Source organism: Echiichthys vipera (assembly GCF_963691815.1).
Source record: "Echiichthys vipera genome assembly, chromosome: 15".
In the NCBI taxonomy this organism is placed as follows: Eukaryota; Metazoa; Chordata; class Actinopteri; order Perciformes; family Trachinidae; genus Echiichthys; species Echiichthys vipera.
This window is the reverse complement of record NC_139840.1, coordinates 23,644,176-23,788,354: the sequence shown is the minus strand read 5'-3', so window position 1 is coordinate 23,788,354 and position 144,179 is coordinate 23,644,176. Positions and strand designations below refer to the sequence as shown.

At 42.0% G+C, this 144,179-nt stretch overlaps 3 protein-coding genes across 3 annotated transcripts; all 3 read left to right on the top strand.

Annotated features, from left to right (window-relative positions):
- Positions 1 to 11,172: 11,172 nt before the first annotated feature.
- On the top strand, positions 11,173 to 13,873 carry klf17 (Kruppel like factor 17). Its single transcript, XM_083927891.1, has 3 exons — positions 11,173 to 11,506; positions 11,612 to 12,737; positions 12,852 to 13,873. Exons 1-3 carry the CDS (start codon positions 11,426 to 11,428, stop codon positions 13,025 to 13,027), a joined length of 1,383 nt encoding a protein of 460 aa, XP_083784017.1. The 5' UTR covers positions 11,173 to 11,425; the 3' UTR covers positions 13,028 to 13,873.
- Positions 13,874 to 38,918: 25,045 nt separating this feature from the next.
- Positions 38,919 to 103,114, top strand: slc6a9 (solute carrier family 6 member 9). Its single transcript, XM_083928375.1, has 14 exons — positions 38,919 to 39,051; positions 40,657 to 40,917; positions 81,754 to 81,910; positions 84,348 to 84,479; positions 85,150 to 85,417; positions 88,292 to 88,424; positions 88,962 to 89,096; positions 89,207 to 89,310; positions 92,514 to 92,751; positions 93,553 to 93,687; positions 93,771 to 93,870; positions 95,935 to 96,035; positions 98,411 to 98,581; positions 99,206 to 103,114. Exons 2-14 carry the CDS (start codon positions 40,888 to 40,890, stop codon positions 99,458 to 99,460), a joined length of 1,959 nt encoding a protein of 652 aa, XP_083784501.1. The 5' UTR covers positions 38,919 to 39,051; positions 40,657 to 40,887; the 3' UTR covers positions 99,461 to 103,114.
- Positions 103,115 to 126,053: 22,939 nt separating this feature from the next.
- On the top strand, positions 126,054 to 141,968 carry LOC310957625 (leucine-rich repeat-containing protein 24-like; the record flags this gene model as incomplete). Its single annotated transcript, XM_083928270.1, has 5 exons — positions 126,054 to 126,101; positions 135,968 to 136,162; positions 137,088 to 137,366; positions 137,733 to 137,901; positions 140,722 to 141,968. The coding sequence occupies exons 2-5, from the start codon at positions 136,001 to 136,003 to the stop codon at positions 141,966 to 141,968; spliced, it is 1,857 nt and encodes a 618-aa protein (XP_083784396.1). The 5' UTR covers positions 126,054 to 126,101; positions 135,968 to 136,000.
- Positions 141,969 to 144,179: the final 2,211 nt, after the last annotated feature.

Here is a 144,179-nt window from a genome sequence, read left to right as displayed (position 1 = left end):
AGTCCACAACTGTGATCCAGACACTGTAGAGATGGATTACCACAACATTTAGTACAAACATTCATGGTTCCCAGAGGATGAAGCCTAACAATATCAGTGATCTCCTTATACTTCTTTCACTATCGCCACCATCAAGACTTCCTTGGAGCTTTTACGAGTGAAATGTCTCAAAAACTATTGGACGGCTATGAAATTTCAAAAACATTAATGTCCCCTTCAGCATGAATTGTAATAATTTGGTGATCCTCTGACTTTTTGTCTATAGTGTAACCACAAGGTTAAAGTTAATTTAGTCCAAATTCCTGCAAAACTAATTATGATCCCATCAGCCTTAGCTTGTGTTTAATACCTGTTAGCGAATGTTAGCATGTGAACACCAAACTAAGCTGGCAAAGCACTGACTGTATGTCTACACAATAACAAAAGACAGATTCTATCTTCCCTTGTATTTGCCCTTTTCACACAGCTGCAGAGGAAAACCACTTTGTCTCTAAATATGTGGTTTCCTAGTTCTTCCCTCTGACAGATTACCAATGAATCTACTGTATGTGTAAAGAATTTATTTTGACATCCCAGTGTAGATACTGCAAGATTAAGAAGACATAGAGGTTCAACAGCATATCACCTTCCCTGCAAAACTACAATGTAATCCAAACCCTGCCATGATTGACAATTACTAGCCTGTCTGTTGTAATGTATCTCACTATTTTCTCTGTCACCTTCAAGTAAGTAAGTGATGCACAATGGTAACCAGATAGGACGTTTACTATTAGCATTATTGTAATGATTAGAATCGTTCATGCCAAGGAACGGCAGGTGAAACATGGAGCTATGCAAATGTCACACAACCGTCTTATTGGGCACATTATTAAAAACAGTGTGCTCCCACATGCAGTATGAATCAAAACACAAAGGCAAGCAGCTGTTGACGTAAACCATCAAAAGTCATTCTCACTTTCAACCTTTGTTGACTTTTTTATGTTCAGGATGTTTGGTTTCAATGAAAAGGCTGCTATACTTTAACTTAAGTCATCTGTCACAGTCCAGTTAAGGCACCTGGAAAGATAGAGATAAAAGCACATCAACAAACAGAGTTGTTGATCTCAGAGACTTTACTTCTGCTGTCAAGTGTAGACTGAAGAATCTCTGTTTGTTACGCTGGCCGTATAAACAACTAGATTCAATAGATGTCTATATAACATCTACCATAACACTGGTAATGTGTTTGGTCAATCTTTATCTGTAGTATCCAAAGAAATATCAATGCATTTGTTGCATCTACATGAAATGATTAATGTTTTAGACTGGACAGTTGAGTTCACATTGAAAGGATGTTGCCATTTAACTAGGGAAAGTGAATGCAAATATACCATGCTGAAGCTTAATACTGATGTCGTTTGTCGGTGCCTGATCCGTACCAGCTGCCTGATCGGTTCTGCGCATGCACAAACATGTTCTCGCCCGATTTGTACATCACCCAAATATTTGACAGACGTCCCACCAGAGATGCAGAACAACTTTATGTTGTTTAACGGCCCTTCATCTCCATAAACATTGCGTTAACGCCATACTGAAATGTATTTATTTCACATCTGTTTGTGTAGAGTTTTGGGTCAATCATGCCACACCAAAGTAGAACGCAAAAGAGACAGCTAACTAGCCAGCTGCGTTGTGTTGTAGCTAACCAGCTACATAGCACATTTTCTTATAGATGGGATGTACATACAGTATACTTATCATACCTCCACAGCCAATAACATTGTATACTCATCATATCTCCCCAGTCAGTAACATTATCAATTTAAACAACATTTTCTGATGACAGAAGTAGCTAATGAGTGAGACATCTCACTTCCTTGCCATCTCTCCTGAATTTCCATCATCAAAGTAATTAAGATTCATCCTCGAGGGAACATGAATGGCTGTACCAAGTTTCATTGCAATCAATCCAATAATAGTTAAGATATTTCAGTCTGGACAAAGTGCTTGACCGACCTACTGACAGACAGAACAACATTACCCTCTCTAGACGTTAAAACATAAGACCAGACATTGTCTTCGACACAGTTCCCTCATAGATTTATTGCCTGCCTGGGTGGCCCCGCTGGGAATTGAAATCCTAAGTCTACCATGAGACACCGTATTGACAAAGAATACACAGTGTGTTACACACAATACATCACCCCTTGGCCTCTCACTCACCTGCGTTGTGCACCAGGTTTCTTTAGCTTCTCCATGGCCCGTGACAGAAGGCAAAGAAAGTAGGTAATTCAGAGAGCACTACGTCATTAGACATCCATCAAAGATATGTGAATTTCTCTTGATTGCAACGGTTGCGACTTTCTTAAAGTTGAACAGGTTGGATCATCGTCATTTAAATCAGGGCCCTGGCATTGAAATAGTTTGTAGACTCGGTTTCTGGTGCATCTCGTCCCTGCACAACAAATACTGAGGTGTTAGGTCCCACTCAGTTTCTCATATTTTGGTCTGGGGGCGAAACTGGAATAACAAGCATGTGTCATTTGATTTACACGCATGCAGAAATGAACACCATTATGTGTTAAATAATAACCAAAACTGTTAAGCATCACATGTTTTCCTCATGCCTCTTTCAAAAGCTGAACAATGGGTGGGAATTTGTCCCTTTGTCATGTGTCTATCTAGAGTATCATGGCTGTTAAGAACAGTTACACAGCTCTGCCACTGAAAGATGAGCTAAATGGAGCATCCAAGATGGCTGCAGAGCTATCGTTTATTGCCCAAGAGCACAAGGATTGCTCCTAAATAGATCATATAGACATTATGCAAAAGCAACCCTACACCATCTCCCAGCTTCTTCCCATTGCCTTTTTAATGGCACACCTATTGTCCGCCATCTTCATTGAACATCCACCCACTTGTAATGATATAATCAGGCTATTTATGGCACAAAGATGGACGACTAACGGTGTCAGGTCCCAGAGTTGACGACTAGGCCTCTTGCTTTTCCTGACCCTTAACTTAATCTGCCAAGGAAGATCATTTGATACAATTGAACCCAGAACAGATAACTTTTCATAGCAGCCTTCTCAACCTACACTAAATGAGCAGTTCACCCAAATATTTACCTTACAAAAATAAAATTGGTATTGATCTTCTTATCTAACTCGCTGGAAGAAAGCAAATAAGGTATTTCTTAAAATGTTGAACTATTCCTTTGGAAAACTGCAAAATAGGGACTTTTCCTTTGGTAAAAAGTAGCTCCAATGAAAGTTGCACATAGCAACCCTTTAAGTATATCAGAATTACAGTGAGCCTATATTTCCATATTTACTTTTTTTTTTCTAAATACAATGTGTATCATGTCCTTAAGTTAGAAAATTGTATGGGGAAAGTTGATGTTCCAGAAATTCCTGTTACATCTGGTTCAAATCGAAAGATAATTAAAAGTTCTCACTATCCTTCTTTGTACCGTCTGTACCTCTTGATATGTTAATTGTTGTCATTCGACACTGTTAACAAGGTGCCGGCATCAGTCTGGCCGTCAGGTCAGAGTACATCTATGTTCATCTAGTTAAATCTGTAAATGTTTATCTCTCCTTCTATCCGGACTAAAAGCTTTTCCTCACCGCTTTAGTGGGGCTTTTCCAAAACGATAGTTTAAGCCACCCTGGTGAGGGTCGGTGTCTGTGTGCCACAGTGGCAGTAACGTTAAGAAGAAAATGTTTAGATGCCTCAGGCTTACTGTGATGACCAATCAATTTAAATGCCAATAGAGGCGAATAATGATTCGGTCTACAAAGGAAAAACGAAGTGCTGCTTGGCTCTTAAGTCTGGTCTGACTGGTGCTCTTTGGTGTGGCAGATAAAAATACAAAAAAACACATAATCCAAGAAATCTTGCTTAACATAAAGCATTAAACAACCACTGAAAACAATGTGGTGTGTCCCACTGCTCGCCAGCTTGGCTCTGATATTTCGTTGTTTGACAAACAAAAAGAAGGCAAAGAAGAAGAGACTCAAGCCCCTTTCACACATCCACTGCAAACTGTGAAATTATCTTGACATTACCCGGCGGGGCTGTACTAGTGAATGCAAAAGGTCTGTGTAATCTCCGAGTGAGCCCATGTGTGAATACAGCCGCTCATTCTCCGGGGTACTCACAGCAAGCGATGGGCATATCTATGACGTTCCTATCATGCAAGCTCCCAAACACAAACAAAGAAAACAAACCTCTTTGAAGGGTGATTTACATGAAGATGCCAACGCAAATGTCCAACTGGAGAGAAAATGTGATTCGGAAACTTTTATTGGTAAGGGCCAACGCCAAGATTGTCATACAAATTCAAGAAACCGCTCGATTGTTTATGACCAAACCGGCTTTGTCACCGCTGTGTAATCATCGTAATTTCTCCCTCCTGCATGCTCTACCCAGGCACCACCCCTCATCAAAACCAAGCTGAGTCTTTCTACCCAGTGAGAACGCATCTGACACAGAGAACGCATGAAAGGGCATTCTGGATGATATCCACACCTGATTCTCCTGGGAGTCATGTGTGATGTAATGTTTCATGTGCGTCTCACTGTTGGCTCTTGGTCTTGTTTCTTAAATTCTCAGCCTTGATTGGAAAGCTCTCAGTATTTTGCTACTTCTGAGTTAAAAATGAGTCTGATTTAGATCTACAATGTGGTAAATGTGGTGCCTTACTCATTGTTTCCCAAATCCCACATTTCTTTACATTCATCAAACAGGTCTGTGGTTTGTGATAAACATGAGTACACTGCCATGGTAACCGCACAACAGGTGGAACAGGTAAATGGCCCTTGAGGTAATGAGCGGGCTGGTAGCAGGGACCGGGCAGACTTTCAGGCTACAGGCTAGTGTGGTGAGAATAACGAGCTGAAACCCAGAGTAAAAGAAGCGAGACCGGTTCTTTACAGAACCTTTGATTAACATGATAAAGTGCTAGATCAGGTAGAATAACAGCTACTGGCCATAACGTTTTTAAGTTATTAGGTTTTACAAGTTACTACAGTTCAGAGTGACAACCCGAGGGTTTTGAGTAGATCCAAATTGGCACTTGGTTCCTTTTGTGGAAACCAAGTTCCACAATAAAGTTTAATGGATATTATAAATCAAACTCCCAGCCCAGTGTCTGGCTGTAACACAAAAATGGGATTTGCGACTTTTCTAAATGTGTGTGAGCACTAGTTGAGAGCAGCACACAATCTGGTTGGTACTGTAAGGCTCATTCTTGTTTACTTAAAGGGATTGTTCTATATGTTACAGTTACGCTGCCAGTTTGGTGAGGTAAAAAGGAGTACTGACAGAAGCTAGTGTTAACCCTGACCTGAATAAAAAAAAAACCTCTAGTGATTCTATTGAAGCCACTTTCAACTGTAGAGCAAAAAGATTCAGTTGTTGTTATTGCGACTATCTAAGGACAATGCATTTATGTAACCTGACTCCGCCAGATGGACCGATCTGCGAGTAAAATACAATGGAGCTCGCGAGATCAGATGGTCTCATGAGGCTAACATTTATGTGCATGTTTGATTAAAGCTATTAAATGGCTAGGGACTTCAAGTAATGATCGTATTAAAATTTGTTTTTATAATCCACAGGGACAAACCCTCAGGCTAACCAGGGACTAATGATAAGTAACGAATAACAGATTAATGAAGAAAATTAGAGACAGAAAGAGATTGATTGATTGATTGATTGATTGATTGATTGGTAAACTTTAATGATCACAACGTGGACTTGCTACCTATTACAGCAGCTCAGAGTTTAGAAATAAGTGATAATGAGTGATAATAAACAAGATAAAAATACAAATAATACAAATAAATCAGAATCGGATTCAATCTACTTACAGTATATTGTGACTTTTGTTAATGTACAATATGAATTGTCTAGTAAAGTGCGACAACAGGTAATTTTTTTAATGACCCAAAAAAAATATACATTATAAGTGTGTCCAATTCTTGGGCGATTGCGTTTGCCTGGAATGCGCCAAAGAATAAACCCAGTCTGTATTGTTTCTAATTCTTCTTTTGATTTCCGGCACATGAAGTGCGTTGCTCAACAACGCATTTGGTCTTTGCGAAGGGAAATCATGTATGTGTTTGTTTTATCACAGAGAGCAGAGAAGTTAGACCCAAAAAGTGGTTACTCAAGACTCTCGTGGAGATGCATGCTAATGCCAGGTGTGAACTGACGTACTTAGAGCTGTCCACTTGTGATCGGATTGCCAAAGATGCATATTAATGCCCGGTCTGAACAGGACTTTTGTCTCGCTCTTCATTCAGTGGCTCATCATTATCATCCCAGCTCCTAATTACATCTGATCCTGATCGCACACACGCAAGAAGCGTAAATCAGCCAACATGCTTCTAAGTATGTGGCACCCTGATCTCATTAGGCTAGCGGCTCGCTGCTAATGGCTTCATTAGCGCTGAATGCTACTAAACCATTTAGCAACTGTTGGCTTTACCTACGGGAAGAAGCTAAGCCATTTAGCACCGTTAGGTAAACATGTTTGCAGGGCAATGATCTTTTGTTTGATATAGCATCTGAGTTCATTAGCATATGGGACACAGTTTATTCAGCGTGTCTTGTACTGCAACATAAATAATTAGAAATCTACAATATTTTGTGTCTTGAAACCAAAGTGCAACACTTTTATGTCACACAATGTACATAATATATACATATGAATATGGTTCACCAGTTTGTATGTGTAATTTATGAGTATTTTTCTAATCCAGTCCTATCTGGACACACATAAATAGTCTTCCATCCCTGCAGTCAGACTGTTTGACCCAACAGGCGTCAAAAGCTGGCCTCAGGAAGAGCAGAACCACTGATTACAGGGCCTCGGACCGATGTTGTTGCTATTCTTTTTCCCATGATTCTTCTCATCGGTTCGCGTTTGTTCTTATTTCCTCTCCTTCCCACCTCCTTTTGATATCTTTCTAGAAGCTAACTAGCCCATCTCTGCACTGTAGTTTGACTTTGTTTGTTCTCTTTAATCACTTTGTTGGTTTTTCATGCCATGCAAGGCAGCATATTTATCCAAGATAACAGCTGGGTTTCCCCTCAGTGTGGGTGATGCAGGATAATTGCCGTGTGTGTGTGTGTGTGTGTGTGTGTGTGTGTGTGTGTGTGTGTGTGTGTGTGTGTGTGTGTGTGTGTGTGTGTGTGTGTGTGTGTGTGTGTGTGTGTGTGTGTGTGTGTGTGTGTGTGTGTGTGTGTCCATATTCTGCTAAGTAGCTTGCTCCTGGCTGTTCTGAGCACAGCTACTGTTTTGACAGGAGCACAAAGACAATGTGTACGGACATGTGTCTAAATGAGAGGATGACAGTGATTACATTAGTGAGTAGCGAGTTCGCCTGAGCATGCCAGCACACATTTTCAGTAATCAGGCTTATTTTACAGTACGCTTGTACAGTTGATCCCTGTAAATAAAAAGAAAATCTCTTCCTAGCATCAAAGCATTTATGTAAGTGTGATCTGTGATAAGCTGCCACAGAAAGTCAAATTTTGTATCCCACATGTCATATCACACATAGTCTGTCAGATGAACCCAAGTACCCCTTCATCATGAACCCATCATGGTGAATTGAATTTTGATTTTCTTTTTCTTTTCTATTTCAGACATGTCAAAAAAATAATACAAAATACCCATAACCCATAATACAAAATACAAAAGTAAGTTAGTTTAACAAATAAGAGGGAAAAAAACTGTACCAGCATAGGGTATATACAATTAACTCTGCCTTAAAAGAAGTAGAAAGAAGTTTTCACTTATTTAATCCTACCCCTTTTTCACAATTCAGTGATTGCTGTAGCCTATGTATTTTATCACTGTTATGTTCTAAATACGTACATTTAAATTAGGAACCAAAGGCTATTTAACATTATTAACCAGGCCTAGGCTATGTAAATCAAAGCAACTAAACTTTTTAGGTGGTTTGGTCAAGTTTGCATTTTTACCATGTATCCATTAGCCTATTTTAAGCTAACTATTTCAACCATTTGTCAAATGTATTTCGGTGTTTTAACCGTGGATCTGTTACTGTTAGCTAACTCTGTTCAACATTTTTCAATTAGTTTAACTTGATCTTTAAGATAATACTTATTACTATTTCAACTGTAATAGTTTATGGTTACTATTGCGACTATTTATTCATTTAGCTGTTTCAATCATTTATCCACCAGCTGACTATCTTTCAAACATGTGTCAATTAGTTTTAGCTAGCTATCTCCACTGTTTATCAGCTGAACTATAGATATACCATTTAGCCATTACTTATAACTATGTGAACTGTTTATATAGGCTATTATTATTATTAGCTAGTTTTTAACTGATACTTTTATGCATCCACTCCAATCATGTATGCATTACTTTACGCTATCTGTTCAGATATCTGCTTGCTTGTTAACTACTAGCCTGATGTGACTCAATAGCACCACAGCCATTCAGTATGTGGCTCAAACTGTAATCTATATTTTTCTCTTTAAATTAATTGAGATAGTCAATCTTCCCTCGTTCCCCCTGGCAACCGCGGAAGTTACCCATGTTGGGAATTGTGTCATATCGAAACGGGAACGGAGAAAAGCAAAGACTGAGAGAATAGGTTGGCGTAGTCCACAAACACTACCGTGTGCTAATGCAAATCATATCTCCTTCCACAACTAAAAATGTTTTAATTGAAAGCAACGAAACATTCGCTGAATATCACCCGAAAGTTGAATATGACATATTTTTGCAAAGTGTTTGAGTGACCGGGAGTTAAGTGAACAAATAACAGAATCCAATTTGAGACCTGTAAACACAGAAACGCAAACAATTGAACAAGATAATCTTTATTTGGAAAACATTTCAGTGTATCCAGGATGAGATGCCGTGGCTCTCAGTCCGTCTGCTTCACTGTAATCTTAAGTCTTGTGTTTAGAAAACACTTGAGCTGAAAGACTTCCTCCCTTTCAGAAAGCAAGTCACAAAAGGAGAAACCTGAGCCCAGGGCGATACTTTATCTGGATCTGTCTCTCTATTCTTGGCTAGTTTTACATGACCTGGGTCTGATAATGCCTTTGATGGAACAAGATAGAGAGTTTGTCTTTGCGGGGGAGATCATGGCATTTTTCAATGGGTTTTTTTCTGATTTCTCCTGAATTACATTTCAGCATGTGGAAATAAGGATACTAAGACTGTAAATCTCTAACAGGCTTTTAATTACACAATAATGTTAAATAGTACATTAAGGTCACTATAAACCAGACAAAGAGTAGCCCAAAATTAAATTCTTAAATTGATATTATGCAATAGTTTTCCTGTTCTGTGTTAAGTATCTAAAGGTGGCTGCAGAGTGCAAGTAGGAAGCAAATGTCTCTTTTTTCCTCAGGAAACAGAGTCCATTTCCACTTGGCTCGTGGACAGAACCGGAAATTGTTCTGCGTAAGCAAACCCAGCGAGGTTAAAAATAACAGAGTATAAAGGCAGTGGGCTTCAGGACGCTGCCTCTCACAACACCTGCAGCAGGACACAGAGGAGGACAGACAAAGAGGACTTACGTTAGTCTATTTGGCGTTGTTGCTGTTTTCAGGATTTTAAATACCAAAGTCGTACAATCTAATAAAACATGCTGTAGGACAAGGGACTGTGACATTGTAGAAGTTTTTATCCACAATAAAGCTTATCGTAACCCCCGAATGAGGAAAGAAAGAAGGCCCCATTGTGTCAAAATGCCACATTTACTTTACTTCTTCATAGTTTTCTGTATGTGTGAAAATACAAATGAACTAAACAGAGTAACCTTTTTCTTTTTTCTTTTTAACCATACAGAAATGACCATCAAGAATCATTATTACACCAAATAAGGAAATATTTCATGTTTGTATGTTTGTGTATGGGCTACCATGGACAAAATCCATCCCCTTTGTTTTCCAGAAAGTTATTCACTGACACAAATGTACAGTATGTTGTCTTATGTAGAGCCCAGAGAGGTTTGTCTGCCTGTTGGATCTCTTATGTACTATAACTATAAAGTTGATAAACACATTTGCTTCTTTAGTTTGTGTTTTTTACAATTGCAATTACAATAAAAATATAACCACTTTTTACCCAGCACATGGATGAGTACACGATATTTAATCATGTCAGTGAGAATAAGGCCTTGAGACTATTTAAACCTTAATGTTAGGGAATAATATTTACAGAAGTCAGTTGACTGTGTAAAATATGACACAAGTCTGTGCTTTAATTCGCTTTATTTCCCGAGGACTCAAACAGTGAAATGCTTGGAAAACTCAAAAAGACTATTCGCATAAACCAAAGCCAAACCAGTCCCGTCGGCTGTTCTCTCTCAGCTCTGACTGCCATTCACATGTGCATTACCATAGCAATGACCGCAGGGCTGCAGATCATTAAGAAACATGTCGGCCTTTGTTGACATCCAGATTAACAGGTTGTTTCGATGAGCCGCCGCTTCACGCGTTTACGTTTGTGTCTAAGCACGCACGGATCATCTGGGGACAAATCAATGATGTGTGAGTGGCCGCGCTTGCGTGTGTTGTGACGAAACTGTGGGAGACATGCAATACATGTCTCGGTGTGTCTTTGTTGGATCGAAGAGCAGCATCTAATATTTTTTTTCTTCTTAAAAAGTGTGAATATTTGAATAATATTTAAACCTGACGTGAAAACTTGAGGGCTTCTTTTGCGCACTATAGGATTGTGACTTTCCAGCCAGCCCTCCCTGACTGTTGCCAGGTTTCGTGTCGCCCCCTGTGCGCCTCAAGGGAAATGCTTGGATCCCCGTGAGAGATGAGAGAGAGAGGGATGAATTGCAGCGGTGGAGGTGAAGCTGATACCTTTACACTTCACACTTATTCACATACTTTTACGTCTTACTCCATCATGAACATATATTGGGGAAACATGTTGATTTATAATTATAAATAACCCTCTGGTATTTTTAAAAAAAGCAGTGTGTTGAAAACAATGTTCCTGCCATCCATTCATATTAAGTCACGGATGATTGCTTTGGTCATAATTTACGCAGTAACTTTCCTGCTTGACGCACCTGAGAGACATTTTATTTTTGTTTGCACTTTTTGGTTGCCGTGGTGGAGGTGCGTGTTTGTGTGTGTGTGTGTGTGTGTGTGTGTGTGTGTGTGTGTGTGTGTGTGTGTGTGTGTGTGTGTGTGTGTGTGTGCGTGCGTGTGTGTGTGTGTTGGGGCCAGTTGAAGCCACACCTCCCGGTACTGGGAAAGGAGCTCTAATATAAGAGGCTCCGTCAGCTCGGTGGAGAGTCACATTCTTCACTACACTCCTCAGCTGTTACCAAACCCAGGCGCTCCATGGACAGAGAGCAGAGTCTCTGTTCGCTTTAACAGTTTTAAATCTTTTACCTTTACGCGCTACACCCAAGCGGTCAGCATGGCCGTGGCTGAAGCAGTGATGCCCGTCATGACAGCGTTTCCAGGTGTACATGTGATGGATGGAAAACAGTTCGACAATGTAAGTAGAGGATTTAAAAGCAGAGTGTAGATTTTCTTCTAAACGTTGGTTCGCATTAGAAGCTTGGGTTTTCTTCTAACTTCCCCAATTTGCTCTCCCGTACAGATGTGCAAGGTGGATGAATGTGCACGCAGCAGCTCAACAGGTGGAGCAGACAACCCGCACATCCAAGTGGAGTTCAGCATCGTGCAGTCTCCTGCTTTACTCCCCAAAGACGACGACGAACTGGGGAAATACTTGGACCTCGAGTTTATTTTGTCTAACACCATTGACTCCAATGTTGTGAGCAACCACGGGAACATTTCTCCGCCGCAGCAGTGTGCGTATTCCCTGCCGGAGTCACCGGAGAGCTGCAGCGGTAGTTCGCAGCCGGACTGCAGCGATCACCAACCCCCCCGCCTGGCTGCGCAGAAATACCACGGCGCGGTGAGCTTCACTGGCTCGAGTCCAGTCCGCAGTCTCATGGCGGAGCTTCTCACGCCAGAGATAGGCTACTGCCCGGGGGAGAGTTCACCGGAGAGCGCAGGCAAAGCGAGAGGAGGGCGGGAGTACACCGAACTGCGAGCGTTGAATCCGGCCACCATTCCAGCTGCTGCCATCCATCATCACCAAGCGGCCACGTCTCCACCACCGATTGGATACAAAATTAAAACCGAGTCCGAAGGTCAGTCTTGTATGTTGACTGCTGGTGGCGGGAGCTTTATTGGACAAATGTACGAGAGTCGCCAGGAGCGCTCCGTTCCCCAAGCAGCTTTTACGCACCACCAGGCTACAGTGCCATGCGCGTTGCCGGGATTCGTTGCGCACCCCATGCAGCACCCCGCACCTCAGGGACGCACAGACATTCATTCAGGTCATTTGGTGCAAATGAACTCTCATTCTCACCATTCTAATCAACACCATTTCCAAAACCAATTCATAAACGTGCCCTACCAACCACAGTACCAGAGTTTTGCTCAGTTTCAAGCACAGTTCGCCATGAGCAGAGAGCCTGTCCGCGTTCACCAGCAGCAGCATCCAGCTTCTATGCAGGGAATGATGCTCACTCCTCCCTCATCGCCGTCGTTGCTGGAGTTTTACGCACACGATGAGGCTGGTAGCATCAAACAGAAGAGAGGCCGCAGGTCATGGGTCAGAAAACGAGCTGCTACCCACAGCTGCGAGTTCCCTGGCTGTGGAAAAACGTACACAAAGAGCTCCCACCTCAAAGCCCACATGAGAACCCACACAGGTGAGCACATTTCTGAGACAAAAATCTATTTTAATCGTCAGCTTTGTTTGTTTCTGCTGTTTGTGCACCGTGACTCTTGTAATCTAACCAAACTCCTTTGCTTGTGTTCCTCAGGTGAAAAGCCATACCACTGTAACTGGGAAGGCTGCGGCTGGAAGTTCGCCCGGTCAGATGAGCTGACCCGCCACTTCAGAAAGCATACCGGACACAGGCCCTTCCAGTGTCACCTGTGTGAGCGTGCGTTTTCCCGCTCAGATCACCTGGCTCTCCACATGAAGAGGCACATGTAGGCCACATCAGACTTTTGTACCTGAATCCATCATGTGATCCTACCTGGAGCATCCCAGGAGAAGCAGGAGTCGACCCCTTTAGTGTGGGACATTTTTGTGTGTCGCCCAAACACACAAAACAACTTTAGCTTGTGCCTTGGTAGAGTGTTTAAGGCAATCAACACTGTTGACTCCAATGTTGTGAGCAACAACACGCCTATAGGAAGATCGTGTTTGTCTCCATCAGAACACTGAATGAATGCTGGTGTTCTTTGTACATATCTGTGGATATATGACCCTTGGTTAAGTTATAGACGTTTGTATTTAAGACATTTTTCTCACCCTGTCTTTGAAGTAAGTTATTGTTAGTGATTGCCTTAAAAAAACTGCACATTTGCTTCCCAGACGGGACAACTGACTGTGGGCAGGACCCAGAACTTGTACATATGTAAAGATATTGTTGAATGTTTACACCTTATGTCTTTGATACTACTCCAAATCAGGTCAGGGTTTTTATTGACAATTTTTTCATTCTATTTTCTCAAGGTTGTTGTTAGTCCACACTATAGATGTTATAGATTTGCTGAGCGTTTCAGACTCTTTTTTTTGTTTTGTGAAGCTTTGTTTGAGCAACGCTAACAAGTTCAGGTACTTAAGTGCATTTTCAGTCCCATTTTAGGGTCCCAAACATACAAGTGTAACTTCCCCCCAACACACATGTATTTTTTTAAAGGAATATATGTTTTTTTAAGAATGAAGAAATCCACTGAGACCGATGTTTGATCTGCTGTACTTGAATTGCCACTCAGATGTATACTTTTTCAACAATGCAATTGTTTTTATGAGCTCAGAAAATAAAAGTACTTTTACAAACCTGTCTGTCACTCTCGCTATTTCCCACTCACGCAATTCAACTCAAATTCTGCTTTCAGTTTATGCAGGTCTGCTTGCACTCATGATATCTCATTACTTTGATTTCATTCTCAGCACTGCATGGTTACACATAAAGCATGCAAAACATATTGAACACAAAGGCTTAGAACCTGTTTAAGTGTCTGCTTGGACACATTTGTAATACAGACAGTGATGCTGACCGCAGCGGTCATTTGGTCATTAAAGGTTTTTCCAATTTGAGACCCGGAATTTTCTGTATGTTTCGTAACTTCAGCATTTTATAGGACACAAAGTGAATATATTTGGTATTTGGTATATTTGGTATTTATACCAACATATGTAGAAAGTTGCAAGTGTAGTTCAAAGATAAATGTCGTCTTTATGATCTGTAGTAGCTGCTATAAGGCAATAAGCATCATTACATCATTAACTGATATTATGACAAGGCCAATGTTTTGTCAGTCCTTATCAAACACTGCCCTCTGCTGTTCATCAGTATAATAACATCTGCCTGCTCTAATAAGCTGCAGGTTACATCAATAAGACAAGTGCAAGTTCGAATTACTCACCTTACTGTACTTGTACTTTTTTGTTGTGGCAGTAGCTCAGTGTCCAGCACTGACTGTGGTGAGGTGTGTGTACTGGTAGTTGGAGAGGTGCCAGTTCAACTGCTTGCCACTGCTGAGGTGCCCTTGAGCTCATGCCTGCCCCATCACTCTACATGGACATCTCTATCGATTTCTCTCACTTTAGGGAGAATCATTTTCCTTTTTTTATTTTTTGTCTGTGTTGCTTTTGTTGCACTTCATGTACTTTTTTGCTTGTGTGTAATGTAATATGTGTGGTATTCCGGTTGATATTTCTCAGACGGGGGCCTCACACAGGATGATCGGATTGAGCTGGGGGTCATGTAAATACTGACATGGACGGTTATAGCTTCAAGAAGTGAACAAGACAGCATTCTATAGATGTGTGGTCTGTGATAACTCCTGGAAGTGAGGAAGTGAGGAAGTAATGGAGGGAAGTGGGCCTGCTCCTTGTTGCCTTGGTGATGCTTTATTTTGGTTCCGCAAAAAAAGCATTGAATATTTAATTTATGTTGCTTAGTATTGCTTGTTGCACCCGCCGAGGTTAGATCCTTCTATTTATTTCGGTCATTTTAGTTTAATTGTCTGAGTTTTGTCACTTTTCTGGTTAATTCTAGTGAAGATGGAAGATGCCTGTATATTTTAAAATGAATGATCAGTTGAATGGACAGACTGCAAAGCTTTACTTGTCCATAACAGAAAAACAGGGAAAATGCCTTGTGTCTTATTTGCAAAGTGCTCTATTTACACCAGTTTTAGCCTCAAGCTATCTAACACCAAAACTCACAAACACAACCTCAAGCTGTGAAGGGCACAACAATCATGACTGCATATAAAAGAGCGACTTCATAAACTGAATCACTGGAGGACACTGGGTTAAAAAGTAAAGGCTTGTTGGTAGTTGGCTTCTGGACCTTATGTACAAAGGTCTACTAGAGCTGTCATGCATGACCAATATATGTGAGATACTCCTCTGCAATCCCTTGATCCAATCAGCCGTCACCACCTGCAGCAGTACGCATGTCCACACTCTGGTGTCAGAGAGTTAGTTATCAAATTACAACTATTACAAAATAGACATACACATCATAACATCATTTAATTTGAATAAAATACATGCTGTAATTATGAATATCATCATGCTTTTGCCAGTTGAGGTCGTTCGGGCATCTAGTAAGGATGGGCGCCTCCCTAGGGAGGTGTTCCAGGCACATCCAGCTGGGAGGAGGCCTTGGGGAAGACCCAGGACCAGGTGGAGAGATTATATCTCCACACTGGCCTGGGAACGCCTCAAGATCCCCCAGTTAGAGCTGGTTGATGTGGCCCGGGAAAGGGAAGTTTGGGGTCCCCTGCTAAAGCTGCTGCCCCGAGACCCGACCCCGGATAAGAGGCTGAAGATGAGATGAGATGAGATCATGCTTTTAAATTATTCCTCTTGTGTATTGATACATTCATAATAAGCCAGTGATATAGGCTTTTGTCATTTGGGTTATGCCCAAATCATTAACCAGTGTGTGGAACTGTCTGGAGGATGTGTCATGTCTGAGTTCCCCACTAGATGTCCTCTTTGGTTTAGTTCCTGCATATAGTCTCACCAGGTTTATCATGTACTCCTGTTTTAATTAGTGATGCTTGTCTCCTGTTTTCAAGCTATTTAAGGCCCTTTGTTGAGATACAGCATCTCTGTGTTCTCTTTCTTGTTATTTTAATTTCTAGCAGTACTATTTCCTCTGGAGGATAATTTAATGGAGGGGGTTTTTGTTTGTGTTGTGAAGTATTTGCCCATGGGTGAAGTCAGTGGAGAGAACAGCACATTTATGTGACAGTCCTAAAAAGCTACACGTCGATTTTGAATTCTCTTCCTACAAACTTGAATAAAAGGGTTTTGATTGGTACAGACAGACAGATGGAGATTTTACCATTGTTATCAGAAGTCTTACGTACCTTCTGAAATGTGTACCACAGGCATATGAATAAGAAGTATTGGTAAATCAACATTTCTCAGATACAGAAAACAATATATCGAAGGAGTGAACTGATATATTTCTCAACTGCATTGACAATTTCCGCCTTGTAAAAATTGCTGTAACCAAAATAGCATCTTTGGCTTTTTTTGTATGTTGAATTTCTTCTTTCTTTTCACCTGTTGCCACTGAAATAAATAGTAGATCATTCCTGAGCTGTCTGAAGCAAGGACTATACCTCATATGCAGTTTTTCCTAATATACTGTATGTTGTCTGTCTAATATTTAGTGTTTGAATAGCTGGAGTTGCAACGAAAATGATTTCCCACTGGGATTGTTAAAGTATTTCTGAAAGTCTAGTTCGTGTGTGTGAGTGCAAACGTACCGTGCCTAGGAGCGGTACGTTTGCCTGCCACGGGCCGTTTGGGAGAGGTGGGCTTTTGTAAAGCACGTTTGTACATGTACGAGCAGGAGCGTGTGCACATGTACGAGCACGAGCACGAGGCCTACGGCAGTTCTGAGGTCATTTTATGTGCGCCTGTTGGGACATAGAAAAAAGAAGAAGGGACCATGCGCGGACATTTAAAACAATGGCGGCGAAAGGTTCACGTTGGTGTGATGCGGAGGTGGAGTGTTTACTGCAGATTTGGTCGATGAAAATATTCAAAAACAGTCGACAAGACGCACAAAAACTCAGAGGTCTATGGAAAGATTTGTAACCATCGCGATGACGTCAATCAATGCGTGTGATGTGTTACGGCGTGATGACGTATAGGCAGCAAGAAGCATTCGCCGAGGTACTGTGAGTACAAACGGGCCTGGGGCGCGGGGGGAGAGGGAGAGGGGGGGCAAGTACCCTTAAGCGCCCTCATCCTCCTTGGTCTCCTTGGTCTCCTCCACATGATGTGTTACTGTGCTTATTCACTGTTCAATTCATACATTTGGTCTGACTTGCTTTATTCATTGGAAAACTGATCTCTTCCTTTTGAGAACAAAGAAGGAGTTCCTCCCAGTTTAAGCAGTAAAATGATTGAATCTCAATATCAGGCCACACCTTGGTCATTTCTTTTAAGGGGCAGATCCAAGCTCCTGTCCTCACTCTTCTCTAGACTTTAGTCTTCAGTCTTCTTGTGTCTTCTCCGTGTCTTGTCTTCAGGCTCGTCCTGTCCTATCTATTGTACAGTCTTCTATTTTGTAACATCTATCTAGTTTAATTTTGTCTTTATTTTTTACAAGCAACTTTCTGCCAAAGAAGTTCAGTGTTTTATTTGATTAATAACTTTCTATTAATCAGTCAAACATCGTTTTAAATTGGTGCTGGTGTTTTTGAAAACACGCTTATTTTATCTTGGCTGGAGAAATTAAGCTTTAGTCAACAGCGCTAAGTTACCCTTTAAAGTTTATATCAAAATCCAGTATTCACCAAGAGCTAGCAAGAAGAGACCAATTGACTCTCATACACCTAACTCAAGCTGAGGTTACAGAAAGACTCTTTTTGGCTTAAAAGCTGAAGATTTACGGTTAACAACAAAGTAACCCTTGACCCTAAACATCTGTTGCCATGGTAAGCATCCCCTATGGAGAGACTGTCGTGTGCCACCCTGTTGGACAGCCCGTCCACTCCTAGGCCTCTGATGAATCCTCTGACGAACTGGTCCTGCCAGCCCTGCACCTCGGGAGAGACCCAGTGTTCTGCACGTCTGGAAACTGCTCTGGAGCTGTGAAATGCATCTCCTTCCTCATGGATTGCCTCTTCAAAGCTGAGTATTTGGTGAGATGACATCATTGGTACTTTAATGAGCAGATCTGGTGCCCACTGGCCATTTGATATTAAACTTTACTTTCCATAACGGTATGATTAGAAATTGTATTTCCATATCATAGCTTTACCATGCCCATCCATTTCCTGTGTTATTTTCATGTGTGTCATTCATGTTATAACCTATTATCATGTACTGTATATCATGTATATAAATATATTCATATTTTTTCTTTGAACTTCCATTCTGTTTTGCAAAGAGTCTTGAGGTCACTGTTTATATTTACAGGAGCTGTAGTTTGCTCATGCTAAAGTGACCTTTGGTCCATTATTTCACCTTTATGGACTGATACCAAGTGACACCAAGATGAGTCAGTGTGAGGCAACTGGAAAGACGAAACAGTTCCCAATTCGGTTTACAAACCCTTATCTTCCTTATCTGTGAAAATGCCACCTGCTTTGTTCTCTGACATTGAATTATCTAACAACTATCGCTGATGTCTGATAGAAATATCTCCATACTAATTATAACTATGAAACACATGAAATGACATTGAAACTATAAGGGCTGAGGGACCAGCATGATGACAAATGGAATGGAAACACAATGGCTTCTAAAACAGGGCAAACAGGTCTGTGGATGTTGCAGTGAACATGAGGCTGCATTACATCCTGCAGTTGGTAAAGGACCAACCAAGGACCTATGCAATGATCCCTTTTGTAGACTTCAGCTTGGCATTCAACATGATTATTTCTGGAATCCTTACCCCCAAACTCTCCCACTTCTCATTATCTCCTGCCATTTGTCAGTGGATCACCAGCTTCTTGACTGATAGGAGTCAACATGTGCAGCTGGGAGACATCACATCCAGTACAAGGTTAGTCAGCACCGGTGCACCACAGGGGTGTGTCCTTTCCCCTCTGCGCTTCTCTCTCTACACAAATGACTGCACCTCCAAGGACCCATCTGTCAAACTCTTAAAGTTTGCAGATGACACTACTGTCATTGGAGTTATCCAGGATGGTGACTAGTCGGCTTAATACAAATCTGGTGCAGTCAGCACAATTTGGAGCTCAACACTCAACAACACTCAACAAAAAGACTGTGTAGATGATAGTGATCTTTAGGAAACACCCCCCAGCACTGGCCCCCTTCGCAATAACAAACAGCCTGGTGTCAAGAGTGGACTCATTCAGGTTTCTGGGAGTCCTAATTTCTCAGGATCTGAAGTGGGAGCCCAACACCAAAGCAATCCTCAGAAAGGCCCAGCCGAGGATGTACTTTTTATGGCAGCTGAGGAATCATGGCCTGTTCTATTACTATAACTATTATATGTTTGATGCATTCCACATATTTTCTTATTTTCAGTGACTCTTTTTGCATTTGGATTCTTTGCTTTTAACTTGTATCACTTTGAGACTATCCCCTTAATTAAATCAAAATTTTAAACACTGCATTAATGCATGCAGCATTTTAGTGGAATGATTATCATATGCATTGACTCATGATTCATCTTGGTCATAGCACAGACTCATTTAAAAAGCACTTGTACTTAGCGTGGAAAGTGCCAGTAATCAAGTTTAGCTCAGATGAAAACCTATAATTATCATAGTTTGGGCCTGAATCATTGTCCATCTGTAAAAAAACATCACACACAAGTATGATGTATTTAAAAAAACGATTTTTAAATCCATTTTTCTTACAGTGAATAAATGACCACAAATTAATTATTATTATTTTTTGACTGTTTATTGCTTTTGTACTGTGAATGGTTTTCCAAATATGATTGGAGATATTTTTTAATTGGAGTATCTGGTTTTGAACCACCAAAGCTGGCTGGCACACATTCACATTCTCATTTATTCTCATCTGTTGCTCAAAACATGTGGCAGCCTTTGGAGAAATGCCAAATGAAATTTCAAACTGAGTGTGCTGGAGCCCTCAGTCCTTATCTATTATTCTGTACACAAATCTAGGATTAGACTTCTGAGCAGCTCAGAGAGAAAAGTAATGAGCAAAAACACATTTATGCATCTTTCTTTGTTTTCAATGTTGGTAATATGGAGGGTCAATATAAAAGTCACATCACAAGACTTAGGCCTAACCCACAAAGACACATGTATTTTACATAGCTTTTTCTATGGGTTCTGGCTTTTCATCCACACTTGCATTTCAGGTCACTGAAAAAAAGTTTTTTTAGAAGCTCAGTTTTGGCCAAAACGATACTAAAGTTGTGCGGTTACAGGAAAACACGGCTTCGTGTGGACGGGCCCTAAGTCATTCAGAATGAAAAAAGCCTAAAAAGGCGCACTCACACTGTCCTTCCGTACCGGGCCAAAACAGGTTTTACGGGTAAAGTCTAGTTCGTTTGACCAGTGTGAGTGCAACCGCTCCGCACCTAGCTGCGTGCGCACGTGTACGAGCACGAGGCCTATGGCGGCTCTGACGTCATTTTATGTGTGCCTGTTCGGACATAGAAAAAAAAAAGAAAAGACGGACAATGCGCGGACATTTAACAAAAACAAAAATGGCGGCGAAAGGTTCACGTTGGTGTGATGCGGAGGTGGAGTGTTTACTGCAGATTTGGTCGGATTAAAATATTCAAAAACAGTCGACAAGACTCACAAAAACGCAGAGGTCTATGGAAAGATTTGGAAACAAAGCCACGCATCGCGATGACGTCATCAATGTGTTTGACGTGTTATGGCGTGATGACATATGGACAGACAAGAAGCATTTGCGTGAGGCCCAGGTAGTGTGAATACAAACGGGCTGGCTGGCGGGGGGAGAGGGAGGGGGGTACAAGTACCCTAAAGCCCAGGGCGCGGTACGGACGGACAGTGTGAGTGCGCCCTAATTGACTTAAGAAATCTTCACAGCCTAAGACCAACAACCAAATATTTGACTAAGAGGGGGCAGCCCTAACTTCTAGCTCTTCAACCGTCCACTTTCAAACTGTAGAACTCTGAAGACAACTTCATGAAAATAACAATCCGACAATTAACCCACTTTCCACAGTGATTGGCCAGGGCCACGCAGGTGTGAAAATGAGCAATCCTTCAACTTGTGTTCACCACACATTGTTCCATTGTGCTTCACATCCCCAGCCATGCAGAAGGACACTGATCACCTCTCTGTTGTCAACAATGAGAGCTTTGTGCTTTCAGAGATAGGCGGCAGGAGTGTGACTAAAATCTGAACAAGTTCTGCATTCATAGGTATCCGCTCAATAACAGTGTACAGCTTGGATTTTCTGATGTGCTTTAACGTCTGTTCTTAGGATGCGGTTATGCTTGAAACGCCTGCTGTCACAGAGTGGGTGAGACGATGGATCGACCAAATGGGGATAATGGTGCCAACTTTAAGCAACCTTTTCTGAAGGACACTCACTTTTTCTCTCATTTGTAGATATGAAAAGTGACTCAAATTGTTGAGTGAAGAGAAAAACAGAGAGAGCATCCTGAAACCGTTGAAGCATCTAAAACGTTAGTGCTTTTGTTGTTCACCTGCTATCATAGGTCATAATAGATGTTTAAGCATTATAACCTGAGTGTCATTTGGTCCTTGTTCTTGCATCAAGCCAATAACTCACTAAATTAACTCACAAGGGTCTCTGAAGCACTTTTAACCTTCCACAAAAATGATGTTTACTCTTCATGAGTGGATTCAAAAACTGACCATCTCGACTTTAGGGAAAATAGTTTAATGTTTTTGTGCTGGCCAGAAGGACAGTGTAGATATCTAAAACTGCAGATAACACACTCTGTATTTGGATACTCTTCACAGAAAGAGAAAGTAGAAAATTCAGTTTCTAATTCATTTTTTGTCCTTTTGGGCTAGTATGTTAAAGAAACTACTACTGGCAGTCAGTGTTTGTTTAGTGTACGAAAGAATACTGCACACTGCAGTTGTAGCAAGGTTTGTTGTGAACCAGTGAGCGATATTCAACACTGCAAACTCCACCTCGATAGTTCCGTAACTATCAAAAAGTACTACTCTTGTTAGGGCAAGGAACTCATTTTCAAACTCAGACTCTGGATTTTTGAGTATTGTTTTGCTGGATAAACCTTTTACAGCATTAGACTCAAGTTTTTTTCTCTTTTTCTGCTCCAGCTTTTTGCTTTGCGGTTCTATCATTTGTCTTGTCATTCAGTTCCACTCTTTCTGTCTTGATTTCATTGGATTATTTCCCACTTGGGGTAGGTGACCACTATCTGTACCTCTGCACCTGCCATATGACAATTTTGGGACTGTGTAACCCCTCGAGCAGCATTGCATTATTATACATTACTTGTGGTTAAAATAAGGGCTGTTTGTGTATAAGCGACCCACACAGATGTATGATTTTACTGCTTTCATGGGAACTCAGCTTGCTTCTTGTGAAAATAATGCATACAAATTCATAAATGTCACTGAGCAAACATACACACATAGCTGTAAATATTAATGTAACAAACTTGTGTTGGTTCAGTTACAGTTACTGCTGACCAAATTCTGACTGTAGTCATTTACCTTGCAGCTTTGTTCCATGAAATTGGACTTACATAACTGCGAGAAGCCGACTATTTATAACCGAGTTGTTTGCACTGTCGATGTTATAGAAACCTATGTGACAAGCATTTAATCACCAACTCATTTCTTTCATTTAAAGTTAACATTGTGTATTGAACCACTTTGTAGTTTTACCCTGTTCTCTTCAGTAGGAATGATAGATTAGTATTCTGTGTGAGTGCATGTGTGTGTTGTCAAGGAGGCGAAGCAGTGTGTGTTTACCTAACCCAAAGGGATTCTGGGTTTTGTCAGCTGTCACTAGGTCAGAAGTCAAACTGCAGACCAAGGCAAACCCCCAAAAGTCTTCATCAAATGATTTGATTTAAAGTGACAGTATTGCCTCTAATAACATCTGTGGGTATAAGAAAAACAGTCAAACATATGCAACGTAAATGCAAATCCTTGAAGGAAACATAGGGGGGCTTTCTCTCAGACATGCCGCTCCCTAAACACACAACTCTTATCACTTTAGGTCAAAGAAAGGGCACAGGACAAACTCTTAGTTCTAGTTATTCGAGTCAAATTGCAGGCCTGTCACTCATTCTCATTAAAATGAAAATTATTTTGGCTCTTGCAACAGCTTTTCATAAGCATACCAAGTCCTATGCAAAACTAATACTGTGGCAAGAAGTTATCCTGTATAGTTTATGGAATAGGTATGTCCACATACTGATTATAACTATGAAACACATGAAATGTCATTGAAACTACAAGGGGTCAACGACCAGCATGATGTCAAATGGAATGGAGAAAAAAGTTTAAGGCAATTTGCGTCATTTTGCTGCAGGGAATGAGTATAATGCTGTGCAAAAATTGGCCACCTTAACTTCTTAAGATAGTGTGACTTATTGCTGCTCATGGGGGAATTGTTGGGTCTCTGTAAATCATAAATTAGTCATAGAGTGTGGTCTCAACCTGCTCTATATGTAAAGTGTTTTGAGATAACTTTTGTTAAGGTTTGGTACTGTAAATAAAATTTAAGTGAATTAAGATTTTCCATGGATTTGCCTTTACATGTAATTATGGGTTTGATTCCACATGATATGCGGCTGTGGCTCAGAGTGTGTCGTCCTCCATACAAGAGATCATCAGTGTTATCCGGTCCACATGTTGAAGTGTTCTTGGACAAGACACTTGAGCAAGACACTGACACCTGAATTGCTCCCTGTGCTGCGCATGGGTGTATGAATGTGGTGTAAATGGTAAGATGAGATTAGATGGTCTGTAGATGTCCACTGCCATCAGTGTGAACGTCTGTGTGAATGGGTGAATGTGACAAACACTGTTAAAGCGCCTTGAGTAGTCAGAAGACTAGAAAGGCGCTATATAAGTACAAGTCCATTTACGTATTTTCAGTGACTTTTTGCATTTGGATTCGTTGCTTTTAACTTGTATCATCTCCTTAATTATATGGAAATTTTAAACATTGCATGAATGCATGCAGCATTTTACTGTTGCAGCTGATCATAATTTCAAATATAAACATGACATTGCTTTTTTGTAATATCATATGTTGTTTTATGTTAAATATGAATCTTAAAAGACAAACAACTGCTTCCCCCACTAGAAGGAAACAATGGCTGTGTATGTTTATGTTAGTTTGTTTGGAGGCAGTGTTTATAGCGTCTCTTTGTTTCCAATCTTATTGCTGTAATAGCCAATAACTTTATAGGTATACATGATATTTTTTAAATCTCCTATATTACCATGATGTTCATGACAATACTTGTACCCTTATTTGTACAATGCCCTTAATTTTTGTTTTCTTCAAGGTCAGATCAAAAACTTGACATGCTTTCTTTGAGGCATCAGATGTGTGGCTAACTAAAGCATTATATTCTGCCCCCCCCCCCCCCCACACACACACACACCTCAAAGGTTTAAGCATCTCACCTCCCTCCTCTCACCCAGCCTCTGACCATCACCGCGCCTGCATGCGTGTCTCCTCCTCCTCCGCCTTCCCAACAGCCCTTCCACCTGATCGGTCCCCCCCAAAAAACAAGGTAATTCCTGCATGTGCATGCCAAAACCTCTAGAGTGCCATCATCCATTCCTCGGCTGCGTCTGTCATCCCTCACCCGTTCTCTATTACCTTACGTGTGGACTCCCGAAGCTTCCATAGGCGATACTACACCACACACCACACCTGTCTGGAACATCGCATTGACTCGTTACCTTTGCCTTAAAGAGAATTCGCATGATCACCAAGGCGCACTGCACGGCATGTCGGATGCAATCACATGTGATTGCATTGCTCACAAACCTGCATGCAATACACAAAGCCCAAATCACACGGGTGTGTGTGTGAGGAGACATTGCAGTGTGCATTTACTTCCATAACAAAAGAATGAGCAACACAATCAATTATTCCTCCACTGGACACGTGTAGCTTGCTGTGAATGGGCATGCACTACGTAGAGAATTCGCTTCACTTAACATCATCATAGCTTAATTATGTCTATGGCACTCAAGTTTGGTTTCAGTCGCCTTATGGCGGCTTGTATTTAACATGTAGACTTCGGGTTGGTACTTAATTGCTTACAAAGCCTATAATTAAGTAATAATTGAGCACATTTTAATGGCAACTACATCATATGGGCTAAATCAATAGGGACCAATAGGGAGCAGGCAGTGCAGGACAGACTGACACAGCGACCCTCGGCTCCCAGTGTCTCTGACAGGTCGTGTGCAGGGAGGGACCCTCACACGCCGCCGACCCCCGCCTGTTTGGGAGCAAAGAAAGGAGGGGCTTAAGGAGAAGTTGTTGGCCTCGCTGTGACCGAAGAAGAGGGACGGAAGAGACCAAGGTGATGTAACTTTCCAACCACCCAATATTGGCGGACTTAAAAAACACTCAGCGAAAGAGGAGAGCTCACCTCCACGGTAAGACACCGTGTTTCCACAGGAGAAAGAGGGAGAGAGGGAGAGAGAGCATCGTTTAAATAGCCCACATGTTCTGCTGTCTAACTGGAGGATGAGCCGGGGTCACTAGACCAGAAAGGGGAGCCTAAAAGGAGCCACTTTATGTTTAGCGTTGAGGCTGTAAATCTGCCAGTGTGACCATTAGTAACATTCAACACGTGTGTGTACGCTCAGTTAGGATAGTAAAGGAGGCACCTCGAGGACCGGTGATGCGGACTATAAGTCGTTATTTTAGAAACCACGTGGCACCGGCCGGGGCCTCCCCCAGCTCCTTGTTGTGACTGGGAAAGTCGAGGCGGAACGACACACTGTACTTTGACCCGCGGGCAGGTCAGAAAGTGGCGATGCAGTCTTCTCCTTATTCATAACCGAGACCACTCGTCTGTGACAGTGGAGATAGGTCTGGCTACACCCGCTTATCACCCGCGGACAGCGGGGGCACGTCTCGGCAGTGGCTTGTTTGTATTTCTTTAAACCAATCACACCCGTCCTGGGCGGTGCTGCGCCAACGTGTCTTTGCAAAACAGAGAGGCAAAGTCCCTTCTCTGAAAGATGTGTGGTAGTGAACGTGGCTAATTATTAAAGGGGACCTATTTTGCTTTTCCTAATTTTCTGTCATGTAGAATCTTGTTCTAATGGCAGATGTTCATGCTAAACATGACCAAAGTCTCAAAAAAGGAGATCTGTTTAGGACACAGACTGTTGTCAAGTTCACCTTTCAGACATTTTGTGTCTGGTCTGACATCAAGCCTGAAGGATTTTCAAATTAGGGCATATCTGCTCCAGGCATGGCACGCTGGGCACACCCAGAGTCCAGCTAAGCACAGCGCTGGTAGATCGTGCTGCTCTTTACGACATGTAGCTACATGCTAGCGGCAGAGACAACTGTAATATTTGTTGCTTGTGTTGTTCATTGCTCCCTGAATTGAGAGCACACACCTGCTACAACATGTCTGGCTGTGTTGTGTTTTGTTTATAAAGTGTTATTTGTTATTTCTGACAGTAGAAATAGCTGCTTTATTGCCCCGCAGTCCACTGCTCACAGCATTTAGCTACATGCTAGCTGCAGAGAAAGCTGTAATATTTGTTGCTTGTGTTGTGCACTGCTCCCTGAATCGAGAGCACACACCTGCTACAACACGTCTGGCTGTGTCGTGTTTGGTTTATAAATCGTCATTTGTGATTTCTGACAGTAGAAATAGCTGCGTTATTACCCCGCAGTCCACTGCTCGCGGCATTTAGCTACATGCTAGCGACGGTAATATGGAAGAGCGAGGAGGGGACCAGGAAGTTAAAGTGAAATTCCGGCATGTGATGCTTCTGTTAACATGTAGGGACTCGTATCATGCTATTGCAGAGGTTTGGTGTTATGAGCAGTATTAGTGGTTAAAAAAGCTGTTTTAATGCGTTCAGCCCCGTGGTGCCCCGTGCTAACCGCTGTTAGCCGCATTCGTCTGTTAGCGACTGTTAGCAACTGTCCGGGATATCTCCGTTAATAGTTGTTACACGAAAAAAATTGTCTCCATGGGTGTATTTCCCGAAAAAGACCCTGGGGTGATTTTAAGTTGGAATTTCACTTTAAGTGTCTTTTAAACATTAAAGCAGGGTGTCCCGCAGAAAGTTCTGGGAAAAGGTGGGAGGGTGGCGTTGTGTTTTTTTCACTTTTAATGATAAACACTATATATGACGTAATAATAAATGATGATTTATAGCACAATGACATTCATCCACCAGATGCCTGTTGCAATCTTAGGGCGCGCTCACACTATCCTCCCGGACCGAGACCCGGACTTTAGGGTACTTGTCCCCCCTCCCTCTCCCCCCCGCGCCCCAGCCCCGTTTGTACTCACACTACCAGGGCCTCGGCCAAAATTTTCTTGCTGTCCATACGCCTTCAAGCCGTAACACGTCACACGCATTGATCGCGTGTGTGGCTTTGTTTACAAATCTTTCCACAGACTTCGGAGTTTTTGTGCGTCTTGTCGACTGTTTTTGAATATTTTCATCCGACCAAATCTGCAGTAAACACAACGTGAACCTTTCCCCACCATTGTTGTTGTTGTTAAATGTCCGCGCATGGTCCGTCCTTCTATTTACATGTCCGAACAGGCGGACATAACGCTACTGCCGTAGGGCTCGTGCGCGTGCGCGTGCACGTGCGCACGCTCGTGCTTGTACATGTGCAAACGGCTCCGCTAAAGCCCACCTCTTTCAAGCGGGCCGTGGCGGCCCAGCTGGCCCCAGTTGAGCGCGGAGCGGGTGCGCTCACACTACTTAAAGGTACTAGACTTTAGCTGAAAAACCGGTTTTGGCCGCGGCCAAAAGGACAGTGTGATCACGCTCTTAGGGCGTACTCACACTGTCCTTCCGCACCGCGACCCGGGCTTTAGGGTACTTGTCCCCCCCCCCACGCCCCAGCCCCGTTTGTACTCACACTGCCAGGGCCGGCCAATGCTTCTTGCCATCACGCTGTAACACGTCACACGCATTGTTCGCGTGTGTGTGGCTTTGTTTACAAATCTTTCCACAGACCTCGGAGTTTTTGTGCGTCTTGTCGACTGTTTTTGAATATTTTCATCCGACCAAATCTGCAGTAAACACTCCACCTCCGCATCACACCAACGTGAACCTTTCACCGCCATTGTTGTTGTTGTTAAATGTCCGCGCATGGTCCCTCCTTCTATTTACATGTCCGAACAGGCGGACATAACGCTACTGCCGTAGGGCCCGTGCTCGTACACGTGCGCACGCTCGTGCTCGTACATGTGCAAACGGCTCCGCTAAAGCCCACCTCTTTCAAGCGGGCCGTGGACGGCCCACTGGCCGCAGTTATGCGCGGAACGGGTGCACTCACACTGCTAAAAGGTACTAGTCTTTAGCTGAAAAACCGGTTTTGGCCCCGGCCAGAAGGACAGTGTGAGTGCGCCCTCAGTTTCCCCCTGACGGCTTATTGGGAAATGCGTATGTGTGACATAGTGGGACAGGTGTGTTCTGGGTAGTGTAAACAAAAGTGTAGTGTGGTAATCAGTCAGAGTCTACAGTTTGAACATGATGGTAACGCAGTCCATACTCCAGCCAGGCGCTAGCAAAACATAGTGCCTTCTATGGCTGTGAACATGTCCTACTGTGAAGTAATAAAACCGAGTTTATTGTCGCAACCACAGTGAAATTACGGCGTAAAATCATCCCAGGGTCTTTTTCGAATAGAAACACAAAATACATGAACCTGAAAAGAGTATAATAGGTCCCCCTTAACAAATTATTTTTTGATTCTTTTGAAATGGGTTTGTCTTCCGCGTCACACCAACATGATCCTTTCGCCCCCATTGTTTAAAATGTCCGTGCATGGTCCGTCTTTCTTTTTTTCTGTGTCCGAACCGCCGTAGGCCTCGTGCTCGTGCTCTTGCTCGTACATGTGCGCACGCTCGTGCTCATGCATGTGCAAACGTGCTTTACAAAAGTCCACCTCTCCCAAGCGGGCCGTGGACGGCAAGCCTGATATACATCGTCTGGCTCCCTAGTTAGCTAGCTAACTTAGTTATGTTCCACAGTACATTTAATGTTATCTTACCTGATGTGCATTATCCAAAGTGCATTTTTATTAAATGGGAAGTGAAAGAACGGGTGAGGACTGTTCCTCGTGTCTCCACGTTCACTATAATTCTATAGCCCTAAGAAAACATTGTTCATTGTTCAACAAATCTTCTCTTCTGACACAGTGGTTATTGTGCTCACAGTTTTTTTTTCACAAATTAAAGGTTTTGGTTGAAGTGCAGTGGTTATTTTAAAAAAATTTAAATTCTGAACAATAAAAAATAACAATATTTCAGAATAAATCAAGTATTAATACTTTGTTCTGTAATTTTAATCTCCAGTGTATGTCAGAGTTGTATTCCTATGACAGAGCGAAATTGGTTGCTGGACTCAATGGTTAAAGTAGGGTATGTCAACAGTAGTCGTGCATGCATGAGTGGCAGTAACCTCAGTCCCCTACACATGCACACACCGACCCCTTCCCACCATATCCTTATCCACGCATAGGAGGGCCTTTCTTTCATTCAGACAGTTTTCTGTTTGCTTTCCTTATGCCTTATCTGTAGGTAACACACAATTTTGCGTATGAAAGGACACGGAGGCAAGTATCAGCATTTGTTGCCAGACCATGAAATGACACTAGAATAAAAGACTCCACCACTAATTGACAGGTTTTAACATGTGCGTGTCTCATTTTAAAATATTGAGCTTCCTTCTTCTTGTGTCAGTTTTTTAAAGTTAAGCAGTTAAACTTTGTAATGGCCATATTGGTGGGATAAGACGAGAGGAGAATATGTAAAAATATGGCAAATTCGGATGTGCTCTAGAAAGATAAAATCGTCAGAGTTATCGTCTGATTCACATTGGAGGTAGTGATGGTCTGAGAGATAATTTCGGCTGATTTAGAGGTTGTAAGCTCAGCACCGCCATCGTCTCTTAACGTGCATCCTTATGGCCATATATCCACTGTGACTATCCTTTATTGTTTGGCTTGCTATCTTAGAGTTTTAAGGTTAGGGAAAGCAAATTTCTAAGGCGAAGTCAATATAGCCAAAGGTTGAGTAAAGCTGCACAAATAATGGATCAAGCTAGCGATGGGATCCCACCGGCTGGTGGTCTATAGATATGAATAGTGATGATATGGCAAAAAGTCACACACATAAAACATGGGAAATGCTCAGAGCAGTTTGCAAATCTGCTTTCCCGGTTTGTAATTTGAATGTGGACAATGTCCATCCACCCTTAGTTTTTGCCTCACTATGGAGAGGACACACATTCCTTGAAGGACTAGGCTGGCCTGGTCCAATACCTGTGGTGTCAAAGACGATTCATGGATGCTGAGGGCGCACTCACACTGTCCTTCCGCACCGGGCCAAAACCGTTTTTTCAGCTAAAGCCTAGTGCGTTTAAGCAGTGTGAGTGCACCCGCTCTGCGCATAACTGCGGACAACGGGCTGTCCACGGCCTGCCTGAGAGAGGTGGGCTTTTGTAGAGCCCGTTTGCACATGTATGAGCACGTGCGTGCGCACGTGTACGAGCACGAGGCCTACGGCGGTTCTGACGTCCTTTATGGGCGCCTGTTCGGACAGAAAATAGAACGACGGACCATGCGCGGACATTTAACAACAACATCAATGGCGGCGAAAGGTTCACGTTGGTGTGATGCGGAGGTGGAGTGTTTACTGCAGATTTGGTCGATGAAAATATTCAAAAACAGTCGACAAGACGCACAAAAACTCTGAGGTCTATGGAAAGATTTGTAAACAAAGCCACGCATCGCGATGACGTCAATCAATGCGTGTGACGTGTTACGGCGTGATGACGTATGGACAGCAAGAAGCATTTGCGCGAGGCCCAGGCAGTGTGAGTACAAACGGGCCTGGGGCGCGGGGGGAGAGGGAGGGGGGAAAGTACCCTAAAGCACGGGGCACGGTGCGGAAGGACAGTGTGAGTGCGCCCTGAAACATTATGTGAAGAAGTATACTTAATGGAGAATCTGTTGCATTCCCATTTCGGTAATATTTGTTATGGCTGGACTTTCCTATGGCTTGTATCAGACAGTTTTCACAGTTGACTTATTGTTATTTTTGTGAAGCATTAGTGGAAGTCCTAGATACTAGAAATGTGCGACAAGAGACAAAGAAAAATATGTGAGATAGGAAATATGCATTGAATGGGTTGAGGAAAAGTGAAACTGCATATGTCTGCAGTCAGGTGTAGTGTATCTTAGACCACGCATCTTCAAAGTTTAGTGATAGCAACGGTGCCTAGGGCTGCAACGATTATTTTAATTGTCGATTTATCTGTCAGTTGTTGTCTCGACTTATTGATGAGTTGTTTGGTCTATGTAATGTCAGAACACGGTGAAAGTGTTAATCAGGGTTTCCCAAAACCTAAGATGACGCCCTCAAATGTCTTGTCTTTCTTAAAAAAAAATCCATACCGATTAATCACTTACCAAAATAGTTGGAAATTATTTTAATAGTTGTCAACTAATGGATTATTCATTGCAGCTCTAATAATGATCCTGAAAGCTCTCTGTTGAATCACACTGTGAGGAGAAGAGGAGCCAGGAGAATGGTAAGAAAGAACAGGGTGGATCTATATGATGCGACCACCAGGGGGGCCCACAGCATAGTTAGGCTTGTTAGCTGGTATTTGTTCAGGAGTGCAGTGTCAACATCTCAAGTGTATTGCGATCAGACGATGAAGAATTGATTAATACAAACATGAGACCCTCCCTGCAGAGATGCCACATGTGACCCCTGGGTCACCCAATGGACAGAACTCTCAGTTCATAATGGGGCTCTTCGCCCGTCACCCAAATACTTAATTTATTAGTTTATAGACCTACTGTCAGGGGGGGGGGGGCTGCAGCCGATCCCAGCTGACACGCCAGTCTATCACAGGGCACATAGAGACAAACAGAGACAGACAACCATTCACACTCACATTCACATCTACAGGTTATTTAGAGTCCACTGCATGGATTTGGACTGTGGGGGGAAGCCGGAGAACTCAGAGAGAACCCACGCAGACACAAGGAGAACATGCAAACTCCACACAGAAGGATTCAAACCAGGATTCGACAGGTGCTCTGATTTGTTCAGATTTGAATTAGCCTGTCAACCTCAATGAAAGATATGATTCACCAGTTATTCTAATACATAATGGTCCGCTTCCATTCATAGATTGTTTATTGTCGTTATTTATTTGTTCATTATTTAAAGAGACAGAAATGGTGCATTTGAGGGTGAATGAGGCAGGTTTTTTTTAACATAAAAGCATAACATGCTAACGCTAGTTGCTAACGTGTCTGTGCTGTTGGGTGCACATTCAGTAGGATTGGGATTTTGTGGTTGTGGATTTTAAGTGTTTAAAGTCGTGGGATTGATGTTACTCAGAATAATAAAGAACAGTTGTTGTTGTAAAGTCTGTGTGGGATGATCATGTTCATTATTCAAAATCAACATGTGTTGCAATACGTATTGCATTTCGTAGGGCCTCTATTGTTATAGATATCATGTTGTGAGGTTGTAGGCATTACCTAGCCCTAGTAAATGCAATGTGTTAACCCATAGGCTGTCCTCTGATAATGATTTAGCTATTCATTAGCTTCTATCTTATAAAATATATGTATATATAATAATATGGTCTCTCAACTAGGGCTGCCACTAAGGACTATTTTTCTATTGACTATTTTATTGATCAGTCAATTAAAAAAAAAAAATTCCTCTTAAACAAGCCAATTGATTGTTTCATTGCTGTCCATTGTTCATTGTTTGTCATTTTTCAATGCAACAAAAGCAAAACATAAACACATTTTCACAGATTAAAATGCAAAAATGTAGGTTCAATCCGGCAACATGATAAAAAAAAGAAGCGAATATAACAAAATAGGGCTGATTATTTCATTTTGGTGAACCAAACCAAACTGTCTTTAAATGTAAAGTTTGTTATCAGTTACTAGATCCACAGCTCTTATTTACAAAGAAAGTATATGACTTTTAAAGGGGGTCCCTGTTCCTCCTGTTATTTACTTCTTCCTAAACAATTTGTCACCACTAGTGGGATTCACAACCTATTAAGCCTGTTAACCAGTACCGTTCACTTCACCTGTCTCTCCTCTCCTCCGCTCTGCGTGATGCCCACATGGAGCCACCGCGGCTTCTGTACAACCGCTGTTGATCCTAATGGACGTGCCCTGCTGCTCTGTAGCGGGTAGCTGAGGTCTAGCTCAGGTCCTTGCCCTTGCATTTCGCCACCTGTTAAAACACGAGAGCAGAGGATCTGAATGTGTGAAATCTCAACGCAGGCGCAGAGGCTTTCGAGATAAATATGCTGTTGTATATTTTTATTTGGTCGTCATGAATTTTCAAGTGATTGATATCCTGTCACTGTTTCACTTTCTCATCCTCAAGGTGGAGAGAGCGGATGACAGAGGGTTTAAGTTCAGTAGAGCAGAAAGCTTTGAATTGTAACTTCACGGCACTTTATAAAACTCTGAAGCTGCGACAGGAGTCATTTTGTGGTCAGTGCAGCTTTAAACAAATGGTATAAAGTAGTATCAGTGGTTTTGTCTGTTCATTATTTAGTTTCCATTAGCATAAGTAGTGCAGTGCATTAGTACATTAATTAGACATTTCTTATCCTAATTGATCCCAAGTATAAGACCTCTGAATGAATGAATAAATAGGCATTTTACTTTGAAACTGAGCTTATCAGCACCGGGTTACACATTCAAGCAGGTGACCAGCTCTTGACCTGCACAGGTCACTAACCAAGATAAACTCTTTAAGTGGCTCACAGATTTCCTCTGCAATAAACTTAAAACTCACTTTTCAAAAACAAACCTTAACATTATGATCACATAAAAGAAGAGGAGCCTAAAGCCCCCCCCCCCCCATACACACACACTGTCTATTATTCCCCAAATAAATAAATTATCTACACATTGCTAGCAATCGTCCTTATTCTATCTCAGATACAATAATATAATAGTAATAGTGTGGTGGTTATTTGTGATTGCGATTGATCTTTATGTGACTGGGGGTTGTTGTTGCTGGGCCAAAGTCTCCATTCCATTTAGAACAATAAAGAGAGGGCGACCCCTTCTTGTGTGTGGGTTTTAATAAGTTTTAACCAATGAAAAGTATTAAAAAGAGCATGTGACTAAATCTTGAAACACCATTGGATCCTCAAACTGTCTGAAAAATGACACCCAGCAGCAACGATATTCGAAATAAACATTTCTATCAATCAATTATCACCAGAACGATGCCAAAGGGTTTTCTTTACACTGTTTAGATTATCGCCGCGCTATTTAACAAAGTGATTTTCACTTATTTGGCAGGGGCTTTACAAAGCCAGAGATTTTTTTATTCTGGTAGATTCACTGCTAAAGATTATGAGTTGCAGCACTCTCCTCCCTTCGGCAGTCAGTGTCAATTAAATGCCACTATTAAAAAGAAAAAAAGAACCTGATTTGTGCACTTCATTTAAAAAAACCCATATCTCCTCATTCCCAATGCCTTATTGTAAGAGTTCCTATTTTCTTTCAGCAGTCCAAAGTGATGCACAGTCAGTCTGCTGGCTCTGTTTGCTGGGTTCTGAACAAAGGCCTGAGCGTAGTCGGTGCTGCTTTTGAGTGCCGTCACGATTTCTAAGTCACATTTACCTTTCTGTGCACAGTGTAAGGAGGGGGCCGTCTATCATGGCAAAACAGAGCTCATGGAGTCCCAATCATGTTGCAGCATATTGACATATTTATAATAGACACAGCTGCTTGACAAGCCCAACAATATGATGCATTATACATAGCAATAACGGATGCTATTTCGTCTTGAACCCATTGTGTTGTACACCATGTGAGACGGAGAGCCAAGGGAACTCACACTCCTACAGTGTAGACGCAGAGTAAAAATCAAGCTTGAGTGCAGGAAAATGCTGTTGCATCTGTATCTTAGATAAAGGAAAGTAATGAATAGAGTCCATCTTGAATGTCTACAATTTTTGCTTCAAAAATAATTTAGCAAAATCAAGTAATAACTAATCATTTAGCCGAGTGCCTCGTGACTTGAAGGGTTTTTTCGGCTCAAAATTTCATCCTGTCCCTAGAAAATGGGGCCTTAACTAAGAAGTACTCATGATGGTTAATGTGTAACTACGTGGCCTCCTCCCATGTCTTTTGACCAACAGCGGGCTGATATTCCCTAAGCTCACCTTAAAAGGCCCACACCAAAGCTTTTTTTGTTGCTTGTGACAGGGTTGACATATTAATTTATTTATTTTTTCAATGTAAAAGCATCTGAAAGGACCATTCTGGACTGGTGAAATAGACCTCAGTGACTTTTGCATCCTTAACAATATTAGTCACTAGTTCCTTTACCTCTGTATACATTTTCTGTCACATATTGGACTCATTTAACCTGAACAGTCAGTCCTGGAAACTTAAATGCAGCTTGCATAGTGGTGCTTTGAGCTCCGTCCACGCTAACAGCAATGCTCGCAATGACAATGTGAAAATGCTGATGTTTAGCAATTAAGTCAGTTATGTCCAAAACAGGAATGGCAAGCACTTCCAGGAAAGTGGCTTCACATGTCCACGACACTCTGGCTGCATGCTGAGTGCAGTTCTGCGGCTGTCTGCAGAGAGTACGTCCCAGCCTTCTAGCCGGGTGAACCTGGACCCAGTTGCCTGATGAACTGTAAACAAGGGTCACTATCTGACGGAATAAAAAGTCCAATTTTGCATCCCGTGTCAGGAAACCAACTTCGGGTGACCTCACTGCTGAGCTGGTTCCCTTTTCTGATGAAATCGGTGTTTCCCTTTTTTAATTTAATTTCTTCCAACATCAGAACTTTCATCATCTTTTCATCAATGTGCATCCGCCATGGAGATGATATGAATCACATGGTGGATACTGTTCATTCTTACTTCATTTATATTGCAAAATAGGGCATTCGGCCTTGGTGGAGGAGAAATACCTTATTTTCTAATTCATGTCGTAGCCCACCCTCTACATAATTTTCCCAATACCATAAAACAATAGCCTGCTGTCCGTAGATTTTTTTTTAGGTATGGTGTACTCTGGTCCGGTTGGGACGTTATCTTCCTAGGGGCTGAAATATAAAGAGTGATAAGGTCCCCACAAATGATGCCAATATGCCCTTAACAGGGAATAAAATATGGTAACTTTATATCCTGATCCTTTCCAGTACGTACTACGTTTCTATGACAACCGTTGCTAAGGAAACCTAGCAACAACTCGAAACAATGAACATTTCTTCCTCTTTTTGCATATTTTCATATATTCCCTATAATGGCAATCTATAGGGAAGTGAAGTACAATCAATAAAATGTTAGTTGCACTCCTATCAGATTTTAATATATTTATCTTACACATAAAAATAAACCTCTTAAGCAATGGATTTTATTCCTCAAATTTTCCTCCTTTTTTTGGAGCTTAATTAATTTTATTAATTTATTGTAGTTTTATTTTCCAAGCTGCAAAAGTCAAAGATAAATCTTTAAAAAACGACTTAAAACAATTGATCGTTTATCAAAATAGTTGGCTGTTAATTTAATAATCGACAACTAATCAATTTACCGAGTGCAGCTCTAGAGCATATTCAGTATTTACAGCTGATACAGTGACGGATTAAATATTACATGTGCCCTAACATCCCGATATTCTCTTTTATGGCGTTTTATATTTGTGGCACATTAGTGAAGGAGCAGTGTGAGATGTGGGGAGCACAAAAAAAATACAGTTGGCGAACACATACATTTTATTTTGAACAAGAACATTTTTATTTGAACAAGCAAAAATATATTCTGTATTAAAAAGTGGTATTTGCATGTTTGCTCTTTAACTAACTTTAACTTTAACTAATACCCAAAACTCTTGCTCGCTGCGCTGCAGACTTTGCCTTTCAATCGCTCAGCTTGGCACAGCGTTACGAATGTGCCACAATTCCAACCAACCACAGACTGTGAAACTGAGTTGGGGGGCTTATTATTGCAAGTGAAAATGAATAAGAGCAAACATGCAAATACATTTACTGAGCACAGAATATATTTTTGCTTGCTCGCGGATAATTTATTTTCAAAATAAAATGTATGTGCTCGCAAAATGTATTTTTCTGTTCTCAAAATTTCACATTACTCCTTCACAAATGTGGCACAAATATTGTTTGACGCCATACTCTTTAGGAGAATAGAAAAGCTGACATCACTTTTACAAAAATGCACTATTTATGTCAACTTATCATAAATTGGAACTTTATGTCAGTGACAATAATAAAGATCAGTTATTGGAAGCTACACTGGAGATCAAAATTAGAGAACAAAGCATTAATACTTGATTTATTCTGAAATACTGTTATTTCTTTGTTGTTCAGAACTTGATAGAATATCAGCTGTGGCTGTACCACTGCTGTACTAGCATGTTTTTGTTTTTAAATAACCAAGACCCTTCAACAAAAACCTTTATTTTGGGTAAAAAGCAGTGATCTTAATTAGAGAACAGTAACCGTTGTGTCAGAACTGAAGATTTCAACAATGTTTTCTTCTATAGGATTGAAACATGAACAGGAAGTGGCATCAAGGCCACAGCTTTGAACGACTTCAGCACATCTGCGCCCACAGAACATCACTAGTTTCTCACACTGCTCTGGTTTGATCTCGGTCCGTTCTTCTTCAGTCTCTTCCACAGTTCAGTAACTGTAGTGGGTTTCTTCTTCTTCTTCTTCTTTAGTTTAAACTTTTACAGAGACAGCTCTTAATGAACTCTCTCTGAATGTGTCTGTATGTGTGTACATGTTTAGGTGCTTGTACTATGTATGTATATACTTGTACTGTGTATTCATGGTGCATTTGAATGTATATGCATACTATATGGGCCTGTGGGGATTTGATGTGTGTGAGTGGGTGTGTATGCACACGATATGAATGATTTCATGATATCAGTTTTTTTTATGGGAATAATCAACTGCTTGTTTTTTTATTTTATTTCCTATGTTGTATTTTTTGTGATTTCTATTGGAACTGTTATTTGTCTTTTTAGGGACCCCAGGAAGAATAGTCACCACGGTGACAACTAATGTGGATCCAATAAACAATAAACTCCTGCTGCAAAAAACATCCCCCAAACCAGGACTTAGCATTGCTAATGTTCAACTAATTTGGGTCTGATGGGAAACATTATGTTCAGCGTCGAGCTGGGGAACGACTGAACCCAAAGTGTGTAAAGAAGTCAGTTCAATTTGGCGGAGGAAGTGTCAGAGTTCAGATCTAAACCCCAAAGAGAATCTCTGGAAAATCCTTGGCAACAAAGTAATGTAAAAGAAACCCACTATAGTTACTGAACTGTGGAAGAGACTGAGTCAGAACAGACCAAGATCAAACCAGAGCAGTGTGTAATTTTGCACACTTTTTTTTCACAAAATAAAAGTTTTTGTTGCAGTTGAAGAACAAAAAGAAACAAGTTTTTCAGAATAAATCAAGTATTTATAATTAGTTCTCTAATTTCGATCTCCAGTGTAATTGTTTTCCCGGGAACGTCTTTCATAAGAGCTTACAGACACGTCAGGTCTCAGAGTGAGATCCATGTTACCTCATGCTGCCACTCCTCCTGGGATGGCCCAATAGGCTGGCTCAACTCTTGTGTACATACGTGAGTCAACCAGTGGGATGAGATGCTGTGACACCAGTTACTCTCTCACTGCTGAGCTGCTTCCCTTTTCTGATGAAGGTGGTGATTTCTTGATCTCTCTGATCACTGTATACTGTATATAATATACATATTTCTTCAAACATCAAAACGTGGATGGTAAGGTATCATTTTTACACCAGTTCTGTTTCTTGAATCCTTTCATCAATGTGCAGCGTGGTGTGTGTGATGTATGACATGTGTGTGATGTATGACGGACGTCCACTTTTGAGCCCCCTGCGGGCTCCTGTACATGAGTGTGTGCATGTGTGTGTATTGTATGTTGTATGTTTGTAACTGAATGTTTTTTTTCTGAATGGTATTTTCTGGCATTTGTTATATTATTGAAGAATCAATAGAATAATCTGCAAATTAATCAGTAATGACCATTTTAAACAGCACTTCATCCAGGTGAAGTTTTCAGGGCCAGTCTTCGCTGTTTATTCCTCATTTGATGTCACTACAGAAATGTAATATCTTAAAAACAAATTATCCATGATCCAAATCCATGATTTTGATGATCCAACGTATGACGAGACAAGGCAAGTTTACTTGTATGGCACGCTGCACATAAAACATTAAAAGGATAAAAACAGTCATTAAGGAGAACAGACGATTAAAACAAGCTAAAATTAGATTTGATACCGATACCAGTATTGGAAATGCCTCAGATACTGCCTGAAAAGCTGGCATAGATATCACAGAGTATGTATGTCTGCATAGATCGGATACAATTTAATTTAGCGCTGAAAGAAATCAACTTTAGAGTTATTTTTTAAACGTGTGTTATCACTTATGACCGACTGAGTTATGCCTCAAACTAGAAGTTCTAAAGTATTTTTTCTCTGTGCATCTGTAAATGTTTTACAGCGGGTTTAACCTGAACCAGGCCATACAACAATGAAATCAATCACATCACATCCATAATATCAAATAATAATAATAACAATAATATGTATTTTTAACGCACCGGTATCAGATCTTTACTCTGAATCTGTATCGGGAAGGAGAAAATGGTATCGAAACGTTTCTCAAAATAGAATGAGACAGGTATAAATGGGACAGTGCAGTGTAACAAATGAATAATTGTTTGATTTATCCAAAGGTTGCGTCAAAGAACTGAGAGTTGCAACAGACCTGCGGTTTTCTGGGAGTTTGTTCCAGATATATGCTGCATAAAAACCAGATGCTGCTTGATGTAAAATATTTACTGGGATGGGACAAAAGCTACCAATTAACTATGCAATTTGAAGTCATTCGCCAACATGAACTTTTCAGATATATTTGGTCCAATCCGAACCAATTTCTGCCCCTTTCTTCTATATCCAGGCTGCTTTTGAAGCGTTCTTTCCAGTGGGCAGTCTAAACGTTACCCTAACAGTTAATCTCTTCACACAAAAGGGCACTTTGTTATGGCAGCTGCTTTGCTACAAAATGCAAATCTGTTACTACACGTTCTTCTAAGTTCTCTCCCTGCATCCTTTCTGACAGAAGTTGAACTTACATCTCTTAGTGACCTCTAAGTTCACTCTCACACACACTGTTTGATTTTGTGGTTTAAAAAAAATATATTTTTACCTCAAAGCAGGTCATGGACAAAGGCTGAGGAATTGTTTTGAACGTGGTACAAGTAACTAAAAACTGTTGCCTTGCCCCCCCCCCCCCCCTTCCCCACTCCTCCCCTCCCTCCACCCCCTCTCTGTCTGTCACATGTTCCTTTCACAGCATAGAAAAGTTTCTGGATTAGGGCAGAATTAACACAAAGCAGCGACGCCACTCCAGCTACACTCGCAAAACGCAGAAGAGGCACGAGGGGAAACCGAGACGCCCGAGTGGACGCCACCTCCAGAGAACCTCCATCTGTGATAGCAAGAGACGAACGAGTCCACCCCAGACAGAGAGAAAGCGAGAGAGAGGTAGAGAGGCGGGGGATCTTTGCCGACAAGATCCTGAAGGATGGAAGAGAAGCAGTTTGCCGGGATCCTGGTGAGTTTACCTTTTGTTTCCGTAAACACATATACACACGTGCGCGCACTTTTAAAGGCACTAATAAACACACAGAGGTGTCATACATGGATGCAGCCACATCTCATGAGTTCACTAGTGGGATGCAGCTGCTGGACCACCAGTTGAGTTGCTCCCTGCCTCCCCTTTTCCCCAATTTAAGCACAAGACGCCGGTTTCACTGTACTATGTGGTCACTCACACGCCTCCAACACGCTTTTATTTTCTTTGTATGTTTTCTTCTTAAAATGTTCTGATTTATTATAGTTTTTGAACACTTTAAAACATCTTCAATGTGCACCAGACTGCCCAACACTTTAATCTTGTTTCTCTTTGATACAACTAAGATAGACGTTTCCCCCTGAATGATAAACCTGCCTTTTCCTTCTGAGTGATCGTTGTGTTTGGTGTTTGAGTGCGGAGCTGTCATCGCCTGCTGTTCACCACGGTGTTAAGCACTCACCATCAACTACGCCGTCCCAAAAAGTCCCCTAATTTGTCTTAACTTGCGCCCGTGGAAACGTCCCTCTCATCCCCTCAACTCTGCTTTTTACAGCGCTCCATTTATCTTTTCTTTGCATCTTGGGCAAACAATGAGCATGTTTTCAGTGCTGATATTGTGCTGATAAAGAGATGAGGCCATAGGGTAAATGTGTCAATGTCGAGCCTGCGCTGTTGGTGAAGGTCACCTCTCTCTCTCTCTCTCTCTCTCTCTCTCTCTCTCTCCCCCCTCTCTTCTGTCCATCAGTGATAAACACAAACTCAGACTCTTTCTGACATTCTCGCTCATTTGAAGCCTCACTTCCCTGCCCGATGGCACCCCCCCCGCCGTGTCCTTTCTGAGATGCATATCCATGTCAAAATGCATACGCACCGCCTGAACTTAAGCGGGAGGCATTATCAGTCTTCTCTCTCCTCTTGCTCTGTCACAACATTTCAAAGTGGCTGGAACTCAGAACCTTTTTTTTTTTTTGTGCAGGTTGTCTGCGTTTTTAGCTCAGTGACGGATTGCCAATCAATCTTTTGCAAAGTTAGACACTGCTGGAGAGTTTCAGAAATGTTCTTCGAGTTTAGATGTGGCTATGTGATGATAAACACAAGAGAGTTAAAATTTTTTCTCCATGGAAAAGGTTTTCTTGTGCATATATACCTGTTTTTTGTGGTCATTCGTTCTGTACCTTTGACAGCCTCTCACACTCTTGACTGCCATGACTTCTCATAACCAGTAGAGGCATATATGGGTCAACAATGAGTGAATGCATCAACTAAAAATATATATATTAGTATTACTATATGATTTAATAAGATGTTTTGCATATGACAGCACCTACTCAAACACAAAGTATACATTTTGTGGGCAGTCTATCGTTACATATCACCAAAATAAAAGCTCAATCTTTTAGTTAAAAGTTAAATATGGACCATCAGTCCCTTTCGCAGTGGATATTATTGACTCAAATGTTTGAAAGCTTCTTAAAAAAGATGTGAAGTAGGGATGCTCGATATTGGCTTTTCTGCCAATATCCGATATTCCGATATTGTCCAACCCTTAATTTCCGATACCGATATCACCCGATACCGATATATGCAGCCTTTTTACACCAAAATTCATCACATATCACCTATTATGGAATTAACACATTATGCCTAATTCTATTGTGATGCCCCACTGGATGCATACATAAATGCAACACGGCTTTTCAAATGTTAACACAGTCTGTACAAAATAAGTTATTGAAAAAAGTGCCATTCATTTATTTGTTTGTGTTTTTAGAGAGAATATTTTGCCTCAAACAACACTACAGACAACATCACAACAAGGAAGATGCATCTCTTCAGTCCAGAGTAGTAAACAAACTTAGTTTTCTTTTTCCAGACTGAGTAACTGGCTGTAACTTGGCAAATAATACAATCAATAAATCAGCAGTTAAGCTCAACATGCTAACCTGTATTGGATCTAACGGATACAGCACCAGAAATTAGCTTTTCGACGTGACTGTAAACAATGCTGCACAATTCAGGTCAGCACTGGTCTGAGAAATACTTGCGCCTGGGCGTTATACAGACATAACGTGGCTCGAGGAACTCCACACGTTTGGTGAATCCGGCATCTTGAACGATAGAAAAAGGTTTTTTCTCGGTGTCGGCTGTTGCTTCTTTTCATCACTTTGCTGCACAGATGTAGCGTTTAACTCCGCATGATTCTTCTTGAGGTGGATGATCAAATTTGATGTATTAAAGGAAGACGCATTGTTTCCTCCTCTCATAACTAACGCCTTGCAGTCATTGCAAAGCGCACATTTACTGTTAGGAGGTGACACTTGGAAATACTTCCAAACCACGGACATCTCATGCACCGGGAGAGCTGAAGCTTGTTAGCCACGGTTAGCAACCTACGAGTCTAGCGTGTTGTTGTTGTTATACGTCATCAAGCACGCGCCGGTAAACGGCCCGTGTTGCATTCAGGTACACTCGGAAATGCTGAAGCCTACAGAACTAACATCGGTTGTAAAAACCCGATACCGATAATTCCCGATATTACATTTTTAACTCAATATCGGCCGATAATATCGGTGGGCCGATATTATCGGACATCCCTAATGTGAAGCGTTCCTTTTCACACTTATAGTGAGCTTTATTCTTTAATTTATTATGGTCATTGGCCATTTTGTCTGTGTTGGTGTGTATTTTATTTGAATCTTGTGCCTTGCTGCTTTTAAGATAGGGCCAAAATATATTGGGTTGTAGAAATACAATGAAAAATAAACTTTCTTTTTCTTATTACTGAGATGCAAATGACCACATCAGTGCCATCTTTTTGGCCAGATCCTCCTCTCATCGCTAATATAGATTATAGTTTATTTTATTTGGATCAAGGACTCACAGCAGGAGGTGAAGACCTTTGTTGAAACGTCAAAATCTGGGAGTTTGGTTCCCTGGCCAAGACTTAAGCCTTTTCTCAATCTCGGAGCCAGTTCATAATTTGGTCATAAACAAGAAGTCTTTTGCCGTTCTTTGAATTAGTCTGACTATTTCGACGTCGGCTCTTGCCCTGGACATTTTCGTGGCTGTTTTTGAGTAAATCGTCCTTCTTCTTCACCCTCGGATGTCTGTTTTCTTTCGCGCCAGCCTCATGATAGAAATGTAATCAACATGCCAGCTCACTCGCTGTGAATTCTCCACACAGTGACCTGCTCTATTCACGCACAGGCTCAGTCGGACATTACACAGACTTTGTACCACGGAGCTGGCAGGTCACTAATCACCATTTGATGTCAAGTCCAGCTGATCCGGTCATTTGTGTTCTCACATACAACTGCTCCGGGTAATGTCTAGATCAGGCCCAGGGTTGCAGAGCGTGTGTAAAAGGAGCTTCAGTGACTCATTGTTTAAGGTCAATTCACTTTATTTGGCTGGAAATAAAAAACGCAAAAGACGTTTGAAGTTGACACGGAAGAAGGCGTGTGACTTCACCTTGTTTACATATTGAAAAAGAACATTTTAAAATTAACTATCTTTTTTCTCCCTGAGCCCAGATCGAGCTTTCATCAAATTTATCAGTCACTTATTTTTCCACAAAAAGTAGTTCAGAGGTTAGAGTGTAACAGACACACAGGTCTTATCTATAAAGGTAAACATGCTGAAGAGCTTGTACAAGACTGCAGTGCAACTCTCCTCTCGTGATTGGTCACTTCTCATGGCTGGGGCCGTTGTCCTCAGCAGCACCAGACAGTGATGTCAGGGGTGGCTTAGAGACATCAACAAAGAATGAAAGGGTGTGTGTGTTTTTAGAGAGAGAATTACAGACAGAATCTTAGTCCTCGCTCTCCCATCGTCAACTTTTTACTCCGTTCCTCGTGCTCTTTTGAGCACCTGTAGCGTTTTCTCAACATAGCGCAACTTTTCCTTTGTAAGTCCCTGCCCTTTCTTCGCAGTCGGGTTCAATTTATTTATGCAGGACCCCAGATGGTTGGTGGATGGACCCGTCACCGTAAATCTCGTGACACACAAGGCACTCGCTTCCTGCTACCGCTTGGCTTGGCTGGTAGCCTTCTGCCGGGTTTCTTTCTGTCCAAACTTAATTCCCCTGCTTGTTCACCGCGTTCAAAGGGAGCCCCCTTCTCCTCAATCTTCTTGCGTTGTCTTTGACTGTCCTGGAAGCCACCACTTCCACTGACGGATGAGCAGATGGTGCCCTGGCACTGGCTTTTACTGGACGGATAGCTGTCCCGTTTGTTTTCTTCTCCTTAGTTACTTACATATTTGACTATACTGTTTAGATGTGTGTAGGGGTGTGACAGGAGGAGGGGAAGGAGTTGGACTGAAGTTTTTGCTTATTTATCTACTGAGCACTGCTTTCATATGTCTGGCTGTGCAGAACACCGCTGCACCCTCCATCAGCATTAGGGTCGAATGCAGGGAGGGGTCACTAAGATGATGGGATGCTGATTAATAATTCTCAGAATCAGACTCAAGCTGCTGTCAGCAGTTAAATTAATCTTAAACCCCGATATAACTATATTGCAGGGTATGTCAATTATTTCATAATTGCACAATTCAATTCCACTTCTGCTTTTCAGTGCAGGTTCCTGGCACTGTTATGAGTGCTAGGAAAAAATGAATCAAAAATATATTAATAGGAAAAACACATGGTGATGCAATAGGACGTTAGGGTGTTTTACTAGAAAAGATGTGTCAGTCTACAGAAAAACTCTTAAAGAAGAACAGTGCTGCAATTACCAGTAAGCTGAGGTGGGAATACAGTAAATGAACCTGTCGCTGATGTGCTTTGTTTTAGCAAATACTGATCCATTTAAATCTACTCAGATTGGCCTTGATACTGAACCTCAGGATCAGCTAGGGACACCTCAGCCATAAAACCATGATGAGGTCTTGAGGATGTTGTGATTCTTTTTCTTAGGACTGCTTGTTAATCCCTATTTTTTTGAATGTTTGAATACACAGTTATCTAATGAGAGGTAGGTTGTTAAAGGTGCAACAATGCAGTTTGTCAATACACAAGGTTTAGATTACGCGTGTGTGTGTGTGTGTGTGTGTGTGTGTGTGTGTGTGTGTGTGTGTGTGTGTGTGTGTGTGTGTGTGTGTGTGTGTGTCATTTCCCAGGGGTTGTGGGGCTAATGTGTGCTGTAGGCTGTGAAGTGGAAATTAAATAGAAAGAAATAGTAGAACCCACAGCCTCAACCCCCCCCCCCCCCCAGGTCAGGACACACAGACTCTCTTTCTCTCTCTCTCTCACAAACACACACACAAACACACATATAGAAAACAAATACACAAACACACTAACTGCGTTTCTGCAAGTAATAAGTATTCACAAATCAAGACTGACTTCTTTTCTAAAGCTGCGACAAGACTGTGGAGCCCAAACTGTGGCCCAGGGGCCAGTTTTGGACTCATTAGGGATGAGTTGAGTCTTCTTTCCCCCTTTTATCGTGGTTTGTTTGTAGTCATGTTTCATGTGCAGGTCTGTGAATGTTGTCAAACATATTTGATTGCTTGTGACCTCTGGAGTTGTGTATTGTCCGTGAAGTGTCAGCCATGTGCTTCACGTAACACGAGTGCACTTATTACAGGTGAAAGTAGACAGTTTATCTCCCTCGCCCTCGCTCCGTCCTTATGTAAGAAACATATTGAGTTGCCAGTCAGCCAGTTTAGTTAACAGCAGTGCTCAGCAACCGTGTTGACTGCCTCTGGGGTGAGGGGCCAACAAACAGATGTGAACCAAGAGAGAGAGAGAGAGAGGTGGGGGAGAGAAGAGTAAGACATGCTTTCTGTTTCTGATTTCACCCCCCTGACTGTCCGAGCTGAACGAGAAGAAGAGATTTGACAAGCGGGTCGTACGAGGTTCAGCAAAGGCAGCGCCCAACGTCAGCTTAATGTCGGCCACTGTGGCGAACGTACAATTGAGGGACAAGGGCCACAAATGCCAAACACGTCCACTGCTGGGCACTCTTTAAAAGGTAACCCACCACCAACCAACCCCCCGTGTACACACACACACACACACACACACACAGCAAAGGGTCTCCATTGTGTTTCGGACCTTTAGATTTCATTTGGAAAAACCACTCAGGCTGAAAATTTCGTTTTTCTGATTTTCTTCCTCTCACTTCTGCTTCTGGTTTAATGGGCCGCCCTCCAACCGACTCCACGGAAAATACAAGCAAGTCCCGTCCTCTGAAGTCTGAAATTATGGACAGTGCTCTGACATTGTGTCCGCACAACGGGCTCTTAAATTTCCCCCCAGTTTCTTTTAGTATTATCATCATTTTCAACGGTTTCCAATTGAACTCTTTTCAAAGGCCTTTTCAGAACCATATTTAGGTAATTTGTTGCGCTTGAACCCAACCTGCTCCCCGGCTCTGTGTGTGTATGTGAGTCCTGAATGGCAGCTATAAGCCTGGGATGAGGGGGGTTCTGCTTTTCTCAGGGCCGGACAGCCCTCTCCTGCTTGGTTACACACCTCCTCTGTGTTATTTATCACTTTTCCTCCTCTCTCTCTCTCTCTTTCTCTCTTGTTTCTTCTCCTTTTTAGCTCCTTTCAGACTTGGAATCTGTAACATTGCTGGGTTCATCTGGGGGGAAAAAAGTGGGTTTTGAAACATGATAGAAAAGTTCCGAGTTGACCGTGGTCAAATATGACTGGGCCATTACGGATCCAGGTGCAGAGCTGCTGGAGATTACTTGGAAAACAATGTTATGAAGGAAGAAGAGCAATGACACGGGCTGCCTCAGTGACAAAATATTCAACTTTCTGATGTCAACTGCTTCTGCACAGCTACAGCACTGGGGGCTCTCCCTAACTACAGTAATTTTTAATAATAATCCAGATACATTTTCTCATTAATTTGTTCATTGTTACTAGACAGTCGCTGTCTTACTCTTAAGAAAGGACAACAGTCATTACAATTAGGTTTCAGCAATTCCTCATTCCTGTTCAGCTCACATTCTGCTGATTTTTAGGTTTTCATCCTAAAGGCACCTTAATATCAGTTGAAAACATGAGTGGCTGATTTCTTGCTGTGTCCCTACACTTCAAGGGAAAAAAAGTTGCATTAAGTTGCACTGATTTGTGTTTATTTTGTTGCCACATGGGGGCAGCGGTATGAGCTGTAAACACAGCATTGGCATAGTGGGAGTCCTGGCAAACTGCTTCCCATTTCTGCATCCACTAGACACGACTGTACGTCTTCACCTTTATCTGGCTCCTGAGCTTCTAAATGCTGCACAGCGTTCACCAGCTAGTCTAAGGAAAACCAAAACAATGAAGTTGTGGAGGTTAAGACAAAAACAGAAAGCTAAAAGATGCTAAAATAGATCTGGATAGAAGTTCTGAGTTGGATGATAATTTGATCAAAAAATATGAAGTGCAGCTTTAATATTACGCTCGCCAAGATGAACTCTTCTTTAACTCTCAATCTGCTCAGTTACAGTATTTGATTGTTTTTTTCAGTTTGAAATGATTATTTTACTTGTGCATAATTAAAAATCAAGCCTTAATTGGAGATTTATCGCACCGCTGGTGGCACATATATATAGAGTCATACTAGCAACGACTGATTACGAGTAAATTTCTCCATCAGCTGATTAATCACTCGTTAAAATGCTAAAAAATGTGCATCACAATTTCCCAATGACCGTCTTTACCTATTTAAATCGCATGGTTACTGAGTTGATAAGAACGTTCAGAAAGAAGAACAAAAAAAAGTTCACTTCATGGTCCATTAAGCTGCTGCTGCTCTGGATCATATCACAAGATGGAGTTTCTTTTAAATTGTCATGGAAATATAGATGTCCAAATGTCCTTTTTCCCCGAGTACTTAAAGGACTTTCAAAGAGGAGTTTCAAAGAAGCTGCTGTTTCCAGCATCAAGGATGCTATTTCAGAAAGACGTTTAAGGCAGTGATATAGACAAAACCCTTAACCTTCTCTCCCATAGTTTTATGGAGAGATGTAGTTTCTTAGTGAATGAAAAAAGATCTTTTTTCTTCAGTCTCATTCAAACTTACAGACAGACAGAATATCTTATTTTGAAGGGATGTATTTGGCCTACGATGTCTTTGCGTGCACCTTAGAGAGGATCTGCTGATGAACACGAAGCATTGCCATCTTGGACACTATATTGTTGCTTTAATGAACGTATAATTTCAAGTCCCTTTCTGTCTCTGCTCTCCGCTCTTCCCCTCCTGTTACATTTCAAGCGCAACAGTGACTTCTGCCACGTGAGGCCAACTTCAGTCACATGTTCCTCACTTTCATCCCCAGCAATGGTCCCATATGTTTGTCAAAATGTGTATGTTGTGTGCTTTTTCCGGCCCGATTTGTTCCCATGCCTTTTCTCCAATGAGCCCCACTCTCCCCGGGGGTCGGAGCCGAAGCCTCACGCTATTTATACAGACCGAACAGCTGGGGCCCTCCCAGCCAAAGCGAAATTATCATGGAAAACTTCAGGTTAAACCAAGCGTTGGAAATGTCTCTATGTTCCCTCTTAGTTAGTCTCTCTCGCCTCCCTCTCTGTCATTTGTCTTTGTCCCCTGGGTGTCCAGAGTGGCCAGGTCAGGTTGTGTTCAGCTCAGGTCAGCTAGACCGCCAGACAAACATCACTTACTTATTTCAATCTTGTCCGCCATCCCGTTTTCAATCGCTTTGTTATCTCTCTTTTTATTCATTCTGCAACTGATGTTTTCGCCCCATTTTTCCTCTCGCACACACTGTCTTTCCATCGCTTCCAATTAAAGAGCTGTCTGCTTTGGACTGAACGAGAAAGGTTGATTTTCCCTCCAACAGCGCCTCAACACATTTTGTCCTTTTGTTGCATTGGACAAAGCCGACCTGCTGTTGCAAAACTGAGCTTTTTGTGTTTTTCTCTTTTCTTCTGCTCTGTGGCTCCCGTGGTGCTTGTCCCATTGTGAATCTCCGAAGTTCTCTCCTCACTGCCCGTCCCTTCACTCGTTTCATCGTGTCGTCGCTTCACTTCTCTTATCGTGTCTTCTCTCGACTGTTCTGCCCCTCCGCTCTCAGCTTTTCCTCACGTGAACGGCTCAGGAGGGGAGAGAACGTCAGGCCTATCGATGCCTCCTTCAGTTCAAGGCCCCCCTTCACAGTCAGACGTCCCATCACAGGCATGCTGAGCTAACGAGAGGTGAAGAGATATTAACCTAATTGCTGTAAGGGACAGATATATAGATCGAGGAGGATGTAATAAGCCCAGACATGGCTGTTGGCTCCCTCTGACATTACCCTTTCAGTGTAAAAGCAGGTTGATCCATGGATATTAAAGGATAAGAAGTCATGCTGTTAGGCAGGCGGAATCCTATATCATTTTTATAATTTTACATTAGAATTTACAAGCAAGTTCAAGCCCAAATCAACAAGAGCACACAATTATAACAAGCTCCAACAACAAGTTTGTGTTTGTTATACGGATGGCCTGAGAGAACGTGGATCATTTATAAGAAGCTTCTTTTTTAGTTATGACCGACAGCTCAATAGTCTGTCAGTTGGTCAGTCCACAACCTTTTTTCCCGACCTTTGGCCGTCATAAGTTTATCTACTATATGTTATATTATCCATAGTTAATCTCCTGGGAAAACCCGGTCTTGAAAACTGTCCTGATCTTTCCATCTTGTTCTGATTCATGTAAACAGCAAAAAATAATCTTCTGTCAGATGGAGATTTTTTTTCCAGTTTGCAAGTTTGTTCGTGATGGAATATGAGGAAAAAACACAGATGGCCCCTGTCCCACTAATAGCTATGGGCATCACCTTTGGACTGTGGGAGGAAACACACAAAATAAACATGGACGTGTCCCAACTGAAACAACATTGTGTAAAATCGCACAGTTTTGTAACTCCTCAGTGAATATTAATAGTGTTTAGTTGGCCTTTTGCGTCACAAAACATTCTCATAAAAGAAAGGCCTGGGAGGGATACATCTTTCATGAGAATTCAGTGATATTTGAGTTTACTTATCCGCACAGATAAGAGTGCTTTGAAAAAAGGAGAGAGGAGATGAAGAGGAAATAATTCAAACGAAAGGGGATTATTTTCTTCTCTTTCTGATGTCTTGATGCCTGAATTGTGCAGCTTTCTGTCACCTTTTTCTTACTTTCCTCTGTCATCCTAATTTCTTCACACCCTCACAGCTCCACCATACACATTACAAACTTTCCAGAGGAACCCATAATGTAACCCAGGAAGATAATATTTCTACAGATAATTGCTTTCCCTTCATTTCTTCCTATTCCATTTGAATTATCAGAAGAGTTACTTTTTTTCTGATCACTTCCCTAAAGCTGTTGCAGAGCTGTGTTAAGTTACGGCCACTGCAAACGGAACATTCCCTGTTTCCCTGCTTCGACTTTCCGCCTGCAAATCAGCTACAGGAAAAGCAATGTGTTTGTTATTGAGTTCACAGAACGTGTGTTATGCGGTACTCCTGTTAAAGCTGACACAGCAAGGTATGGACATGTTCTCTATTTGGTCAGTGAATCTGTTTTATGTAATGCCAATGCTCGCTGCCAGCACAACTTGAGTGAAAAACATTGATATCGGTTTGGCAAACACGGTACAATCAGATAACAGTGTGTTATCTGATTGTTAACATTGCAGATAACAGTGTGTTATCTGATTGTACCGTGTCAGCCTTTAACTACAGCCATATACAGACTTCATAGTATACTGACCATATACTGACTTCATAGCCTAACCCCCGTTCCTCTGGACTTCCATCGATCCACCAATGTGCAATAACCCATACTGTATATAGGTATCCTATTTATTCTTTTAATATATATGTACTGCATATAGCGCCACAGAACTTCTTTTGCACTATTAATTCAATTTTAGATGTTTTTTTTTTTTATACCTATATACATGTCTGCACTGAGTAGGAGCTGCTCTATATCTCATTGTACTGTGTATAGTGACAATAAAAGGCATTCTGATTCTGAATCGGATAAAAAAAAACAGCCTCTGGCAACAAGGCTCAGTTGCCATGCTGCAAGTACATTTTCATTACCTGCTTGATCTACATCCACACTACTATTTATATCACTACGACGGGAAAGTTTCGCTCCATTTATGTCCTGCGTCCACATTATCCAGAGCCCTTAAAGCGCAGATGTTTGGAAACGCTACTGAGCCGGTTTCAGTTTGAAAACGGCGCAGACACCCACGTCAGTCTGTCTTTATCAGTTAGGAGGGCCAACGTACCTTTTTATGATTTCATCCCTCTTGTGTGGGTGCTCCTTTCCCTGTGCCATGGATTCATCTGGCACTGGATGACCATGCTCCTGGTACTGCTCCAATAAATCGCTGTATTTGCTTTGGAACTACTCCCGGTCTGTGTTTTCCACCGCCGTCACCGCCCTAAACCTTTTTCACTTTCAGTCACAATCAATCCATGCAAACAAATCTTTGGTCTCTGTATTTTAGCCAATACTTTCATTTTTTAACGGCAGAGTAACGTAAGACAATGCCCTCCCTCTTTACATCAGCATGTGCATGCCTGGTGTACGCGACTCATCACGTGATACGCGTTTTCAGATGTGGAGATGTTTTCTGATACAGAGCAAAATCGCCGATTGAAATGCCGTTTAGGGCCAATCCACATTGAGATGTGTTTTCCTGTAACTTTACTACAACTTTAGTATTGTTTTGGCTGAACATCCACGCGGAGCGGGCGTTATCGGAGCCCGAAAACGGGATCTTTTGAAACCGGGTCCCAGAGTGGGAAGATTGTTGCCATTCAAATTTGTCTGGATGGCGAAACTGCACACTTTGGTAAACAATGCCGTCATCTCCCCACCTCCGACCTCTAACCCTGTGGTGTCACATAACACCAACAGTGGTGCTGCGTGAGAGGAGAGAGACGGACCCATAGACTGTATACTGAACTGGACTCTGAGCCACATGCATGGGAATAAATAAGGCCGACCACATATTTCTCCCTTTTCCCTGATGGTCTGAGTAAATAAAATTTCTAAGACGGTCTGAAAAGTCGCTAAATCTAGCAAGAAAGTGACCTCCTGTGAGTGCTTTAGTACGGGGAAGTTGGTCACAGCAGCACCTGCTGCTCGTTAAGGACAGTAACAGTAGGGGTGATTCGTGCATTAGAGTGTCCAAAACACCACAAAAGTCTCCACTAACACCAGAAACAGTCGCTAGATTTCTGAATGAGGATTTGGGAAGTTGCCAAATTTGGCGAGAACCTCACATGCGTCTCTCTTTGTCGCTTCTTCTCCGTTGTTGGTGTATTTCTGTGGCAGTTACAGCGCCATGTGGACGGAAAACATTTTAAGAACCAGAGAGACAAAAAAGGTTGTTTTCGATCGTGTGGACGTACCGTTAGAGTTTAGGATCAATGTCTGCGTTTGGCCTTACGTTAACCTGTAATAGATGTTGGCATGTGCATGGTAGTTGACAGGAAAGCCCTGAGGAAATTGGTTCATTCTGACCTTATCACTTTCTGTTCCATGCCCTCCTGGTTGTTTGTCTTTCAGCTCTTGTCTGTTGATATTTGCTTGTCCTTGTTTTTCGAACAGACAATAATTCACTCACTAGAGCTAGGAATGTTAGCATTAACAGATTTTTCCATAACCATGGTAACATAACATCACAGTTTAATAACCATTTGTAAAAGCTATGATATCCATGGTGTCCATTGTTGCTCTGTGAAAAGCCATCTTGCGAGGTTATTTGTGTCTGTGCGGCGTCTTGGATATCTAAATAAATGACGAGGGGGTCGTTGTAGAAGATGGATATCCAGTTTGCAAAGTATGCCGTCTAAAAGTGACTGCACAGGGTCAAACACTCGGAATATGTTCCAACATCTTGGAGATAATCATCCACCCCATTTAGGCTCAAGTCAAGGTAAAAAAACTTAAACTAGTAAATGTATTGTTACTAAGCTGGACCAAAATATCTTAGACCTTACTGGAGTAGATGACAGCGTCTTCACTTCCTGAACGTTGCGGGGATACGTCGGTCGAAACAACATATTTGAAGATTTAATTAATGGCTGGGTGATATGGGCAAAATATTCCAATGGTGAATTCATATCCTGATTATGATATATCCTGTATATCACGATATAGCATGTTTTCCGGTAATTTAATAAAAGAATAGTCTATTTAAAATAAAGCCACAGGGTAAAGGCTGTGTCTGTGTGAATTAAATACATGACAAAGTAAAATTTTCTCATCTTATTAATAACTAAAGTGTAAAATGGACAGAATGTTCAAGGATCCGAACATAAAGCATCGTCCAAATGACGGTAATATTGCTGTACGCAGTTCGGATGCTGTTTTTTTTACATTGGGATAGAAATTATATATATTTTGACAGAGAAAATGTGCGCCCCATATTCAATGCATGCAGAAAGGCGATAAGCAGTGGGTGGACACGGAGGTGCACTTCTGAGTAAGGTGTGAGAACAGTTCAGGCTGTTGGTGTCAGTAGCATCAACAGACACATTGAACATCCACACTGTAATTCTCTCATACAGGACAATTTGCTATCGTAGGGAGCACACATTTCATTTTAACAAGTTGGTGTTGTTATTATCAGCAGCAGCATCTGTGCTTCTCTAATTTGAGTTAAATGACCTAACATAATAGGGCAGTTAGTAAGTGCTCCCTCCCCTCCACAAACAGCCAGCTGCAGCCACAATAAGTGTTTATTTTAGGATCTGTTTGTCCCCAGCAAATTCATACTTTTCACTGATTGCCCCCAAACTTAATGCCTGCATGATTAAAGTGTAGTTAAGTGGGGTTGTGTGTGTGTGTGTGATTTAGATTTGACCTAATCTGCGGCCAACAGACCCTGCTGAGGTAGAGCTAGTAAGAAGTGCCTGGATCAATGTGGAGGGATTAAAGATCTACCATAGTTTAGTTCTCCCATGTACACATAAACACACACACACACACACACACACACACACACACACACACACACACACACACACACACACACACACACACACACACACACACACACACAGTCTGCACTGCCACTTCAAAGAAGTGAGGAGTCAGCTTTGGTGACCTCACATCGAAAAAGTTAACATTTCAAACTAATTTGGTCTCTGGAAGGCTGAAGTACACAAAGACGCACCACTACAGTATTTCTGTAAGCATCAGGCGCACAAGCACACATACACCGGACTCTCAGTACCAAAATAAATGTTTTTTTGTTTGTTTTTTGTGATTCCGTTGAGTAAAAAAGAGCCGGGTCTACCTCACCAGCAGCCTGCTGTAAAAGGAAAGTAAGGCGCTGGTGATGAAGGTGATGAGTCTCTCTCAAGCTGCAAGTGTGCAGAATTATAGTTGTGACTCACAGGGTACATTAATGGATTTGTAGTTCTGCGTTGGAATACTCATGTTAATAGAAGTGCCACAGCACCACCACACCAACACCACTGTGATTGTATTTATGTTATTTCATTCCAACAGTCTTGATACGGATCACTTAAATGCGTTTTTTCAATAGATTGTGACCAAAGTTATATACTAAGCAGGACATTTTAAAGTTGAAAAATCGATTTGCCGGTGCTCACTTGTAGGGTTCAACGGTTTGGAAAAAAATATCCAATTGCGATTATTTTTGCCTGATATTGCAAGTGCGATATGATTCACGATATTGGAGGGATTGGATTGGATTTTTTACCAACATTTTTTTTCAAAGGTTTCTTAAATCTGTAGATTATAATTTGTAGCAGCACCACAGTACTTAATTCAGAATGATATTTTGCCTTTTAACAAATGTCGCGTCTCCTGCATTTTGGATATTGCACTGGTCCATACATGCATGGCCCAACATTTCGGTACTGAATCGGGCCAGCATATGCCCTGATATCGATGTATCTGAACAAAGCTAATATAGGCTGATGTATTGGCCTGGCCTCAATGCACAAGTGAGTGCACAACTAAGCTTTACTTAGTGGTCAAACCACTGAGTGTGTCTAAAAAACATATATTGAAAATACATGAATGCAGAGTTATCAATTGCTCTAAAGAAGAAATACAAAAGTAATGGAGAAAGAGCAGCCTTACCTCCTAAACAATGATCTGTCTGTTTTATGTCACCCACTGTTTGTTGGGGGCACTTGTTTTCTTTGCCCTTGGTACTTCCTCTCCGCACACAGAATAGGGCGGGTTTATGGTAATGATTCTTTTATTGGATCCCCCTGTGAGATTCTAATCCTCTGAATTGATAGACAAATGAATAGCATCCTGTCTGCGTTGCTCGTCTCGTGTTAAACATAACTGGAGGGGCCTCCACTCAAGCGGCAGCGGCCATTGTTCCCGGCTATCAAACACCCATTAGGCCGGGTGCCAGTTGCTTGTCAACTTTTGACATTACTCGCACCACATCCAGTCGGAGGATTGACGCCGAGTCTCATTCTGCTGCATGAGTGATGTTTTTGTTGATCTCTCAATCGCGCCCCTATTCTGGATGCACTTTTACCTTTTTTTTTCTCTCATGCACTCACTTCCTCGCTTTCTCCTCGCTCTTTTTGTTGTGGGTAGCCATTAGCCATATGGTTGCAAACAATACATGCAACAAAACAGAGGCTCAGGAGGGAAGCGCTTGAATTTGAAAGGGTGTAACTCTGTGAACATGTCGTGGAAGAGGCCAAGGAGGAGGGCTTTGGCTCGACCGGCCTCTTGGTGTGACACGGCAGAGGCGAGTGGGGGGGCATTGGCAATGTCAGGGTGTAGAGACGGACAAAGATTTGGAAGAGTCAAGTGCTGCTGAAAGGGAAGTTGTTGGTGGTCTGCAGAGTTGCAGCAGCTGCCTCTGAAAACAGACGGAAGAAATAAGAGAGACAGAGAGGAAAGGAGGGTGGGTGTCCGGTGGAAGGCGTGCAGGCTACTCACTTGTGGGCTCCTCACTTTTTTTTGTCTCCTCGCTTTAATCTGGAGAGTGAGAGTGAGTAAGAGAGAGAGAGAGAGAGAGAGAGAGAGAGAGAGAGAGAGTGAGAGAGAGAGAGAGAGAGAGAGAGAGAGAGAGAGAGAGAGAGAGAGAGAGAGAGACAGAGAGAGACAGAGAGAGACAGAGAGAGAGCGAGCAGATCTCCCCCCATTTTACTCCGGCCAGCTTAACTAGAAGTTCAACACCCCCTGTCCCCTCCACCACCACCACCATTGGTTCTCCTCTCTCCCGCTTGCTTGCTCTGTATTCAGCCTAGGTGCTGGAGTGACAACGAGCCATTCATTGTGGAGGTAGAGGGAAAAGACTGGATCTCTCCTGTGTCTTTTTTGGGGGGGAGGTGGTGGGAGTTGGGGGGAGGGGGCGACGGAGGAGAAGGAGGGGAGGGCGCATATTACTGAAATGGTGAAATACGACAGAAAAAAGGGGGCAGAAGGAGAAAGTAAAGGGGTGAGAGGAGAAAGAGAGGGAGGGGTGAGTAAAAAAGTAAGAGTGCAAAGGAGGGAGGGACTGATGCAGGGGAGGCAGTGCTGGAATCACAGAAGGGGGGGGGGTAGAGAGAGGGGGGAGAGAGAGTGGGCTACCATGCCGAATGAGCAAGAGAGGCGGAGAGGAAGCAGAGCTCCATCAGATGAAATGAGGTGAAAGTAATTCAGGCATTAATCAAGCCAGGGCAAAAGGGAGGGTATACTGTGTTTTCTCCCCCCTCTTTCGCTGCGGAACTGAAAGGCAAGGTGTGAATGAAGGAGCCTACAGTGGCCAGCAGAGAAGCACCACTGGGTCACAGCGTCAAATCATGTCCGAGTCGAACGCCACTGCCGCTTCCACCGCAGACCAGGTCAGTTCAAGCTGTCATGTTGTTTTTCTATTTCTGCAACAGAAGCGAGCATGCTGATGTTTCTTCTTTTATTTGTTGCGCCTCATACCGGCTAAAGGAGCAGGGGACAACTTGTTAGCAGACTTCAAGACTTCTAGGGATAAGAAAAACTGAACCCAGTTCCGGTCAGATGTATATTATCTTTAGATCCTAATTCGGAAGTAGTTAGAGGTAGTTTCTAAGAGCAACCGATTGAGTGTGTGTTTCTTGGACTATCAAAGCAACGATTGTTTTTGCCCGGAGCTGCCTGGACAACGGTACAGGGTCCTGAAAGAATTGAATTCATCAAGACGAGCTATTGTCTACGCCGCCTTATTTTTCGGTGATCATTCAGGGGGTCTGTGACGACTCAATACCCCCCGCACCACGTGAGGAGGGGGACGCAGCTCTTTAAAAACCCGACCACGTGTGGCTGCCCTGAAAAGTTTTTATAAGTAATTGCAGTGGGAAGTCCAGGCAGCGCTGTGAGAGATGGGGTTGGTAAGGAAGTGGGCTGGTCCGCCGTGTGTGTGAAAGAGAGTGACAGAGTAGAAAAGCAGAAGTGTCCAGAAAAGGCCGATATTTATACCCCCCCCCCCCCCCCCAATCGCTTTAATCGCACAACTTGGCACATCCATCCTTCGCTCGGCTTTCTTTTTTTAACTGTCAACTTACTTCAAAACAATTAAACCCTCTGATCTGATAAGATATACAGTTTATTGCCATTACGGCAGGTGAAATCAAAGTGTGTGGGTGTGTGTGTGTGTGTGTGTGTCTGACCTTGCTGCCGGCTTATGTTGTTAGCCAAGTCCTTGTCTCCTGTTTCCGATTGCTACTGTCGAGGCTGAGTCAGCTTGCTATAGTTCTGTAGGCAAATACACACACACAGACACACACACACACACGCGCGCACGCACATACAGGCATAGGCACAAAAAAAGTTTTAGGTACACACACACACACACAAAGCATACACCAACACAACAGCTGCTCGAATTGCTCACACACAAAATTCAGGGATGAGTTGTGGGTGGAAGTTTGAAGATATTTAGAGCTGCAATGTGTGTGTGTGTGTGTGTGTGTGTGTGTGTGTGTGTGTGTGTGTGTGTGTGTGTGTGTGTGTGTGTGTGTGTGTGTGTGTGTGTGTGTGTGTGTGTGTGTGTGTGTGTGCGTGCGCGCCCGTACATGTGGCAGCACCACATACACAGGTGTGTGTGCGTGCGTGTTAGTTCACATGCTAATCCGCTGATTCTGGTCCATTTAGATTTGTTAACACACGCACACCATATTTCTCCCAAAGCTTTGACTGACAGGACTGTGTGAACACAAAATAATTACGAGCAGTGGGTGCATGTGCATATGGGTCCATAATCACTGAATAGCTTTCTTTGGTTAGAAATGCGTTATGTAAGTCCTGCAGAGAAGCATAATAGATACAAGACTGCTCAGACCCAGTTTTGTCATCAGGTAATTAGTCGATAGAGATCTCAAAGTGTTTTTATAATTATACCTTGTCAGACCTCATTTAACTATCACTTAAGAACCGGACACAAAGAACACAGCTATTTTCTATAACCCAAACCACAAAATGTTCTCTGTCGATTAGTAAATGAATCACAGGTATAGGCAGTTGTTGAGGTTGCATTAAAAGGATGTTAGTAGTTTTTGTTGCCTCGAAGGAAGACCTTTTATACGCTGAAAAAAAAACGGTCCTGTCGGACGATCCTATAAATGGTACTTTTCTACTTTAGCTAAATTTGTCGTCAGTACACATCTCAGCAGGATTTGGAAAATCTATGTGATTCGATAAAAATGAAGTTGCTCTAAAGTGAAAAATGTTAAATGATCTCAGTCACTGTCGAAACCGTCTGACAATGCTGTTGTCACAGAGCTGAAAAGTACCCCAACTGGAGCAGTCTTAAAGCTCCTGTTAGGGTACATACCATTCGTGTGTACGCGTGTACCCTTCACAACTATTCCTTTAAATTGTTGTGTAATTTTGACACTTTTCATGGCCTGCTTTTTGTAATGCTTCCTTAGTTTTTGATTAGCAAGTCCGGTTATTTTGACAGGAAGAAGAATATTTATATATTCATTCATTATCTTCAAACGCTTGTCCCTGTCGGGGTTGCGGGGGGCTGGAGCCGATCCCAGCCGATCCCTCTGATTCAGAGTCATAAATTAACCTAACACGTGCATGTCTTTGGACTGTGGGAGGAAACCAGAGAACCCGGAGAAAACCCACGATGACACGGGGGGGAACATGAACTACCCCATAATAATGCTAATAGTAATACATTTACATCACTCTATGTAAAGGTAATACATAAAATTTAAAAAACATTGTTCAGATGGGTTCCCCCGTTGACCAGCTCCCGCTCCACCCAAACATTTCTCCGATCTTTTTCACCATCCACAAATCATTCTCCCTTTTCTAAAAAATCACCTAGTATCCTGTCTCAAAAGACCTTTTTTTCTGACTGCTAAAAAGTAATCAATCAAACATCCCCAGCTCCAATCAAAGTGCAGTTTCTTAATACCCTCTGTCATTACATGGGTCACATCCTCCCTCTCAGCGGCAGACCAACCTCACGGTGTTGGGACAAACAGTCTGAGGTCACGTGTGCGATCACAGCACGCTTGACTTATAATTGGAGTAATAAGGAGTTCAGATGGATCTGGTAATCGCTAAGTGAGGGCTGGTGATTGCCTTTGACATCCTTTTACTGAAAGATCCGATTTCCATATCCTGACAACAGCAAGTCATTGCTTTGACCTCCTTTGGTTTCAGGATATGATGCGATATTTCAATATTTTAGTACAGCGAGTTGTATTCATGGTCCTGTTACTGCACATTTACACGCAATCTCTATGGATATGAGAGCATTAAGCTGGATAGTAAGCTAACTTTTTTCTTATTTTTGAGTCTTAGGATACTACTGGTCTGAAATAGTCATAATTCGAAGAAAATGTATGGCTTTAACAGATTGACCCAAATTATTGCTTTGTATATAAGCAGATTTTCTGGATCATAGGGTGCCTCGCGAAGACGCTAATTAGGCCTGTTGTGTAGAAAAGTACAAATTCTTCCACCGCCAAGGCATTTATCCAGAGCGCCGCTGCACTCCAACACCTACCATTTCTGTTTGTCTCCAGTAAGAACGTATGTAGACATATTTAGCCTGTCTGCCCTGCAGGCTGTCACGGTTTCAGTTAAGCTTTGGCAGGGTGAGTTAAAACATAATAAACAGATCATGTGCTGCTTTTTTCCGAAGGAGTATTCAAAAATACACATTATGAGGAAACATATTGAAAAGGAATCGACTGTGAAACAACCATGGATGTGGTATATAATGCTGCTGGAATACAGTTCAGTACATTACATCTAGCGTAGGAAGCCAGCAGGGGCCCGCGCACAAACACGCATGCACACACACACACACACACACACACACACACACACACATCTAGGGGCAGGTGTTGCAGTTTATGGAGCAGAAGTGCAAAGTAGCTGTGTTTACTCACTGCACCAAGGATTAGCAAGCAAGGGAACAGACACATGTGGAAAAAAGAGGAATAGGAATAAATATAGGATGCGTGTGTGTGTGTGTGCGTGTGTGTGTGTGCGTGTGCGTGCGCGCCCCATGTCCATCTCCCTGTGGTGGCTCTAACCTTCAGTCTCCCTCTGACTTCACTAAGTTAAGCTTCCGGGCTAACAGCTGCCTTGCAGAAGCACACAGTCATACACACAACACACAGCAAACTGACGATGCACGCACGGTTGGGTGGACGCAGAGTTGCAAGCTTGACTGATAAGAAGACTTACTGATGGATAATGGTCTGGCTGGAGAGGTGGATCAGTGGCTGACCAGCTGACTGGCCTGCTGAGAGGAGAGCTGGGTATCTAATGGGAGGGAGGACTGAAGGATAGGAGGGAAATGTTACTGACCCTACCTTTGTGCAGATGTGGACATGGATGTGCAAGTCAAGGGGCTATTTGTAGTGGTTGTGGAAGTTGACAGAGCCACTTGTTCAAGAAGTGTTTGATGGTTTAGATCTATGTTATGGCCATCAGTTGAACTCATTCTAACTTTTTTTTCGAGAAATTGTGTTTTCTTTCAGTCCGTTTGAAATGTCTAAATGTCTAAATGGTAGACAATAACAATGAGCCTCAACCTCAGTTGTTATGGAGAGGAACGGTCCCAAATCTCATCTGTAAATTCAGAACTTTTCGTTGCTGCAAAACTACTTTTCCAACTCGCTCAAAAACTGAGCCAGAATCTGAAAGTGAACCAATTTCAGCTTCTTGAATGAATAGCTCGAAATATGGGGAGACAGGCTTATTGACTTTCTTACTGAGAGTTAGATGAGACGGTCAGTGTGACTCAGACTCAGACTCAGACAACTTTATTAATCCCACCAGGGGCAATTGGATTCACTCTCATATTAGTCGATTATATAGTCGAATATACAAATCATCCAACCAGCACCTCGCACCCAGCTCACTAATTGAGTTATGATATTATTATTTTTTGTAATCATTTTGCTAAGCTAACAGGCTGCTGGTAAGAAAGCAAATAAGCGCATTCCTGAAAATGTCAAAGTATTCTTTGCAGCTTTTATGAACCCAGGATTATATCTTTGGCTGTTTATCAAAGAACCAGACATTTTTTTTAATTAAGCTGCTCATCTTTTGCACTGAAAATTCAACCAGGAGGGTTTTGTGTCCCTGCTAGCCTTTGAAATGCTCCAGCTGCCGGTTAACTGACGTTGTCTGTGCAGAGAATGATCAGGATTTTTAGTTGTGAAACACCCAAAATAACTCCCCCCTACTTTGCTACTGTTTGTGTATTGAATGTTAATACAGTATTGTGGTAGAATTACAGTCAATGTATGGGATGTGTTCAATTCTTGGATTTTTACTTGGAAATCTGTGAAATGTATTTTGATGGTATCAATGTTGGAATACAAACAAGCTAAATGACTCAAGTGAAAGAAGAAACTATGGAGGCATTTCCCCTCAGAATGTGCGTCTCAGCATGGGGACACTAAAAGTGACCGAGTTTTAGACAACTGCTGGCAAGAAGGAAAGGAGAGGCAGCCTTCAGGGCTTTTCACGCTGAACCAAGCAAAGGAGGCGTAAAGCCCCAGGTGTGAATTCACACTGAACGCCGGCACTCCGGAAGCAAAAGATGCGTCAGTGCCTGGCATGAGTGAGCCGATTGGCACCGCTTGAAGCCCACCTGACCCCCAAACTGCCAACTTTGTGCATTAAAGTAGGACAACTGTCATTTGAGAGAAAGACAAACTGCAGTACAGGCACGTTTATTTTAGAGAGGGGAAGAGACGGTGGACTATTGCATGCAGTGGTTCTGTAAGTTATTAATAACTTTGGCTACTCTGAGCGCTGCTTTGTCAGCTCGACTCAGCGCTCAACTACCCCCGTTGCCGACTCAGAGGCATAACAGATCTGTCTCCCCATCCTGTCTCCGTGCTGTTCACACAGGGCTTTTGGCTGCGGTTAGAGGGGTCAGACCTTGTCTGTCAGATCCCCCCCCCCCCCCCCCCCCCGCAATTCTTTCCATTTTTGTGACACATTATTTATTGTCATTCCTTTGTAGCTTGAATCTTATACAATAGAGGGGTTGTCAGGTTATACTGTAAATCATACATGAACGCCACTCCCCACTCCATTCATTATCACTCTTAGCCTATCTTTAGGGTAAAGGATCTGATTTTCTTATCAACAGTCACTGGGTTTACATGCAAGATGCAAGATGGCATCATTTTTAACAATTTAAGACCCAAAATGTAGGTGTATGCATGGAAATAGGGGGAGAAATAAAGGTTATAAACTCTAAATACTTTACATGGATATATGCATTAAAGTGTTGTGAGTAACATACATATATGGACAGGTGACACAGTGGTTAGTAGCCTAGCTAGAGTTACCCCCCTCAGGCTAAAACACCATATTGAAGAATGTTGGGGTCATGGCAAGGGTGAACTGCCCAAAGCCTCCAGTGGCAGAGGGCAGGCTTTACCAGCCTGAAGCCTTTGGCCATTGGTACTGGGGTTAGACCTAGATAGAGGTTATATTCCAGTACAAGCAGGCCTACAATATACCCTCCTGACTTCTCCTCAAAGAAAATAAACAGACAGACACAGACCGTTAAGATGCTAACTTTCAACTTAACCAGTTTGGGTTCCCAAAAAGCAGTCAAGCTCAACACAAAGATAATCATAGTGCAGAGTTGCCTTAGGAGCCCTTGACCTCTGTTGTGGTTACCCATTTATTCAAGTTCCTGGAACTCTTCATTACAAACTAGAACTAACTGGACCATTGTGGTGAGTGAAATGGAAGAAAGCCAATCCAGGCCGAGGTGCTAAAGTGCAGCTCTGTCAACTGTGGGATATTAGTATGGACGGTCATCCTCAACCCACCTACCTTATTGACATCGGCTCAAACTTTTAACTGAACTGTGCAGGTTACTCTTCTTGTGGATAAATGCATTTGTTCATATGTTTGATTTGAATCATTCCTATTGTGTTAGGGCTGTTTGTTGGTCTCAAATCGTGTGGGATACTGCTTGTTTTCCAAGCGTAATGTAGAAAGTTTGTTATGATCACACAGCTTTTAAAAAAAGTCCCTTTTTCTACCATACATTGAAACCAAAAAATCTTTCACAATTATTGTTGATATGCCAAAGATGTAGAGGTTTGCAGTTTGCATTGAAGATTCAAAAATTCCTCCCCCTTTTCTTTTCCAAATAGAAGCTACAAAACCTCTAAGCAGTACATTTGCATGGACACCGGTAGGTATCTTAGTTATGATTCATAGCCTGGCTTTGATCATATTTGGGATGTGATGTTGACATGGAGCATTGGACCCTGGTTATTCATCTCTCTGTGTGTCTCTCCTGAAACCAGGCTGTTTATATGTGCAAATAAATGTACACATGGTGATAACCTAGTGCGCATGTAAACACACACAGATTGACTTTTCAAATTTGTCCTGGCAGCTTTTTTTGACCCAGTCACCAGAAAAAAACCTGATACGTTGAATTTCACTTCTGAACAGCTGCACCCCGTTCCTATTCCTTACTCATCACATACCGACACTTTTCCACACTTCACAGTCACTGTTTAAAACAAGTGTTTAAGGTGAATTCAAACTAAATCTATTAACGTTACTTAGGTTTAGGCATCAAAGCTACATGATTAGAAAAAGATTGTGGTTTGGATTAAAATAAGTACCCCTGTTATGATGGGACTGCGGTCTCTGTGGCGATAGTCCAGTGTGTGTATGACCAAACAATCCACACCGCCTCCCCAAGTGGGGTTTTATGCTTGTTATACTACGTCACCTGACTTCTGGAGCACTTGCTGCCAGTTGAAAGCCTTGTGCGTGTCATATAGATGCTAGAGGATGCCAAGAATGTTTCATATAAATATAAATGTTTCTGTGGTTCCATGGCTGCAAAGCATAGAAAAACACAACGTAGTAGTCAAGTGGCATCTTCCCTCAGACATTGTAACAACTGCCGTTTCCTTTTCAATTTTTTTTTTTACATCAATGTCAATTTTAAATATGCATGTTGTGTTACTGTACTTGGACACAATTAGAAATATGTTGCCCAGCATTAAAAACATTACAAGATATTATAATTCGGCACTAGGAAACTAGGGTTAATTAAAAACCAAACATACACTAACTTCATTTCAAAAGACTGTTAGTGTTTTGGTATGAAAAGGAACACTAAATGTACCATGTGTGATACACAGAGCAGAACCTAAATCAGTTCTGAATGACAGCATTCACAACACTCCACGCTCCTCAGTTGTTAAATGTGATATACAGCTCTAAGCTGCACACATTTACAGCGCAGACCTTTGGAAAGAAAGGGAAGTTTAAGAAAAACTCTGAAATGAGGTGAGGAGAGAAGGCTGATGAGGCTTATTCATCAGCTTTGTCATGGATTTGTAGGAAGCAAGAACCAGGGGAGAAAAGAGCTGATGATGAGGCTTGTTGAGGCAGTATGCTCACCGTGTTAGAAGGGAACTACGGGGGACGGGGGGGTGGCTGCATGTGTGCGGTGTGTGCACACTCTTGTAGAAGCAGCACACTTACAGTGCTAGGATTGAGGGCGACACCACAGAGATGATGCCTGTTAATGCTGCCTCGAGTGAAGAGGGCTAAAACAATGAGGGAAAAACCAGGACAAGCAAGAGAGACGGAGAAAGATGGATGATGGAGTCTGATGTGCGTTTGTATTTGGGAGAGAGAATATTTAAGCCGAGTCAGTAAAATGCCAATAACTCATCCATCACAGTGGCAGTCTACTGTTTAATTAATTCCTGCATTGCATTGTTTCAGTAAATAACTCCTGCTGGTCCCAGAGAAAACAATGTTCCCACAACAAACCTCAGCCAGGACTCAATCGAGCGACTGTTTTCATTATCATTATCAATCTGTTTGTGTTTTTTCTCAAATAATAAATATGTTTTTTTTAATTTATAATATGTCATAAATACAGAGTCCAGGAGGTGTCACCAAAAAGTGCTGGGGATTTGTTAATGAGTGCTCTCGAATCAATAATTAGTTGTCTCTATTTTGCACAATTCATCACTTTCATGCCATTCGTGCGCATGCGTGTACTCTTCACACACACTACGGATCGCTTGGATTCAAAATGAGTTATGTGTATATACTTGGAGTTTTTGTTAATATTGTCTTATCTTTCCGTTTCAACACATTTTAGGGGATAACAGACTGTTTTGCCATGAAAACATTGATGATTCTGCTGATGTCGTCCAGCTCAGAACTCAAAACTGAGCTTCAGGGTTCAGACTGCTTTAAACTAACAGCTGACTGAATATGCTATGCCAAAGGTCCCTGCAAGAGGGGAGGATTAAAATATATATCATGATACTAAATCAAGGACACATATTCGTGTGTGTCCCCCCCCCCTCCATGACACCTCCGAGGCTCAATACAGAAAATACAAAGTTGTCAAATGGATGTCGTTTGGATGACAATCCAAAACCCAAATATATTCAGGTTATTATCACATAAATGGGGTTGCAACTAACAATTATTTTCACTTTCTTGATTAATCAATGTCCACAACTCAAAGATATTAAGTTTACTCCCATAGAGGAGGAAAAAAAACAGAACATATTCACAGTTAAGAGGCTTGAATCAGAGAATTTGGACCTTTTTTTTAATTTAAAAATGACTCAAAACCATTATCAAAATAACTGATCAAAATTGATTATTTGACTTATCGTTGCAACTTTAAACACAAGTCTAAGAAATGCAGCCAATCCTTCCATTTAAGTTGGAACCATATCAAATATTGTGCTAGATAAATTACTTATATGACCAGTTAATTTCCTTTCATCGACATATCCGTCAATTAATTAACAAATCATTTCAGCTCTACAATCAACAAAACAAGGCAAGAAAAAAATGTAATTTAACCTCCACAGCTGATATCATGGAAAGGTTGCAGCTTGAACCCAGTATTTATGCACCATTTGCTCGCACTACTGGCCTTATTGGATGTCAGTCTCCGTCTATGCTCAGGCACATGAATTATGTGTGTGTGTGTGTATGTGTCACATTATTGTGTGTTGTGTGTGTCTCAACATGCTTGTGAGTGGGAGGGAGTGTGGTGGTTAGAGGAATGCAGGTGAACAGCTTGCGAGGGCCAACAGTTCCGCAGGCCAGTCTCGCGCATCACTTGACAGCCATACCCGATGAAGGCCTACGCACAAATGAACTTGTTAAGCAAATGAGTGAACAAGCGAGAGTAGGGGGCTGGGGGGGGCGGGGATGTGGGTGTGTGTGTGTGGCGGGGGGGTACAGAGCTCATGGCTGCAGCAGCTCCAGCTAGACCTGCCTGCCCCGTCTGCACTCATTTGCCATCACTCCCCATCGTCCCTCTGTGTAACTCTGCTCTTTCTCTCAGAGAGCTCTCAGTATCCATCTCTATTTCAGTTTGTCTCTACCCATCGCGCTCGTTCACTCACGCTCGTGTAATCCCATTGTTTTATCAGGGAACAGCCTATTTCTGAATTGGATTGGGAGATAGTCTTCATGATGCTTTGACAGGATGCTTTCATCCTAAGCTCACAGACAACGGACCGTAAAAGAGTCTGTCAAAACAGATAGGTCCTCGAAGCAGTAACCATAAATATCATAATAGATCCATGGTATTTACATGTATCTTCCATGTAGCTGGCATGCACAGACAGGACTGGAAATCCAGTGACAATTGGGGAAATCTGTGATTATCTTTCCCGGAATACAATCAGATCATGGATGGCCTGCACACATCACATAAGGAGGATAATCTATCACTCATGAATGAACACATAAACACGTCCACATGAATATGCACGTGCAGAAAGTCACACACCCGTGTCCGTGCAGGGAAGTTTCGACCCCTGTTTATTTCTGAAGGTTAAATGGCCACCCCCCTCCCCTTGGCCCTAGCCACACCCAGCCTTCCTTACCCTTCTTGGCCCTACACACCCACTCAGCCCCACCTCCGCTTTCTTTCTTACAAAGATGTCCACACAACCAGCCCATATCCTCCTCCTCCCCTAGGGAAGGTATTTGAGGATTCCAGCCTGGCGCTGTTTGTGCTATAAGTATTGCAGAGATAGAGAAGTTGGTCAGTCAACAGGCTATTGGGACTATTTGCTGTGCTTGCATCAAGTTCCTCACCATGGAAAATGGTGTCAAGGTAAGGAGCTGGAGGACACATCTGTGGAGATAGTGTGGTGTAGTACCTGTATATGTCCTGTACAGAAAAGGCTTCTTTAAAATATGTGGCATCGACTTCCATTTATAGAAAATGGTGGTAGACATTTAATACTTTTTTCTTGTATAAGCTGCATTTTAAATAAAACGGATAATATAGAGATTATTTGCTCAATTATATCTATGCTACCATAGGATTTCATTTGACTGACTAAATGTTCTGAGTTGCAAACTAGCCTTCAGCAGTCCATCTGAATGACGTGCAGATCTGTCTTTACAAATGCTGCAAAACATATAGAAAGTTATTTGCATACTGGATAAAACTACCAAGTGAAACACAACATAAGAGCATCAAAATGCTTGAAACAGAGTTGGCAAATGTGATAATGCAGTGTGACAGGGAAAGAGTAGATGCTAAGTTGCTTTGAATATGGATTGCATTTTGGGGACATGGATGCATCTCAATGTGTTATCAGTGCAATATGGGGGTGCATGTACATCTGTTGGTAGAGCTGTCCACTTGTGAGCACCAAGAGTGCATTTTAACGGCAGGTGTTTTACAGAGCCTCAGCTGCAGAAGAGGGCTGAGGTGGCTCTCTGGCTTATTTCAAAACACATGAGACGTGTCCAAGTTTATACCAAAGGTAAAATACCAAAGTCATGGTTTTCACAGCTTTATCAGTGTTGTTCCATCAGTTATCAGTGGAAGATCACACAGAAAACCCTAAATATGTTGGGTAAGAGAGGTCAGACATGCAAGGAAATGTATTGTTTCTTCTATTTCCCAGAGTCAGAAATGAATGCATGAGGACAGAACTTTTTTTTTTTGACGTATTTGGTGTCAAACAGCAATATTAGTGTCTGTGAAATCAAATAACAATCCCATAGACATCCACAGTTGTCAGGACTGAAAACTGAGACAGACAGAGACGGACTGAAAACCCTGGTGATAGAGAGAGAGAGAGAGAGAGAGAGAGACAAAGATGGAAAGAGAAGGTGGAAGGTGAATAAAAACCTTTATTCAAACATTTCCGTCTTCTTCTCACATACAGCCTAGCAGTTAATGTCTAGATAGTTTCATGTTTGCAGTGCATGTGTGAAAATGGCTAAAGTGTTGTTGCACACACACAAAGTGATGGAAGTAAGAATGAAAAGAGCTTGAGAAAGAACCAATTATCGCAGACTTTCTGAGGTCACTCTATTTGTCATAGGGACTGCTGGTGACCTTAATTTACACCCTGAGAAACGTCTCTCACCGTTCATGTGCTTAATTGCCCTCTGTGGTTGTGACATTTCAAAAAATGCGCACATCCAACGCTGAAGGAACGCATAGCATAGTTAAAAGCGTTTTAGTTTGAGACGCCTGTCTTGCTGAGTGACTTTATCAATGTATGGAGTGATGAAACCTGTAAGTGACCCCCAGCTTTCTGGGCGGCCATCTATCCCACCCTTCTTCTGACAGGGCTCGACTCTCTCTCCTCCGCCTCTCCCTCTCTCCTCCTCCTGACATCCATCCATTGGTTTCAATTAATCAGCCGTGGAGGGGGATTCATTCAGTCCCTGCCCAATGGGATCCTATGGTATGTGGCCCCAATGGTAGCAGGTTGAGAAGCCACGGTCTACACTGTCTTTAGGCCTATTACTCTCACCTCACAGCCCACTCATAAAGAGAGCTTTGAGCGGCCTGTTTTTGGGGGGGATCCGGTGGGCTTTTTGTCCCATAATAGCTGAGTGGATTCAGTCACTGCAGACAGACATGTTTACTAAACTCTGCCTAGGTGGAGCGAGGGAGATTACGTGTGCCACTTTGAATAACCGAGGCCTGATTATTGGCTGGGGAAAAGCCTTTGGGAAACACTTTGGGGAGCAGCACATGTAAAAAGAGTGATTTAAAGAGTTTTTTTCTGATTGCATGTATTTGCATGATTGTCATTTGAATAGAAAAGAAGACTGAATGGAGGACATGGCACTGACATGAATCACCAGGTGCTTACGCCTAAATGAGGTGCTAAATGGGCTGTATTCATGTGAATTCCTGACTTACATGTGTGCCCAGCCCAATTTGCACTGTTGGATAACGTTGTTTTACCACATCTGGTATTAAAGAGAGATACAGAAAGTGCCTTTGAAACCTGCTTTTATGTCTTGTAGGGTTATTGTCTTATCCTCTGCTCTGGTAAATACACAGTGATCGCATGAAAAGCTCAAAATACTGGACAGATTTTTACTTTCCAAATGCAGACAATTATTGTTGGCATTTGTTCTGGTTCTGACATTATTGTCACATCACTTCCTTTGCACACACTTTTTTTTACTGTTGGTTGTTTATTGTCAAAAGGTTCTTTTGTCTGAGACAAGAGAAGTTCCATCTCTGTGTCACCACTTGGACACTGTTCGCTGTTATTGGCCCTACCCGGACGCATCTGGTCTGATGCTGTTTCCTATTATTTGCGGTGCTTTTCCCTGGCAATTGCCACCAAAGTGCAAGTGGAATTCATTTACACACTTCTAAGAATCTACAAGTGAAATTTCATATTTGTACATGGTCATTTACATTTCTTATTAGTATAGAAAATTGACTTTAATGAGAGAAAGCAGAAAGATCGTTTGGGTGAAGCTCAGCCTGAGCAGCTCAGGTGGTGGTATACATTAAAAATGGAAATTAAGGAGCTTTTACTGCATTAGTTGGAGTTGTTGAAACATGTCATTTAATTGTAAAAGGACTAAAGTATGGTCCAGATGTGGTGACATCATTGATGTCAATTTGGACGTCCAGCAGTAAGGGGATTGAGGTGTCGTAGGGAGGGCCAAGAGTAGCGCACGGCTAATTTACCTTTTGATGGTTCTAGAAAAAACAAAGCTAAAGTAAATGTTTAAAATGATAATCGGTTAGAAAGATAAGAAAGTTCAATAAAAATCAAAATTTGATGTATAGCCAAAAACATACACATAGCATAGCACCTAAAATACAGGAGTGAGATGAGATCAGATGGCTGGAGCTGCATTTGGAGCTGCTTGTGTTAATGCAAATGAGTCCTTGACTACATTAAAGGTCAACTTTGTAGTGTGTAGATAGTATCGCAAACAAGCGTCTATATTTCAGCAGAGCGACCACATCTCTCACTCGCAGTCCTATCACCATCAACAAATGCCTATTCACTTATTTCAGGCAGAAGACACAGGTTCTTAAAGATAACATGAATTATGGTGTGAACAGCGACCATTCTCATCCAGACACAATCTAGGACTAGGCCACAGACCCAAATGTACACACAATGATCTGACCCGTCCCCTCTCAGTGTTTGGACAGATGTCTCCAGTCTTTCCCGAACAAGACATTCCCTGCATCTCTGCATTGCTTCACCTTTATACATCCAATGCACATTGGAAAAAATGAGCAGTGGAGAGCAGCCTTACCCGTGTAATAACTGTGAGATTTGGCAACATGTCAGCTGAGACAGGGGACAGCAGGACATAGGGATGTAAACTGTGTTCACAATTATTGGATGTGATCTCCCAACCCCTGGTGCAGGGCTAATCAGTTGACGGCCCCCGGGCCGGATCTGGCCCACGATGGCATATTTACTGGCCCTTTGAGTAGAAGCCTATGTGAAAAAGTAATTCATGGCCGTAGTGGCCGATGTTGACTGTTGTCTTCTCTCGCATCTCAGCGCAACTGTCTCAGTACGACAAATACCGCCGTGCTGGGAGACTTGCTCCACGTGCTCCCTGTAGGCACGCGACCACAACGCTACGCTCTTCTTCGTGGGTCCCTTTCTACTCTGAAAAAAAAGAAAGACGAAAGGTTAACACAGAAAACAGGCAATTCAACAGGGACTCGACAGAGAAGTTTTTGTGAAGCCTGTGTTTACTCTGCAACCATATCAGTATAACTTGATAAGGCGTTTTAAGAAAAATTATGCTAATCATGCTTTGACGAGGTTGTTGTACTTTGAGTTGGCCTATTACTACCATTTACATTGATAAAATAAAGACAATATATGCACTCCTATGTCCCGTGAGTATTTTAAAATATCTATTTATGTGGGGTTATACTATTCTGGCCCCTCATTTTCGATCATTATCGTCAACCGGCCACAATTCCAAATTAATTGAATAGCCCTAGTGGAACTCTAAAAGGCTACAAATGAAAGGCCTTAAAGTTTTAAAGGTCTTTTTTCACCTGACTAACAACTTTTTTAAATTTGCTTCCTTCTCATGAAAGACTAAGAAGCATTAAGATCAGAACATCCAGGTGCACATACATATTCTCCTCCATAATGAGCGTGTGTATGCAGGCAATAGACTCCACTCCCATTGCTAGCAGACAACATTTTTTTAAGGATTCTGTTATTCTACATTTCTGAAAAAGAAATTGAAGCCTGAAATTGAAAACCGAATACCTACCCAACAAATGAATATCTAAATAGTCGAATATTCTGGTCCAGCCCTAGTGTGTCATGTTTGACGCCACAAATTCGCAGTAGAACAGTGAACAGTAGAAAATAGCTTGAAGGCCATTGAAAATGTTACGACGGTAACTTCTTTTCTACATCTCTTAATGACTCAGTCTCTCTTCCAAACTCTGTGAGTACAAATTTGGAACTATTCTCAAGCAACCCTTACGCGGAGCTGGACAGAATTTGTGACTGAGATGAGAAAGAGGTACACAGAAGTTGCTGAAACACGTGATGTCATTGCGCCTGAAAAGGGGTGGACATTAACCTGGGCTTACTCTAATCAGTCATGTCGATATGACAATCAAGTTTTGAATCTTCTGTTTCCCATTCCTGCCAGCTCCATCCCCATTAAACATCACTTGTTGCCAGTTTATATTGCCAAGAGCAGATCATGTTCTGCCTTAAGATCATAGCTCATGAATACTTACATGTCAAAAGACCGCACTATGCATAACACAATTTGTTCACAGTGCCATTCAGGGTACCGTTTGTTCAGGGTGCACATGCTACTATTTTTTTTAACGACGCATGTTTGGCTCAGGTGTGAACTTTCTCTCCCCTTCACACAGGAAAAGCAGCTTGCTGAGTGGAAATACAGATGAGAATTAAGTTCCACAGAGAAAGCGAGAACATGGAAACGAAACAGAGTGACACGCTATCTGGTCTTTATTTCATTGTGTTTAATTAGCAACTCAAAGAGATAAAACGGCAGATGAAGCTGCCAAACTCGTGGATGTTTTTTCAGTTTGTATTGGAGCTATTGAAAGACTTATCTGCAGGACTGTGACTGCAGAAGTGCTGAGGAATCAACAAGATTTTGTAAAATTGGGTTCTTGGATAAATGTCAAAGATATTTTTAGGGAGTAAAATGCCACTAAAAAAGCCACCGAACCATAGCATTAGCTGCCTGCTCATGTCTTATTCCAGACATTGTAGACAGCAGTGGAGTTGTGTTCTGACTGACAGCTCTTGCTAGCAAATGGCAAATGCCAGTCAGAATCCTGCAGTACTACTTTAAGTTTGTCACATTCAAATCACCTTTATCAGGACTTCTATATATCCAGAGCTTGTCCTGTCAGTCTGTGAAGCCATCAGACTATTAACTAACATTAGCTCAGGGCTATCACAGAGATCCATTTAGAAGATTTCTTTCACTGTCATTCTCAGTAGGGATGGGAATTGTTAAGACTTTATTCATACCTATACCATTATTGATTCTGCGTATCGATCCAATTCTTTCTCCTAACCAATTTTCGGTGTGGAAAAAAAAGTCGGCCTGCACAGGTTTTCAGTGTTAATGCAACTGTTTTATTATCTGAGTCTGAACACAGCATAGATGAAGTGGAAGGGTATTTGTACAGCTATCTTTTTTATTTTTGTCAAATTCCCCTAGAGCAAGTGTGAAACGTCATAGACGTGTTAAATGATAACCGGGTAATTAACTGTGGAAATTAGCTGTGGGGCAAAAAAAAACCCTATTTATTTAATTGTTTTCATATTTAAACCAAAGCATTTTTCTATTCTCATATCCTTTACTCTTTTAGACAAAGACACAGGTATCTACTCACAAATGCACCTGTAATGATATCATTTTTTGCTTACAGAAGCAAACCTACATTGAGGGAGGTTTGTGCATATGTGCAGAGAGAGACCGCTTCCCATGAGACGGGGAGAGAGCAGTGAGCTGTCAGTAAAATGCCATCGCTCTATAGGAGGCGTCGCTAAATAGAACTCTTTCAGACAGGAAATGACACGCTGAGTCAGCAATTGCATGATATTAACAAATTGTAGTTTGGGGGCGAGATGCACTCTGTGACGTACCTTTTTAAAAGCTCCAGCGATGACCCAGTGAAGTGTGCGAGAGATGCAAATAATGTAGGGAGCTTTCAAAATAAGAGTGCTGATATGTTTTACTTTCTGCCTTCAAATTTCTACTTCCTTTTTATATACCGTCCAAACCATATTTCTATTTTGATCTCAATCTAAGTGTAAAGATCATCATCAAAGGAGAGGAGAGAAAGGGAAAAGTAACCTGAAGAGAGAGAGAGAGAAAGTGTGTGTGTGTGTGTGTGTGTGTGTGTGTGTGTGTGTGTGTGTGTGTGTGTGTGTGTGTGTGTGTGTGTGTGTGTGTGTGTGTGTGTGTGTGTGTGTGTGTGTGTGTGTGTGTGTGTGTGTGTGTGTGTGTGTGTGTGTGTGTGTGTGTGTGTGTGTGTGTGTGTGTGTGGCCATATTGCCATAAGCTGAAAGGAAAGTTCTTGCTACACTCCAGTGGACAGTGTCTTTTACAGACACGGCCGCAGCTGTCAACAGACGTCGGCTTGAAAGGTTCGTGCTGACGTTTGTCAAATTGGTCCCGTGCATGTGTGTAAACACGTAGGAAATTGAGGGTTTGTGTGTGTGTGTGTGTTGAAGTGCTCTCTGTGGACTGTGAGAGGAGGGAGGATGAGAGGCAGCAGTGTCGAGAGGAAGGTTACTGTTGTTGTGAGAGCGAAATCCATAACTTATAGTTTTGAGTTTGCAATATTAGATATCACAGTGTTATAGTTTGTTGTAATGTGCACTATAAATATGTTTGATACATGCTCAATTTTTCTTTGCGATGACTCTTATTCAAACAATGTTAATAGTGATGACCTGAAGTAGATTTCTACCTTCCCTCATATTTCCTTGCTTTCTTTCAGCTTTCATGCTCTGTTTCATATTCATACATTTTCACCCCATTTTCAGGTACAACTTCAGTCTGTGCTTTTTGTTGGTAGGGCGCGATCGATATAGGACTTTTGAGACTAATACTAATATGGATTTTTAGAAGGGAAACATTCTCTGATTGCTGATATGGTGACCCACATGGGGAAGTTTTGTGTTGTAATAAAAACAGACCTTTTCTATGTGGATTGGGCACAGATTATGTATTAATACATTGGCAACCAATTCTAGAAATGAATACTGACAAAATAAAGAATAAATAAAAATAAATAGCTAGATAAACATCACGGTTAGTGTCAGTTTCTGACCATTTAAATAAAAATAAATGGATATATAACATCTTTTATATTATCTCCAATAATGTTCAGATAAAAAGGTTTTCATATTGGTGCATATCAGAAAACATATACACAAATACTGATATGTGTGTGACAGGCCAATATACTGTATATCCGTCTTGCTTTAACTGCCAGTGAGCGGCTCCATCAGAGCCCTTAGAGTTAGTATTAGTTTAAGGGAAACTCAGTAGTAATTGTTGAAGGGTTATGCATTCAACATCCCCATCTGCAAACGCTGGAGCATTTATTCCCTTGGCATTACACCTGCAGGCCTTTGTAGAGTGACACATTTTTGGGGTAAATCGCACTGATCCCACCATATGTCATTTCCAGTGTGAGCCTGCACAACACAGATCAGCGTTTTTCTGTGCATTCACATTTCAGGCACTAAGCTGGCAGTCTTTTCCAGGTCAGCTTAGCAGAGAGACGAGTTAGGGACTCTGTCTCTTATTATGTTCCCACTACAGCCTCACAGCTGGTCTCCTCTCCTTAGCTGTGCTTTTGCATGTCTGTGCTGGACACCAGAGAGAAAGCTTGTTTTAAAAAAATCACTCTGTGTTCAGATCTCAATGCGTTTGTAGCTTTTACCTGAATCTCTGTGGTTTGGAGTTTCTGTTTGTGGTCTTATATAAAACCCAGATGGTCCTAGAGAAGCATGTGACAGAAATGGAAGGATATGCAGAGAGGAGTGTCCGTCTGTCTGTCTGTCTGTGACCGACCCGGGGGCTCACGGGAGTCAACACCTGGGTGGAGAGAGGCAGACATCGGGGTCAGTCAAGGGAGAGAGGGAAGTCATAGAAAACACGAAGTTCAGCTTTTGCCCAGATGGTTCAGCCAATATTTGGCGCTCCATACTGCTCTGATCACGATTGCATTTGGTGGATCTTCAAGGTTGAACCCCAAACACTCTGACGCTCCTTTTAGATGTCTTCTGTTAGGGAAGAATTCATTGTGGTGCCAGAAAGAAGACAAAATGACAGTCCTGTATGTCTGATGCTGAAGAAGTTTAATTACTTGACCGCGGAGAAGAAAAGAGTCGTCAACACAAAGTAGTGCCTGAAGCCATTTTAATTCTGACTCAAACAGCAAAGATCAGATTCTTATAGCAGGAGGAGATGTGCTATCATCTCATTGGCTATAATGCACACACATGACATTAAGGAAGTGACGTTAGTGTTATCATTTAAGTCTGCAGCTATCTAGAAGCCTGCAGAGTCACATTGAAGGTGCCAATGGGATCATGGCCATGGCAGGCTCCAGGGAGTTTTCAGGTCAGCCTAACTGACACAGAAGTAATCTAACAGAATCCCACTATACTAAGGAGGATTGGACATTGTAATTCTCCCTATCATCTTCGATCTGTAATGTTCAGCTACTGTGTATCTGCTTTATGATGTTATGTACCCGCCTATTCCTCAGTCTTTTTGTGCTAATTAACTTCCAGAAAATAAGTCTACAATCTACAGAGGATGTGTGAACTTGTGGGTCCCACTGGACCTGTAGCTGTGATGGATCGACAGTGATAATACAACAAGAGCTTTTCATGTTCCAAGAGATGGGACGTGTGGTAACTGTGTTGCTGTATGGTCCACCGCGGCCGTTGTTGGTGGATAAGTTATGTATTTGCAGCTTTGGTTCGGTTTGTGTGTGTACGTGTGTCTTATTGAATATATTTCATGGTGGAAAATAGGGCTGCACCAACACGATTTCTTCAGTCATGATACAGATTCTGATACTTGCTATGATTCAGAGTGAGTACCAACCCGGTTCCTGGATTAAAGCGATAAATAAAGCAGCTGCCTGCAGTGGCTTAAAGTTTCATACATTTTCTAATAACATTTAAGGCAATTAATGATTCATTTCATGACCAATTAATCTGATTATTCCTTTCTCAATGATTCAATTGCCGTATTTTCCGCAATATAAGGCGCACCATATTATAAGGCGCACCTTCAGTGAATGGCTTATTTTGAAACTTTTTTCATATATAAAGTGCACCGCATTATAAGGCGCATAGAATAGACGCTACAGTCGAGGCTAGGGTTACGTTCTGCATCCATTAGATGGAGCTGCGCTAAAGGGAATGTCAACAAAACAGTCAGATGGTTGTTGCTTCCTCCACTTCCGCACCATTGATTGGTTCATGTTAAACTCTTTGGCTGCTGCTCTATTCCCGTGTTCTACTGCGTGACTAATGGCCTTGAGTTGAAACTCTGCGTCGTAAGCGTGTCTCTTAATAGGAGCCATTTTAGGGTCTTTACACAAACACACAAATGGAAATGAAACGGCACGCTTCGCGCAGTCGTATATCTCAACATGCACCGCGCGTTACTTCTTCTACGGGGGAAAATAGAGTCGGCGGCTGCTTACCGTAGTTGTGAGACCTGTTGTGGCTCAATATTGGTCCATATATAAGGCGCTTCGGATTATAAGGCGCACTGTCGGCTTTTGAGAAATTTGAGGATTTTTAGGTGCGCCTTATAGTGCGGAGAATACAGTAATCATTTTGTCTAAAACAGGTCAATGTCCATTATCATTTCCTGCAGCCCAGGTGATGTATTGAAATGGCTTGTCGACTAAAATGGGGTGTCAACCGTGAACAGTAACTTCCCTGGTTTAAATCTTGCCAGCTACAACAACAATTAGACAATGAGAACATTAAACTACCATGATAACAGTATTGTGGACATTAATTCAGTGATATTCTTTTATAATGATTGTTTTTAGGGCTTTGAGCTTTGTTTTAAGGTGGAATTACACTGGAAAAAGTTTAAGTTGGCTTTATATGCTGCTCTTTAAAAAACCTGCAAGCTGAACATTTCATAGTGACTGGTTTTATGTGCAACTGCACACAGGCAGTCATTCATTAAAACAATGGAAATATAAACATCAGACTATAGACCACTTCATCAGAGTTTTCTAATCGCTACAGATTTCCCATCTTTACTTTAATGCCAACGACAGCAGGAATGAACTCATATCAGCCAGCAGAGCAGAGTTTAATTCAGGGTAAATTAATTGTTCCTAATAAAGGCTGAATACATGCATTCTTTTAATCCTAAGTATGGCAAATTAATAAGAAACACTGAAGAACTGACTACAAAAGAGCAGCCACTACATGTCCTCAGTTTCTGTTGAACTCGCTCACTGCCACTGAATTTAAACTAGTTTCCTGACTGCCTGTCTTCAACCTGTCAGGTTGAGTTTCAGAGAGTGTACACCAAAGATTCATTGCTATTCCCAGTGTTTTCTCTGCTTTCCAACCTTTGCGTGTGCGTGTGTGTGCGTGTGTGTGTGTGTTTGTGTCTGGCACACACCTGGTTGCTGATAGGGAAGTCAGATGCACAAGGTGTTTAGCCAAACGCCGAGTGTAGCGAGAACACACACAGCTGTACACTGTCTCTGTGTCTCCGGGCTTCTTATCCTTCCAAAGTCAACTTCAGGACGAGATGTCGTAACGTGCGACCCGCTGCGATGGCGGGCTCATTGCTGGAGGTTTCACCTCGCACAGCACTGTGGCCATGGCTTCACTCTGAGCATCTTCTCGCCAACAACACTTGTGTTTGCTGATCTTCCTGTCTGTCCCACCTGCAGCCTCCACTCCTGCACGAAGGAAAGGTCAAGGACGCTGGAGAAATGCTCTTTGTTTTGCCCATCCTGACATGCAAGCACAGCCAGACTCAAAGACAAAACTACAGAGCTTTGGGGAAAATATGGCAGCTGTTCATTTAATGTGGTTGTTGCTGTTTCTCTCTCTGGTCACGCTTGGCGCTGCCTCAAAGGCGAACTACAGCACCATGGGGTTGTTTTGCTCATGGTTTTTAGTTGTTCGTAGTTGTTTCTTTTGACATTTTTTGCTGATGAACAAGATCTGCTTCCGACAGAGCGTTCATCTGGGAGGTGTGTGTGTGTGTGTGTGTGTGTGTGTGTGTGTGTGTGTGTGTGTGTGTGTGTGTGTGTGTGTGTGTGTGTGTGTGTGTGTGTGTGTGTGTGTGTGTGTGTGTGTGTGTGTTGCATCTGAGCATCATGCTAGCTCCAGGACTTGTTCTAATAGAATTAGAACAAAACATAAATGCACTGCAACATCTTTTTCCATGCAAGGAGCCGGTGACATGTACCATTATGGGTAATTGAAGTGCAATATTAATGTAGCATAGCTGACAAATCATGCCATTCTGTCTTTGGTGAGGATGTCCATAAGCATGTGCCGTATTACCCAATGAAAGTTTTTTGACAGAGATTTCTGTCATTTGATTTTTTTTTTTTTTTTTTTCAGCAAAATGATGATGCAAAGAAGGAGAATGTTTTCATTAACAGTATTCACTATTCATTCCTTGAGCCCTTGGAATGCAGGCTCTGCTATACACAGATAACATAGGCAGCATGAAGTGCTTTGTGCCATGCATACAACTGTGCCTAGCATGCATAGGCACCCTCAATTCATACAAGCCACAACCACAGTGCTGTGTCTACATTACCAACATTCACAATCAGATCTTAAATTTTTTGCAAAGTAATTCATAAACCCATGACAAACACATCTATTTTATAATACTTTGAAAATCAGAGTAAGTTAACAGTTAAGTAGTCCATCGTGCCTTCTTTTCCAGGCTTTAGAGGCAAAGCATCAACCAACATTTCAATCATCTGTACTCCTGAATGTTTTAGGATTTTGTCAAACCATTAAATTGAAAAAGAACCCCTAAATCGTCATATTTCTCACAGTGCAAAAGAAAATGGGACTCATTTTCTACTCCAACTAAATTACGCAGCCCATAGCTCACACAAATATGAATATTTTATGCTCAACCAAATTAAGTAGCTTGTGGAAGAATATCAGATCTCATCTCTTCAATCTAAGATCAATGGCCTCCAAGTAACAAGATGTAACTTTTATGTATCTGCAATTTTGGCAAGATAGTTTCTAACCTTGGAGTTCTTTTGCCAATGGAGAACTGGTTTACTCCACATGAATACATTCTCAATAATAATGGATGCAAATAGGAAACCTTTTTTTTATTAGGGCGATGACTGTTTGTTACTCATCTTTACAAGTACCTTGAAAAAAGTGCATCAAAATGAGCAGTATTTATTTCTCTGCAAGAGCACGAGTGTCTTCATGTGTGCCCTCAAGAACACAGACAGACAGACAGGCCCACAGACAGACAGGCAGGCAGGCCGACACAGCTGAGGTTAGGAAGGAGGTCAGGAGAGAGGGACCATCTGATGCCAGCAGATGGAGGGATGGAGGGAGGGAGAAGAGGAGAGGAGAAGCTCGAAAATTAGGACGACAAGACCAAATGCTTATCGGCTGTTCTTAAGACGCTGATTTCACTTTCCATCCTGTCTGCTCCAGTGCGCCCACCTTATGTTAGACTTTGGGGGTAAAGGGGATAATATGTTACAGGAAGTATTCAATAACTGTGAGCGTGTGTGTGAGAGCGTGGCACATGAATAATTCAACTCATGCAACATGCAAAGATGTTCTTTATTTACCATCGTCGCACAAAACTAATGAAAATAATCATTTAAATACACCCCTTTGGCCAAATATGGCCTTTCAGGGCGCTCCCCTCTGTCACAGCATCCACTTCTGATTCATGCGGGTAGAAGAGGTGTTTTTTAACGCGCCCGGTGCAGCTGTTGGACCCGCTGCGGCAGCACTATCTCAGAAACACATTTGCTTTCCTGCCACCTGAAGTCACCTCTGTCTCTCTCCCCGTCTTTGTTGTAGAACGGAGCAGTTCCGGGCGAGCCAGCGAAGAAGGATGAAAACTCCCGGAGAGGGAACTGGGGCAACCAGATTGAGTTTGTCCTCACCAGCGTGGGCTATGCTGTGGGCCTGGGCAATGTCTGGAGGTTCCCGTACCTCTGCTACAGAAATGGAGGAGGTATGCATATCAGTGTAGAACCTTGCTCATTTTTATAGAATTATTAGTGCTCGACTTTATGAGTTCTTCACATAAAATTGAGTGTCCATGTAACAGTACATAAAAGGATGATTTTAATATACTCACCTTGAACCGCATTATTACAGAAACATGTAAAAACATTTTACCTTAAGTTAGGATGGCATACACACTGTCAAAAATAAACTACAACTTCCAAAACCGCAGCACCACTGTTTTTAGGTTTGTATAACAATGATATGCTTGGAACCCAGCAGAACCTCAAGTCAACTTCCCACTTTCCTGTGAGCTATTGTTAGCAAAACAGTAGGAGTTACTAACTTAATGTCAGATCACCAACGTTAGCCAGGTTGGCATTCTCCTTATTTCTGTGCTAACATTAGAGAAGGAGAAATGGGTTGGTCACCGGCATAATTTTAAACATGAATTATTGCTAGTAAGAAAATATCAAGGCTAACTCTTCCTCATGTTGGCTAGCTAGCTATGCGGGGGTCATCCCTATGTTCCCCAGGTCCTATGTTCACCTTTTTTCACCAAAAGGGTTCTATGTTCCCTGGTCGCGTAAGCTTCTGCCTTCGCGGATTTAATTTAGCATTCTGTTAGGGCTCGAGGTTACGGTTAGGGTTAGGGGCAGGGTTAGGGGTAGTGTTAGTGTCTACATCAGCCTATTTGCCGGGGAATTCGGCACTGATTGCGGAAAAAATGACAGACCGTTGAACAAAGGACCCTTTCTGTGAGCAGCGGGGAACATAGGTATGCTCCCGTTATGCGTTAGCTCGGTAGCTAATTCAATTCAATTCAATTCAATTTTGTTTATAGTGCCCCGTAAAGTATGGAGGCAATGAAAACCTTCCCTATAACAGGCAGGAACGTCAGACAGACCCAGCTCTGTGGAGGACGCACATCTGTCTGCACCGGTTGGGGAGGAAGATGTTTTGGTACCAAGCTTGCTCAGCTATTATAAGAGCACAGGACAAAAAGGAGCACGATTATTAAATCTTACTGACTTTATTTGGACATTTAGTCTGATATTATTGGCACAACAATTTGTCATTAAAGATATATTGTGAATTGTTGTGAAATATAATATATAATCTTCCCAGTTTACATCATCAACCATGTTCCATATTACTCCCACAGTTGATGACCTCACGTGTGTCTGATCGAACCCTCTATTTTAATCAATGCAGGTGTCTCCCAGCCACGTTACGAATCACACTTAATGTGCTTCAATTAACTTCAATTCGAAGCATATTTTTAGACATGGAGTCTTTAGTCTTTGCGTAACTACATTATTGTGTATTGGGCTGTGAATGCTGTCAAAATGTGTCGGAGTGCACAGAATGGAGCCAGCTGCTTCTTGCTGTTTCCACTGATGTGCTGATTTTGCCATGCAGCCACTGTATTCAACACATAGAAACCTGATGAGAACAAACTAAATTGAAGCTCATGAAGTCTTCCTCTCCTCTAGTCAAATGCATCTTACGAAAAGACTACCCTGTTCTAAATAGTATTAGAAAACATATATAAATGAAAGGCAGTAAGGGAAGGTCCTGTAACTCAGTGACTCAGACCTTTCCATGGCATCTATCCCGCTGCAGTTCATATGTTTGCTGTGCAAATATTTGGATGTACATATGCATGTGGAAGACCTGCGTTCCTGTTCAAGGACTCAGTTTATGTACGTCATGCATTAGCTCACACAGCTGCAAACAGTGGACAGGAGAGCTGAGCCACAACTCACACAGAACAATAAGATTTTGGTATAGTACAGTATCAGCTGGTGGCATGGACCCAGGTCACAAACGGACACTTATACCAAATTGCGCACATGCATGCACACACACACACACAGCAAACGCGCACACACACACACACACACACACGCACACATATAGACATTCCCTATAGATGACTGTTTGGTCTGAACCACCAGAGAGTTGCTGCACCACTGAACAGACTCAGCTGCACATGCAGTGACCTCTCTGCTCACCCAGGGGAGGTTGCTATGACAGATGAGGTTTATTTTTCTTTTCTTTTTTGTTGTTATGTTCTTGTCTTTCTTTTTGCACTTTGCAATATCCTTCAAGTTTGTATTTCTTTTTAATATTTCTTCCGAGTACATGACATGTATTTGTTTTTACACCAACATGTAATTTGCAGAAATGTATATCTATAATTCTGTATTATACTTCATTACTATGGACATATTGTTACAGTTTCCTGCTAGGCTTCTATGCATTTGTCTTGACAAACACCAACGTATCCTCACACCAACATCAATAAAGCACTAAAGTTACACAAATTGGGCTAAAAACACCATTCCTTTTCTATGGCCTGCTGTACTTCTTGATGCTTGATTCATATGCAGCCTCCTAGAACATAGACAACATGGTGACTGAGTGCCTCTCCCCTCCAGGTGCCTTCATGTTACCATACTTTATCATGCTGGTGTTCTGCGGCATTCCTCTCTTCTTCCTTGAGCTGTCTTTCGGTCAGTTCGCCAGCCTGGGGTGTCTGGGGGTATGGAAGATCAGCCCCATGTTCAAAGGTTAGTGTCCATGCATTTATGTACTTGCAAAAAGTGTGTGGGGGGGTCCTTTTTTTTCTTGAAAGTTACATTATGGAGGCTCTTTTTTGAGGTTTTGGGTTAGTTTTCAGGTAAGGTTTTGGATGAGTGTGGGGGCGTGCCATCCGGCAACTTTAGCAGGTAATACTGTATTGATTTATAATCAACCCTCTGAGACCCGTGGGACTGCGGATAAAAACAAATGCTGTGCAATGAAAGTACTGACAGCTGCTGATTGTGAGGACACAACCAGTCTGTATGTTTATGGTTTTTTTCCTTATCCATATGGATCACATTGTTTATCCTGCTGTAATATTATTTCCACCAGGAAGATGACAATCTTTGCTTTTGCCCAACTTTAAGAGTTGTTATTTAAGGATGCTGTGCATGATATAAACTGTACACTTGAGGTCATTCTGAAAGATCTAAAAACTAAACCTTTAACTAAATGCATCTATGACTCAATTAGATGTGTTAGCAACAGGACAGTGAGGATTTAAGCGACTACATAATGCTTGTGTTTTGACAAAGTTACAAATTATTGTCAGATGTAGCTGATATATCAACCATATTCAAGTGTTGAATTTCAAAACAGAAAGTTTGGTTCACATTTGTCTGTTTAATGTTCTCCCATCCTGTCTTCTTCTCTCAGGTGTGGGCTATGGCATGATGGTGGTGTCCACCTACATTGGGATCTATTACAACGTGGTTATTTGCATTGCCTTCTACTACTTTTTCATGTCCATGACAAGCGTGCTTCCATGGACCTACTGTAACAACCCTTGGAACACGAAGGACTGCAGCGGGGTGTTGGGCGGCGGCAACGTAAGCCTGATTAACGCCACCACAAGCCTGGTAGCAGGGATGTCAGAGGTCGTCAACCGCACCAAGAGGACCAGCCCCAGTGAGGAGTACTGGAAGTAAGTCTCTGAAATGCATCAGTGATATTTTATTCATTAATAGAGTGAGTAAAAGGAGTTATTTTGTATGAGCATTTCAGTATTTTTCACTATTGATCACCGAACCCAAGATGATAGGTAGATCTTTATTGTCATTGCTTTGATGACTACACAACTAGTTTGGTCTAAACTGGTCTCAGTCTGGAATAAACAAGCAACAGAAATATGAAACACTACACTGTACATTTACCACCACCTCACAACATTCCTGCTAATTTCTTCTATGCTTCAATCGTCAACTACAGCTGCCTGCTCTGAGGTCACCTATCTCTTCCTTCACGCACGGACACACACACACACACACACACACACACACACACACACACACACACACACATCATCATCTACTGAGCTTATCCTGAACTCTGATTCTATATTGCTCAACGAGTGAGACGCTTTTGCTGCCGCCATTGTTTGTATTTCTGTTATGTCACTTGGCTGAAGCTGTGGACAAATAGTTGCCGGTGTTCAATTACCTGGTAAAGGTTTGTACATACAGCAGTGTCCTGGTCTTTTTTGATGTACTCCAGGTAACATATACAGGTTTCTCATAAACAAGATATGGTGTTTGCATGCTCAAACTCAAACAGGATTCTCCAAAAACCTGATTGTAAAAGGCTCACTCATTTCCATGTAAACGTTAATAGCAATGTGAGACAGAAAACTGCCGGGATCAATTGTACACAATGTAATAAAAACAATAACTTTGGTTCGGACTTTCAGGTGTAAAAAGACCCTCAGTTGAGCAAGGATCCACATGATAGTCTTACGTTTTGCCAAGTTATTCAGGTCAGCTCTTTTGCAGGCCTATCGTATTTGACACAGAGATCAAATTTGACTTGCACCTGAAAGATTGCCTCATGTTTGCGGAAAGCGCTCAAATATTTAGACTAGATTTTACTGGAAATGCAACAACTTCTGAGCAGTGTGGGACAGTGTCGACAGGAGGGACATGCAGGAGGTTTCCCCTTATTACAATTACTCAGTGTTTGGGACAGCTCTAAAACAGTGCAATCACAAAGCTCTTAACAAATCAGCGTTATGTACTAGGTCATGTGTGAAAGGTCAGTGAGGGTGTAATCCAATTGCACCTGCTGTTCATGTTCACATACAGTAGGTGCAGCTGCACCATGTTCAGAAGGGTTTAGTGAAGTGAAATATGAATCAGTGGATGTATGGTGATAAATTATCCTCTAAGTCACATTGCACATCTGGATGAAATGAGAGAGAATCTGTCTTGATTGTTGCAGCCGTTATTACTACTGTTTATCCAACCAATTAAATGCAGCAGAAGTACAGACGTTTCAAGGTTCCCACAGTGTAGAGGTGCAACCATTTATTTAATTATCAATTAGACGATGACAGTAAACTGAATTTCTTTGAGTTGTGGACAAAACAAGACATTTGAGGATGTAATCTTGTGCATTTTTCAAAGTTTTCAGACGTCGTATAGAGCAACCAACAAATCGATTTATAGAGAAAACATCCACACAATACTGACAGTTTTACCTATTTTATTTGCATACGGCTTGTGTTTTTTTTTTATCTAAATGTGTTTACTGCTTAGGGAGTGTTGAATTAAAAGTGCTTTTTTTCAGTAGTCAATATTTGCTGCACATTTCTATTCTAAATGTCGAAGAGCCAGTCTTCACCAAAATAAAAGGATGACTTTGCCTCATGCTGTCCTATCTTATTACACCTGTCCTTCCACCTTTGTACTTTGTGCGATGCACTGAAAAAAGGCATGGGCAAAGAACATGTCATTGCGCTGTTCTCATCAAGGCCATCGATAGTGCACAGATGTGCAGAATAGGAGAACTGTGTGAGCTGTTGCTTTATCACCTTACTATTAAGCACAAGCTCATATATCTAGTAAGAAACACAATTCTTCTTTTTCTTTTAACAGGTGTGTTTGGCACATAAATACTGTAGTTCACTTCATATTGACAGGCTTGACAAAACCGTTATTACTGCTTTAGTCAATTCATACCATTGAGATCATCAAACGTCGAATGCTTTTGTAATAAACTTTAATCCTGATTACAAACACACTAGATCTGGGATCATTAGCCACATTGTTGAGGCAAGTTCTCATCTCTATTTTCTGTGTGTGTACTGACAATACTGTAATCATTCACCGGACAGATGAGGAGATGCGAAGATATAATCATGCTCAAGTGTTACAGGCCTAAAGATACTCTCATTTAGTATAATTTACATTTCAAAAGAACACCCATAAATGGAATTTCAGAGCCAACATTGTTTGGGGAATTTAGAGCTTAATTTTTGTTACATATATAACCTCTTTGGATCCCTTTCTACAATTTACATAAGCCACATATTATTTGCCTCTATCCTAAACACCTATTGCAATACAGGCCAACAAAAAGGCAGTAATCAGTAATAATATTTCAAAGAGCATAGCCACGTTGATGTCTTTGATCATGCTTGTAAATAACACATTACCCCGAACAAAGATAAATGTCACTCAATGTCAAACACTTTTCCAATATTGACAAGTTCATGTTTTTTAAACACACAGGCACTTGCAGAGATTAGGTTACATACATTATGTACCTTAATACATTATCAAATTTAATGAAAGGAAAAAAGAAGAAAAAGAAAAGGGTATTAAAACATACAGTACATAGACATGTTCTTAAAGTGGCATAACAAAAACACTGAGAAGAGCAGAGGCTGAAGCAATAAGGGCGTAAATCGAAACAAGAAATTAGATATTGTCTTTGCAAATTCTCCTTGCAATTTTGCTGGAGTGCAGAGAAAAAGTAACGTGTCTTCTGAAGAAAGTAATGTCCCTGTATCTTTCCTTCTCAGACACTATGTGCTGAACATCTCGGATGATATTGGGAACTTTGGAGAGGTCCGTCTTCCTATCCTGGGCTGCCTTGCTGTGTCCTGGGTGGTCGTCTTCCTCTGTCTCATCAGGGGCGTTAAATCCTCTGGAAAGGTCAGTCTCACATGCACACACACGCACACACACACACATACACACATACAAACACATTCTCGTATATCTATCTTTTTGTGAACACTCATTGACATAGCGCATCATTACCTAGCCCCTCACTCTGACTTCAACCCTCACAAGTAAATGTCTGAGCCCGTCTCTTACCCTAAAACTAAACCTAATTCGGATCTGAACCTTTAAACCAAGTCTTAACCCTCAAATAGGCATTTGAAAGGGTGAGGACTGGCCAACATGTCCTCACTTTCCACTGTCACTCTGCTGGAATAATTCTACAGTTCCTCACAAAGATAGCTGTACTAATGTACACACACACACAAACACAGACACAGACACACACACACGCACTCATACTTTGGCCACATTGCCAAAACGAACATAATATTCAAACTGTACCTGCAGTGTGACTGTTTACATCAGACATTTCCTATTTTTGAGTGTTATTCTGGTGGGTTTGACATAAAAAATGACTTCTTCCAACTGATTTCACCACATCGTCTATTATCTGTGTGTGCGCAGGTGGTGTACTTCACGGCCACATTCCCCTATCTCGTTTTGACCATCCTGTTCATCCGCGGCATCACCCTGGATGGAGCCATCAACGGCATCAAGTACTACCTGACTCCACAGTGGCAGAAGGTCCTTGATGCAAAGGTATTCACTCAGATACACAGACAAGCCGATAGAAAGATGAACTGGAGAAAGAAATTGATTTGTCTTTATGATTTTATTAGTTCTGACTGAATGTGGGTTTGTTTTTATAGGTGTGGGGAGACGCAGCGTCGCAGATCTTCTACTCCCTGGGCTGTGCATGGGGTGGTCTTATTACCATGGCTTCCTATAACAAGTTCCACAACAACTGTTTCAGGTTGGTCCTCCAGAGTAGAACAAATACAAACTATGCTTTAAAGGAACTGGTCGACTTTGGGAAATATGCTTAGCTGCTTTCTTACTGTGAGTTAGATGAGAAGATCAATACCACTCTCATATCTGGCAAATTTGCAGGAGCCAGAATATGGTTTAACCTAGCTTAGTATACAGAAGCTACCCTGGCCTTGTGCTGAGGTCACAGAGTCTGTCTACCAGCACCTCTAAAGCTCACTAATAAAAATGTTATTTTAGTTTGTTTAATATCTACAAATACAGAAGTGTGAGTCTTCCTTGAGTTTGCCAGGCAACCAGAGGAGACTTCAGGTCATTTTTACACTTTGGTTTTTACACGGATCAAACGCATGAAAAGTGTTAATGACATTTAGGTGCTTGTAGGCAAACTTTAGAAAGAAAGCTAGCTGTTTTCACCCTGCTTCCAGTATTTAAGTGTAACGTATGGGCTGCTGGCTGTAACTTCATATTTAACAGACATCTAACTCTCAAAAGTATGTGAGCATTTTTCAGAAAATTTCAACATATTCCTTCAAGAGACACCCTCACAATAAGGGAAAACAAATGAAGAAAGTTGTGGCTAATCTGGTCAAATGATGCACACACTGATGCTGTTGTCAAGCAAAAATGTATGCTTCATGTGTGACTGTGCCTGTTTGATCTGATGCAGTTGGATTTTGCAAAGCATTAACAGATGCGAGGCGTCTACAGTTGCACTGTCATCAAAGCAGCAGATCCTGTGTGAGTTGCCTGCCTGTGTGAATATGACCATGCTCCTTTTGCACCAGGCGACACAGATCATTATTATTTGCACTAATCAGAGAAGGTTGGCAGAGGGAGAGGATTTAATTAAATTCAATTTTACTTATAGTGCCAAATCAAAACAAGTTATCTCAGGACACTTTACAGAGTAGGTATAGACCACACTCTATGACTTATTTATGATTTACATAGACCCAACAATTCCCCCGTAGAGAACGGTGGCAACAAAAACCTTCCCTATAACAGACAGGAACGTCAGACAGACCCAGCTCTGTGGAGGACGGACATCTGTCTGCACCGGTTGGGGAGGAAGAAAAAGAGAGATAAGACAGACAGAGAAAGACAGAGACAGACACACTTCCAGTAACTATAATAATATCTATAGTAATGTGAATATGACTTATATGTTATGGCAGTTAATACAGCAGAATAGTAGAAACAAGCACAGCTAAGGTGATAGATTATAATAGCAGCAGGAAGCGTCATGCAGGACCACAGCAGCAGGCACCACCACGATCAGCAGAGACCTGAGAGACGACAAAGCACAAACAACTCGGTGAGTTGAGTCAAGGCTAGATAGTGATGGAGAAAGTGAGAGGACGATGAGGGTAAAATAGTCATGAGGAGGCTACAGGTCTAAAAGGAGAAGGTGAGATAAGGTGAGACAGGCGGAGAGAGAGGCAGAGATAGAGAGTTTTTTTGACTTGTTTTAAGAGTCTGGTTGCACTGTGCTTGAACACCAAGGGAGTGAGCGAGAGGCCAAGGAGAAGGTTAAGATGCAGGAAAGGGGACAGAGGAGGCGATAAGGAGAGGAAAAGATGGCATTTACTCCCCTGAGCTTGTCCACACATGCTGACGGGAGTCGGGGGGGATGGAGGGGTCGAGGAGGGAAGCTTGAAGATATAATTTGTTCCTCTGTCAGGAGCCTGAGGTTGTGCTATCTGCACACCCAGCTGTACACTGGCCTAATCAGCTTGTGTTCTGCAGCTCCATCCCTGTGGAGTCGCTCTTTGCTCTCCTGTAACACCACCAATTGGTGCACATGCAGAAGTACAGGGAGCGTAGAACTGCGCAGGCCCGATTGGTGGTTGTGTGAGGAGTTGAGAAAGGGGCCGGCATCAAAGTCATCAAAGACATCCTCCGTGATAAGTCTTAACAGGAAATGTGAGAAAGCAAAGCACTGAGCAATCCCATCGTTCTCTCGTTGAATCTGAACAAAGTCCAAGTGTGAGTCAGGCAGGGGAACGATAAAAAAGGTATTCTCCACGCATCCTCCAGCAGCATGCAGCTCAGACGACAAGGGAAGAAAGGGGCCGGAGCACACTGATTTACAGCCTTTAATAGTACAAACAGACTCATGTTTTGACACTACTGCTTCTTCATCTGAGTCAAAATCATCTTGACTCAGGGAGAGTAGAGTCAGCTCAGCACAGAACTGTTAAGGGTTAGAAAAGACTGAATCTGAGCTTACTCTGTTATTAATTCCATTAAAGAAATTAATTGAATCATGAACAAGCCCATTTTCTACATTTCTCTTTGTGTTTTATTAAAAAATATGAGAAAACGTTATTACATTTTAGCAAAGGTTGTGCACTTGAGAGCACACACAAAACAGAGACATATTTTTTATTTCCAAAGCTTTCTCCAAGAAATAATGCTTTATGTAGAGAAATACTGTATAATTTCTGAAAGGTTTTTGTGCCATTATCCCGGTCCTTGAGAGCAAAGTCACAGCAATTATCGTGCACTTTACCAACCTTGGATAGTTGGGTCTTGAATTTCCTTCAGGATCAATACATTTGTATCTATCTTTTTATCCATCTTTTCATTTAAAGGAACATTTCATGGATTTACAAGGTGCTGTTTGATTCAGTCCAATTTGGTCATCATTTATCCGGAGACATGGCAAACTGCTGTGCACTTAAGTGTTATTTCATGACTTGCAAGCGTCGTGGCACTTATGTCAGAGGGAACGTCGAAGGCTTTTCCTTGATCGGCTGAGACTCGGATTGTACCTAGTTTGTACATCGTTTTGGGGAAAGAAAAGCATTTCCCAAATGTAAAATGTCTTTAATTTCCAGGACACCTCGTCAGTAGGTGTGGGCAGTTTGATATCTTTTACCCTAAGTATCGGTAGTGATATAAGTCTCTGTTAGATTACATTTTAGGGACTTTAACACTCTTCTTACTACAGTTTGTGTGTTCGAGGGCAGAAATCACCTTGTTAGTTCAAAGATTTCACACAAACATTATTGTTGTCTCCTTCCTTTTAACCTGCACATGATTTAGTGATTACAGAGGATAGTAAAAAGCTTGCTTAATGTTTGAGTACATTTTCATCATCATCAAATGTTTTACCAGACATAGGCTTTGATCGATTGATGCCCAATAGTTATGAAAGTGATCTTTACTCCTTTCTACATACAGAGACAGCATCATCATCAGTGTGACCAACTGTGCGACCAGCGTGTATGCCGGCTTCGTCATTTTCTCCATCCTGGGCTTCATGGCGCACAACCTGAACGTCCCCGTGTCAGAGGTGGCCGACCACGGCCCGGGCCTGGCCTTTGTGGCCTACCCAGAAGCCCTCACACTGCTCCCTATCTCACCACTCTGGTCACTGCTCTTCTTCTTCATGCTTATCCTCCTGGGACTGGGGACTCAGGTAAGGCTGGAAAACTCAAACCGTATACTACACACTGACATCAAAATCTTAAATCCTGTCTGACTAAGTTAATGCATCAACAATTAAATGTGAATGAACTTTACAGCCATGGCCCGATAACCCTGCAAGATACAGTCATGAAACTTTACAGGCGTGTAGTTGAAGTCAAAATGAGGTGGTCTAAGCAAGAGCAGCGGAAGTAGGAAAGGGGCCATTGCCCCACCACTTCATGCCCCAGGCCTGATTTGGCATCAGGGCAGGTGTGATCTCATTGCAAGATGGTCTCTATTTTACTTTTTGTATTTGTCTTCATGTTCATATGGGTCATTCAGAATCTGATCTTAGAGCCGTTTGACCTCTCTGTGAAGGGCATGATAATAAAGAAAAATATAAAAGGCACTGAAAAGACTTGCTTAGGACTAGCTCAACTGGTCGAGCGTGCGCTCCATATACAAGGCTCAGTCCTTGCAGCAGTGGCCTGGGTTTGACTCCAACCGGTGGCACTTTGCTGCATGTCTTCCCCTCTCTCTTTCCCCTTTTCTGTCCATCTTGAGCTTTGCTGCAAATAAAGGCAAGAATGTTAAAGCCATAATCTTTAAAAAAGGAAATCATTATGTTTTCACCATCTGTATATGCCTATAGATTGCAGAAACCATTAATTGATTGCGTTATATTGATTGTAACTGGGACTGTAGACTTCCGTTTACATGCCTCGCTGCTAAGCTTGAAAGGTGTCCATCTTAAAAAACATCATGTCTCATTTTAATGAAATCCATAAACCCTTTGTCCCTGTTCATGTAGTTCTGTCTGCTGGAGACTCTGGTGACGGCCGTCGTCGATGAGATTGGTACAGACTGGATCATCAGGAACAAGACTGTTGTCACACTGTCAGTGGCCGTAGTTGGATTCTTACTGGGAGTGCCACTAACGACACGGGTAGGTCCCAATCACATGCAGATCAAGTCTCTGGACGTTTTCTCTCACAGAGGTGACTCATGCTCTGTTTTCTGCATGTGCAGGCAGGAATCTATTGGTTGCTACTGATGGACAACTATGCTGCTAGCTTCTCTTTGGTTGTCATCTCTTGCATCATGTGCATCTGCGTCATGTATGTTTATGGTAAGGAGGGAAATACACTGACTATGTTGTTGTTTGCTCTTATTTGAATTTCCAACATTGCATGTTTAAAAAAACAGAAAACCTGCTGTTACTATCAATTCACTATGTGCTTTGCAATTTGGTTTGTATTTCTGGTTTGCTTGCCTATTTTCCTTATCTCTGTAGACGATTTGAGATACCAAGACATAATGATTCCTTAAAAAGGTAGTTTCAGCACAGCTATAATAGAGTCTGAGAGCAGGAACATTATCTGTCACCAGAATATCAGCGATAAATGTCAGTTTGTCCGTGTCTAGAATAAAAGATGGAGACAGGTGTGAAGGAGAGGAAAGTTCCTTAACAGAGTCTTCCTTGTCAGTCCTTGAAATACTCTCACTTTTTCGAATCAAAAGAATGTGAGCTTAATTGTTAACTCACCATTATATACCCAAAACATCTAATAGTACAGGAGCCAGAAATACTGCTTTTCCCCGCCAATGCCAGGCTGAACAAGCCCAAAATGCTGCCTCAGGACATGTTTTCATGCCAGACTAGAAAAAAACCTCTCTTACTTAGCTGCACATCAATACCTACTGTGGCGTTTAAGATAGGTATGGGCCCGTAGGCTGCAGTTTTCGTAGACACATTTTGAGGCTGCAGGAAATATGACAGCGCAGGGAGAACAGCCTTTCTCACACAGGATTCATATTATAATAAAGTAGGGTTCCGTGACTGAGTGCATATTAAAAGACAATATTAATGAGAATAACGGTTGTTTGTTTACCTTTGTCGTAGCACACACTCTGGCTCAGGTTCTCTTAGTCCAGTTCCAATCAGTACAAGTCGGTGGACAGACCCATGGTCTGATATCAACACTTTATATGAGGACCAAATTTCTAGTGTATTGTGAAGGCATTTGTAATACATTATAGTGCTTTATAACTGCACTCATGAACACACATAATGCTTTCTGATGCACTATATCAATAGTCATAAAACATTATAGATGTGACTTGTAATGATTTATATGTTCAAACTTAAACAAGAGGTTGACTGATGGGACTAATACATTATTACCATCTGTATTCTGTACTCAGCTATATAATCCATGCAGTATCATACATTATTGTATGTGTAAAGTAAAGTGAAGTACATATTGATGCAACTACAATATTGCATGCTTTATTATAAGATTTTAATGTTGACGGTAACCAAGTTCACGCATTTTCATGCTTTTAGAACAATCTATGCTGCATCATAACATACTGTGAGTCCTTACAGCTGATTGTAGACGTGTGTATAGGTGAGTACAGGAAGTCATAATGTATTATAAGCCCCATCAGTCACAAAAGCATCCATAAGACACTTGAAGTTATAATTCATTATATTGTATGTCACATCTATGTTTTTTACTTTTGATAAAGTGCATCAAACAGGGTGCAGCCGGTGGAACAGTGGTTAGAGCAGCCGCCCCATGTTAAGAGGGGAAGGTCCTCGAGGCAGCGGCCTGCGTCCCTTTGCTGCATGTCTCTCCCCTCTCTCTCTCTCTCCCCATTTCCTGTCTGTTCTACCTAATAAAAGGCTTGAAAACTGCCCAAAAAAGGTGTGTTAATGCGGGCATTCATGAAGCATTATGAATACAATATAATTCACCATGAATGCCCTGATAATGTGGTGTAGTCTTCATAATAAGTGTTAGCAATTAATCTCTCAATTAAAAATGGATTTGCTTTTAGAAGTTCTGTCAAACTGTCAAATGTGAATAGCTTGTTAAAAAGTCCAGTCGATCTGAGGCCTCTGTACATGTGTGGCTCCTCAGCTGCAGCCTCGGTCACAAAACAGGAATAAACTAGAAAGGATAAAAGAAACCAACGTCAATCACATTAAACTCACAGACTGCACGACATATACAGTCCAAAACGTTAGGGTTAGGGTTCCCTTGAGGTAAATGAGGTGTAGAGACCACACGCCGACTCTACTTTCACGTGTAAATGTTTTGAATGTCATTTTTAAAATGTAAAATGAGCAATCAAACTTTGATACACATCTTGGAATTTCCAGAGTAACTTTTTGTTCCGATCGCAGGCCACCAAAACTACTTTAAGGACGTGGAGATGATGCTGGGCTTCCCTCCTCCTCTCTTCTTCAAAGTCTGCTGGAGATTCATCTCTCCCGTCATTATCTCTGTAAGTGAACACACACACACAAGCACACCTGTCATTGACGTGGGTCATGGTGATTGAACCTTCTATCAAAATGGGACATTGTTGCAGTCACATAAAACTTGTGTCACCCTGAAACATTAATGTGTTGCAGGAAACAAACCATCGCAGTGCTTCGATGAAAGACATGAAACAATCACAAGTAGCTCAAAATAATATCTCTGGTGATCGTGCCACATTTCTGACTACATTTAACAAAGCATAGGTGGATATTTGCCAAACATTTAGCCAACGCAGTGTGTCATGCATGTGTGTCTATTACATAAGTTCTGTAAGAACACACAGTTTAAATTTGAATTATCATTAAAACCGTGTTTGATTAGGGCACTTTGGAAAAACTCACTGTAAATACTGTCCGGCATCAACCATAATTGACAACGTTTTTCAGCCTTCTCAGAAAGTCTCAGCCTGGAGTGTTGTCAAACTTTAGTTTTTCAAAGAGTGCTGAGAGAAACTTCAGACAGTCACCCTGTGTGCAGAACACGCAGAAAGAAAATCACTGCAAAAGGCTGCTATTATTTTAACGTTGCTGCTATTTTTCTTTGTGGATTTCACTATAAAACTTAATGTGCATTAGTTGTTTTTGAACATTTTCATCACATTTTAACAATACCGTGATAAAACTGATAACCCTGATAATTTCAGTCATTATAATTGTTATGAAATATCCATACCGTTCCATCCTCCTGAGCATATTGTTCATAATCTGACTCCGCCAGATGGATCGATTGGCATGATTCTCATTGTCTCAGCATATCCATCTGGTAACACTCGTTTGGAGATCTTTTGGGAAGGGGCGAAAATACTGGTTGCTGATTGGATAAATCACCAACATCACCAACATACGGGCCAAATCAACCAATCAGATCAACAAAGCGTATGATGTACTAACAGCATCGGGGCAAAGCTCAGAAAGTAAACAACATGTCGGTAAAGGATATTTGCCGTTTGTGTGACGTGAATTTACAAATAAAAGGCACAGTATTAGGTGGCTGGCATGCTGTGCTCAGCCGCCATGTTGTTTTCACCGAACAGTCGCTTCTTATGTCGTCACACTTAAATAAGCCTCAAAACCAACGCTGATTGGTTCGGTCGCTAGGTAAATTTCTCCAAATTTTGTCCGCCGCATGGTACCAAACTGTTCTGCGAGATAAATACAATGGAGCTCGCAAGATCAGGATGGTCTCTCGAGGCTATATTATTTAAGAGGATATTAAAGATTGCTTCAAAATTGAATAGGCATAACATAATGGGAATAATTTAATTGTGTGCGTAAACTATGAAAAACGGTGTAGAAATAAATGATTTACAATACAAGATTTTGTTTATTAAGAATGTTATGATATGATAAGTGTTTGGCTTAATGTTTGTTAAAGGAGCTGTTTAATTGTTGTGTATAACTGTGTATGACTGTATGAGTGTGGACCCCAGAAAGAATAGCCAATGCTAATGCTAATGGAGATCCTACTAAAAGAAAACAAACAGTGATGTAGAGATCTGCAGGAGGTTGAGTGTGAGCTTCTAAACTTTCCTGTGGTGCTGACACATTGTGAGGGACGTGACCTACATTCGAGCCGCCGTCAACACTAATCTGTTTGGCTACTGTCGGCTTTGTTTCTAACATGAACTTCTGAAAGAAAATCTTTCTGACTGGGAAATGGACACATGCAGCTGCTATCAATGGTATTTCCCAAGCAGGCGTATTAGTCCGCTAAGCTGCCGGGCCGACCAAGAAATTCATTGTTGTGGATTATTGGTCAGATTTCAGGCACTTTTGTTCTCGCTTTCATTTCACTACGCAGATTAATGCGCTGCTCTCCGGGGCTTCTGCTCAAGCTGTGATTGAACTCACTGCTGTTGGGATCCGTCGTGATTTGTGATCATAATTATCTGCAACTTTTAAATGTCTGTCGTGCACAGTGATTTCATTTGTACTGCATCAGTGCAGGCTTCTTGTGGAAAACCGATGAGCTGTAAAGGACGTGTTTGACCGTAGCAACAGCTGCCATTTGGTTGGACTAATTATAGCCAGGATAAGGAAGGATGATTCAACCCTTACTGTTGTGGTATATCTTAATACGTTTACCTATTAATGTGTAATTAATACAATAGAGCGTAACATCATGTTCATTTTTGTTTTCATGACCGTCTATCTATAGTATATTGGATATGAGTTACAGATATTGTAGAAAAACATTTAGACATAATTATTTTATTGGTTGTCTTCCTGCTCTCTGTATTTTTAAATAAAGTTTAATTTCCAAAAGTTCTTTAAAACACCTGCTCAAAATGATAAAGCCCCTTTCTCATTCACTGCCTCTCTTCTTCTGTCCATGTAGTTCATCCTGATCTTCACGGTGATCCAGTACAAGCCCATTACCTACAACGACTACGTGTATCCCGGCTGGTCTCTGGGTATCGGCTTCTCCATGGCCCTGTCCTCAGTGGTCTGCATACCCATCTATGCCCTCTACAAGATCTCAAGGTCCCCAGGAGCAACCTTCAGAGAGGTAGGTTGACAGTTTGTGGGTCGGGTCGGTTTTGAGCAGTTTATTAACAGTGCAGAGCAGCTCACTCACACTAGACGCCTCTTTTGCGTCCTGACAACAGGCATTCTGCGTGAGATCATACCTGGGGCAGCTTTACGCCGCCTTTGCTTGGTCCGTGGGAATTACAGTTTGAATTACAGTTGGAATTCCAGCGTTCGGTCATTGTGGCGCGGTTGTCGGATCTTTGTGTGAAAAGTATTTCTGATTCAGACACGCTCATATCCGGCTGTTAAGTCTGACTCGACACCCTTTCAAAATACGATTTCTGGGTCCAAATGCTCCGTTGAAACGGCCGCACATAAATCAGTGAACAACACCTCTAAAGTCAGTTTGACACCTTTTTCATCCATAACAAAGAGGTCAAATGACAATTACGTTGTTTTTTTTAAAACTCAGATCTGCTCAAACAACGGGGAACAGCACTGCTGCGTTGTAGTAACTCGAGGCGTGGACTCGGAAATCATATTTTGAAAGGGCATTACGTCATGACTTAATAGCCTGATATGTTTTGGACTCCCCCCTAAAGGTTCCCCTCATATTGAGGCTGCTCTGAATAATGCGTCCCTCTTTCTCTTTTTACCTCAGCGGTTAAGGCACGCCTGCCGGGCACACCCAACGTGGGGCCCTGCCCTGCAGGAGCACCGGATAGGCCGCTATGCCTCCATGGCCTCCGAAGACACTGTGGAGGCTCGTCCCCTCAAGGAGAAGGAGGAGGTGAAGGAGGAGCTGAAAGAAGAGCTGAAGGAGGAGGCGAAGGAGAGGAAGGATGATATCAGCCTCACTATCCAGGGAAGCAATGGCTCCACCAACACACACAACAACCCCAACCCCAGCGCATAGACGGCACCCCAGCTCTGTCAGCGCTACCGGGCGCGGCCCCCGGTGCCCCCACAATCTCTTCCTTCTCTTCCTCCATCCTCACCCCACTTTCCCACAGTCTGTGGGGGAGATCCCATTCGCTGGAGACCTTTACATATTGTAAGGGCTTATTATATCTACCCTAACCTCTTCTATCTGTCTGTCGTCTCTAGAAAAAAACGAAGAAATAAAAAACGAAAGGAAGAAAAAAATTGGATCATCATCCAAAAGATTTGTGTGTATGTCAGTGTGCGTGTGTGGGCGGGTTGTTAATTTGTTACACATAATTTAATAATGCCGTTGGTTTCTCCTTTAATTTTTTGTAAAAACCTGTATATGTCATCTTCATATGCAGTTAGAGGTACAGTAGATTGTGATGCTGCACGTGTTTGTTTTGTGCATGCAGCAACATAGAGACACACACTGTTCTCCTTGATTCTGTTAGCTGGGTGTGTTTGGGATGGGTTAGACTTTCTAGCAGCAGTGGTTTGAAAGCTGGAGACTTGCGAAGAGATACACAGTTTTGCTGTAATGAAGAAGAGCAGGGTGAACTGTGCCTGAACTGGCCATTTACAGTTTGATAATGCTGGAAGATGGAAATTGGCTCAATTCTTATGACCATAAAAAGAGGCGGATGCACTCATTCACACCCATACACTCACACTATTGTACATTTTACAGCACACAGTGACCTCAACCATCGTTGATCTCAGCTTAAGACTAAGTCTTGTTATTTTATGCTGCTTCCTCTTTTAAAAAGTTCTACACATATTTAGCACCCGAGATGTCGACTGATATCCTGTGGAAATGTCCTCCATTTGTAACTATTTTTCCACTAAAGCTGCTTAAACTCTAAAATCACAGCAGAGGAATATCAGTGAACTTAAACGGTGCTGTACTCTCTGCCTCCACATTCACACCCACGAGCATTTGTTTCACGTTTTTTTGACAGAAGAGATCCCAGTGCCCATTTCTCAGGGTCTATGCGAAGTTAAACTCTGGTTTCTTGTCTGTGGACACTGTCTCGAAACAATGTGTCCTGTTAAGATTAAAGGGACCGAAACCACCTTTCCCCTCTGTCGAAAAACACCAAAACAAACACAAAACACAGGTGGATGCAACTCTGTATATAGAAGTGCCATCTCTCCTTAAGTCTTCCAGGCGTTCTTTTTGAGTGAAATGCACCTTGGGATGTAGTCTGTGAAGGAGGATCCGGGCTAGAGGACGTAGCTAATGAAAGGATCGTACACGTGTCGTAGTCTGTGTCTCCCGTGGGTCGTAGCAATCTGCCCCATTAAGGCATGTTACCAAAAACATTACCTGAGTTACCTGAGTCCTGCACATGTTTTTGGTAACATATATACTGTATATCTCAGAAAGACTGGTAATGTATTCAGTCTCTTACAGTCAGTGGAACCTTTAATGTATTTACAGGCGTTTATTTTAAAAGATCTGAGCCAAGCTGTGCTGTGACGGGTGGAGAGGACAGAAAGCACAGAGACGCAGCTTGTTTCCAGAAGTATACAGAATAAAAAAACTCTTAAATGAACTATGTAGATTTAAATGTAGCTGTATAGTATCAGTCTCTCAGTAGAAGTCTCCCCTTTTACCTCTCATTCTTTTACAGTAACTTAGTAAATAATTATAAAGACAGCATATGTTTATTTTGTACAAAAACATAAAAAAGATACAGAATCATAATTAACAATGTTTACCATTCCTCACGTGTGAGTTGATTTGTTGTTGTTTTGTCGGAGGGTGTGATAGGACGGAGAGGGCTCTCTTTAGCACGCAGGGTTGGGTTTCCCACAAGTGTTCTGGTTGGAAAGCATCCAGGACAACTTTGTAGTAGTGTGGTCGCAGGTGTTTGCGGCAGTCTAAATACAGAACAAAGCTATGAAAATACTTGTCTTTTTGGTCATTTACACAGTTGTTTGAAGATCACAGGTTCCTTTTGTCTTTTCATCCTAAGATGCTTTGTTGGACGCCTGCTCAGATGGTAGTGAGACGCGTTTAGCTTCACAGCAGGGAGGGATTTTGGGGATCGCATCAGGTCGGGCTGTAATGTTTCTTCATGTCCTAGTCTTAATTTTTGAGCTGTCAAATTACATGGAAGGAGTTTGGAGAACCAGAGGGCTATGATACCAGTAGGAGCATGGAACATATTCACATTATTGTATACGGCATGTTTACATGTAGAGACTTAAAGGAATAGTTTGATATTATGTGAAATAGTCTTGTTTGCTTTCTCTCTGGGAAGATAAATACCACTCGCATGCATGTACGGTGAATATGAAGCTGAAGATGGCACCTGGTTAGCTTAGCTTAGCATAATGACTGGAGACAGGGGGAAACAGCTAGCCTGACACTCCAAATGTCACAAAATCTGCCTCCAGCATATCTGACGCTCACTAATGAATATGTTTTATCTTGTTTAATATGCACACAAATATCTGATGGTTGCCAGGCAACTGGTCCCATCCAAGAGATAGTGCGGCACATGATGTAACCCCTGTTATTTGGCAAATTGCAGTTTAGACACTTGGATTTTTGCATGGATTAAATGAACAACAAAGGTGTTAATTACTGAGCTGCAATCTTGATGCTAAGCTAAGCTAACCAGCTGCCGGATGCAGCTTCATATTTAGCGTAGAGACATGAGAGTGGTATAAGTCTATCTCAGGAAGCAATAAAAGACACTGCCCAAAATGTTGAGCTATCCTTTCTCTATATGTTTGCGTGCTTGTCAGGCTTTTCAACCATTTCCAGAAATATTAAAGCACAACGTCAGATTTAATCTGCACTTTCTCTCTTTTCTTTCACCACTATTCCCTCATCAGCATGTCTTTAGGAGAGGATATGGATTTTAACACGACAGTGCAGTTGCTCCACTGATCCACAAGATGGAGTAGTAATGCTGACACTCAGGGTAGAAAAAGGCACAAGAGAGGTGTAACTGTGAGCTTAATACAAACAAGTGATAAGCATAGTGAGCATTATACATAAATCCAATAAAAAGCACACATATCTACCCAGGTTTTTAACAGGCTTTTTTTTTATTTTTACAGCAACAGATTATAGAAGCATACTCTGGCTCTTCACATAGGTGGAGAATTGTAGCTTTGGTAAACTTCTCTCACCACACACTGTTTTTTAATAGCGTTTATTTGTTATTCAACTGTAAAACCAGGTGCTCTATGAAATAATACATCATCACCATCTATGGATCTAATCTTGAGTTGCTTCATCTGAGTAGAAGTTACAACCTAAGGAATGTTGCACTTTTTAAATGAGGTTTTATTTGCTGAAAAGGGTGAATATGAAATTAAACTTTTGAGTGCATATGGGGACAGCTTGTGGCTCAGACCGTTTCCTGTTTGTGGTTGCCTGTCTCGTGCGTTCATGCTGTAGTTAAGTGAAGCTTAGCCAACATGTTACCATGCTATCTCTCTATATATCCCAACCTTCGCCATCTCTGCTGGCCCCACAACTCTTCCTCCCTTTGTACAGTAATGTAAAAAATATATAATCGGACTGTGTGTATGTGTGTGATTCTCTCTGCTTTGATTTCGAGGGTGGGTAAGTGTGTTTTTGCGGGTCGAGGGGAGGGCGGGGTTTTGTTTTTGATTTGTCATTTTTCTCGTAGTGTAATGTAGACGACGTCAGGTGTATAGTGTACTATGTGTGTAGTGGATTAGCTCTTACTGCTGAACCTGCATGTAGAACAGGCAAAGTGTCTGTATTGATGTCAATGTACCTTTAACCTATCAGAACTAGCCAAGTCTTATTCTGCTAATAATATAGTCTATCTTTTAAGAAAAAAAAACACATTTTGTACTAAAAGAAGAGAAAGAAAACTACATATTTTATCTTCAGATTTTAATCATTGTTTATCCAATGTTAAATGACCATTTTTTTTTGGGGGGGGGGGGTTGTTTTTGAAGTTGCTTTCACTGAAACATTAAATAAATTGGATAAATCCAGCTAATATTAAAAGGCATTTCCAAACAAAAAGCTTTGGATCGAAACTTGAACTTGGAAAGAATGGTTCGGTTTTCTTTTTTTGGTGACGATGTGGTGCCAACAGTCGTACATCACTGTTTACTTTTAATATTCTGTGGCCCTTAACCCAAACCGTTTGGCTTTTTTCTGCCTAGTTGTTACAAAATGTTTAAAAATGAGCAAAATCAAAACACCAAAATGATTCTGCCACCCAGACTGAATTAGCAAAGGACCCATTAACTCACATTTTCACTCTTGTGCAGCTCTGATGAAAATGATCAGAACATAATATTGTTTTATTTGGGCATTTTAGGCAATTATATGGCAAATATGTGTCAGACAAGGGTCTAGTTACTATTATATTTTGGTTAATTTCTCTTGTTGGTAAAGTAAACCTTCAATTAGCGGGCTACCAAAAGAGTAAAACCAATTTAGTCTTCCAGGAAACCTAAAAAATCACAAGTGAAAATAGTTCATTATTGACCCACGTCTTCAGATACGAATATGTTATTGCCTACTGAGTGGCTGCACAGGAAGCCACTGATGTTGCAGAACGTGGACTGCGTGAAGCGTCGGACCATTTTTATACACAAACTCACAGCACAACTGCTCCACTGCACTAAAAAACAAAACTGTGATTTTACCTTGTTTCTGAGGTTCTCTGTAAATTACAGAACATTACCTCTTGAATTTCTTACTACTGCTCACATAAACATACTCTTGTGTTTCAGCACTTTAAAGAAATCATTAGTTGGTTTTGTATAAGCAAAAAAAAAAAAAATTCACACTTGAAAGAAGAAAACAAGTATGGTAAATAATGTCTTATTTTCAGTGGTCCGGCTGAAAGAAACTGTCCAAGTGTCAGTGGACGAATGCTGTGTTGTTGCTATGCCAATGTAAAACTGTTTCATGGGAGGAGTGGAGAGAAAAGCACAAGTGAGAAAAGAGAACACAGTTCTTTTGGTATCCTCTATCATATCTATCTGTCTATCTATCTAACCATGTCTGTTCTTCTTGTCCTTCAACCTTTAGGGCCAAAATCCATTGAAATGTCTTAGTCCTGTCAGCTGTATATCGTAAACTGTTGAATTACAAAATGGTAAATAAAATCTATTTTAAAGATCAGTGTGCCGCAGAGTTCATGCTTTGTTTCCTAACGTGCATTCATACGGTTCAAAATGATTCTGAACCTTTGCTGTAATAGATTTGACACATATTTGGTATTTTACATTTACTTTAAACGCATGCTTCCTTTTTTTTTGGTTCAGTATTCTTTGTTGTGGCTGTTGCTGATATTCAGTAAGTTAAAGAACGAGCACTAAAGCTGTGTCTTACTTGTTTTCATACCGTTTATATTAGTATGAAAGTGACAAAGGAATAACTATTTCATATAATGTTGACTTATAGAAAATATGGAATCTACATAACCCAAATTATCCCATAAGTGTCTAGTTATTCCAGACCTTTTCAGTTGTGCCCCCTTAAAGTGACTGCAGTCGATTAGTCAAATTAATTCCATACCACTTTTCCTTAACCTTGATGAAATAATATGACTTCAAGGAGCTTTGTGAAGAGAATTAATAAGGACTTGGGGAAAGAGATCTGCAGTGCTCAGAGAACCTGACTGCTCTTACAATGGCTGCGTAATTACACGATGGCGGATGTTATGACGTGGCGTTGTGGTGAAACTGCAATGTTAAAAAGCAACCCTGTGTTGTTATTTCATTTGATAGCTTGTCAGCGCCGTCAAGCTGTAAATCTGCAAAAAATTGTAATTCAGTCAGGATATTGTTAATGAAACTTCACATGTGCTCCTAAGCATGGGTGGATTACTGAACAGGCCTACTGGGCCCAGGTCCAGGGGAACAGCGGCTCAGGGGCCCTGTCTCACAAGATGTTGCTAGAAAATAAACCCTCAAAACAATCACAGAGATGCTAAATGACCACAAACATAGACATATTTACTACAAACGACCACAAAGAGATGCAAAATTACTAAAAATAGATGCAAAATGACTAAAAAAGGATCATTACGAATTATACACAGAAAACCTGGCAAGAATACTGGGACTTAATTGACACAGGAAAACAACTTTACAGTATTCAAAAAACAAAAGGCATTAGTGGAATACAGAGCAGGCGCTCAATGGAAGAGATGGTCATTACCCATCTGAGAACAGGACAGACAAGGTCAAATGGAACAATTCATAGAACTGGCAATATGCACTCAATGTAATAAACCTGAAATGGTCAAACGTGCTGATTAAATAAGAAGGGGTTTTATATCAAGACTAATTGATGAAAAACACAATAGTACTTTGGGGAATCTGCTAGGAAATGAAGTATTCCTATTCATTACTTTAGAGTGACAAGAATAAGAGTAGGTGGCAGTAATGTGCATATAAACTGGTTTGCCAACCACCATTAAAACCCAAGGGAAAAGTAGAAGAAGACTTCAGGTGTGTGTGTGAGGACTTCCTGCTGTTTGTGATGGCAGAGCCTCAATCAGATCAACACTTTTGAAAAGTTTGAGGAGTGCAGCAAGAGTGAGACTGAAAGGCTGAGCAGACTGGTCATATTATGGATTCAGACAGGTGAGTACAACAACAGAGTGTGTGTGAGTGTGTGTGTGTGTGTGTGTGTGTGTGTGTGTGTGTGTGTGTGTGTGTGTGTGTGTGTGTGTGTGTGTGTGTGTGTGTGTGTGTGTGTGTGTGTGCGCGCACAAGCAAAAGTTAAAGAAAAGTCAGAAGAATCAATATCAATGTGGCAGAGCAATGATTTTCTTTCCTGGCAGGAAAGGCAATAATGTTATTTTCCTTCGTTCCTACTAGATGGGGTTGGAGAGTTTTTAAAGTTGTACTCCATAAGAATTTAGATCCCTTGTTGTTAGCGGCCTCTGGCAGTGAGATGTAACTGCAGGTGAGCCTGTTCTTTCAGAGCCTCCATCTTGACACAGTCATAGTCACTATCCGCGTTGACTTACCTTCTTAAATCCATACACACACACACACACACACACACGTTCCTGTTATATTTTTGCCCTTACTACAAGCCTGACTGGGCTGGCAGACCAACCGCTGTCAGCAGCATCACTAAAATGGCGGCTTATTTACATCTAGGGAAGGAATGTCGCCTAGTGATGGTGAAATCAAAGCCTCATGAAGCAGTGAACCAAATTGAGACCCTGCTTTGTGACCAAGCCCCCACCACAGCGTCTTCCTGATTGACCCACTACAGAAATGCAAAAAAACTGCAGTTCTCAGAGTGTCCAATAGGGGCAGGCTTCATAATAGAGCAGTTTCTCATTGACCCCCATGTTAAACAGACCGTTTTCACAGCATCATTAAACCTGTTTAAGGCCTGGTACAAAAAAACATTCTAGTCTGTATGTTGAGGTAATATCTCCATGACAACACTGAGGGGGGTGAATTTTTTTGTACCAGCCTAGCTTTTATTTTATTCTCAAGAGTATTCAAGAGTATGTATTTTCAGTATAACAACCTTCTTTGAGTGTTCAGAAGCCGCTATACAAACATCACATCTTTCGCAGAACAGTAAATACACAAAATAATGAAGAGATTTGTCTTCGGGATGTTTTCAATTCTCACTAAACAAACTGGAATTGAGCAAGTTCAAAGATTTAATACAAAATAATGCAAAACTATATCAGAAACAAGAAAACAGTATGACTGCTGTAGTGTCCTCTGGAGAAATAAGGACCACTTGAATAATCCCATTACCATGTGGAGTCAGGAGAGGGCAGCATGGCTGCAAATCTAAAATCTAGTCCACATGAAGGCACAGCTGCTGCATGACATGGTATCAAGGCAACGCTGGCATAAAGAGCATTTCAAGCTTCAGACATGGTGAAGCAGCCAAAGCTTGGATCGTGGAAAATGTCCAGTAGCTAGATTAAAGGGTTGATCACTTTTGTCTTTTGATATTTCTGTCACTGTGTTCTCCGCGGACGAAAGAGGGTGTTGTAGTCGTTTTCTAATTGCCTTTAAGAGTAAGAGACTTGTAAATACACCAGACTGCATACAACAAAGATATGTTTAAAGCCCTGGTTGAAAGAGGGTGTTGCAGTCGTTTTCTAATTGCCTTTAAGAGTAAGAGACTTGTAAATACACCAGACCGCATTCAACAAAGCTATGTTTAAAGCCCTGGTTGTAGCTATTATTGTAATCTCCATCAGTGTGCAAGAGCAGGGAAACATGATGGTTTAGTTATTAGAGTTTTTAAAGCCTTCTGTCTCCACTGAATCCTTTTTTCACAATGAGGAAAATGACTTAACAGGTGTAGCATCTGTGTTATCAAACACCTAATCTTAATGCATCGTTCAGTGCTGTTACTTTGGGCTGACTATTAGTAGTCAAGTCAGACAGCTGTCACCCTGGAGTCGTCTGGTTCATTTCAAGGTTTCTACCCATTAAAGGGGAGTTTTTCTCTGGCCCTGTTGCTCATGGTGGGGTGTTGGCTCTTTGTAAATTAGCCTACTTGACCTGCTCTGTATCCAAAGTGTCTTAAGATAACTTCTGTTATGATTTGACGCAATATAAATAAAACTGACCTGACGTGACACCCATCAATGAATGTGCGCAGTAAAGCCGTTTTCACATGGACACTGTCAGCAGAATCAGATCTGGAGCTTCTCTTTCCCACATACAGCACACAACCAGAGAGTCTCGCTGTCAGACCTGTTATAAGTGGAAATAAATGCTCCATTTGGTTTAGGTGGGAGGGGGTGGGTGCTTAGGTAGAACAGCAGGGGGCAGGAGATGACAGGGATTACAGCACGCCAACAGAACAGTTCTTAATTTGGCCCCAAACAACCAAGTCTCTTGCCATTCTTTGAATTTGCCTGATGATTTTAGTGCAGTTCTTACTGACTCTCGTCGTCCCTCCCTCCCTCTGACATTTTCGTTGCCGTCTTTGTGTAAATCACCTTCTTCTTCACCGTCAGAGGTTTGTTTTGCTCCGCAGTTGGCTGATGCGTGATGCATGATATAAACGTCATCAAGACGCCCCATTTAAGTCTGTAAATACACCGGAGAATAAGCAGTGTATTCACACATGGGCTCACTCACAGTCTTTGTACTAGGGAGCTGGCAGGGTCAACACAGTTTGATGCCTAATCCGACTCAGTCAGATATTTGTGATTTGTGTTCACCCATGCAGTCCTGTCGGTTAATGTCTTTATGTCTAATGTCTAAATCATTTCAGGTTTGCAGTTCATGTGTGAAAGGGGCTTTAGTTTTTAGTGGCGCAGTAGAAAAAACATTAACATTTATCCTCTAACAACCATGAGTCCTTGTAGTAGATTTGTACTAGTTCATGAAAATCTCAAGATACCTCGTCATAGATGGAAATGCCAACCTGACAGAGAGGTCAGGGGGAGTCAATCAAAATCTAAGGAATCCTTTGTTGTGTCTGATGAATATTCATGCTAAATTCCGTGGCAGAAAAAAAGAATTACATCACGTGGAATCAGAAGAGGGCAGCATGACTGTGGATATAAGCACCATCAGCTCCTCCAGCCAAGCCATTTTATCACTCAGCCATAACATCCATCACGGGTGCCACCGGGTTACAGCATTAAATAACCAACACATCTATATTTCAGTGTCTAGTTAAGTGTTAACACAACATCCACTACACTTCTTAGTCTTGTTGTTTGCTTGCTGTTTTTTTCCAGTTACATAAGTCTTTTATCAGCACAATCACATCAGCCAGAACAGCTCCGTTTGGAGAAGATGGAAAACAACAAGACACACAGAATCACCCCTCAGAGTGGGACAGCAGTTGAATTATATAAATACTGATGCAAACAGTAACAGACAGAGGGCAGTTGTGGAGGTCGAAACTGTTGATTATAATCCTTGTATGCAGTCCATGTTGTCCTCAGAGCAACACTGCAGTGGAGTGGTACAGCCTGTGTGTCAGGGGTGGCTGAAGGACATTTCCTAGACCGGAGTAGACTTTTTTGACAGAAAGCAATTTTCCTGCTTGGGCGACCATTGTTGCATTTAGTTTGAAAGGTGACTCCAGATCTGGGAAGCCAACATTTCTACTTTCCAGAGCTGAAATAAAGCCACCGCTCAGGGTCACAGCATGTAAGCCGTTGCTTCTGTCGGCTATAATATACGACGTATCTGCTCTACTTTCATTAATAAGGTTGGGGGGAGAGAGAGAGTGGCTCTTATTGTTATTCAGATCATCTGACGCAAGCCAGAGATGAATTAATTAATAGAACAATCTTTCATCTGGATGTCAATCTGTTTGTTCCATGTGGTCTTGCTGAAATGCAAAACAGTAGAGGCAGTGATTTTATCACAGTGTTTGGAGGTTTTGTAAATGTGACACTGCTTGTCAGCAACCAGTCTTTTTATTTGGCATGCAGTTAACACACCAGTCATAATATAGTTAAATGAAAACTCAACTCATGGCACTTGGCATTCTTTATCATTGTTTAGGAAGAAGGACATAACGGGAGCAGCAGGCTTTAAAAGTGACATATCTTCCTTATAAATACGTTTTGTGCAGACGTGGAGGTGAACTGGGTTGTGAAGTTCATGTGATTTCCAAAAGGAACTGATGAATCTGCTTATTTCAAAAAAGTTTAAAGTGTGAAATTGGAGAATAGATAGGTATAGGTATATAGAATGAGTTTTTAATAGTGTTTGTTTTAAACTACACAGCTGTTACCTTCATGACTGTATCCGGTGTGTGTGTGTGTGTGTGTGTGTGTGTGTGTGTGTGTGTGTGTGTGTGTGTGTGTGTGTGTGTGTGTGTGTGTGTGTGTGTGTGTGTGTGTGTGTGTGTGTGTGTGTGTGTGTGTGTGTGTGTGTGTGTGTGTGTGTGTGTGTGTGTGTGTGTGTGTGTGTGTGTGTATATTGTGTAACTGCATTAAGACACATTAATTATTGGATTCGTTCAATGATGCAGTGTGGATCACTCACACCGTTCCACAGAAAGATGTGACCTTTGTTTGAACATTATGCAGAATTTGCTTTGCTGGCTTAGCTAAATGTTTGGCTGCGAGCCTGTCACTCACCCGGTAATTGCTTTACCACTCTGCATTTTCCCTCAGATTACCAAAGGATAGCAAGACATGTCGACTGTTAAATTGAAGGAAAATAGTTTTCGGAGAGAGCTAACAGCACTGACTTTATTAAATTAGCATGGCTCTGCCTTTGCCAAGGTTTTCACAACATGTTTCTCTCTGTAAAATTACTTTGCTAATTCCTGTTTCCTGAAGGGTGACTTTGCATTTCTTATGTAAAACCCCTGTGGGGGAATATGTTCTCTTGGCAATTGACCTAACTTTTAATTTCCACAGGTTCCAAGTCAGTTACCATGACACCTCGTCCATGCCCGAACAGGGTGAAAATGACCAACTCATAGGGCAGGGTGATAATTCAACATGATAATTAATGATAATTAACCGTCGTTCAATGGAATCGTATCATGACGTCATATATCGACATATTGTGACATACAATTAATCCACAGTATATTGATAATTTAAAAAAGCGCTGTGAGAATGACGACAATTACAGCCGGATGATACAGCAAAAAAATGATCCATAGGCAAGGTTTGAGGTGGGTCATCAAGGCGATTCTTTATTCATTGCCCTTGGCAAATCGTATAGGCACATCACGATCACCAAACAAAAGAGAACCCCAGGTTGCCAAAATGGCGCCTATTTATAGGGTGTCAACCTATTACCCTGGAAGAATCCATTCTCCAGGATCCCTGGCCTAAAACATTTTTAACCCACCATTGTTTTTATTTCTGTATCTGCACCCCATCATCTGTGACTTATATATATCCTACTCTACATCCACTGACAGAGAAAATACACCAATACACTTCATATTACCTCCACTAAAATACAATACACACATTTACCACCCCCACACCAATTTACACTTGGCTGCCCCCGGAACTATATAAGTGGCGTCCGTTTCCTGGGGAAGCCTTTTGCCTGCACACCCGGAAGACAAAAGACTGGTGAGTACACAACACTCTTGATTTATCCACTGCACACTCATTAAGCAACACAATACATTTTTAACTTAGCTCCTTGTTTGATCAATTAACAACTTAATAGGCACATTTAACCCCATGTCCCTCTGCTCTAGGTAAACTGCGTGGCCTACACAGCACCTATCAGCCAGATCAAGACCCGCCAAACATCAATCACATGGCTACAAATCCAAAAATAGTGTTAAAATGTATTGTGCAAATCTCTAATAAAGTGCTGTTGCTCTTCTTAAAGTGTCTGTGCAATTATTAAAGTGCATCTGTATTCATACTCGGTCTAAAGTGCGTGGTGCCATGTGTGCAAAACTGGTGACGATGTGCTCTTCGTCACATTTCCTCCTCCCTCTCCCCAAAGAGAACAGTACCTCATTCCTCTGACACTCTGGACAAACAGTCCGCCACCACATTTGACTTCCCCGACCTGTAGTGCACCGTGAAGTCATAGGGCTGCAGAGCCAGATACCATCCAGCGATGCGCATGTTGGCATCCCTCATGCGATGCAGCCACTGTAGAGCCCGATGATCAGTTTCCAGGAGGAAGTGCCGTCCCAGCAGATAATATCTGAGGGTGTCGATGGCCCACTTCATCGCTAAGCACTCCTTTTCTACTGTAGAGTACCTTGTCTCTCTGTCCAGCAGCTTCCGACTTAGAAACACCACGGGTCTTCTCTCTCCTTCCACCTCCTGCAGCAACACTGCTCCCAGGCCCACTCCGGAAGCGTCCGTCTGCAGGATGAAAGGCTTCTCAAAATCAGGACTGTGTAGGACTGGGTGAGTGCAGATGGATTCCTTGAGGTCCCTGAAGGCTCTGTCACATTCATCAGTCCATTGAATCTTGTTTGGAGCAGAGGCTTTGGTTAGATCATTCAACAAAACAGCTTTATCCGCAAAATGAGGCACAAACTTACGATACCAGCCCACCAGACCAAGGAATCCCCTCAACCTCTTTTTGGTAGTGGGAACAGGAAAGGATTGGATGGCCTCCATTTTCCCAAGCTGTGGTCTAATTTGTCCAAAACCAATGACGTAACCCAAGTACTCCACTTCTCTTTGGGCAACAGCACACTTGTGAGGGTTAATGGTGAGGCCGGCTGCCCCTATTTTCTGCAGCACCTGCTGCAGATGAACCATATGCTCCTCCCATGATTGGCTGAAGATAACTACATCATCCAAATATGCAGCCACACAGTCAGACAAATCCCTCAAAACATGGTCCATTAGTCTTTGAAATGTGGCTGGCGCCCCCTGGAGACCAAATGGCATGACCTTAAACTGATACATACCGAATGGTGTTCTGAAAGCTGTCATCTCCTTGGCATCTGGTGCCAAGGCGACCTGCCAGTAGCCCTTGCTGAGGTCCAGTGTGGTGATGTACCGAGCTCTTCCAACTCGCTCCACCAGATCATCAATCCGAGGCATTGGGTATGGGTCAAAGTTGGACACTGTATTCAGGTATCTGAAATCAATACAAAATCGGAGTGTACCATCCTTCTTTGGGACCAGCACAATGGGACTGCACCACTCACTGCAGGAAATCTCTATTATTCCCAGCTCCAACATCAGCTTAATTTCCTTCTGCAGCAGAGGAATCAACCGCTCAGGAATCCTATAGCTTTTCTGACGCACTGGGGCCTCTCCCTTCAGCCGAATCCTATGTTGCACCAGTGAGGTGAAACCTGGTGTCTCTCTGAAGAGCTCTGGGTCAAGCAGGGGCTTCACCTCTGCCTGCCGGGTGAGGGACAGATGTGACAGGTCCACTTCTGGGCCCTCGGCTGTTGTGGCAGTAGCTGGGAAGAACTTGTCAACAGTATCCTCCTCCTGAACCGCACGGACCAAAAGCTGCTGGTGCACAGGCTCTGAACGCACCTGGAACTCCTTAAGCAGGTTAACATGAAAAGTCTGATATTTTTTAAACCTGTTGTGCATAAAAAGTTCATATGTGACCGTGCCCATGCGTTTGCTGATTTCATATGGCCCATGCCATTTAGTCAGTAACTTGCTTTCACTGGTTGGCAGCAGTAACAGCACTTTTTGACCTGGGTGAAAGACCCGCTCTCTGGCCTTTTGATCATACCACACCTTCTGGTTTCGTTGAGCTGACTCCATGTGTTCATGTGCAAGCGCCGTCATCTCCTCCAGTCTCTCCCTCATTTTTACCACATATGCCACCACATTTTCTCCTTCTGGCTTCGAACTCTCCCAGTAGTCTTTCAGCAGGTCCAGTGGTCCTCTCACCTGGCGCCCATACAACAGTTCAAACGGAGAGAAACCTGTAGATGCCTGTGGGACCTCTCTGTAGGCAAACAGAAGGTATGGCAGCCAGCGGTCCCAATCGGAGCCTGTGTGGGATACAAACTTGCGCAGCATGTTTTTCAGTGTCTGGTTATAGCGCTCCACCAGTCCATCTGTCTGGGGGTGGTAAGGGGTGGTCTTAATGCCCTTTACTCCTAACACTTGATAAACCTGCTGCAACAGTTTGGACAAAAAATTAGTCCCACAGTCTGTTAAAATCTCCTTGGGTATGCCCACTCTAGAAAAAAGTTGCACAAGGCAATCTGCTACTTGTCTAGCTTTGAAAGATCTGAGGGGGAAGGCTTCAGGGTACCGTGTGGCATAGTCGCAGACAACCAAAATATAACGGTGGCCTGAGGAACTTTTCTCTATTGGGCCTACAATGTCCATGCCTATCCTCTCAAAGGGTGTATCAATGATGGGTAACGACTGTAATTGGGCACGTACGACTCCTTTAGCAGAGGTCAGTTGGCAGGTTTCACATGAAGCACAGAAATGAGAGACTTGAGTGTACATCCCTGGCCAAACAAAACGGCTTGCAATCCTGTATAGAGTTTTCTGGAAAGCCATGTGGCCTGCCCATGGAATTGAATGACCCATCTCCATAACTCTCTGCCTAAACTGTTGTGGCAGCGCTAAAGTCTCAGTTTTTCCCTTTTTCTGATAGAGAAGACCCTCCTTCACCATGTAGGTGGCATCATCTAAACAGCTTGGGTTATTTTGCTGAACACCCTCTACATCTGTCACCCTTTCAAACCAGTGCTTCAGTGTCACATCTTGCTTTTGCAGTGAGCTCAGATCTGGGGGAAACTCAAAATCAAGCAGTTCTGGTGGTTTAGGAGGGCTTTGTGCTCCTTGTCTAAGTGAACCTTTTAGCTTCTCCTGCCTTCTCTGTGCTCTTGACTTGTGAGGTTTCACTGGCCCTGCTTCCCAGTCTACCCCAAAGAAAGGCAGCTCTCTGAGGACTCCCTCTGCACTCTGTGCTCTGGTGGTGACATTACATTGTTTTACAGGCAACGTGTCTGAATCACTCAGTGGCCCACTGAAATCGGCTACTGAACTCTGACCATCACTGCTCCTGTCAAGTTTGCATATTGGCTGGGTCATAAGGTCATAGAGTGTGGGTACATCATTGCCTAAAATTACAGCATATGGCAATGTTGGCGCTAATGCCACAGACAACAGAAAAGTCTGTCCCGCCACCGTCAGATAAACTTCAGCTGTAGGATAAACATGCTCATCTCCATGAATACAGCTTATACGTGATCTGTCTTCACTCCATTTATCTCTGGGGACTAAACCTGACAAAACCACAGTCTGAAAACATGCAGAGTCAAGTAATGCCACTTCACGCTTTCCATTGACCAGAACTGGGGCTGTACGGCCTGCATCCCTCACTGTACCTACTGTGGCTGGTCTCGGGGCAGAACAAAGGAAAGATGGTTTAGTGTGGCTCAAGACCGGACAAAATGGTTTTGTGTGCCCTAAACCATTACAGTGGTAACACCTGACATCATTTTTCGAGGCTCGGGGGGGAGACTTTTTAGCATAGCTTGTGGCCTGGGGAGTAAACTGCCTATCACTTGAAAACCCTCTACCTCGTGGCTGACCAAACCCCTGTTCACCCCCAGAGGACTTACTTGAATGGTCCCGGTGGTTCTCCCAGCCAAAGGTGGCAGCTCGGCTTCCGTTTCTGGCTGATGTGAAGACGTCGGCCAGTCGTGCAGCTTCCTCTGCTGTCTTGGGGTCATGCTCTCTGATCCAGATCTCCAGCTCTGGATGGACCATCCTGAGGTACTGTTCAAGTATCATAGTCTCTACTAGTTCTTTAACTGTTGATTTCTCTGGCTTAACCCATTTGCAAAAAAGGTCTTTTAGACGCACATACAGCTCTCTTGGAGTTTCACCAGACTCAATCTTGAGGGACCGGAATCTTCTTCGGTAAGTATCCGTTGTAATTTCATATTTTGCCAGAATTGCTGCTTTAACTTTTTCATATCTTTCAGATTCTTTCATGTCCATCAGAACATAAGCACTGCGTGCTTTGCCAGTGAGCAGAGGGACCAGACGCACAGCCCATCCATCTTTAGGCCAGTGACAAACCTGGGCCATCCTTTCAAACGTTGTTAAGAAATGCTCAATGTCATCATCTGGAGATAATGGAAGTAGTTTGGGTTCCCTCTGTCTGACAACCCAACTTGCCTGGCTCATCATTTCATCTGGGTCATCAAAATCATAATTTTCGTCATCTATTTGTCGGTGCCGACTCCCATCCATAGTGTCCGGCTCTGTTCTTTGTTCTTCTCTCCTCATGTTTACTTGTTGCTGCATTTGGGAGACTTGAGACTGCATGCGTCTCCATCGCTGTTCTTGAAGAGAGGACTCTTTCTCTCTTTGGTGGTCTCTCTCTGTTTGTGCTCGCATGAGTGATTTCACCAGACCTGCTAATTCATCCAGCTTGCCTTCTGTCTTAGGATCTGTCATGGTGTCTGGCCCGCTTGGCCCCTCATCTGGTTCTTCTTGGCCATCGCTCTTCCCCTTCCTTGGCATCATTTACTGTAACGTGGATCCCACTTCTGACACCACTTGTGAGAATGACGACAATTACAGCCGGATGATACAGCAAAAAAATGATCCATAGGCAAGGTTGGAGGTGGGTCATCAAGGCGATTCTTTATTCATTGCCCTTGGCAAATCGTATAGGCACATCACGATCACCAAACAAAAGAGAACCCCAGGTTGCCAAAATGGCGCCTATTTATAGGGTGTCAACCTATTACCCTGGAAGAATCCATTCTCCAGGATCCCTGGCCTAAAACATTTTTAACCCACCATTGTTTTTATTTCTGTATCTGCACCCCATCATCTGTGACTTATATATATCCTACTCTACATCCACTGACAGAGAAAATACACCAATACACTTCATATTACCTCCACTAAAATACAATACACACATTTACCACCCCCACACCAATTTACACTTGGCTGCCCCCGGAACTATATAAGTGGCGTCCGTTTCCTGGGGAAGCCTTTTGCCTGCACACCCGGAAGACAAAAGACTGGTGAGTACACAACACTCTTGATTTATCCACTGCACACTCATTAAGCAACACAATACATTTTTAACTTAGCTCCTTGTTTGATCAATTAACAACTTAATAGGCACATTTAACCCCATGTCCCTCTGCTCTAGGTAAACTGCGTGGCCTACACAGCACCTATCAGCCAGATCAAGACCCGCCAAACATCAATCACATGGCTACAAATCCAAAAATAGTGTTAAAATGTATTGTGCAAATCTCTAATAAAGTGCTGTTGCTCTTCTTAAAGTGTCTGTGCAATTATTAAAGTGCATCTGTATTCATACTCGGTCTAAAGTGCGTGGTGCCATGTGTGCAAAACTGGTGACGATGTGCTCTTCGTCACAAGCGCATACTCAAATTCCATGTGTTCCTGCATGCGAACATAGTTGGCGTATATATTTTCAAACATAATTCCGCAATTAAGTTGTAAATAAAATGAGAAACTACTCAGTATTTTTCATGTGTTGAGTATTTAATTCCAACAGGATTATACAAACTTACAAAAGCAGGCTTTAGCATTTTATATAGATTCACTGAATCACCAGAACACATGCTGGTTATTGAGATATGAAACCGCTCAGCTCTACCAACCTCTACGTTTCTTTTAAACCAAAGTGATGTATCTTTTCATACGAAGGAGATAGAAAATGCACTTTTATCCAACACCATTCACCTTCTGTTGAGTTTCTTTTTTTAATCACATCATATGATCTTGTTGCTTTAAGTGTCAGAAAAATAGGCTATTGCCAATTTAATCGGATTTGATGATTGTTCACAAGAAAACCCACATTAGACTAATTTGCTTAATTTGCCAGACCTATCGATTCGAATTGACTTTGAAATTACCTTAAAATCTTACCCTCAGTGTGTTCATGGATAAAAAAAACGTATCACTTGCTCTACATTTGAGAAATATACCTCTATGAGTTGACTGCTAAGGTAAATGACAGCTTGCATTACACATGAGGATGGAAGAGTCGGTCGGACTTCCTCACTCAGCAACTCTCTTTACCCTTCACATTGCCTGGGTGTAGTGCTGTCATGCCCACATTGACTGATTTGGATCAGTGGGTCCTGAGAATTTGTCTTGACTGCAGAAGGTTGGGGAAACAGACCGTTCATCACCTTAATGGAAGAGTATTGATTGTGGTGCAGAAGCACGATACCCGTCTGCAATAGTAATGGAGTTCCTGAGAAATCACAGATGAAAAGGCATCGGGGGATATCCAGGAAGAGGGAGACACCACTGCCCTCACTGTTAGCACCTTGTTATCTGATTGGATGTGCCAGCGCCTGCACTTTTTTGTCTATTAATGTGTCTGGGGGATCAGTTCACCACATCACAAATGTTTTTTTCTCACTCACTTCTAGTGATATCTAGATCTCACAGATAGTGAGAGATACTCAATACAATTTCAATTCAATTTTGCTTGCGGTGCTCACAGTGGAAAAAGCAAGAGCAAGTTAAAAACACTGGACATGTTATCACCTTATAAACACAGAGCAACATTAGCATTAATTTGGCATCAGAAGTCTGGCCACATGTTAGTCCAATATTCCCATGGGTGCAGATCCCGAAAAGACGGGGCCCAGGAAATGATTCCTTGTGGAGTATTTTTTGAATGATATGGCAAGCCTCTACGAATTTGTGATTTATGGTGGCATGGTATGAGTTGCAAACTGGCAACAACAAAAAAAAACACTTTGGTGACCCCTCCAATCCTAACATGGGATCTGCACCCCTGAATATTCTGATCTACTAGCCCTGTTTTGGTCACTAACTCCTGGGGAAGTATCCTGCTCTTTGGCTGATATAAATGCTTTACTACATTTACCAGTGAGCCAGCTCCTTTTTCTGGTTGATGAGAGCAGAGCTGCAGGCTGGAAAAACAAAACAATGAGCAGAAGTGTAGAGCTGCAAGGACGAGTTGGTAACTTGATTATGTCCACATTAGACTAATTAAATTCATGTCTAATGCCCACGTTTAGAGCCAATGTGGGAAGTAGTGTGCCCTGTAAAAAGCCCAACAAGTACCCTAGCCCCCCCCATATGACCACATAGGTCGTTTGTTCCCACCTTCCATTATGACACACAGGAATGTTTCCTAAATTAGGCCCCTACTGGTGGCAGCAGATCAACACATCTTTATACCTAAACGCAACGGTTGCAGTTGTAAACATGTGGTTAATGTTGTGAAAGGGCCGCAGTTTGGTTAGGACAAGGATAAGATCATGTTTTTGGTTTAAAATAAGTCGTTATATAACTTACGTACGTAAGACAGTCTGTTCTTATTTACTGTTCGTATATATTATGAAAAATACTGCACTGTAATTCGTGTTTAAACCAGGCATTTATAACATTAGAAATCCAGTTTAGTTAAGACCGACAAACTCCGCGTAGGAAGAACAGACCCAAAACACACAACTTTGACCCCGGGGAACCGGCGTTCGTGTCCCAGTGGTGTTTGTTTCCCAGAAGCACTAAACGTAAACACATAATTTTTTCTAATCCTAACCAAGTTTGTTTAATGCCTACGTATGAATTAGGTACGTACATTACATAATTTGTGTAATTTTGTAAGTTAAATACGAGCGGCACAGTGGTGTGGTGGTTAGCACTTTCGTCAGGGTTCCCTGTTCGAATCCCGGCTGGGGCCCTTCTGTGTTGAGTTTGCATGTTCTCCCTGTGTCTGCGTGGGTTTTCTCTGGGTTCTCCGGTTTCCTCCCACAGTCCAAAGACATACAGGTGTTGGGTAAACTGACAACTCTAAATTGCCCGTAGATGTGAGTGTGTATGGTTGTCTGTCTCTGTCTCTATGTGCCCTGTAATAGACATTGCGCCCCGTTAGGGACAAGCGGTTGAAGATGATGGATGGAAGTTAAATATGTTGACTTTCGGTTTCACATGGGACAGGGACAGTGGCCTGTGTTTGTCTAACCCATACATTCAGTTCAACATTCCCTAAGCCCTACTATCAATCCTTTTATCATAGATTGTATATTAAGATGGAGCCAAATAACCTGAATACAGGCACTGCCATGTTGTAATTTTGGAGCCGGGCTGCGCAATATCGAAGTTCTGCCCACAAGCCCATCCAACCAATTGCTTATAACTAGTCAAATCCAAAATTATCAGAAAAATAAACGCTTGAACAAACATCAGCGTGATTATCCCTAAAGCAGTTTCAGTCAAAAGCAACTGGACTTGGTCATTTGTCTAGGAAGATGTTTCACCCCTCATCCAAGAGGCTTCATCAGCTCATGTACGCAACTGACCAGGCTGGGACTGGTGTGGAGATCCAGGTATTTAACCTCTCACAAGGCCGATGATGTCACTGGAACCCTTTGTGCTCCATGTGCCAAAGACTGTCACTCTAATAATGGTCGTTGGTGGGAAGTACCTCGCTAAACAGAGGAGGAGGATACCACTTATCTTCAATTTACAATGCAGCCCTGTCATCCCTGCCCAGGAGATTCAACAATCTAACCCTCAAAGAACAACTGTTCACAAATGGCCTCCTGTGACTCCAACAACTGTCGTTAAGACTCAATAGAGCACTAACAAAGTCGAAACCTACTTCCCACCATTGACTCTCGTCACTCTAACAACCCAGCCTGGTCAGATGCGTACATGAACTGATGAAGCCTCTTGGATGAGAGGTAAACATCTTCCTAGACAAATAACCAAGTCCAGTTGCTTTTGACTGAAATTGCTTTGAGGATAATGATGACCTGGACAAATGAGAACATTCACAGGCTTATCAGCTTGATTTAAAACTAGGCTTCTAACCATCTTTGTGAAAAAATGTATTTGACGTGTTTTTCAATTTTGGCCCATTCCTATACTGATGCTAGGGAGCGATCGAGATGATTGAGCTTCACTTTCAGGACCAGTCCTTAACCTTAGTCATGTCATTTGATCCATTTGTACAAATACAAATACAAATGGATCAAATGACAATATAAAGGGGTCCCTCGTAGTAATGAGCCTACAGAATTATCATCAGGATGTACAGCTTCCCTCAGCTTTACGAAGCTTTAAAGCTGTATATAACTGAATGACCAGGACATTGTTTCATAAATGTTATTTTTTTCATAAAATCAAAACTTTCTCCATTGTTAAATATCATTCTGATAAAACAGAAAATATGTGGCATATTTTTGTCTTTTGAATAACCTAACCTTTGTTCTTGTATAACCCGACGTTGTTTACTTCCTGTGTGAAACCCCCGGGAACACGCCTTTTCTCCACGGATCAGTGTAATCCCTTTTTATTCTCGCATGTCAAAATTACTGACAGCTGTCAAGGTGTGAGGGATGATGGACAGACGTGTGTGTGTGTGTGTGTGTGTGTGTGTGTGTGTGTGTGTGTGTGTGTGTGTGTGTGTGTGTGTGTGTGTGTGTGTGTGTGTGTGCGTGTGCGTGCGTGCGTGCGTGCGTGCGTGCGTGCGTGCGTGCGTGCGCGTGCGTGCGTGCGTGTGTGTGTGTGTATGTGTGTGTGTGTGTGTGTGTGTGTGTCTGTGTGCACTAATAACATAAGACTCTCTTAGCCTCTATTCGGTTGTATTTCACAATCCCCTGTGATTAGTGGAACAAATGTTTGCCTGTCGCATTACAGCTGTTGTTTTGGCGGCCATTTGTAAAGCTTTCATGTCTCGCATGCTTTTCATTGGGATATCATCTCATTACACGGTGCATGTATGTGTGTGCGTAGGTTTACTTTAAATCACTGGTATCTCTCCAGCATCTGTCTTGTGCATGTTATTGATTCTAACCCGTGTAGACCTCATCAAAAACAAAAACATTATCATCTGTTTTTTTCCTCGGCATTTATGTAAATTGTGCTCATTTATATAGCTCCATTAAGTATGTAAATGAAAATGATACTGCCTTGTTTGTACTGTAGTTTTGTTTATATACCTCCGTCCCCATCTGTCTGTCTGGTTGTGAATCGAGTCGTCAAAGTTTATCTTTGTCATTTTGAAAACGGCTCCAAACAGTCGATTTTAGTCACAAAGCAATTATATTTCTAGGAAAGACAAGGAGCCTCTGTTCCACTCTTACTTTTGTGCCACTTTGTGTCTCTTCCTTCAAGTTTCTTTTTACATTCTTTGATTGAAGAAAAATAAATCCTTGTTTTTTTCTATTTGAAGCACCTGGACATTAAAAGGAAGCACACGGTAACAAAGGAGAATCACTTCACTGTTAGAGCAGGAAACATCCTTTGTAGCAGGGCTGCATCCAATATGTTCCTTCTTTGATACAGCGGTGTTTTTCATTTACGAGGCGAGTCGAGAAAGAGAACATTCCTAATTACAGCCACTCCCTATGGGAGTAGCTAAAAAGGGTTTTTACTCACTCAGACACACACACACACACACACACACACACACACACACACACACACACACACACACACACACACACACACACACACACACACACACACACACACACACACACACACACACACACACACACACACACACACACACACACACACACACACACACACACATACACACACACACACACACACACACACACACACACACACACACACACACACACACACCTAGATACAGCCTGGAGAACCTCAATCTTCTAAGGTTGACCACAGAGCAGCGCTAATGGAACTGTGACTTGTTGGAGTGCACTTAGACAGTTGGACAGCGTGATGAGGGGGTAGTTGTGACCGATTTCCCTGCAGATCTTGAAACCATGACATTATAAGACTGTCTAACTCTAAGGCTGTTTTAATGGGGGTGCTTTTGTTTTTTATGGCTGGAAAACACAACTTGTTAGCAAAGTTTATGGACCAATTTATGTGCAAATAAACTGTGGATGGGACTTTGCATGCATACAAATAGCCTGTGCCTTGTATGTCAACATTGGTTGTTTTTTCCCGTGAGCCAAAAAGGGAAAGTTACAGCAGGATGGTGAAAGGAGCCCTCTGCTCTTTGAGTGTGATGTTAATTATCCTGATGTGGGTCGAAATAGGCTCGTGCTGGCCCAGAGGGGGTAGGAGGAGATCATTAAAATCTGAGCTCATACACGCTTTGGTGCGCTGAGCATCACAAAGACACGCAATTAGACACAAACTAATGTACCTGCTCAGGCATAGGAACCTTTTCACACACAGCTATGCGTCAATGCGCATGCACACTTGGGGGCTTTAATCAAGTGATGCTAAATGTGGGTCAGAGTGGTTTCAACCACTGTGGAGTGTGATTAGTGTGTGATCAAGCCATCATCAGAGGGGTGCACGCACGCACGGAGGCGTGTGCAAATAAGTTCTTTGATTCCAAACCATTTGGCTACTTGTACGTGTGGGAGTACTTCAGCAGTATTGGATGAGATTACAATAGAGTAGCTCAATTTATTTGAAAATGTATTTTATTACTTTTTTATTAAAAATAATGTATCCACATTTTGAGTCATCTGTAACACTTACTACACTAAATCATTGTCAATCTCAGAAGCCATTGACTATACCTGTCTGATGACTGTTTAACCTGTAGGGGCCAGAAGATACCAGGGCCAAGAATTCCTCTTCTGCGATATGAAGTTGGAGTTCATCTCTAGAAACACATATCCAACTAAAGCCCACTGATTGGTCAATACTACTCAGACTACAAACGGAAACCTCAACACTTCCAGTACGATAAATCTTGTCCCGATGCCTACAGATTCTGTATTCATATGCAGATATCTGTTTTATAGAGATTTAAAAAGTGTTAGTTAGCAATCTTTAGAGGCCTAAACAGCTAGCTAAAATGATAATGATAGTGATAATTGGATAGCTAAAATGCAATGAACAGTTCAACAGTTCAACCCAAAACTATTTAAAATAGTTAACTTAGGTAAAAAGTAATGGATCGATAGTTGAAATAGCTAGTTAAAGTAATGGTGTAGTGTCTGAGTAGTAAAGACAGGTAGCCTAGTAGCCTACACAGTTGAAAATGTTGTCTTTTATCCTTAGAAATGGTATGAGAGCAGAACGGACACTGAACCGGTTCAAGAGAGTTGTTAGATGTAATGTCAGTGGGGCCGTACTAGTTTGAGAACTCAGTATTTTAACCTTTAATTTGATAAATACCAAATGATAGGCCATATTTACCAAGAGAATTCTGAAGCAATTAAATCAGGCAACACTTGTAGTACTCCACTGCTTATTTAGTGCAAAAACTCATCTGAGTATGTCCACAACTTTCCGCAAATGTGAAGTGGTCACAGTTCTTTGCTAAGGCAACATGACCATCCTGCTGTGCTGGTTTGAATGGGTATGTCTGTTCTACTCTATTTCTATGGTTTTAGCTAATTAGTAGTATTGACCATTTTGCAGTAGTAATATAAATGTGTCCCATTATGTTGCAGTGAATGTGAATAAAACCAGGGAACAGGAAGTTTACAAGGACCCCCAGCTGTTGCCTAGCAATGGAGTTCCATTTAAAAAGATCCATTAACAGTTCAATTCAATTCAATTCAATTTTATTTATAGTGCCCAATCATAACAAAAGTTATCTCAGGACACTTTACAGAGTAGGTATAGACCACACTCTATGACTTATTTATGATTTACATAGACCCAACAATTCCCCCGTAGAGTACGGTGGCAACAAAAACCTTCCCTATAACAGACAGGAACGTCAGACAGACCCAGCTCTGTGGAGGACGCACATCTGTCTTGACCGGTTGGGGAAGAAGAAAAGGAGAGAGAAAGAGAAAAAAGACGGACAGATGGACAGAGAGAGACAAAGACAGACACAAAGACAGAGACAGACACACTTTCAGTAACTATAATATCTATAGTAATGTGAATATGACTTATATGTTATGGCAGTTAATACAGCAGAATAGTAGAAACAAGCACAGCTAAGGTGATAGATTATAATAGCAGCAGAAAGCTTCATGCAGGACCAGGGCAGCAGGCACCACCACGATCAGCAGAGACCTGCCAGACGACAAAGCCCAGACAACTCCGGGGAAGAGAGAACAGTTGAAACAGTTTGCTAAAAGTCATGGGTGGAGAAATGGTTGACGTGCCCAGCTTCCTATGAAGTCGTATGAAGACCAAGCCGAGCCAAGCACTTGAAAACTGTATGTAAACATTATTACTGTAGGCAGTTCTTCTGACGGGGCTACAGTAATACATGTTCTGCGGATTGAGCCCCAACTTAAAACGCCTGTAACGTAACATTTCAATGTCGCAAATGCTGAATAATCAGGAACACGGGGCCCTCAAGTGCTGTAAATTCCTTCAGCTCATTCATCTTCACCGCCACAGACAGTAATGAACTGTGTGACGGAGAAATATGGGTTCTGCAGGATATGGAAGGGGCCGCGGTTCAGCTTGAATTCACTTGCCCTTGGTGAGAAGAAATGACACTTTTTCAACTGGGTCCATCCGCGCTTTTCCACATCTCTTCCTGTCCACTGCCACTCGCTGGGGACATAAGGACGGGCGTGACTCTTGGCAGCGGCGGAGCCTCTAACCTTTCAACGTAAACGACAAGGCCGCTGTCCGTGGTGCTGAAATCAGCCATTAAAGTGTCGCAGTTTATCATGGTTTATTCAGCGGCAGGACATTACACTTTAAGTTAAATGCGGCGATGAAACTAAACAATTTATGTTTTGTGAAATAAAAAAGTGAATGAAACAAGAATGCCCCCCCTCTCTCTCTCTCTGTCTGTCTCTCTCTCTCTCTCTCTCTCTCTCTCTCCCATGCACGCAGAGAGAAAAGAGAAAGGGGGAGGGAGTCAAGTCGAGCAGGGATAATTAGAGGAGTGGGTCACTATTGGAAGATAACATCCGCGCTGAGGGAAAAAAGCAGGGTGGGAAAAAAAGGGAAAACGAATCAAAACCGCGTAACAATATCAGAGGAGGGAGATAAGAGTCCAAAGCGACCACCATCAGCGCTGACGTCCGGCGTTGGCAGATGCGAGCGGTTTCCTCCGGCTCTCAGCATCCAATTACTGTGGACGAGCTCAGCCAGTGTGGACTCTAACCCGCTGCCCAGGCAGGAGCGAGTGGAAAAAGCCAGCGGAGGGAGGGGAAAACAATGCTTTGGCTCATGCATCTGCAGTGGTTTTTGAAGTGGAATTCATCTCTTTATTTTTTGTTTTAATTTTTAATTTTGTTGAGCAAGTGGGGGAGACTGCTGCTGAGATCAAGTCCACGCACGCAGGGAAACGGTAGGTGTTTGTGTTTGGGGGGGAAGGGGAAGGGGACAGTGCGCGCTTGGGATAGTAATAGAGAGGTTCTCAAATGTTGTTTGTCAGGGGACCCGGTTTAGACGTAATTCAGAGCCGCGGGATCACATTTGATACAATTTAATCCCACATGAAGGAAGATTGTTTTATGTGTATTGATGAACAAGCGTGTAGTCTACTTTGGGAGATTAGGAGTGCAACAAAAGATCTGGATTCTGATGCGTTTTCTATGTAGGATTACGCCACCCGGAAAGAAGTTAAAGTGACATGAAACGTAATTATTTGACGCCAAATGTAACCATCATTGCGTCAGTAACACCGCCTTGTTATTCCATGTAAATGTGTGTTGGTTTTTAAATACTTTCTTGGCAAAATATTAGAAACCTCTCCAGTATAATGCAAAAACAATAGAGCAACAGCAGAAACTACGGTCTCCAAATTCAGGGCTTTTGCAGACTATCCCCCCTTAATGTTATTTTTCCTTGCTAATAGTTTATAGTCCAGTACAATGCATGCAGTTCAATACCACAGCCCTGCTGTAACACCTATATATTAAGCTCATAATGTTCAGTTTTTTGGTGTCATAATCGGAAATGTGCAAATTCAGTTTCAGCATGTTTATTTCTGAGGTGATAATTAAAGGTAGTGTTGCACTGGACATCATTATAATGAGTTTTTTTTTATTAATTCACCTCTGATCATAATGCAGTCCAGTACAACACCATCAATAATAACAACCTCAATGCAAAAACACAATATTTAATTAACACCTTTTATGAAACGTGTCAATGAAAAGTGAGCTTGAGAGGCGTCATTAGAACAGTTGTATTGCATTAGACTGTGCAGGTGTACCTATAGAGTGTGTTTTTGTATGTTTGTAATGGTATACAACTCAGCACACAATGCAGCATCAAGTCAAATCACAACCTCTCTAAAACAACACATCTATGTTGGATTATTTGCAGGGCGGTTGTTTTAGATCACTTTCATTTTGCTGAGATGTATCTAATAAATTTCCAACTGCGTCTGTATCTACTTTATATCCTATAATACACACTAACGATAACCATCTCACAATACATGACAGTTTTTTGGCATACGGTATACAATTATTGCTATTATTATTATTATTATTATCATCAGGGCACGAATACCTGAAAGCCCTATTTGATTTGTTCCATTTATTATTATTTATAGGGGCTAAACATGCTCAAAAACTCTCCCAACTTGGCACGCTTATCAGGTCTTGTGCTCAGTTGTGATCATAGTGCCCCCTAGCAGTTTACAAAGTAAAAGCCCCTCCAATTCAATTCAATTCAATTTTATTTACAGTACCAAATCACAACAGAAGTTCTCAGGACACTTTACAGAGTAGGTAAAGACCACACTCTATGACTTGTGATTTACATAGACGCAACAATCCCCCAATTGAGTACACAGTGGCGTTGATAACCTTCCCTTAAACAGGCAGTAACGTCGAACAGACCCAGCTCTGTGGAGGACGGACACCTGTCTTGACCGGTTGGGGAGGAAGAAAAGGAGAGAGAAAGAGAGAAAAGACTGAGAGAGACAAAGACAGACAGAGAGAGACGAAGAGGACAGACAGATGGACAGCAAGCAACAAAGACAGACAGAGAGACAGTCCCAGAGATGCAAGCAAACACAACAGTAACTATAATAATAGCTATAGTAATGTGAATATGAATTATATGTTATAGCAGCCATTATAGCAGAATAGTAGAAACAAGCACAGCAAAGATGATAGAAAATGACAATGATAATAACAATTATGGTGGTAAATACGATCAGTGATGAGTAGCGGTAATAACACATACAGACATACCACTGATGGTGTTTTTATGGCTACAAATGTTATAATTTATTAGACTAATGGTAGTATATATATATGAGTAATGGTGATAATAGCAGCAGGAAGCGTCACGCAGGACACGGCAGCAGGCACCACCATGATCAGCAGAGACCTGCGAGATGACAAAACACAAACAACTCCAGGGAAGAAGTTGAATTGGTAACACGCATTGATGAAACATGAATGATACAGACAGAGAGGAGAGAAGCTCAGAGGATCAGGAACAGGATTATCCCCCGGCAGACTAGGCCTATAGCAGCATCATTAAGCAGAACCAAACCCGCTTACTCCACCTGCCCCTGACTAAAAATCTCCCTTTTGACAATAAATCAAATATTTTTTTGTCAGTATCGTTGATAAGCAAATGTACACAGCATGATAACCAATTTTCATATGACACTGTACTGTGAAACATGTATATCGCTGCAACCCTACTGCTGACATGTTAATTTGTTAGTGACTTGCTGCTTCTCTTATTAACACAAAAGGTGATATATTTTGAAATATATTTATATATTTCCCAAGAAATGTGTCCCAGCAGTGACCTGTTACTCAAGATTGTCCATACAGTATAGTTTGTCCCATCATGCCGCAGTACTACAGCACTAAAACAGCCGTCCTTATCTTAGAATACAATTTAGAAACAAACTTAAGCCGTTTCACTGCAAAGCCACTGTGTATTCAGAACACATGGGAATATTAAAGTTATGTTGTGATGGGAAAAAATGAAGCATAATAGGATCACTGCTGAGCACAGCACACACCCTCGAGGAACCTGGCAAGAATATTACTGTGACACTATGGGAGATGCCAGAATGAATATAGTGTGATCAGGTCACTACAGGCGTACTGTTACTTACTCTCTGTTCCTACAGGAAGACCGCCATGTTTTCTAATTCTGACTTCTAAGTGTCACGGTTTCTTCCTCAGTGTCAGAGTTCTAATGCACGTCCCTCTGATTAATTGCTATTCTGCACATGAAGCAGCGTGGAGCCGAGCAGCGGGCCCCTAGATAGGACCTCGTTTGTTTAATCCTTGGGTGGAGTATCTGTCTTGTGTGGACAGATCTGTACGGACAAGTTGACTTCTTACGCCTGCAGAGATCTTTAAATTTTTCATTGGCTACTGTCTTCCAGACAATGATGACTGAAATCTCTTTTGGCTGTAATTGTATAACACCCCCCCCCCCCCCCCCCCCCACAATCCTGGCCTGTGTTGAGAATGATCCGCACAGATGGCAAAGAGCAGCTGAAATAAGAAATGCATGTGAGAAAAAAACTGATTACTTCTACAGTTTCATTATTTCCCGTCTGAATGCCAGACTTCCCAGATAACCACAATATAGGCTACATGCCAGGGCATTATTTGACATCTATCTGACATCCATCATGTGCAGTCAGCAGATATTGTCACTTCCATGGCAACAAAGAAACAAAATTTATGAGGATTCAATGAGTACTTCTGCAGACACCACCGCACAACCAATATTACTGAAATGCAATATAGCGGGATGATAAGCAATCTTTATCGAAGCATCGCAAAGCATTCATTTCATTTCCCGATGCGTGGGCACACACACAAACGCATAACACACACATACACACTTTTATTGCTGCTTGAGTAATACCTGCACTTTCAACTGAACTGCCATAAAAAGGAGTCATATTTATAATTCAGATTCGCCCATCTGGAACATTCGGGGAAACACAATAATGCAACAGCTTAACAGAAAACAAACTCAAAAACAAATTTATTCATGTGAACACTTTTATCAGAATTGGGATGCTGTTAAAATGGAAGAGGGTTGTTCTGCTTCTCAACAGAGGGGAATGTGACTCCCCTCCATCCATCTTCCAACCTGTCTGGTCGCATCCATCCGTCACAATGTGAAACAAAAGTACTGAGCAACAGTCAGACGTGATTGATGTGTGTCTGTGTGTGTCCACTTTTGCTTCCCTCATAACTACACACTCCCACTTTCCCCAGTCAGACGTGGAAGGATGTCTGGTGAAAACAGATAGATGAAAATGGAGCAAAAGAAATGTATAAGAAAAATCAAACCATTCATTCTGCTCTGGCATAATCCACTGACTCAGAAATTCTGCAGCCTGACAGACGAAGCTTCTGTGAGTGAAATTGCTCGATCGATTGCATCAGCCAGCCTTGACAATTAGAATCGACATGTGCATGTGTCGGAAATATAGAGAGACTACAGAAAATTGGCGTTTGAAAAGGGTCAAAATAAGAAATCATGGGAAAACACAGGAGTAAGTGTCAGACAGGTAGTGTTGACACGCAATCATTTGGAATACAAAGAGCAGGAAACCTTGGGCCAGCGTGTTTACTGAAAGCCCACACACAATGAGTGACAAACGGTTCGCATCTCGTTCAAAAAGAAAGGAAAATATCTCTTTATTAGGATTGTTCTATTTTTTGAAATACTTACTTTGCTTGATTAGCTTTCTTGCCTCCAATCCCGCTCTCATACCTTTACAGTAAATATGAAGCTAAAGCCAGACGTTGGTTAGTTTAGCTTATAAGACTGGAAACTGGGGGCAAACAGTTAGCCTGGCTCTGTCCAAAGGTATTCATCTAAAATTTTACTCTCCGGAGACTTCACTGGTTGCCTGGCAACCTCACCAAGATGCCAAAACTCCTGGAAATCACTGCACTGAGTCTGGAGTGCTGTAAAGTGGGTATTGACTTGGGGAACGCCTCAAGTGGCCATTCGAGGAACTGCAGTTTGCTCGACTAATACAGTGACGAACATCATTTTCAAAATTCAAGATTCAAGATTCAAGAAGCTTTATTTATCCCGAGGGAAATGATTGTGCAACACTTTCAATACAAAGATGGGAAAGGATCAGAGTGACAATAAGCATAAAAACATAAATCAAATAAAAGTAAAGCTAACATAAAATAAATCAAACAATAACTAAGTGTGACAGAGTGCAACAGACATTGTGGTTAAACGCAGGTATATACAATATACAACAATACGCAGCGTGCAGTTTAGCTGTTTTTCAGCGTCCTACTGATATACTGCTAATTACTAAATACCCCAAATGAGCTAGCGTTAGCTTCATTTAGTTTCAGGACAGTTAGTTAACTTTATGTTAGCTTTAAAGAAGGATTAGGACCTACCTCTTGTGATATAGCAAACCTTAACAAGTCCTCCAACCCACACAATCACACAGGTTGTTGGTTCCTACTCTCGAATAGGAGGAGTGTTTCCAGTCATGGTTTTACACACGCAATATTGTAAAACAGTCACAGATTGATTAGGTTTAGGCAACAAAACTACCTGGTTAGGTAAAAGAATAAAATAAATCATATCAATACGTATGTTTCTTACATAACTTAACTTTCCTGATTACATAAGTAACGTAAGTGCATCCACTCAGACCTCCTCACTATGTGGAGTTTGGTCCTCTTTATACTAAGGCGCCAGATTTGTAATGGCTTTATGAAAAATTATAATTATAAATCAGGTATAATCCCTTTAATTAAAAAGATTCTGGGTTACCAGGGTGTAAAAAAATCTTTTGTGTTTATTCCTTTTCTTTCTTCATAAGTAATAAGTAAGTACAGTTATACATGTTACCTGGCACCCGTCTCGATGATGTAATGTTACAATCATCCTTCCTGGACAGGGAGTGCATAAAAGGATGTCTCGTGTGGAAAATGGATATTGATTATGCAGTCATACAGTCGCCATTGTGCTTCTACTTCACAATTATGAGTCGTAAATCAAATGGGACTGCAAGAATTCCAACTCAAAAAAACGCGTTGAGCCTTAATATATGTTCATAACTCTAAATCATTCCACTCATGTATGGAGTAACAGTACTACTGTTCACTGTGCATGAAGTAAAAAGTAAAAAAGTGTAGCTGGTGCATATCTATAGACATCATGTTGACCCAGACAAATTCAGAGTTTCTGGGTCGCTTTGAGCCTCTGTGCAGTTTATGTCAATAACCTTTGAGCTTTTCTGTTGCCCAGCATATATTACCAACAACAGGCTCTATATAACGCAGACTGACCTGTCACAGCAAATTCTCATGTGAACTCTTAAACAGCAAAGATTTATCTAAGTATCGAAAGATGGAAAGAGGGGTTTAGGCCAAATGCTCTGCTGGGAGAAGTGGAAGAGTGCTGCCGCTTCTCAGAGGGTGATACTGCTTGAGGTAGATTGACAGTGAGGCTCACGAGCGTTTACTTAATACACTTTACTTGCCTTACTCTTACATTTACCCTTACCCTTACCTTGACCCTGCAATTACGGATGCAGTTTTTGTTCCCAATTGGAAAAGCCAAGCCAAATAAACTGGTCTTTAGTTTGAATAGTGTCCCCAAAGGTTGCCTAAGTTAGGATCCCGCACACAAAGGCATCAAAGTAATATGCACTTATTTACTTTGTCTCTCTTCAACACAGACCTTCGTAAATGCAATGCCAAATCCCAGCCCCCAAACATCTGCTTTCATGGTGAAAATCAATCCTGCGGAGCCCAGCTGGACAGAGTAGTAGTGGCAAAATAAAGAAATCAATGCAGGCTTATTAACTGAGCAGAGCTTCCTTTACCGTTGATACAAAAATGTGTGTGAGTGTGTATGCGGCTGCTGGTTTTGTATCTGACTGTGTCTGTGAATGATGATGGCTGCCGCTGGTTTTAGGCAGGATGTGTGAGTGCATAAGCACATTTGTGTCTGCCAGCCAGAGTGTGTGTCCCTGAATGTTGGTGGCTAGTGTACAAGTGCTACTTTGTGGGCGTGCTCTGCATGTTTATGAGTGTGTGTTTTTGTGTGCATGGTGGAGACTATCGCTCAAACTCAGTGTGTTACTCTTGGGTTAGTGCCACTGTGTTCTCCCTGTGCCTTGGCCTCAGTCTATTTGCGGACAAAAGGGATGCTCTGAGACAAATGATTTAGCACCTGTCAGTCAGCGCAGAAGGACGAGAGATGAGAAAAGAAAGAGGTCAGAGACGGGGGGAAGCGAAAAAAATTATAGAGGCTTTCAGAGAAACCATGAAAGGAGGATAGAGTAAAAGAGGAGAAAGAAAAGAAGAAGTTTAAGCAGGAGAAAAAGGATGAGAGTTGGACCAAAAGATCATTTGTGATTTGGCTCGGGGTCATCGCATAGCTCAAGTTCCTGTGAGCAATCGTCCCTGGGAAATGACAGCTTCTATTTCTGTTGAGTTGTTTGCCTAACACCAGCTCACATGAGCTGTGCCTGGCCTTCGGGCCCCACAAGCAGACCTTCCCTCATCACAAGAGTTACCATAACAACAGATGAGGCCGACCTGCATCGGTGGCAGCACAGGGATGCGAAGTTTGCTTCTGCCTCCAGCACTCTGACTATCTGCTGCACCTCCGAATCATCTGTACCCACCTTCCTTGAAAAAAAAAAAAGAAAGAAAAAAAAATCATTACAGAGCTATGAGTTGAATTTTCTTTGCTGCTAATGTTTAGCCAGCCAGACTGTGATTGTTCAGCAGATGAGGATTTGTTTGGGCCGTGGAAACAAAACGCTGTGTCAAGAAGAAAGGCACAAACAAACACCAAGTTGTTCCGGAGTCCGGCGGAAAGCGTGGTGTGTTGATGCATGTCAGGAGGTAGATGCAGATACCAAATGCTGAACAGTTTATTAGATTTCTTTTGGCATTTGATGACTGACATCTGCCGTGGCAGGTCTTTACAGCCACTCTTCTTCACCACTCTAATCTATGTACACAACATTACACTCTAATCATCCTATTTACACAATTTGACACAGTCAATAGAGATATATTTCTGACCTCGTTTTTTAAACGCCGAACAAAGCATCCCCCTCTATGAAAACGTCGACAGTGCCGAGAGCAGCTTAGCTAACAAGCATCTGATTGTGCAGATTATGCATGTTCCGCAGAGGATTACTGAGACTAAAATGAACAAATTGACCTCTTACCACTGAAATCCCACATCAACATGATAAAAGATGAGAGTGAAGCATAGTGAGTGCAAACTAAACCGGAAATAGCAGAGCATTTACTGTAATACATTTGCATTTAGCAGCATTATTTAACCCCCCCTATATGTTTTATTTTTGTCTTGTTACTATTTGTAGACCCTGGTAACTCCAGGTGATCCTTGTCTCTACATCTCATCTGCCTTCTCCTTACAAAGAATGCATGGCACGATTGCCGCTCAGGCTTTTTTTTTCTAAAGACAGAGAAACACTGCAGTGAGCAAAGAAATGTATAAGATATTTTCTCTACCTGACAGGGTGTCATTTGCACTGATGTTGGGTTAATATTCTAACAACAAATATCAGTGCATCCTCCTCTGTGTGTATTCTTGGTTTCCCTCTGGCTCTTTTCAAGCAAGTCAAAGCTGTTTAAAAGTCATCTCAATGTGAGAAGTTAGAAAAACTCAATGACAGACCAAGGCCTCATTCAAAATTCAATTTATGTGCTTTTCTCCCCAACAATAGAAGTACATAATTTCTTTCTACGCTTGTTTGGAGAGCTCTGGTCAGGAAATGGCACGGCATCGTTAATAAGTGTGTCTTTTTTTTTTTTGGTGAGAGAAGATGATTGAACAGCTTATGTGGGTCACATTGTATTAATCTAGCTGGCTATCCTCATAAATGCGCTCTCACTCTAACATGCAATATTAAAATCCAGTTCATTGCTCATTTGCTTAATAATGCAGCAGGGCTGCACTGAGAATGACTTCTCTGCCATGGAAATAGGGATCCAAGTGGTGTTGCACTGAGGCAGTAAATGACTGCTCTGGATTATAACACTACAAATGAGACATGTGTGATATAAATCTGACAGAACAGTTCAAACACCCTGCAAACTGATTATTTTCCCAGTATATTTCAGGTGCAGGACCCTTTCATCACTCATCTGCACTGAGACCTGTGTGCATTCTAATAATTAATACACTAGATGATCTCCAAAGTACTCGAGATGTAAATGTTATCAATTATCTGTCCGGGTGATTCTGCAATCTTAAGCAAACTACAAATTTCACGAGTCAGACAGACTTAATGGGATATGGAAACACAGCCGGGGTGCACATGAATGTTTTATGACAATGGTAGACTTTAGATTGGATCAATGAGATGTCTGCTTCTCTACTGGATGAAGATTCTCTCGAAAGAGGCAGGCAGCTCAGTAAAGCACAATAAATCTACCTGCTGTCACTGGGGCAGAATGACGGGCTCAGTGTGACATTTCAGCATGTATTTTATCTCCAACCCTGCAGTATTTTCATGCGATCTTCTGCCGGTGAACTGTTGTAAACACCACTTGGCTGCATGATATTGGATGTCCAATGCGAACCTGTCAAGCGGAACAAAAAAATCCCTTCTGGCCAGTATAGAAATAAAAAAACATGCACGGATGAGTTGCTCAGTGATGGGTTTATATCAAAGGAAGATATTGCTGTAAGGTGCAGCAAGCAGCTGAGGCTGATGTTTTTGATCAGGTGATTAGAGCTGCTTGCCACTTGAGGTTTGCTTTAAGAAATTAAATGTGTTTTTTAGGATTACAGGGGTCAAAACGGAGCCTCTGCCTCTTTGCGGCACATTTACGCATGTGTCTTTCTAAGACAAAGAAAGGGACAGGAATAGAGGGGGCATGAGTGTGTTTGCGCATGCATTAGAAAGACAAGAGAGAGGTCCTTCAGGCAACCTGCACATCTTTTATCATCTTTTATTTAATTAATTGAACCCCATAATGGAAGCTGCTGCAATTCCACTGAATAGACACAATTGAATGGAAAACAGACGAAGATAAGGAGATACTCTTATGTAGCCGGGCTTTTTTAATCAATCTTCCCTTGCCTTTTCAGAACCATCTGCATATTCAACTATCTACAGCTACTGTCGATATTTGCTTTTTGGATGAAATACATTACCGGAAAGGAAAAAGGTTTGTTGTTGTTACCGAGTTGAGTGATTGATGCTTACATTTTACCTTCTCTCTCTCCAGGTTTTGCCTTTGAAGGTCTACGGTAAAACCGCCATGGTGCTCTTGTGGTTTTCTAGAATTGTTCTCATCATCGTGGCCCTCATCCCTCAACCGTCTGTGGGATGCCCCTCTGGTTGTCGATGCTACAGCCTCACAGTGGAGTGCGGATCTCTTGGGATCAAAGAAATCCCACAGGGTGCCCCCTCTGTCACCGAGGTCAGTTGGCCAATCGACAGTAAATGCGAGCACTAGTTGCCAGTGCATTGCAGCTGACCCGCCCCTCCTCCCCCTCCCTTCCTGTACCCATTGACTCCCTCTCTGATCCATTCTTATTACCCTGAAATGATCGTGGTTAATCAATTTGCGCTTACCCTCTTTGATGTAAGCCTGAGGGAGGGGCTGCACTGTGGGCTGTGTAATTATTCATTCTTGCTCTGAAAGTGACTCTCGCACACCCTCTGATCATCTGGTGAGAAGATGTTTAACATTACATCGCCTTTTCCACTTGGGTTCAGGCCCCCCAACATTACTGCAGCTCATGAATATTAGTGAAAAGCATGTCCCGCATAAATTTTCCCATTAACCTCAATCAGCAGGTCTATCTCGGCGATCATACTTCACCCCACGGCTCGTGTTTGCTTCTTTGAAATCATCACCCAAGAATGCACATTAGCAATCACGCAGACAGCCATGCATTGTGGGTCAAGCACACACTCTCCACACTCCCTCCAATCACTCAAACATTTTTGTTTGCAGACAAACTCTATGATTTCTGCAGCATTTGGCAAAATAATTGAACCAGTAAATAGGAAAAACGCTGCACAACCCACACTGCCACTCATTATCACAATTCTGAACTAGCTCATTCCACATAGTTTGTGTTGCTTACATTAACATATATACAAAGCTCTGCACAGCCCAGTGTGTGCAGATAGCTCTAACAGTGGCCCTGTTGTTAATGTAATCTCTCCTCATGGTTAATGCATTTTTCTACTCAGTGAGCACAGCACAGCGGCAAGCCATGCTCACTTTCTCGTACAGAACAAAACACCAATTCAAACATCACATCCCCTCTTCTATGTCTCTAATGTAATCAGTTTGTGATCACTCTACTAATTTGATTTACCCTGTCTCGCTACAGACCATCTTCCTCCAGGACAACGCTATAGTACAGATCCGTCTTCAGGACCTGACTCGCCTTGGCAGCCTCCATTACCTCTACCTGCAGAATAATAGCATCTCAGCCCTGGAGCCTGGGGCGTTTCTCAGCCAGGGGCACCTGCTGGAACTGGCCCTTAATGGCAACCTCATACACCTTGTCACCCCAGACATGTTTCGGGGTCTGGAGCACCTCCGGATCCTGTACCTCGCTGGGAACCAGATCACTCGAGTTCAGGACTACACCTTCAGAGGACTGCAGGTTGGAGAGCTCAGATAAAGAATGAATGGATAAATGGATGTATGTATAGATAGCAATGGTTCCAGCTCATTTTGCTTTAAGTAAAAAAACTTAACCTTAATTTGTTTTGGTAAAGTGCAAAAAGCTTCTCTTTTCCTAGCAAAGCTTAAGCTACTCGAGTAGGGGATGCCTTTTTCTGGATTATATAGAATGTCATTTGCAACTGTAAATCCAATTTATGACAACATGTCTGACTAATCCCTACCATAAAGTAATACAGCATAGACTGAGTCAGGTGAATTTGAGTCATCCTGTCTTTACCTTTGACACTTATTTCCCTCCTCCTTTAACATCTTCCTTCCTCTGATGTCTTTTTGCTGTATGCAGCGTCTGCAGGAACTCCACCTGCAGGAAAACAGCATAGAGATGCTAGCAGAGCAAGCTCTGTCTGGCTTGTCATCTCTGGCCCTGCTGGACCTCAGCAGAAATCACCTCCGCACCCTGGGAGCCTCGTCCTTCAAACCACTCGTAAGCCTGCAGGTGCTCCGGGTCACAGGTAGGCAGAGCAAAGTGCACTTTCTGACCACAATGTTGAAGAACTCACACTACTTAATAATGCACTGCAACAGTCAAGACCTGCAGGATTTACATATCAAAGGGTTCCTTTGTCCGAAACCTTAAAGAGAAAAAAATGTCCTTCAAAGACACAATTTTAAAGAATAAATTGAAGGAGCACTACAAAAGGGACCTCCTATCCAAGGCAATTAGTCTTACAATTGGTGCTAAAAGAGCTCAAAGAAAGTTGTAATTATCAGAAAGGAAACATATTTGTTTACCAAACAATTTCACCTCAAGGCAAATCCAGCAGCTATTCTGCAGCTGTGATATGATCTTTGCTTAGTGGTAGATCTTCAAATTTCCATTTCCTCTCTTCCTTTCCCATTTCCTGTCTATTTTCAGCTGTGAAGGCAAAAAGGCAAAAAGAGCCAAAATAAAAAAAAAATCTTTCAAAGTTAAAGGTTGAATATCTAGAATTGTTATTAAAAGCCATATTTAAAATTAAAAAATATATACTCCCAGGGGGCATTTTGAGGGGTACAGAATGAAAGTATTGCTTTTCTATAATATATATATATATATGTATTTATATTCATTTAAAATGAATATTTGAATTTCTTTTTGGACGGGTTTGACAATGACTTTCTGTCACGTTCTGTTTACATTGTACCAGCCAATAGCAGCCGGTTTCCAGGGTTGCCAGGGTTGTCTGTTGTTGGGTGCAGCTACTGTAGGTTGGCACTGAGTGCAATGGAGTTTGCCAATCCTGCATCTGCTTCGGAGCCTCAGGAAAGGGGGGCTTTATTTGTCCCAGCAGCTGAGTGACCGGAGAAAGGGAAATACGAGAGTCAATAGTCCCTAATAAACCGGTTATACCATAAGTTAGATACAGTAAGCTAATGAGGGGAAACAAGGTGGTTCAACTCTGTATTTGTCAGTTTACCCATCTCTATATTCATTATCAACCCACCACTGCCTGACAGCTATCTTTGTGCAAACCTTAGTCTCTCCATCTCGCCATCTGCTGCTCGGCTGTGGCTTGGTGGCAGAGTGGGTTGTCCTCTGTTCGAGAGATTGGTGGTTCGATCCCCATCTCCCCCCGGTCCACATGTCGAAGTGTCCTTGGGCAAGACACTGAACCCCGAATTGCTCCCCGTGCTGCGCATGGGTGTGTAAATGTGGTGTGAATGATTAGATCAGATTAGATGGTATGTAGATGTCCACTGCCATCAGTGTGAATGTCTGTGTGAATGGGTGAATGTGACAAACACTGTGAAGCGCCTTGAGTAGTCAGATGACTAGAAAGGCGCTATATAAGTACAAGTCCATTTACCATCTGCCTTCAGCCTCACTGTCACTGCTGTGGAAGCTGCTGGTCTGCTCATGCTGATCAGGCTACAGAAACAAGGAATCATTTTGAGTTGAACGTTTAGTTTAGTTTAGTTTAGTTTATTAGGATCCCCATTAGCTGCAGCAAATGCTGCCACTATTCTTCCTGGGGTCTGACACATGCATACACTTATAATAATGCATCAATATAACAAAATAAAAATAAAGTAAAAATAAATTAAAACATACAAAAACAAAACAAAACAAAAAACATCACTGTAAATCAAAACACACTGCACAGACAGTAGCTATTTTCGCCATGCAAATGATAGCAATGGCCCTTCAGTATTATTTCATACTGTAAGCCGTGTTATAATCCACATTACTTAGTGTGATAAAATCCTACCATATCAAAACCAACACTCAATATCACATAACTATCCTAAATATCATATTGATATCAATATCAAATAATCATACTAAATATATCAATATAATATCAATATCACAATTATAATCTATTTCATATTGGTGTCAGTATCACACAATCATACTATATATCATATTAATATCAATATCACATAATCACACTAAATATCACATCAATAACAATATCATACAATATATTATATTAATATAATCTATTCCATGTCGATATCAATATTACTCAATCATACTATATAGCATATTCATATCAAAATCTGATAATCTATTCCATATTAATATCAATATCACAAAATCTTACTATATATCATATTGGCATCAATATCATACATTCATACTATATACCATATTGATATCAATATCCCTGCAATATAATCATAAGATATCAGTATTATATATCAATATTAGTAATTATATAGTAATTATATAGCAATAAAAGCAGCATGCATAGCACTCTTATCTGTTTGGAGAGATATCAATAATAATAATAATAATGATAATAATAATTGTACAACTTAAGTGATTAATATTGATTTAGTTCTCTATAATACACACATACAGTATAGAGAGTAGAGTAGAGCTAGCTAGGAAAGAAAGACTTCCAGGTGAAGACTGACTAACGTTAAATACTGCTGTAAAATGAATTAACTGGTTGGTTAATTGGTCCAAATTAGTCGATCCCCTGTATGATTCATCACTTGACATGGCACAGGCCCAAAGCTTTACACACTCGGAGGAAATGAACCTGGCAACCCGACTGCTGGAATTATTTTTTGTTGTTGCGACTAGGGTCTTGAGACACTAGATGGTGGTGTTCTGCTCATTCTCCATATTCAACCTTTAATTCTTCCTTAGAAAACACTCCTAATTCAAGGTCCGTGTATCAGCTTGATTGGAGCTTTTAATCTCAGCAGATGATCTTGATCATCAGAGTTTGTTCAATTTTCATAGAATTGCACCATTTTTGTCCTTTGAAACAGAAGTCAACACAACCATAAACTTGGTTTAACCGTTCCCCTTGTCTGCTTCCATTCTTCACCTTCAGAGAACCCATGGCGCTGTGATTGTGCTCTGGGCTGGCTGAGAACGTGGATCAGTGAAGACGGACAGCGTCTGTTGAGCTCTGCTGAACAGCGTCGGCTAATGTGCTCTGAACCGCCTCGTCTCTCCCACCTCAGCCTGGTGGAGGTTGCTCCCAACAGTCTGGTCTGCATCCCCCCCGTGGTGCAGCTCGAGCCCAGCCACCTAACTGTGCGACTGGGGGAGAGCCTCAGAGTCTCCTGTCAGGCCTCGGGATACCCTCAGCCTCAGGTGACCTGGAAGAAAGCCAACCATGGCAAGGCCCAGTTATCACCTCGAGGCCTGGTTCAAGAGCTGGGTCCCAATGGTGAGCTCTTCAGGCCTGGAGCTGGAGGATTGGTTACAGCCATGCCCAGCAGCGGAGGGATGAAGGTTGGAGGTGTTGGAGGAGTCCAGGGACTTGTGCGTGGGACTGAGGAGGGCGGCGAGAGGGACAGCTTTGATCCGGATATGGGCAGTGGCATGCTGTTCCTCAGCAATGTGACTGTAGCACATGCTGGGCGCTACGAGTGTGAGGCCTGGAACCCCGGTGGTGTAGCGAGAGTAACTTTTCACCTGGCTGTCAATATGTCTTCTTCTTCATATTCATCCCAGCTCTGGCCTCGTTTGAATATGCATTCCTTTGTTTCCTCTTCATCAAACTCCTTTTATCAGCCAGAGGTTCTGGATGTTAGCCAGGAGCTGCTCTATGAACAGGACAGCATGGACTTCTACGCTCTTGGCCCTGCCACACAGACGGCCATCGCTGTTGGCATCTCTTTATTGGCACTTACTGCCCTTCTCCTCTTGATTATGATCTACACTCGTCACCAGCAGTACCGTAAAGAAGATGGTGGCTCCTACTGTTCCAGCAAGGAAGAGAGCATCCTCTATGTGAACGACTACTCTGATGGACCTACCACTTTTGCACAGCTCGAGGAGTACCGCGATGACCATGGCCACGAGATGTACGTACTCAACAGAACCAAGCCTGTTATGGGCTCCACCTCATCCAGGTGTCCCATGATGAGTGGGTTTGTTCAGCAGAAGGGTATGAAGGAAGCTCTCCTGGACCATGAAATGGTGCAGACACTGACCAGATCAGGAGGAATGGGGCTTCGCAGAAACCCAGCAGATGGCGGTGAGGGACCTCTAACAACGGACCCAGAGGAGCTCTTTCTCAGCCAGAGTCTCCTTTTCGGATCGCAGGTTGCCTACGAGATCCACTGCTAAGAGGTTTTAATCGCATTCTCTTATGAAACAATAGGTTGATGGACTTAATTAAAGACATTAAAGGAAACCATCATGGTGCAATGATTTGAAGCATCAGATTATTATGTGGTCTTTAAAAGAGGAGACAGTGTCAGTTAGCGGTTGCAGGGATAAACCTGGATCACAATCAGCCTCTCAGAGATCCTAATTTGATTGATTGTATGATTTTTAGATGGGTCAGAGGGATGAAAAGTGTTAATTAGGAAAAGTAACAACTACACCCTACCTTTCTGTCTCCAAATAAACCCTTTAAAGATAATTATAAGTGGCTAACTCTCTCTGAAATTGTTTGCATGACAATTCTAAATTCTTACAAAAGAGGCTGAGGGTACATCCACACGATCAAAAACGACCTTTTTTTTCTCCGTTGTTCTTAAAAAGTTTTCCGGCTCAAGATCTGCCTCCACACGAAACCAGTGAAGCTAAAAGCGCTGTAGTACACATGCCAGGCCTGGATGAGGCGCTGTAACTGCCACAGAAATACACCAACAACGGAGAAGAAGAGAGGGAGAGCTGCTGTTGTGTATAATCATACTACAAACACTGGAGACTTTCTTGCCTATTCTGGCGACTTCCCAAATCCTCATCCATCCTAGAGAGAAATCTAGAGACTTTTGTGGTGTTTTGGAGACTCTGATGCAGTTAGTGTCCTCAACAAGCAGCAGGAGCTGCTGTGAGCCCCTTCCCCATCCCAAAGCACTCACAGGCGGGCACTGTCTCTCTACTTTTTGCGGCGTTCTTGGCAAATGTATTTATAAAAAGCTACTAGCGACCAATTCAGAGACTTATTCAAATTATCAGGGGAAAGGGAGACATATATGGTCAGCCTAATTCATTCCCATGCATGTGTCTCAGAGAACAGTTCATTAAACAGTCTTTGGATCCGTGTCTCTCCTCTCGAAGCAGCACTGTTATGTGACACCGCGGAGATTAGAGGTCTGATGTGGGGAGATGACGTCATTGTTTAACAAAGTATGTGGTTCCGCTGTCCAGATGACAACGCCACGGGGGCGTTTTCAAATCTTCCCACTCTGGGACCTGGATACAAAAAAATACGGTTTTCAGGCTCTGATAACGCCGGCTGTGTGTGGATGGTTGGCCGAAACAATAATAAAGTTGTGCGGTTACAGGAAAACGCGTCTTTTTGTGGACGGGCCCCGAGACTCTTTCCCAGGGCATCAAATACCCATGTTTTGTCACGGCCTCTGCCTTTGGTACTGACTCACAGGGTATCCTTCAGCGTCGGTATAAAACAAACAGGGCTTTCAACAGAAAACCAGTGGCAAAATTAGACGCTCATAGTTATTGGTTTGGGATTAAACGCGATGAAAGTCTGTGCAGGGAGAAGGTCAGGGAGGTGGATGCGTCAAACAAACAACGGACTTTCATCCAGGACACAGTTCTTTATGTCCCATGTGTTCTGTGCGTAACTGTCGTTAAATGCACCTATTTTGTAGTTTTGTTCGAATTCACGACATTTACCACGTGTTCCTTGTGTGAGAAACAGCGATCCTAGAGTGTCACAGTTTTATGCACAGTGCTACCCAGTGATGCCAAAGGGTCCTGGCAAAATGGCCAAATGTGATGAGTTGGGATGAGGACGGGGTCGCAGCAGAAACTAAAAATGCGGATTCAAAAAGTAAGTCATATTTTTTCAGGTTTTGTTCTGTGTGTTTTGTCAGTGTTTTGTGTAAATATAATGAAGCTAATTTTCACTGTGAAGTAAAGCTGTTTTGTGGACCATGTTGCAGAATCATTAGAATTAGACCTAAACCAGTCGTCTTAATGAGGCTACATTGTCATTACCTATATGTGCGAGTGGGTGTGGGTGGGTGGATTTGTTTAAAGAGGTTCTTTTAGAATGCAGTGTCGAGTCTTTTTATTTTTTTTTATTTCTGTCCATAGCTTTGTGTTCCTTGATGTTAATGTGTCGTGTTTTTTCTACTTATTTGTTGCAACACAGGAAGAAGGAATTTACATTTCTATTGTCGGAAATGGGATCTTTGATGTAAATGATTTCATCATGACATCTGTCTGTAACAACCATTCCAATGTGAATGTTGTACATTTTGTCCTCGGTTTCTACATAATAAAATGTATTTTAAAAGATTTAATGCTTATTTTCTTATAAGGTCAACCGGTTACTTGAACAATAGTCAACACTTATACATT

Bases quoted from the DNA above. Each gene is read 5' to 3' on its own strand.
- slc6a9 (XM_083928375.1), top strand. From the start codon at position 40,888: ATGGAAGAGAAGCAGTTTGCCGGGATCCTG. The intron at 89,097-89,206 runs GTATTCACTCAG...TTGTTTTTATAG, and splicing joins AGAAGGTCCTTGATGCAAAG to GTGTGGGGAGACGCAGCGTC. The intron at 98,582-99,205 runs GTAGGTTGACAG...TTTTTACCTCAG, and splicing joins CAGGAGCAACCTTCAGAGAG to CGGTTAAGGCACGCCTGCCG.
- klf17 (XM_083927891.1), top strand. From the start codon at position 11,426: ATGGCCGTGGCTGAAGCAGTGATGCCCGTCATGACAGCGTTTCCAGGT. The intron at 11,507-11,611 runs GTAAGTAGAGGA...TCTCCCGTACAG, and splicing joins ATGGAAAACAGTTCGACAAT to ATGTGCAAGGTGGATGAATG. The intron at 12,738-12,851 runs GTGAGCACATTT...TGTGTTCCTCAG, and splicing joins CCACATGAGAACCCACACAG to GTGAAAAGCCATACCACTGT.